This window comes from Echeneis naucrates, chromosome 20 (genome assembly GCF_900963305.1).
Source record: "Echeneis naucrates chromosome 20, fEcheNa1.1, whole genome shotgun sequence".
Lineage (NCBI taxonomy): Eukaryota > Metazoa > Chordata > Actinopteri > Carangiformes > Echeneidae > Echeneis > Echeneis naucrates.
In genome coordinates, this window is record NC_042530.1 from 17,979,859 (window position 1) to 18,117,241 (window position 137,383).

General features: G+C 40.2%; 1 protein-coding gene across 10 annotated transcripts; it reads left to right on the forward strand.

Moving 5' to 3' along the window:
- The first annotated feature begins 8,310 nt into the window (after positions 1–8,310).
- On the forward strand, positions 8,311–121,594 carry ntng1a (netrin g1a). Of its 10 annotated transcripts, none has more exons than XM_029528898.1 (9): positions 8,311–8,954; positions 15,754–16,418; positions 66,826–67,469; positions 92,855–93,027; positions 103,939–103,965; positions 107,717–107,761; positions 108,770–108,829; positions 113,063–113,197; positions 119,970–121,594. In XM_029528898.1, exons 2-9 carry the CDS (start codon positions 16,170–16,172, stop codon positions 120,215–120,217), a joined length of 1,581 nt encoding a protein of 526 aa, XP_029384758.1. In that variant the 5' UTR covers positions 8,311–8,954; positions 15,754–16,169; the 3' UTR covers positions 120,218–121,594. The 10 variants fall into 10 exon arrangements, with proteins under 10 accessions (XP_029384758.1, XP_029384759.1, XP_029384763.1 ...); XM_029528899.1 differs by having other exon boundaries at positions 108,773–108,829; XM_029528903.1 differs by lacking the exon at positions 113,063–113,197.
- Positions 121,595–137,383: the final 15,789 nt, after the last annotated feature.

Sequence of the window (137,383 nt, forward strand, 5' to 3'; positions counted from 1 at the left end):
AATGAATGGATTACAAGTGTTATCAACAATGTATAAAGCATTTTCTTACTTTCTCTGAAAGTTTTATGATGATTTCCAAATCTCTGGTTGTAACCACATCCACCAAGGTTCAGATTATAGGTGTCAACGTAAACCGTCATTGTCCTTTAGTGGAAGAGAAATATAAGGTGCACCTTCCAGTGCTCAAGAAAAACTGTGATGATTGCACACACTTCGCCACCATAGTGGCTCAATCTCTTCCTAGTTTCCTCAGGTAAAAAGGAAGTCCGGTGGGCAGAACAAAAGAAAGTGACCCAAGAATGGAAATGTCAACAGCAGCAGCAGCCACTGTTACACCCACAGTGAAACTCATGTATGCACAGCTGCACTCAGCTACTAAATGCTAAACTAATTGTGATCCATTCCTGCCTGAAATGATTTGGAGCCCATTAGAAACAAGAGCTGAAACTTAAAATGGAATTATTAGTTTTGGATCATGCTGCAATTTAACACCCAATCAATAGACAATGTGCTTAATCTAACAGATTTCAAGACTCATTATTGGAGGATGACTGAACGAGGCAGAGTAACAGCACAACCCAGGACATGGTGAACTAGAGGCTTTCTTTTTTCTTCTGTTTCAAATTTTTACAATGAAATTGACAGAATAAAATAATGTGATCAAAAATTGAAATCATCTTTCTTTTGTCTTCTGTTGAAATGTTTCCAAGTCGGTGCCTCGATGAACTATGTAAGAGACAGGGTGGCAGGTTTCAGCCACGCTGTATCCTCTAAAAGACTACAGTAGGCTGCAGTCTGCACCACTAAGGATATTCAAATTTTTAATTTTATGCATAAAATGGATATTTCTTGTTAATTTGCTTTTTGGTTTGTAAGCTTTTTGGAATTCTTCTTAGAATAGAATGAGCTTAATTCATACAGAATGTATCAGGCATGCTGCACATTGTTTTAGTTCACCGGACTACAGCCTTTTGTGTATTTCATTAGTTACCAGAGGAGGAGAAATGCTGTGTCAAGGTTTAGTTCCAACATCAGAAAACTGCATCATCTTTTCTTGCATTTTTAGCATATGTCTGTGCCAAATTGTGCTTATAATTATCTTTGTTTGCTCTGACACAGCAGCTGATGAGGAAACTGTGTCACATTCACAACACTAGCACATTTCTCTTTCCTGCATCTTTTTCATTGTTTCATCCACCTGATCCAGAATTTAGTGGGGTTCTTTTTGCCTTATTTAAGAATAACATGTACACTTGGACATACAAGCACTTGAGGGAATGCCATCTGTTTAGAACTTAGCAAACACAGTGAAGCATTTTTGATAAGTATACATTTAAAACAGAGTGCAATGAAAATGTAAACTCACCACCAGGCCCTGCCAAATTCAAGGACAAATTCAAATTCAAATCTCAAGTGGAGATTTGAATTTGTCCTTGACTGTCACCCACTCATGGATGAGAAAACAATGTCATGCTCCTCAGCTCTGCTTTCCCCACATTTTTTTTTAAAGTCTTTATTTTTCAATTTTCCCCAGAAGCATCAAGTCCAAGACAGAAACAACATACAAACCCACCCACCCACCCCAAGGCGCAGGAAGAAAAAAGATGGGGGGGGGGAATACAGTTAGGCAATCTCTTATCATGAAAAAAGAAAAGAAAAAAAGGGAGATGGGATAAATAAATCTACTGAAAGGGGATGCTTGAAAAGGGCTTCAAGTTAAAGTGAAATTCCTACGGTTTTTATCTACTCTATATCCAAGCTTTTTCAAGGGTAGCAAGGAAAGTACCTCCTTCTCCCACTGTAAAAAAGAACGTGATTTGTCTGACCTCCAGTTGAAAAGGATAAGACTACGGGCAATCAGAGATGCAAATGCGAAAGTGTTTGCTTATAATGCATTTATTTTACAGTTGAGGGGTGGTATTGTATGCCAAATAAAGCAGTGTAAAAATTTGCAAAAAATTAGGATTCACAGTCCATTCACAAATATATGACAGTGCAATAAATATCTTTTCCTCGTAAATTTTAGGGAGGGGCACATCCAAAACATGTGTCCTGTTGAAGCAGGGCTATACTTAAATCTTGGACATCCGGGGTTAGTACTTGGAAAGATTTTTGCTTGTTTTTCTCTTCCCCACATTGTGTGGCACTCGGCTTGTTTTACCAGGCTCACTTCGGTTAAACGAGCATTTTGTTTGAATTCTATCAGCAGCTTTGATGTGACACAGTGTAACTATGCTATGGAGTTATGTTATCTTTTATCATATCTCAAAAGTGAACATATGTAAAGACATTCACAGATTGTAAAATTATTGTTAATTTTTTTACATTTTAAATGCTAAATATCAGTTAACAAATAAAAACTGGATCATCTTTATTTTATTTTCGATCACTGTTGAAACCTGACTGGACTCTGGTGGCACATAATATGTAATCATGGTTACTCATCCATCCTGTATGCTAATGATGCCATGAATAAGCCAATAAGCTTCAATTCCCACAGTTGGTTACAGTAACCAATACTTCTGTCAGCATATCTTGTGTGGACAAATTAGGAACATGGTATTGACAAAAGCTAATTTGTGGACCAACCCCAAGAGACGTGGACTTCATTTCTCAGGGGTCAGGAAAGCCGGACCATTTTTCATCATTATCATTAGTTGCAGGACCTGACTCGGGCCTAGTGCTACTGCTGAAATAACCCTGTCCAACTACATGTGTCTGTGTTTTTCTCCAGTTCTGCAGTAATAAAACAGTACACTTATTTAAATGAGAAAATTTATTTATTCTAGCCTTGAGCTGCAAATCTCAGCTGAGAAACCCAGTGCCTATCACAAATGCATCCAGTAGAAAGCACTGAGGTGTGACTTCGCAGATAGACACACATTGTACAATGACAGATCTGAATGGCCACTGTTAAAGAAGTAAATCCCAAATTGCTCCAAGACCACTTAAATCTGACTGGGAAGGCCTTGATTCACAATCAGCCTGAGGCAGACGGCTTTCAGCTTGTGACCAGAGAACAAATCCACCAAACTGGCAACATCCCCCCTGCACACCACCCCTCCTTCTTTGCCTCTTCTCCACTAATCCTTTTTCAATCATGCACTTTCTGGATTATGCCTCTATGTCATTCTTCTGAGGTATTGTTTTATAACTTAATATGATATTTCAGTTTGGGCTAGCTGAGTTATGGGTTTAGGACACCGTGCAAGATTGGATAAGTAGCAGAGGTCTGCAGGGCGCAGACTGGAGCAGATGTTAGTGCCAGGCTGAAAGAAGCATGATGAAGATTTGAGACAAAGTCCAAATGGAGCAGATGCATAAAGGTGGTGAGACTGACCTGATTCAGTCCTTTTGAGGAATCACACTGCGATGTGAACCCTGTATTTCTCCTGACTCTATTAGGGTCTTTCCTTCCCAGGAAAGTAAGGGTGCTTTTTGTTGTCAGACACTTTATGAAAAAAGTAAAGATAGCAACTCTGAAGCCACCATCTTGATTCACCTTGTCCATATCATGCCAGCAAGAGATCAAAGGATCGCAAAGTCAAAGCTGCACAGAAGTAATTTCAAATAAAAAACACATTCCTTTCATATTTCTCTTTGGAGCTTTCACCTTGTCCAGAAAATGTGAACTCACATCTACAAGACAGTAGGAAAACATCTCCATGTAGAGATTTATACTTTTTCATGCAATGCAGTATTTATAGGACTTAAATATTTATTCATTTTCAATTTTAGATTCACTTTTACTTTGTATAAAAGTGTGTGATAGCTGATGAGCAGGCTTGACATTCAAAACTTATGTCTCTCTTAAAAAATATATACTTCGAAAATTGTATGCAGTCTTGTAGATTAAACTACCCACTATTTATATCAACATCTGGATATACAGTATATCACACTGTGATGGATCTTTCAGTTAAAATAATATTAAATATTTCAGACCAAGTAACCACACAGTGTCTGTATCATAGGTTAGTCCATGAATGATCAAGTAAAATCAAAAATGTATTGTCGACGAAGTATGACCAAATCTTTGAAGGGTGACAGATTTGATTCTTTTCATATTTCATATCATCATGCTGACAGCCACATGCACCATTATTGTCCTCCATCAGTAGAAATTTGAAATGCAGCAATTGTACTTGGCTATTTTTAAATTAATCTAACCTCAAATCAAGGATCTAAATCCTTCTTTCACTCTCTGTGCCTCCTCTGTACTGCTATGCTTCTCTGTTCTCTGCAAACATTACCTTTTATTTGTGTTATTATCATTTCCTGATTTGTCTTTGTTTTGTTGCATTTTCATTGTATTGTAATTTTGCATGGAAGACACACAGAACAACACAGTCACCTTTACACCTTATTTACTCTGTTTCAGCCAATCACATGACAGATGCTGAATGTAAAACTCATGCAGATCCAGGTGAAGATAAGCTAACATAACATAACATATACATTAGGCATAATGTATGCGTAGGGAGAATTGTTAGGGACTCTGTCACCTTGTGGTTTCAGAGGAACAACATACATTATTCATCAAAGTAAAAAAAAAGAAAAAGTCATCATATGTGCAAGTCACAGTCATTTGATATAGATTCTGCACTGCATACATGCTACATATAGACAACATATGACTGAATATACATCATTCACGCTCAGACAATGCTTGTAATGGAAGTAGTGGCCCTCTTATTTTCACAAACATTGTGTGATCCTTATGACTTTGAGTGCGGTGGTTGGTGTCAGACATCTATTTCTACAACTGAAAAAGTTTTCCCTCAAAATTGATCCTACAACAAAAGAATGCAGTGAACAACAGCTTTCTGCTGATGAGCAAGGCCAGAGAAGAACAGGTGGTGAAGCTGTAGTAGTAAGGGAGTGCCCATGGTGGGAACAGTTCACCATCCTTTAAAGGCTCTTGGTCACAAAGATTAAGGAATCTCAGACTGGTTTAATCAACATGACATGAGTTCACATCTGAAACCAACAGAACACCTTTGGGATTTGGTAGAACAGGAGATTGGCAGCATTAATGAGTGGATGCACGTGCAGAAATTATGCAAGGCAGAATGTACAACACAATGAAATGAGACTGTTGGACCACAAAGGGAGGATCTACCCAGTGTTCGTATGGTGTTCCCAATGAAGTACTCTCTCAGTGTACATTAGATTTTTATGCATAACCTCCCCTCCCCTCATCCTCCCTCTTGTACTTCAACTAACAAACACTCTTCTCTGGATGAAGGCAACATTAAACTCCACTGAACAGATGTAAAAATCCAATACCTCTGTGCCTGGCATCGGCAGGCAGGGATGTGCAAAAAGAGCTTGACCCATCAATTTTCTAATAACTATCCTGAGATATGACATGAAGGGAAAAAAAGAAACAAAGTAAACACACTGGAGTCGAGGTGAGACATCGGAACACGGGGCCACATGATTATTGGTTTCTCAGGAAAAGAGCCATGTATTGAACACACTGATGGATTTGAAGGCACATGGTGTTGTGCGCATGCAAGTATTTTTGTCTTTGTGTGTGTACCAAAAACATCCTCCTTTCTTTCTCCTTTGCTAAAATTCTGCTTGACACAGTCCTACCTTAATGTAGTAATATACACAAAGAATCTATTAGGGCTGTAGCAGTGTAGCATTTTTTAGGGCTTGTTTTCATTTAGAGACACACTGTGCAAGGCCTGTCTGTCTAAGCTTTTTGATTTTGGGGCCTTAGAGAAACAAAAGAGCTTGGCAGTGTGGCAATGAGCTTCAGAAATATATTGTGAGTGAACAGATTATATGGTGTCATTGTAGTGAGTGGGAATTAAATCTGGTCTTTACTAGGTTTCAACTCTGCACTCTTCTAATAGCTGCTGAGTGAATTAGAAAAAGTGTTCATGTCAAGCACATTGCCCTTGGCTTCACAAATGAGGGAAAGAGAGACAGAGAGTTATAGGCAGCTGTGTGAGGGGCCGTCTTTACAGCTGAGGTACTTCATCTCCCAACTGTGCCATTAATAATGTTAAAGATGACTAAACTGAAACATCTCATAAAACAAACTGACCATGTTACTGCGCTTTGCATCTTAGGGCTGGACAGTCCTGCTTGGAGAACTCATAGGATTCTCCTGGGTGCCTGTGAAAAAACAGTCACATAGTTCCTATTTTTATTTATATATTATACATTTACCGCCACGTCATGTTGTAGAAGATCAGCTGGACTTAGAATGATGTTTGAAATCAAAATGGACAAAACACCGTAACTATGTGTCCGTGGCAACAGTGTGTGCTGCTCACAGGCTTCACCTCAGGAATAAAGTTCAGGTGAAGTCAGCTGTCAGAGCCCCGCCGCCTCAGTGTGTCAGGGAGCGGCGGCTCTGGTCACTCTGCATTTCTCTGGCTCTTTTCAGGAGTCACCTGGAGTTCGGGTTTATCATTTCATCGCTTGCCTTTGACCTGCTATTTTATAAACGTTGTATTTGCTTCGGAGGGATATTCTCCCGGTGTCTCCGCCTGACGCTGTGCTCCGCTCCATTCCCCGGGAGCACCAAGAGATGTGCGTTTCGCGTCTACGGCGAATGTCCGTTCCTGCTCAGTGCTAAAATGTCCCGTTTCAAAGCGGATATATATGGCTCCAACATGCGACATGATTGGTAGTCGTCGACAGCATGAAGCACTGAAGACCAAGGTGAGAGGCTCAGATTGCCGTTTTCATTTGATTTGAACCATTTCCAAGTGGCTGATGGGGCGCGTAAACTTTTGAAGCTTTGTTACTCCGCGCACCGAGTCGGAGATGAAATTGTGCGTTGTGATGAGAGAAAGCATGGTGAGACCAGCCGGGACCACCTGCTGTTTCAGGTTGTCTTTGTTGCTCTCACTTGCCCTGTGAGTTCCCTACCTTATTTTCCCATGCCTGCAAATCTGCTGATCAACACGAACAATCAGCAAAAAGAAATCTGTGCAGCCCTGTGGTACAGTACAGGACGGAGCTGTCACACTGCTACACTTTTTTGAGCATTTGTTCAGTTTTGTACTCACTTGTGTACGAGATAAAAAGAGCACATGGACGCGCTCCGGGCGCACAGAGCAGGATGGTGTTCTGCTTTTTGCACATCCAGTAAGTCTGTAGAAATCAATCAGCCACGCTCTGTGCAGATAATAACACACACGGTTCCTTGTCATTTATAAATAAAAGATTCTTCTCTCGCGCTCAATTTTTCCGACATTATCCTTGCAGGATAGAAGCCTCAGAACAGGTCAGGGTGTGGGCCTCTCTGGGCCTATAGGTGCTGCACACAGGCTGCAAACATGTACACATTCAGCTGTGTAAATGCTTGACAACCTACTGTGCACATTGTGCCCCTTCACTCCCCCTCGCTGGAGGCTTTTGTGGATCATTTAAGGTGTGCGGATGTTCCTTCCAAATCGGACGAAAACACATCCGCGTCTCTGGCATTTTTCAGACGAAGAAATTAGTGAAATTGGAATATTTGAAGAACGTCTCTTTTTTATTCCGAGAAAATATGTAAATTTATAACTGCGCATCTAAAATTTTAAAATGTGTTGTTTGCTCAGTCAACTACAGGAAATTTAACGCTTAATTCCTGTGATGGAATCTCAGGTGCCCTAAGAGACACCGTCCTCCCATGATCATTTTATCTGCACAAAAATAAGATGTTGTCCGCCATCATATGCACTTTTAAAAATTATTTTGTACAACACATATTAGGTGAAGTAAGATTATGAAAACTAAACATATTTTTTCACATATGGGGGCCAGTGGAATCTGAATTGTCACAAAAAAACTAATGTTACAAATGTTTGTATATAATAGTTTAGAAAGATGAACTGTAATGATTAGACATTAATGCCATTAACCTAAGGTCTTACACTTTGGCACGCGCACAACGCAGAATACAAAACATGAATAATTCAAATGTTTATTGTTGTATGTTCAATTTATTAAATAAAATAACAACAACAACAACATAATAATAATAATAATAATAATAATAATAATAATAATAATAATAATAATAATGATAATAATAATAATAATAATAATAATAATAATATCAGACTCCTGGGAGCTCAAACACGGTTCAACTACGGGCGATTACCCTCCTCGTGAGTTTTGTCAGGATCCAAAACAGGATAGTGAGTGTGGTTGTGGTGGATGTGTGTGGACGTGGGTGGGCTGGAGTTGGAACAGGGCTAGGGGGTGGGGAGAGAAAGCATAGGTGTGCGGAGGGCGGGTTGAGTCTCATCTAATAGAGCCTTCGAGCGCTTTTTCTTTCCCGTCATCTCTGTCTAGGCGGTCGGTTGTGTGCCGAGCTGGGGAGACGGCCAGGAGAAGATGCGCTGACGCCAGCGGATATTCTCGGCGGTCGAGTCTAATTGGTGGAATTCATAAGTGACTGAGAGTAATTCAGAGCCAGGAGGAATGAGAGAAAGAAGAGTGAGGACGAGATTCGCGCCGAGTCTTTGGGAGTGAAGAAATAATAAGAGGCACGCACGCCAGCGGGTGAAAGTTTGTTGTGCAATAGTGGGGCTTTTCTTTTCTGCGGACATCACTGCGCCTCAGACTGATGCCGTGATGGAATGACACTTGGAGAGAGGATGATGGACACTTTGGCACCGGTACCCCAGCTTAAAAATCCTTCCGTTTGCAGCAGGCGAGGTGCTGACCGCGGTCTCAGGACCGTCATCAGTCATTTGCGTTGAAGGGTCAGGAATATCCCCCTGCTGATCGGTTTCTCCCCCTCTGCCGCCAAACAATAGAGAGAGATGGTGCGCTCAGCGATTCCTCAGAGACCTACGTGTGTACCCATCATATTCACGTTAAGGAGCGCGTCTTAAAGAGCTTCTATCTTCATCAGTGGTCATTCTGCTGCTCTGAACTTGTTGAACGGTGTTAAAGAGCAGAGGGACACGGAGAGCAAGGGACATTCAAGAGATGTAAGTTGGATAATTTACTTGTGAACTTTACTTTTCGTATTAAAGTAGCTGTTGGGAGTTACTTGGCTTTGGCCCGAATGCACTTATCTCGTAAAATTGTCCAGATGCAGAGTGCTCAGAGAATTGTAGGTTAACTTTTGAAAAATAAAAGTGACTTTGAAGCTTTCCAAACCTCAAAGAAGGATTTATTAAACCTTAAGAGCTGAAGAGCTTGAAACGTCCTGAACTTCATACCATTTCCTCATGTCATTTTTACAGGCGCCCCCTGGTGGAAATTGTTACCTAATCGTTGCCAATCTATCAGACATTATTCCATTTGTCGTGGCCCAACTTTACATCAGTACATGTGTTCCTCGGGGACATGGTCTCTGTACTGGTTCCCTCAACACATGCATTGGTCTCTCACTAAATCCAGACTTACAAGTCACTTACAAGTGAGTTAAATTTCATGCAGATGCGAAACAACAATGCGAGGCTGGACGTTATGTTTAGTTATGAAATCAGTTTATAGATAGATAGATTAATACATAAAAGTTTATTGTAATTCAGATATACACAACAGTGTACAAAGAATGGAAAGTTGTTGCCCAAGCTCAGGCGAGTTCAGATGAGATAGGCTTAAAATCTAAAATATCCGACAGTTTGAGTTATAATCTGCAACGACATGATTCTGTCTTGACTTCAACCTTGCCCTTTCATTAAAGATAATTTCCCTTCAGATTAGAGAGTAGAGACATCATGGATGGATGAATGAGAAGTAGATGGTTTATTCTAACCTGCAGATCAGTTACTCATTGCATTTGACTCAATGTTGCACCTCACAGTCACAATCATTCGTTATTTTAGTTCTTTTTTAACTTTGATTGAAATTGGTTTTGTTTTTTTTGTGTAAGATTTTCCTCTTCATACAATGATCTTCTGTATTAACATGACAGGTTATAACAGCCAATAAGAAGCTGTTGTATCTGTGGTTCAAGCGGCTTAAACCATATGGCTGTGCCAGCCTGTTCATAAGGTTTCAATCTTGAGAGCGCTACCTGGGTGAGCTCATTCTTTAGAGCTAAAGTGGACATTTTGAGCCCAGACATGTCACTGTGCTTGCAGAATAATGTGCTAGCAGCCTTTTAGGGAAAGTGTCTTTAATAATGCATAAGATGTTCCTGTGTCGCAAAGAGAGGCATGCTTGGTGGCGAAGGAAGACAGAAGGAGGGAAGAAGGGAGGGCGGTGTAGGCGTGATCTTGTCTCACTGTCTCATTGGAGTAGCTGAGGCCTGAGGGTGTTCAGCTCGACTTGGGGCAGCTTTGCCACAGTCACCCTGTCAGAAGTGCTGCTCTTTTATGCACAGTGTGCACGTGGCAGTGTAGGCTGCTCAGGGGAGGGAGTGGGGAGGATGGAGTCAGGAATCCTGAGCGATAGAGAATTGTGGCAGTTGCAGCTGGTGCAAGTAAAGCACCTCTGGAACAGTCAAGGACTTGCTTGTCTTAAGAGGCCTGACCTGTCTGGCTCCAGTAGACGCTGGATTTGAGAAAAGGCAGCAGACATGTCCTGTTACTTGAATTATTACCTCAGTGGGGTACAAGCAGGCTTTTTGATAACCATGACCAAACACTTCCACTGATACGTGTAAATTTTTCCTTTTTCTTCCCAGTTAATTTTTAGGTCAGAAAATAATCTCAAACATGAGAAACAAAAACCGGAAATTTAATTCTTTCAGACTTAGAAACTTTGTGGGATTTTCAACATAGACATGTGGTCATTTATGACAGGTGGAAAATACACCTCAGTGAAAGCCAAGATTAAGATAACGGAAACAGGCAAACTTTTTGTCTAAGCCTAGAGCCATACCATATCTCTGATTTCTTCTGAGTCTGCCTCCCCATTTCCAGCACAATCAGTTAACCATCTGTCAGCATTTCACCCCCTTGCTACCTGTCATCATTATTAAAAGATCATAAGGCTGCTGAAGAAGGCGGCGACATTTTAAGAGGTGGGAGCTTTAAGTGATGGGCTTACTCGGAGGCAAGCCCCAGGGATGCATTATAGGCATGCTCACTGCTCTAGGGGAACGCTGACTGTCATGTTTGCAGGACCATGCTCCACTCTCCATATGTTTATTCATGAGGACAGTCAGTGGCCCTATTGGCAGATTGTTAACAGGCAAGATTAGGGATTCTGGAAAGGCAGGCAGAGAAATCTGGTTAGTTGAGGACAGAGAGTAGGCAGGATTATTATTATTATTATTATTAGTGAAGCTGGGCCAGCTTCTGTCTTTCATCTGTTTCTGACTGTCTGCCCTCCTGTCTTTCTTCCCTTCTCTCCTCTGCCTGCTTGTTTCTCTTTTTGTAAGGCACTGGTGAGGAATATGAAACAGATGGAAGTAGGTAGAGACAGAACAGAAGCAGGGTCACAAAATTAAAGATTAAAGGTTGGAAGAGTAGTCCAGTAACCTTGTAATCATGCCACCTTTCTATGGGCATAACGCACCTTTTCGAGCTAAAATTGATTTTGCTTTTGTTTTTTTTTTCCAAATGTTTTTATTTTGTTGTATACCGAGGTAGGGAGGTGTGGGGGGTGCCCCCTTGGGTTACGACAGATGATTCCTCTGATTAAGATCAGGCATTTCTCAACAGTGTGTTTTGACTGAGAGGAGTTGGGGCCTTTTGGTAAAAGAACAACCAGGAATTCATTCAGAAGTATATGATAATGTTGGCAACACACAGCCAGTTATGGGGGGAAGTGCTGAATGTACACAAGCTTTGAAAAAAAAAAAAAATATAGAATCAATATGGTTGAAAAGTGCAATGATGGGTGTGGTTTCAGATCTAAAGAAAATATGATGGCTCTAAAGAGCAAACAGTTTATTTACAAATGTACATATAAAAATAAAGGATGATATGTAAAGGTTTTAGTGGTAAAGTATGAAAAAGAGCTGCAGGAGTAGGCATTAAGTAAAGGGTATTTTATTTAATTTTTTGAAGTGACTCCCAATTAGTAGCACAGAGCATCTCTGAGGACATACGTGGAACAACCCCCCTGTGATTAAGAGAAACACTCGGTCATGCTCCAGTGGCTCCAGTGACGGAATGAAAGTGGACACCTGGGGCTGATTCTTGGGTCCTGAGACAGCCGAGAGGTCAGGTGTAATGGGTGGTTGTTTCGGTGGGTGGGGCAACCTCTCCAGGCAAACAAACCCTCACAGGCTTTGTGAAAGATTCATGTGGTGGCAGCAATAGTGGGTTGGTTCTGTCCCTAGTTAGTTGAGGCAGGCTGCGACAGCACACCTCACAAATTGGTGCACTGTATGTGCTTTACCTGAATGATGTGAAGGTCTTTATCACTGTATTTGCCCTGAAGAGTATTTTTGAAATATATTTGTGTGTTGGTGCTTACTATATGAAGTTTCATTGTCTTATCGTCCTCATCTGCATAGCCATATTGTCTTGACAGTTTCTCTGTGCTCATCTCAGATAAGTGACTTCATGACTCATTTGCACCCCCAGTATGGTCCAGTAAGGTACTTAAAGAGGTGTTAAATGAAACCTCGTCATTGTGAGCTAAATGGAGCAGTGGCAGGTGGTAAAAGTAAAAATGTGAAAAAATTGCAATTTTCTTTTTCACAGAGATGTGAATTATTATGAATTTGTAGCTATGTAATTGGTCTTTTTCACGCCATTCACAGCAAGCAAAACAACTGGTTTGATCTTTCACATTTAGTATCTGTTTTTAATATTAAGATGTTTTACATTTGTCAGCTTGTACTTGCAAGCAATGTGAGATAAATACGTTTTTGCAATGAGGAGACACATCAGTCAGATTATACTAATTTCTAGTCACAATATCGGAAAAACAAGAAGCTTTTTTAACAAGTTTATCACAGGAATAGTTTTTTGTCCTTCATTCCTCCCTCATATCCAGCAACCTCCACTCTTACTGTAAGTGTTTAGCACTTTGTGCTCATGTATTCCTGCACATGGCAGAATTTCAGACTTCCTGAGAGCACAACTCTTCTGATGTCCTCAAACCTTGATCAATGGTTGGAAGAAGCGGCCTGCCCTAAAATAAACCTTTTTTTCTCACTTAAAATGCACATTCACACTTCTTCCATCTGCTCTCCTTTTCTCTTCTCACCTTGCCTCGCCAGGGCAACAGAGGGTTAAAAGCACGGAGTAATAAGGGGAGGGGGCCACTGTGTGCAGGATGGTGCTGTGCTAATCACACTGCTTTTGTGATCTCTAATGTTTGCTATCAAAGTTTCTCTAGCGCTTGTCTCATTAGCCATCCATCGAACCTCTCTTTATCTAGAGCAGGGGTTGGAAACCTTTCAGGATTAAAAGAACCATTTGGGCATGAGTCCCACCAAATGAAACCCACTTGAAGCCACGAAACCTATTTGACTGCTATAATGAAGATAGTTTTATTGCAGTTATGCAGTGTGTATAAGAAATGTAGTTTGTTGCATTTATGAAATAAAAGAACTAAGTTCTCTCTATCCATGGTTAGCTTACCAGGGGTCGAGAGCTCAAAACAAGGCTGTGGTGACACAAACCAGGTGGGACGTATATTTCAATCGATAAAATATAAAAAAAACATTTTATTGCAATGTTACAAAATCACCTTAATCTCCAGAATTACATTGGCAAAATAAAACTAAATATAATTAAATAAATTGAAATTAAATAGCCATTGTTTATTCACATTATTTTCTCAAAGGCCCACGGCAGTGGGATCAAAGAGCTGCATGTGTTTGCGGATGCCAGATCTAGAGGTTATATGTGATTCCGCACACACACACACACACTCACACACTCACACAGACATGCAGACATTTTCTGTTCATCTCTTTAGTTTCCTCCTTAACATGGTAATATAATGTCTCTAAATGGGAGCAGGGAACTTCATGCCAAGAGTTCTGCTGGATAATTGGCTGCTTCCTCACCTACTGACATCTCCCCCATTGACGTTCTTACATTTTACATTTCAGGTGTTTTATTTCTTTCCTACTTAACCATGTGCTCCTCCCTCCATCATCTGCCTTCCATTATTGTGTTTCTGTATTTTATTGGCACTGACTTTACCTTTTTTGGCCCTCTACAAAATTAGGCTCCCGTCACAAACATATAGTATTTGTGGCTCACAGTGTATGCCATATGATTTCAGTTTAAATGCATCTATTGATAATATTTTTCAACTTATCTATATCACATTTTTAAGCATCTGACTTTTACCAAGTTGTTGTGCGAAATCTTATCTCCACAAGTATTTAAACATATTTTCTTCTGTCATGTCTTTACCGCTTTGAATAGGCCATAGTGTGGTACAGGTAGATAATATCTGGCACAGATGCAGTTCCAAATCTATTACAACTGTTTCAAAATGTGTGAAATATACATTTTGAAGACAATAATTAAAAAAAGCACTAGTTGCAGTTTATTATTGTCACTACATGATGACATGAACCCTCTGGAAGACTTGTGTGTACAGGATTCAGTGATTATAGTGTCTGTATACTGTCTATTATTTTTCACACATTGCCTTCCTCACTCTCACAGTAACAACAGTCATCTCTTCAGTTTCTTACAGCTTTTTTTCACACCCTGGTAATGCTAATTTCTAAACATTGCAAGCATCTCTAATTGTAATGGCAATTTAGGGATAAAAAGGTAGTTGAGGTAAATATTTATAAAGCCTGATATTTAGCTGAGTGAAATCACAATACAAAAGTTTTTGTGAAAAGGAAAAGTGAGGCCACCACTCACAATGGCGGGGAGTTATAAATAGATGCTTTGTACCCTGGAAAGTAAACCACCAACAGCCATGAACAGATGTCCCACCTAAGACTACTTGGATATATTTGTTAACCTACCTCTGTTTAATCTGAAATATTAATGTGAGAGTGTAGAAGAAGTAAGATATTGGGGTTGATGAAACTGAAGCAGCTGTAATCAATACTTTTATATTAACTCTGGAGCAGATGAAAGGTGCTGCTTGTATAGATGAACCTCAACTCTACTCAGCTTCTCATCGTCTTTCAACTCATTGTTTTGCTTTGAAGGCCAAAAGCAGAGAAAATATTGAATTTCCATTCATTAGTTGACATGTTTCATATAAGCTCTATTAACTTTTATACACTGGTCTCATGTACAGCTTGGACAAAAAATCTAATAATGCAGAAACATGATTTGTAAGTGCTATTAATCTTTTATTTTCATCGCTGGACACTTTTCATTCATGACATTCAAACAAAAAGCAACAGGCTGTTATTAAGCTTGAAGGAGACATATATTAAAGACAAGCTGTTTAATTATTCCATTTTAAATGTACCCCAATGCACTGTCCAGAATGTAGCATAACGTGGTAATCTGTAGTTTCTCTCAATGCCAGAGATCAAACCACCTTGGTAACAGATGACCATGGCTGGATAAAACATTTCTTCATGGTTTTTTGATTCGGATGTTTTACTTTTTATCGTTAAAAGTGACTGTGGGAGGTTTGATGTGTGTTGGGTGAGGGGTGTAGAAGAATGTCTCACGATAGGCCTGACACTGCTGAGTGAGATGGGAGTTTGGAGTGAAAGTAGCAGGATCCAGTTTACTTTAATGGCCCCACTTCCTGATTTTTTTTTTTTTTTTCAATGGATAACACACACCAACATGCCAACTAATTTTAACACCCACCCGGGTTTCAGTTCACACATACATATTTCACCCACATCAAGGCGCCAGCTTGATGTGGGCTTGTCTATCTCCTTGAGGGAGGTATATTCACCCCCACCTTTTTCCGTTTCTCCTTTCTCTGCAGCCCCAGATCGCCAGACAGAACGAGGGCCATGACTGACAGCCAGGCGAGCTGAGGAGACCTGTCACTCATCTTTCTATCACTGTCTCAGGCGGCTATCTCTTTCTCACCTCCCCCCTCTTTCTCCACCTTCTCCTCAGCCATCCTCATCCCTCCATCATTCCTTTCCTCTTATCTTCTCAAATCATAGTTATCCACAACTCCACAAACCTTAGAGAGAAAATAGGCCAAAAAAAAAAAAAATACAAAACAGGACACTTCTGCACTGACCCTCGCTCCAGCTAGAGGTAGCCTGGCATGTCTCCTCACTCCAGCTGAGTTTATAGTAGTAAGTGGAAGCAGAAGAGGAAACGCTTATTCATACACCTTCAGAAGGAGATACAGCTCCTTGAGAAGGCGCGCTGAGCAGAGGAGCAGCCATGCGTTTTGATTTGGCATTGACGCTGCAAGCGCTGTGGACTGGTCTTTGCCAGGCGGCCATGCAGCACTACCCTGCAGCTTGGGGCCACTATGATGTCTGTAAGTCCCAGGTTTATTCAGATGAGGGCCTAACCTGGGACTACATGGCCTGCCAGCCCGAGGCAGCAGACATGACCCAGTACCTGAAGGTTACCCTGGATCCTCCCAACATCACCTGTGGAGACCCTCCAGAGACATACTGCGCCCTGGTGAGTACAAGCAAAACTTAAGAAAGCTGTGTTCTTAGTTTAAAAAAATATCAAATCATCTTTCTTATCTGCGTTGATGTATCATGTATCTGCACGGCTTCTTCTGAACCTTGAGCTGTGACAGACACTTTCAAAGCCTGTGCAACTCAGATAGGCGGCTGCAGCTGAAGTAATAAGGGTTTGTGCTCACTGACATTATGTTTTACTGGTAAAAGAGGTGTCTCTTGGTGAGCGCTGCAAATACTGTCTGATGCACCGTTGTTTTCTGCTTACTTGCAGAAAACATTTGATTTAATGTGACTTCACATATGAAAACATACATCTCTCTCCCCTCACACAAAAACAGTCACTGTGATTTCATAGAGAGACTGTGTCATACCCAACCAGCATTGAGTAAATGTGCGTCCTAAAAACTCAAACAATCACAAGATGAAATGGTGCATGGGCAAACTAAAAATATAACAGTAGGTACGAGAACATAAGTGGAGCATCACTTAGTAGTGTAAATAGATGAGGTTAACTGAATTACATCTTTCCCAATGTAGTTTTTTTTTTTTATTCCAAAATGACACAACATTGTTTAATGAAGTGTATATAAAACTTAAGTGCAAAGATTCATTTTGAATATTTTTCCCCTTTAATATATGCCTCTTCTCACTACTTTGGAGACAGTTACCTCTTGAAGGTGTTTTTAGCCTTCTAGAAATCACCTTCATTGTCTTTAACGACAGCAGTGCTTTTAATTAGTTCTCTCCTTCACCCCAGCTATCCCACTGGTTGCATACTTCTCAACAACTATCAGATGGTTTGTCCTCTCCAGATTTTTACAGTGCTATTGGACTTTTTCTCTTGCACCACCATGAAATATTTTGCTCATTCCTTTTTGTTGACAAAATTTTAATTTGGCCAAGACCTCAGTTTATGAAAATCCGATCAACCTTGGCTGTACTGTATATTCAGATAAAATCTTAACCATGATGAGCATTGTGGCAGCAAAAATTCCTGTGTTGGTATTGTCACTGGGAGTATGTTAGCACAATATCATTGGCTTTCAACTCAAAGCTGCACTGTGTCTATGTTCAGCCTCGCTGAGCTGATAACAAGTTTTCAAACAATATTGAAAGAGACTAGCAAATGAACATTCCTCATTTTCATTTTATTGTACTGTTTTGTACTGTTCACAGAGATATGGAATCTTGGTTTCTGTTTTTATGCAACTAAACCGGACAATAAACTTTGTTTATTTTATGACCTGCAAACTTGACTTTAAGGTCAATAGCTTTTTAAGACAATAAACCAATTTAAGTGACAAATTTTCATTGTAATTTAACAAACATAGACGATAACAACAAGTGTTGAATCACTGAGCAAATTTGACTTGACTGACTTGCTCCTCTGTTAAAATCCTGATCACTTCAAAGAGATATTTTTTAAAACTGGAAAGGGAATTTTATATTGAAGCAGTGCAATAAAAAAACAGTGATTGGTTGATTGATTTCCTCACTGATCCTGCTGATTCTGCAAATTAGGTGGCTAACATGAAAGTCAAAAATTCCCAGTGGAACTGAAAATAAAATGAGCAACGACGCATATTGGTTCAAGTATTTTATTAGCAATACCTTTTTTTCAGGTCTTTTTAACACTTTGAAACTCACAGCTGGTAGCCTCAGATTAACGCTAAATAATGAGCCCATTTTGGGCCCATGTTTATTACCAAGTCATCAAAGATTCTTTCAGAACAGACGCACTCTTCAACAGCTTAAGCAGTGTTTTAGATAAATAGTGAGATGTTCCAGGAAAAGTAGTAATTCTAGGAGTATAAATAGACAGTTACCATCAGAAGGAAGTCAGCTGAGAGGAGAGACAGAAGAACAGAGAGGGATTAACAAAATACAGATGAAAAAGAGTGAGTGAATGATCAAGAGAGAAGTAAGAGGGAGTGAATGTGGGGGGGGCTCAGACTCAGAGGACTCTCTGATAAACTCACTATGACTGAAGAACCAATATCTCCTGCGTGGGATGGGATGGAGGCTCCGGAATGTGAATAATTCAATGTATTTCGTAGCTAATGTGTTTTATTCATAGGAAACATTACACAGCCCTATATCTCCCAGGCAATTTCGAAAAATGCTAACTTAGATGATCTGCCAAGTCTAGTTTGAAGCCATAGTGAGTTTGGTTAGTGGGGGTTGGGGGTCATGTTCAAAATGGGGTTTGCTACCTTCTCACTATGGACAGCCCTTTGGCATCTGATTGAGACACATTTGAACCTGAAATGTGTGGCACTCTGCAGCAGTTACATTGGGCTGAATTTTGGGTCAACAGCGGTCAACTGGAGACATGCTATTGCTAGAAAGAGATTTGAAACTGGGGTTATTATTATTATTGTTATTTCCAGCCTTTAAAACTCTGTTGATCACCTATTGAATTAGTAGAAGTTTGCACCACACTGCCGCCCACATGTTTCCGGCAGTCAATGTGATGGGAGCACTTCAATTAAACAAGCAGTGGTTAGCTCCCACATAACCATTTCCTCTCTCTACTGTAGTCTACTCATCACAAATCACACAAACATCAGTGAAATATGACCCCTGCCGCTTACAATCGAGTAAAATTCTCTGCAATTGGTTTATGTTTACCCCAGGCAGTAACGTTGCTCCAAATCAACAATGGAATAATTATCATTGATATTCCAGCTACTTTGGCTGCCAGTGTGCTGCTGCAGTGCGAATAGTGTTCTGTATCATAAGTCAAATCATTGCAAATTCAGGGCAATTATCATTAGGCAGCTTTATCGGAGAATTTCATCTCTCTGGTAATTGATTTTGAACTCACAGAGACGGGGGTATTTTAAAGCCTAGTGTCTGCTTCCTGGAGTGCTGAAGGTAACAGACACCAAAGCCGAGTGAAAGCAGAGAGAGACAGAGGGAGATGCAGCAGCTTGAGGGCGTGGTGCTTATATGAGCATGGTTATCTCAGGTTGCGGCCTTCATCCCAGGGTCACAGATAACAGAGGACAGCATCACACACACACACAGATGTACATGCACACATACATATAATATTCTCCTCAGTAAAGACTTTTCATTCTGCTTCTAGCCTGGTGACCTTTTCGATAGCAATAAGCTGGCATTCACTGAACATTGCCACACAAATCTGCCATCATATGAGATTTGACTGTCCCCACCAGTCAGACTCAGACTGGCCTTTAAAAACCTGGACAGGTCACACAAACACGTAACCCACTGATGATTGAGTTTGTGCAAGGTTCAAAAGAGCAGCCTTGACTTAATGCAAAAATGACCGTGGAAGAACTTAATTTTAGTTAACAAACTTGCCCCCAGTGACTAACTGGCAGCTCTGATTATGGATTCTGAAAACCTTCAGCCTTGGAAAAACTAAAGTTTCCTTGTAGTCAATGATGATATTGACATTCGAGTGGATGATGAGTCTGTGCAAGTACTCTGCTCTGTAATAGCTTCTCACCTTAGTAGAAACAGAACAATCAGTGTTTCTTTGACTCAACTGCAGGGAAATGTGATTTGAAATGAAATAACATCTAATCAACCACTCCATTGCATTAATACAAAACATTTCATGTGCTTGTTCTTTTATCTGCATGACATTAAAGAACAAAAAATTTACTGTGTATGTATAACTCCAAAATTTATGCTCCATTAAAATTACCTTTTTTTATATATGTGTGTGTGTATGTGTGTATTTGTGCATGCGTGTGTGTGGATTTTCTTATGCATTCTTATGCAAGTGCTGAATGTCTATATTTGTGCCATCAATTTACAACCAGGAAATGCTGATGAAGGCTGAAACCTGAGCCTCGGCAGGCCGGTGCATTTCATAGCCAATCAACTCTAAATGAGGAAACGAGGAAGATTATTAAAAAGGCTGTGCAGCATGCAGCATATTCCTATTTTAGTATGTGAGGTCATTAAAGCTCTGGTATGATAAGAGGAGGATCACCAATACAATTTCAATACCTATGCTTAGCTAATGAAACAAGTAATGTGATTTACTCACTGAAGCTTTACTAAATGGACACTTGACTCTTTTCTAACCATTAGCAATGCCTGATGAGCCTGTAAAGGAAGTCTCAGTGGAGCATTAGAGATGTATTTGTTCCACTAAAGCAGCTGTGTGTATGTTTTTCTTTTTTTCTCCAAAGTTATCCCTGGGCACCATGTTCACAATTTAAATCGCTCTTTGACTTCAACTGACACATGATGATGGAGTCACAGCTCTTACTAATGCAGAAAATACCCCTGTATACCATTGGATGGAGCAGTATTCTACACAGCATGTTTGAGCTACATGGCACACAGTATGATGATGCATAGCAGGTTTTATGAATTGCTGTGTAAGTTCGTCGTTCTGCCAGTTAAATTTTTTTTATCAGTTATGTAATTAACATAACAATAAGAAGTATAAAATTCTGGTTTATTAAATAGAACGTCAAATACTAAAAAGCATAAAAATAAAAGATGCTTGTGGCTGAAAATAGGTTTCAGAACAAAAAGAGCGTATCAATTTGTGTTTTGTGGAGCTTGTAGATACAGACCAGTCAGGGGATCAATACTGACCCTTGTCCACCACCAAAAGACCCTACAATGAACATTTGAGCATCACAATTATACCACAATGCTCTGGTCAATATTAAGCAGGTAGGCATAATGTTACGGGTAGTGGAGGGGGAGATGAAGTTGCAGCTTCATGTGAAGCTCTTGCTTTTGCTCTTCAGCGGTGGTACAGTTTTGTTAGTAAAACCATAATTTTAGTACTTAGTTCTGCCATGAAACAGTTGCATTGCTAATCAGCCACATCAGAGATTCAGAGCGCACAAACACTCCTGATGATAATATGAGGCCACAGTGTGCGTTTTTTTTCCATGAGCGTTCTAATATCCAAGAACCCATTCAACAAGGGCTTCTTTAGGTGTGTTGGACAATAAATGAAAGTCAGGGTGCCATGGGCTCCGTCTAACATTGTGATATACAAATCTGACCTTTTCCTAAGCTGATCCTGATTAGAGGTTTCAGACACACAAAGCATTTTAACTCCCCTGTACCCCACCCACCCCGACTCACAGACAGCGCCTCTCAACAGGCTCCACACTGACATTTCCTTGAGAAACGAGTGCGCTGTCAGCAGCAATATGTCTCATCTCACATTGTAACACTCAGTCAATGCAGGGGTTAGAAGAGATGAGAGGGAGAGAAAAGAGATGGTGGCTTTTTCTCAGGGCTGCACTGTCATCTTTGACATTCGGTCTCATAAATTTGATTATACTGGCTTTTCTGCAACACAAAGGCGACGTTTTAGCTTTTTCTCTGTGGATTGACTTAAAAAAAGGTCTGTTTTCAGGAATGTCATAGAAATTAACCACCAATGAAAAAAAAAAACAACTAAGTCAATAGAATAGTTTGACACCTCAAGATGAAGCCAAACCAACTCAAAGGTTTATTTAAACACAGGTGTTTCACACATTTTTGAAGCATGATTCATTGTTTGACTTTATTTTTTTTGTTTTTATTATTATGTCTATTCTCTTGTTGATTAGTGATAACTATGAGCTGTTACTATTCTCAGAAATTTTCACAGCTGGTGAAAAATACATACATACATTTATGCTCAAGGGAATTTAGTTCTTTTGAATTATTTCATTTATCTGATAGACCATGCTAAACTTTTTCAGTTTACGAACAGAATGGAACAGCAGCAAGCACACTGCCAGGCATGAGAAAGGAGGGAGGAGATTTGAAGAGAAGTTCGTTGAAAGAAGTCAGCCTTCAGTATAAAATAGACTTTATGTGCCAAGATACTTATATTTGCAATATTTCTATGAAAAAGACTTCATTTCCTAATTTGCTGATATTCTAGATTAAGAGAAATTTGTCTTCAGTGGAACCTTCAGCTGGTAATGCTAAAGCTTACTATGATAGTTGCTGAAAAGTTTGTTTAGTGGTGAAATTGTGGATTTTTTTTTTATCTGAACTAATTGTCTGTGATCACTGCTGGTGACCCAGCTAAACTTCAGCAGTCTTTCAATAGTGGAACAAGGTGGCTGGTCAGATCTGTGGAAAAGCTGAACAAGACATTCTTAATGAAAACCTGGTCGAGAACTTATGACGTCAGATTGGGCCAAAGCTTCACCTTTCAACATGACAATAAATCAAAGTGCACAATCAAGAAAACACAGGTGTGAAAAGGGGAAACTATCAGGTTGAATGGAGGCCAGCCTGATAGAGCCTGAGAGGCTCTCTAGAGAAAAACAGAAAATCCCCAAGTGCAGGGGTTCACAGCTTATTTCATCATAGCTAAGTAGCTTGATGCTGTATTCCTAGCTAAAGGTGCTTAGCACTGAGTTAAATGTCAAATCAAATCAAATCCATTCTAATTTATTTATATAGCGCCAAATCATAACAAGTTACATCAGTTACACTTTACATATAGAGCAGGTCCAGACCTAATTCTTTATTGAGTTGTTAAAGAGACCCAACAGATCCCTCAGAGAAGTGAGCACTTTGCAACAATGGCAAGAAAAACTTCATTTAAGAGGTAGAAACATCCTCAACCAGTTAGGTTGAGAGAAGGGAGGGTGAGGGTGGGAGCAGAGAGAGAGAGATTGAGAGAGAGGCACACAGTGTGTCCCCTGGCAGTCTAGCCCTATAGCAGCATAATTAAAAAAAAAAAAAAAAACAATTAATGAAACCTTACATTTTTAACTATAGGCTTTATCATTCAGAACAATTTTAAGTATGATCTTGAAATCTGCAAGAGAGACTCAATGGAGACTCAAGTAACCACAAGTGAACCGACATCCAGAGAGTAAAGTGACCTACTGGGACACTAAGGAACCAGTTTGGTCATGAAGAGTTTTATGCGTTCAGAGAGGGATTTCTGAATTCTATTCCAAATTTTACTGTGAACCAATGAAGAGAAGCTAAAACAGGAGAAATGTCATCTCTTTTTCTAGTTCCTGCAGCAGCATTCTGAATCAACTGAAGACCTTCCAGAGTTTTGTTAGGACATCATGATAGTAATAAGTTACAGTAGCCTAGTCTAGCTGTAACAAATGGATGCACTAGTTTTTCTGCATCCTCTTGAGACAGGATGTTTCTGATCTTCATAATATTGCGTAGGTGAAAGAAGGCTGTCCTAGAGACTTGTTTTCCACTGTATGAGGGACAAAGGACATGTCCTGGTCAAAAATGAATCCAAGATTCCCAACAGTGGAGCTGGAGGCCAATGTGTCTGAATACTTATGTCAATGTTATATTTAAGTTTTCCCTTTTGAAATCATTTGTAAAAATCTCAAAATTGTCTTTTTATTGTGTTATTATGGGCACTGATGAGGAGAGGAATATATATATTTTTAAGCACAAGGTTTTAGCACTTTGCTTCAGACACGTGCCTCACTGTGACCACTCCCAAAAATGGGATGACAGATCCTTAACCCTATTATTCCAACAAAATGTAAGACTGTAGTCATTATTAAGATGATACAAACACAAATTCTTTTGTGAGAAAAAATAATTCAGGAATACTTTATTAAATCGCTAGCAGGAAACTGTTATAGCACAGTGCTACATTTCACATTCATAAACATAATAATTATTATAATAATAACATAATCATAATGGCCTATAACACTGTTCATCACATGATGCACTGGGCTAGAAAAAATTGTCCAGAGGATAATCGACAGACAGATACTCAGAGGGAGAAGTTTAATGTTATATGTGCTTAAACACAAGCAGTGGCCATGCTAAAAAGCCCAACATGCATTAAATAAAACATGACCATGTCCAGACTAAAAAATATCTGATTGTGCTGCAGGTCCTATAGTTATAACTTCCAGATTTTACTCACTGAAACCTGCAGTCTGTTTGCCTTTATCCCATGTTCCCCTAAACTGAACCCAGCAGCATTACAAGCTCTCATTTTGTAGTTTGATGCATTCAGCTGGTACCAGCTCTACCAGCGCCCTGAGAATAGTCTAAATATTGTCTCACACAGTCAGACTTTATCTATCTGGGCAGTGCGAAGGTCATACTTACTGCGGTCACAGGAGGATCCCATCATTTTCTCTCCCACCCATCCTGTGCCATAAACTTTGCATGAGCGTTGGGCACTGTCTGAATTTTTATCATTTTCTTATATCCTCCAGCCGGCTGTTCTTACGTGTTCTTTCGTGTTCCAACATGATAGGCTTGATAGCCTGCCCAGATTCGAGAGAAGGCTATTAAACAGGTGTTGGTTGAATAGCCCACGCTTCCTGTTCATGGTCGTGTTGTGGCTCAGTATAGACCACAGCCTTACATATTCTACTCTTTTTTTTTTTTTTGGGTCATCTTATGTACTTAGCAGCAGCCAGCCAATTCAATTAACAACTCAAAAATACAAGTGTGAGGCTGAAGTTGTTTTTTTTTTGTTTGTTTGCTGGTGATGCTCTTTCTGCTACCACCATCAGCAATAGCATTATAATTTCGAACATGACCATGCCTTTTCTCCCGTGATGTAGATGTTTCCATGGTATTATTGGGATTTTATTTGCCTATTTCTCAGTATGAGTGGAAATGATGCTAAAAAGCAAATAGGAGGATCTGTTTACTTCCTGCAAGAAAACTTTGTAAAAAGTGAAGTTAGTGAAAAGTTGGTATGCAGACAACATCTGGTGTTCTGTGATGTTTTGCTGTGTGAGTGTGTGACTTGTCTATCTGGGTTCCATCAAGGCATTCAGTATTGCTTCACCGTTTACACTGCCATAACAAGATAACAGGGGGCCTCCTTGACTCCAGCCTCCCACAGGATTTTCTGTTGACTTTTTTTTATTCTTTTTTTTTTTTTTTAAGTTTGGAGTAAAAACATTTCCTACGATGCCATGAAGTATGGGAAGTTATGCTTGGAGAAGCTGAAAAATGGAAAGCTCACTGTCTTTTTTTTATGTGTTTACATGTGAAACTATAAGACTGCAAACAAGAATATTCTCTTGGACATATGACAATGAACTCAATAGGACTTAAGTTTCATGGGAGAACAATCATTGTTTTTCACAATGATTCAGCTTTATCTTACAGATATTGAAATGATGAATTCCAAGGAAATTTGTATTGAATATAAGTCAAGAAAGGCATAATCTCTGAATATGTTAAATATATCTCACTGTTTATTAAAAGTTGCATAGAAAATCACAGGATCTGTAAATACACGAACCATGCTCTAACCTCACATTTTGGCATAGGCATTTTTCCTCTCTACAACATAGGCCATATTTTGTGAAAGGCATTTTACTTCCTTTTCTATTGCTTTTTGGGCTCTAAATCCCATGTATGACAATGGAAGCTCTTGTTACATTTCACAGTTCATCACTCATGGAAAATTATGGTCTGGGAACCCCTCCCCTCCCTTGACGATACTCCGACCACCTCTGTGCATGGAGCTTGGGGGATAGATGGAAATGAAGAAGAGGGCTGAGAAATTTGTTGACTCTTAATTGCTCTTTGAATCTTTGACCCTCTGGGGTACATATGCCAGAGTTCACTTGGTTGAACACTGATCCTTGTAATATTCCCCTCCCTCATTGGGACATGACTAAAAAATGTCAAGCACACCACTCACACACATGCACAAGACCGCACAACCCAGCATATGGTTGTATTCATGTTTAGAGGATCTCGTGATTTCATTTATTGGTGTTCGGGGGCTTTTAATGTTAATTGCAGTAAATAAGTGTGGCTGTTCTGAAAGGAGGAAAGCAATCAATCCCATCCCTCCTTTTTATTCATGGTAGGAGGTCATATGCTTCCATAACAGCAGCAGATGCTCTCCCTCCTGCACTCAGCATTTCAAAACAGAGCAGATCATTCCATCCCTTATCAGCACAAAAATGCCTATATTTGGACAGTATGCATGTGTGCATGTGCGTGTTTGGGAGATCCTTTGAGTTTCTGTTTGTGTGTATCTACATCCACACCACTGGCTTTCATGAATTTTGAAATGAAACTGAAATACATCTTGTAGTTGTTTCAGATAACCATTCACAGCTATTTTAGATGCTTTATATTCCAGTTTATGAAGAAATGCTGTGTTGAAAACGTGCACAAATAAGTTTGTTATCGACACTAGATCTCTGACCCAAACTATAGTCACATCAGTGTTATGATAGCGGTCTCAGCCGGCAGATTTTGACTCACTGTCATGGCAATGTTGACAAATTCAGATTGCAGTGTTCAGACAGACTTACATGTAGGCCACATACCTCAGCATCAGTTTTGTATGATGCATTCATGTAACCCTGAAAGGAACAGAAAAATGCAGCTGCAGCTTTTTGCTATTTGAGATGTACTTGAGACAAACCAGAAACCTTCAACTGCACACTTTGAAAAGGAAGAGTAAGAAATTTAATTTACAGGGATAGAATTTACAATTTGATTAATTAAAGATTAATTAAAAAAAGGAAACTGGCAAACAGAAACAACATAATATAGAATATAGAATAGGTTTGAAAGCCTTTTACTTGAATCCAAACACTCGTTGACTCATAACCTAAATGAATATATCAATGTCACTCAAAAAAACAAGGCAAATTAATTGAAGTGGAAGCTGCATTCACATTAGTTGGAAGATTTTCTGGCCTTTAGATCTTGTGGGCTGCTCTGTGGAGCATCGCTCTCCTCTTAGACAGCTTTTAGGCTCATTGTGTTGTCCTCCTTGTTTGAGAGAAATGTGAGGCCATCACCCTGATGGCTTCAACAAAGACTCCTGGATTACCTTGACTGACAGCTCGCAAACTCTAAGAGCTGTTGTGTCTGCCCCATGCTGAGCACAGGGCAAACTCTGAATCAATACCAATGCTATCAATGATGGAAATTGAATACTGAATCAGATCACTGAGTACCCCCTTATGAACTGCATAAGAGCATTTCCCCCTGCAGTCACCTCAGGTATTTTTTTCCCTGGCAGATATGAGAAGAGATACAGTTAAGACAGTAAGTTTGTAAGGACGTGAACTGTTCTGCAGCATCAAAAATAGAACTCTGGGAGATAGGCCACAAATGGGATTGTCCTTAAAGTACAAAGTTGGCAGTCTTTTAAAGCGATATTATACCTTCCTGTGAGCTCAGCTTGATCCTCACACTGAGAAATAATTTGACATTTGCTGCCATGTATCAGGTATAATAACTGCTCATGGATAGTGGTAACCAGGTTGGATTACAAGTTCAAACAGGGAGCAGAAATAAAAACAAGTCAAATTAAGTGACATTTCTGCTAGAAACATTGTCAAACGCATACACAAAAATTCCACACCTACCAATGCACGGAGATGAACCATTTGGGAACGTTTTAAAATTATTCCTCAGTGCACTGTCCTACACATGATGGTGATCTGCCCCACGGAAAGAACTAGAGTGGTCAGTGTGCACGATTGGAGGCCTAGAAAATGTGCTTGCTTGATTAAAGAAGGAGAATAAGCAGTGCAGCTATTTACACCTCATTCTGACATAAATCTGCAGTTATCGCACTGGCGAGACTGTCCTTTTCCCAATTTAGGACGGACCCAAGCACTTTTCCTTAATAAGCAATCCTCCTGATTAAGCAAAGGAAAGAGTTACTGTCTTTCTGTGGGAGAGAAAAGGACAAGAGATGGGAGGTGGTTAGCAGAGTGCTGTCATGGATATTGAGATGGTTAGCATTTCATTAACCCAAGTCAGGAAAGGGAGGGAAAGAGCAATTGGTATATTGGGTGAAGACTTGCATAGTCTGCAGGACTCTGGCCTGAGGGTGCTGGAATACAGACACTTGGCATTTCAACCTCTCCATCTCCTCAGCCATCCACTTAGGCATTACTGTCTGACTCAGTTCATTGCTCCACTAATTAGCAAGTTGTTTTATTTCCTGTGGCTGCCAAACTAGTTTCAGCCATTTTGTTCAGGCTTAACTGTATGGAATGTATGGGGCCTGAAATAATCTCCCACAAGGTGCCAGGCACATGTCAGCAAAGCACGATGTGACAAGGGTGCAAATGGTAATCTGTTCATTATGTTTGCAAGGACAGTGAACAATTGAAAGATGTGCCGTGCGTTGTACATCCCCTCTGTCTGCACATCAGAGGCTCTAACTGAAATGATTTAGTAAGAGGTGCTAGGCATTAACTGTTACTCTGGGACACACTTTGTTGTCACGTTGAAGGCTCTGTTTCAACCACATTCAGAATAGCTTCAGACTATTCCCCCACCATAAACACGGGGGCGATACGCAAAGCTGTATTCTCTGTGGCAGAGAGCGTTTCATTTGATATGAGTCTGCTACTCCCTCCTTGCCTGAATTCTCTTGGATCTCATCAAGAGCTTTCTTCTTCTCACATTATTAGCTGGCTTTCTGTCTTGCCATCACCCTTGTTACATTAGAGAATAATGGTGAAACACTGAGAAACAGACAATTACAGATCAGTTGTCAATTACATGAAACATTTATTTTTACATGGTTCATACATTTCTCCCTGGCTTGTCTTGTGCAGTGTGATGCTTTCATGTCTTGTCTTCATGCTCATGTGGGATTGATTAGGTGGGTTGTTGCCTGCATGTATGGCAACACTATTTTCTTTCTAGATGAAAAAAAATAAAAAAATAAAAAATGGGTCGGCAACACAAAAAAAATTTGGACAGACACAAAAACTGCATAAGCTTACAGTTTTTCTTGGCATGCTATTTCATATTTTCACACATTGTAATCCAGTTGATATGTAAGTGTGTAGTTTAGTTGTCTCGAGACTCCTGCTGCCATCAGGTTTGGTGATCCTCTGAGAAAATGACAAAGTCCTCTTAGTGAGAATTTGGGGAACGTAGTCTCTTGATAACTTGAGGACTGTTGCCTTCCATGAGAGTGAGCTGGAGCTATAGTGGATGGTGGAGTTTGAGATGATCAGTATGTTGAATGTTTTAGGCTTTTGTTCCATTCATTTTACCTTAAAACCACTGAACACCAAACACACTGGCCAAGAGAAAATATAGTCATATTTGAAGAGTAGATGCGATTTTGGACAGTGCAGATTTTCTTATGTTGATCAATGATTGGATGATTTTTGTTCTAAGTTCATAACTTCTGCCAATCAAAAAGCAGCATGGAAACAGGCAGTACCGCCTTGTCTCAGATCTGCTCCAGCCTCTTTTATCAAACACTTTGAAAATGCTCAATTTGTTTTTGGATTCAGAGAATTAGTGGATCAAGGCTATTATGGGTTATTTCTTCTTTGATTGAAGCTCAAAATTTAAAGACATATGCCACTGCATTTTATGCAGAGAGGATTAATATCACACCTTGACTGTTATTGTGGTGATGCTTTATCATGAAGCAACATAGCAGCAAAGCACAGTGAGAGACACAGTACACTGCCATAACTGCCATTTTCAGCTACAATGATCTGTCAATCATCTTCAATCATTATGTGTGAGCTACTGACCTCACTTCAACTCTCACTTTGAACCACATGTGACACTAGTGACCTCTTACATTTTGCTCTGTCACAACTGTGCAATTTGTTTTAGTCCCAGTTGACTAAAATAGGTCCTGCAAATAATCCTTATTAGTTCCTCTAATGTATTCACCACTTCTCCCCTAAATTCTATCTTTGGTGTTGACGTTGGAGCTCATTCAGCCCTGCAACCTCTTAGCTCCCTGCCTGACTGATAGTGAGACTTTGAGTAACTATCTTAATATCTTAACTTAACATATATCTTAACTAACTCTTTAAGATATACATTTACAAAGTGATTCACACACACATCCATAAGTAAACAAAGAATAAACACTGTGGAAAACAGAGCAATGTAAAAATTAAAAAACATAAAACAGGGATGGAGGTCTGTAAAAAAATCTCTAAACTGGGTATTCAGAAGCAGCTTCAAAACATCCAAAGTTTCACCAAAACTTACTGAGTGGGGCAGATAATTCCAGAGGTTTTGGGGAAAAACAGCAGAGGCATGATCATCTTTTGCTTTTATGGTGAAACAGGGAATAGACAAAAAGCTGAGATTTGAGGATCAGAGTGATCAGAGTGCGGTGGAAAGAGGATATCGGAAATCTAACTGGGGGCAAGGTCATGCTGAGGCTTCTAAAAATGAGTTGACTGTTGCATTTTAAGATTTACAGGAAGCCAGTGCAGGAATGTAAGAACAGGGCTAATTTGGGACTTAAGAACTTGATTTTGAGCAATAGTTACAGTGGATCCTTAATGGAACTTCAGAGGGTTCTTGGGGTCTCCAGCAGATAGAGAAAGTATTTATTTTCATCGTAATTCCACCCGTAATCAGGGAAACACAGTAACAGAATGTGTGAGTATTTTGATCATGGGTTTTAACACTTTAAAGCATCTTGATGCTGTGTAGAGGGACTCTCAACATGAAGAAACAAAAATGTGAATTAACTGTTCAAGCTAAATCTGGTTGCAAGTTACATCTGGTTACAATGATATTTCTTAGCTCATGAAAACCAAAATGTATAAGCTTAGTATCATGATGGCTAAGTCATGTGAAAGAAACATGATAAAATTTATTTTTACATATCAATTAAATTGATTTAAAAAATATTTTTATTAGGGTGTATGTAGAGGGATGACAGTTGATTCAGATTATTGGGTTTAAAAGGAGATGTATAATTGTGGGTCACTGGCATAACAATGATGTGAAAAAACTTGAATGCTGCTAAAGAAAGGAGGCATGTTCAGTGATAAAAGCATTGGTCCACTCTTCTCTCATGTGGATGGTAGTGGCAAGACAGTAAGAGATTGTTCAGAAGCATTAACAATTAGGAGACAAGATTAAGATAGGAAAAAGTCCCAAGCATAAATTAGCCCCTTCAAACACAAAAGGTCCATAAAAAGGACAAGGCCTCAGATTTCCTCAGATTATCATTGGTAACAATTTCCATAAATATATAAACAACAGCTCCTTCCTCTTATCCCACTTGCGTCTCTCTGCAATTACAGTGCTGCTTTTTCTTCAGGTATGTAGCATATTTCATATCCTTGAGCTATAGCTATGCCCCTGTTTCTGCTGATCTTTAATATGGACAAAACAACCTAATTTTAAACAACCCCTGTCACTTATTACATCAAAGCTGCTGGAGAAAAAACTCGCATGAAACATTTTGTTTGACAAAGAAGTCAGTGACCACACAGATTCTACAATTCAATAATCTAAATTACCACTGTAAGTCTGCATTACTGTAAAAAAACAAACAAACAACAAAAGAGCTTAACAAGGCTAAGCACTGGCGAGGCAGAAGCCTGTGACCACCGTCAACCATATGTCAGCCTACGCCTACACTTCCCAGCAGGCACCACCCTCTTGTTGCAGACCTGATGGCTGACTTCTGCCAATATTTCTCTGGCCGGAATCTTCTGCAAGGCATTCATCCAGTCTGCACAACAGTCTAACACATTTGCTTCAACAGCCAGTGACCTTTTATTTTGCTGTACACTGGTCTGCAGTACCACAAGATTCACCTGCATCTCACAAAATCTTTCTGGTCTTTTGATAATTAAAAAAAGAGCTTAAAATGTAATTACTTACATTATGTTAAACTTCATAATAAAAACTATTAAATCAGCCTATTACATGCTAATATCCCTAATGATGTGAAACTGCTGTTTGTGAACAATGCTTTAACAACCTCACAATGCCCAGCTCTTGCAGGACTTCTCTCAATTGCTTTGCTATCAATAATCTATTTTTGATTGGTTTTCAGTGAATGTGTTTGGTATATGAAGTCAACATGGAAATCCATAAGGAATAAAGAAATTCTACTACTTCCAACAAAGATAATTCAGAGGTGAAATCCAGTAAGCTTGCACAGTGAGTGGTTTACCGTGTGTTCTTATCTCTTGGCAGAGCAAAGCTGAGTTGCTCAGTGCCACATGGCAACCGGGTACACAGTGAGACACTTTCACACACACCAGCACACATAAATACACATTGGCTTTATGATCTGTTCCCCAAAAAGCACTTTGGATGGCACAAGGAGCTGCTAGTAATGAATCAGGATCTCAAGCCAGGTTTTAGCATAACCTACAGGGTAAAAAGCTGGAAATATGGTTGTTTCCTCCCTCCTTTGTCATCTATGTATGTGTGCCATTCTGCTTATTGAACTCATATATAAACTGAATTATGATGACCAAGAACATCCTTAGTTAAACTCTATGGATGACGAATAAACTAATGGCTGCTTTAAAAATTGCCGGCAAAATAACTGCACTGTATTTGCAATATTAGGCATTTGATTGAAAGAGAACAAAAAGGTTCAGGGTTCATTTCTTTTCATTTGCATGTTTACACAGGAAAGCAAATTCGTATTCATGCATGGAAGACACATGATAGGTAAAAAAAATACGCCTTCGTGTTAGGTTAACCCTTCGAAAGTTATTCTTGTGATTCTTACAGATGCATAGCTGCTGCCAAGCCTCTCTGGATGAACCATTGTTGATCAGCCTCTGTCAATTAGCCTCAGTGGGTCAGCTTTTGCCATTTCAGCTTTGCTGATCAGTAAGTGGATCGAGCTCTGTGGAACTAGCTTCTGCTGATAACCTCTGTAGAGGAGTCAACATCAGTGGATCAGCCTGACGATCAGTATGTGGGGGGGGCCTCTGTAGATAAGTGCATATCAACCTCTGTGGATCAGCCTCTTTGGATCAGTTTCTGTGGATCAGCCTGTGGACCAGCCTCTTTGGATCATTCTGTTTAACAGTCTGTGGATCACCGGGGATCAACCCCTGTGGATCAGTCCATGGATCAGAATCTGAAAATCAGCCTTTGTGGATTGACCTATAGATTAGTCTGTAGATCAGCCTTGATGGTCAAAGAACATTGTGAGACCACATTGCGGATGGCTTATCTGATGGCTTTAACTCCTTCACTTAAATGCAGCTAAATAATACTTTTAATTTAATTTAATTTCCCAATGTATCACTTCACAGTTTACTAAACGTTTTGTTAAGTGTATTTAGTGTAACTTTTAAGACCAACACTCATGTTATTATTGACTCACATTCAGTACAATCTACTTTACCAAAGCTCTTTTAAATAAGATTAATGCCATATACAGATAATTTTCTCCTCATTAGGACAAGCTGTAACATATTTAAGATAATTTGATGAATGATTATATAAATTAATTTCAGAGCAATGGACTGCCGTCTATCTTTCCATTTCTTGCTGTTTATCCACTGATCCATTAGTTGAGCAAAGGGACCCATTCATCTCCTCCTCAGCATCATTTGCTAATTTCTCCTTGGGGAACCTGAAAGAGGTCTGCGCTGAGCCTGAAGAAAACAAATATACAAAGAGACAAAACACCTTTATCTTTTTGATAACGTGTCCTGCAAAAACTTCATCTATCCATCCAGCTTCATCCGCTTATCCAAAGTTGGGTCACGGGGGTAGCAACTTCAGCAGGGAGCCCCAGGTTTTCCTTTCCCTTGCCACATCGACCTCCATTTGGAGTTGCTGATCCTCCTCCCAGCTGCAAACCTGTTCAGTGAGAGCCGAAGGTCACCGACCGATGGTGCTAACAGCACCTCATCATCCACAAAAAGCAGCGATGCAATCCTGAGCCCCCAAACCTGCAGAACATCTCCTCCTTGAGTGCACCTGGAAATCCCGTCCATGAAAATCACGAACAGGATCGGTGACATGGCGCAGCCCTGGCGGAGACCAACCCTTACTTAGAACATGTTCGACTTACTGCCAAATACCTGCACACAGCTCTCACTTTGGGTGTACAGAGATTGGATGGCCCTTAAAAGTGACCCCCTCACCCGAAACTCCTGTAGCACCCCACACAAAATATCTCAGGGGACCTGGTCATATGCCTTCTCCAGGTCCACAAAGCATATGTAGACCGAATGGGGATACTCCCTTGTTCCCTCCAGGATCTTTGCAAGGGTGAAGAGCTGGTCCATTGTTCCACGACCAGGACGGAACCTGCATTGTTCCTCTTCAATCAGATGTTTGACGATCGGCCTGATCCTCCTTTCCAGCACCTTGGAGTAAACTTTCCCAGGGAGGCTGAATAGTGTGATGCCTCTATAGTTGGCACACACCCTCTGGTCCCTTTTTTTAAAAAGTGGGACCAACACCCCGATCCCCATGCAATGTTGAAGAGGCATGTCATCCATGACAGCCCCTCAACACCCAAAGCCTTCAACATTTCAGGATGTATCTTGTCAATCCCTGGGGCTTTGTCACTGTGGAGTTGTTTGACTACCTCAGTGACTTCCCTCAGGGACAGTTCAGCCCCTCTCTTCACCTGAGTGTCCAAAACAGTTGGCCTAAGATCCGATGATATAATAGTAAAATCGATCATCGACCTTTGGCCTAGGGTGCTCTGGTACCAACTACACTTATGAGCCTCCTTAAACTCGAACATGGCGTTTGCTTTGGCCAGTCCATGACTAACACAGAAGTCCAACAACAAAACAACACTCAAATTCAGATCGGGGAGGCTGCTCCTCCCAATCACGCTTCATCATTGCCCACGTGCATTGAAGTCAACCAGTAGGACTATGGAGTCCCCTGCATTCTCTTTAACTGCTATGGCTGCTCCCTGAAGGCAATACAGTAAATATGAAATTTAAAACTGTGTACCATGAACTAGTATATACCTTTGTTGCATAATTGCTGTGGCATAGCTCTTGGTTTTGCTTTTTTTCCAGGGCAGTTATAAGTTACATAATGAATATTGAGCACAAAAACATCTACATAAAGGCTTGGTAGAAATACAATATATGTTTGAGTGACAGAAAATAAACACCCCCCGTTCCTCCCAAACCTTGTGTTTTCAAATCCCTTCTGGACACTGCTTGGCTGCCTCAAGCATCACAATTTAAATCCCACCTGATAATACCTCTTGTCACACTGACAGCTGTCATCAAGTCGGTTGTGTTCATTGTTTACTTCTCAAATTAGCAAGTGGATGTTTTCACATCGGTCTTTGTTTCCTAAAAAAAATATACCCTAAGGGAATGCAGCCAAGTTTTCTTCATGTTACTAAGAATTAACAGGGAGTTTGATTTAACATTTTCGGTTGTTTGCCGCTGCAATTATTTAAGTTTAGAATATTTCAGATTCGATTTGTCTGGTAGATACTCATGGCAGTTAATCATGTTTGCTACGTACTGTATATGTCACAAAAGCCCGCTGCCATATCTGAATTTTTCTGTTTCACTTTACACCCTATAAAGCCATCATCCTCATTCTGAAACACAATCCTCTGAAGTGTAGAGATATACATTTCAGAGTTAATGACATGCATAGTTCACATCTGAGGCCAAAAACCAGAAATATTACTTGTCAACCTACAGTGACTCTCTTTTGGAAGTGTTTGGAACGAAGTTCTAATGTCAAAGAGTTGTCACATGATCCATCCATCCATCCGTCTTCTACTACTTTTCCGTTTCCCGGGCACGGGGGATGCTGGAGCCAATTCCAGCCAACCTTCCGGGCGAGAGTGTGGTACACCCTGGGCAGGTCACCAGTCCATCACAGGGCCAACACACGGAGACAAACAGTCACTTGAACATACCTACAGACAATTTAGAGTCACCAGTTAATCTAGACATGCATGGGAAACCCATGCAGACAAGGGGAGAACATGCAAACTCAGCATAGAAAGGTGTCAAGTCAGGAACCAGGGTGACAACGCTAACCACTACACCACCGTGCTGCGTTGTCACATCAATGTCTACATATAATAGAAATACTTCAATGTATAGTTGCATTTGAATAGCAAGATAATCTTTATGTAAAATTCCACCAGCATTTTTGCAATGATTTAATCTCATAGCGGGCCATAAAGCACAGTGTAAGTGGAGCCTGTGGAGTAATCAGCTAATGCTGAAAGGCAAATTTATTGTTGTGGCACAATTCATACGCCGGGCAATTCAAAGTGCTCTACAGAAGCAAAAGGTTACATTAAAATCATAAATAGAAATAATATTTCAATGAAAAAGAAAGAAAAAATAAATTGCAATAAAATATACTATTTTACAAATTGGAATAATTAAAGTAATGAATCGCAATTGATGCAATGATTAAAAGAATTTAAGTAATATATTGAATCTAAGAAAAAGCTGCAGTGAATAATAACATTTTCAAACCTGATTTAAATGAATTAACAGTTGGTGCAGACCTCAGGTGTATATGGAGGTTGTTCCACAGGTGAGGCGTATAATAACTGAAAGCTGCTTCACTTTGTTTGGTTCTGATTCTGGGAACACACGGTAGATCCATCCCTGATAACCTGAGGGGTCTGTATACTTCATATGGAGTTAATAAGTTGAGAATATATTTTTGATCCGAGACCATTTAGTGCTTTGTAGACCAACAGTAAGATGTTTAAGTCTATCCTTTTACTCACAAGAAGCCAGTGTAGTGATCTGAGGACTGGTGTACTACTGTCTATTTTCCTGGTGTTTCTAAGGACTCCATGTCAGTGACATGGAGTTAAGTTGAGGGCTGATCCTTGACCTTTCATTTTTGGGCCTGGGAACAATCACGTCTGTCTTATCTGTATTAAGATGAAAATTCTGGCACAGCCACTCATTGATTTGATGAAACGCATACTCAGTGAAATGAAGGCACTGTAATCATGTGATGACAGAAGTATACAGTGTGTCATCTGCCTACATATGATAAGAAACATTATGGTGCGCCATAATCTGAGCTAGGGGCAACATTGAAAAGAAGTGGTCTGAGAAAGGAACCTTGCGGCACTCAACACATATTTTTTTTTTTCTTTCAGATGCATGGTCACCAACTGACACAAAGTAGTCCCTATCTTGTAAATAGGATTTGAACCAGTGTAGATCAGTGACAGTAAGTCGCACCAATGTTTCCAGTCTTTCAAGCAGTATGTAATGATCAGTCGTATCAAAGGCAGCACTAAAGTCTGATAATACCAAGACCCAAGTTTTGGAGGCATCATTATTCAGATGCACATCATTTAAAACTTTGTAATAATAGTCTCCGTGCTGTGGACAAAATCTGAAAGACTGAAATGCATTAAAAAGATTGTTCAATAATTTTGCCTAGAAAGGGCGGATTTGATTTTGGCCTGTCGTTAATTATTACTGAAGCATCCAGATTAGTCATTTTTAGGAGAGGTTTTATTTCTGCTGTTTTCAGGGCTTGGGGAAACTGACGTTTTTAAAAAAGTTTGTTGGCAGATTATCAAGGCAAGCTGTGATACAGTTTCCGTCAGAGCTTTATGATCAAGATGGTTAAAATGTGCCAGATTAACTGGAGAACAAGAAGGCAAAAGTAGAGTTAACATTTTGCTTGAGCTGGAGCTGCAAACTGTTTGTCTTAACCTTGAAATTTGTGAGAACCATGGCATTGGAACAAATACCATGGTTCTACTGAAGCACTGTAATAAGCTCAAGGTTCAGGATGGGATATTGTACAGGGGGACAATGTTGTAAAGGATGTGTATTTTGTGTCCTTTTGGCATATAGGGTTAGGGTTAGGAAAACCCAGAGGTTAAGTCCATGGTGCTAAAGAAGGCATTGTCCCTTAGGGCTGCATGGTAGTCGGCTTGGTGAGGGAGTGGGTGGGTGTCAGTGGGTTCAGTGTTTGTGCATTTAGCACAAACATTGAAAGAAGCTAAATGACTGAAACACTTACCATTTAGCACTGTTGGTAATGGACAGGGGGTATTCTCCTGTAGGACATGTGAAACGGTCTCTTGTCAGTCAGATGGATGCAGTGGATGAACTCCTTAGCTTCACCACAGTCAAGAGAGTGCTTGAATAAAATGTCATCAAACTCCCAAATGAAACACTTTTAGTTTCCTGGTCTCCACCTCACAGGAGCCCTGTTGGATGTTGAAATCCTCCAAAGCAATATAAGTGACACATCTGCAATCAAAGAGTTACACTTTAAGGTGATTGGTCTTGATGAGAGGTTGGTAACTTTCAGTGGCACCCATCGATCTCCCCACATTGGTGTGATGACACATACAACCAGGATTTGGAAGCGCAATGCTCCACATTGATTGTGTTGCGTAAACACACAGGGGCTTTGCTGGGCAGTTTACCCCACCCCAAGGGTTCGTGCTGCCGGAGCAGTGTGACAGCTCAAGGCAGTTCCACAGATCCAATTTTGTTTGAGACCTCGTCACCCCTCCATCTGGTAGTGCATGACATCACATCCAAGAAGTGTTTATAGTCATTAAGTGATCATCTGCACCCTGTAGATATGAGCTTCCAGTTGCCAACATTACTTTTCATGAGGTGCATAAAGCACTTGAGGACATTTGAAACCGGGCACTACGAGAACAGAGACAATGCATTTCACATCATGGACAGTCATTGTTAAATCATAGATACATTTTGGGTGGGTCTGTTTAACTCCACAGCCAAACAGCACAATTTCTTTCTGCTGATTGCAGCTGTCCCACAGGAGCTCCGATCTCCCTAAGCAACCCATCTGCATCCTCATTTAGGGTGCAACTCTGATTCAATCATGCCCCTCTAGTTCCCCTGATGTCAACTTTGGCTGGTTCCATTCTGGCCCACCGCTCCCTGCCTGTCTGTGGCAGTCTCTTCATGGCCAGGTGCGTAGAGAGAAACATATATTCTCCTTTCTGCAATGTGCAAGTGTACAATCGCTGGTGTCCCTACAAATCCTGCAGCCCCATTTCTGAAAAGATCCTGGTGCAAGCTGCTGTTGAGAGTGGTGAAGAGGCTGCTTTTTTGGACATCCTGACGTGCCACAATGCGGGCCAAGAGACTTAAGAGAGCCTTCATGCCATTTACATCTATGGCTGAAGTGACAGGTGGAGCAGCAGTGAATTGGCTCCAGTGTTGGCTGCACCCCTGAGAGAGATGCTGGTGACTGCGTAAGCTGTGAGGCAAGCGCTGAGTAGGTGGATGTCTGTGCCTGTGAAGGAAGAAGGGGCACTGCAGTGGCTGAAGCAGGGATAAACTGGTGAGCAATGGGTGAAAGGTGAGAGGTGAGAGCTGCGCCTGTTGCTGCACCGTAAGTCACTGTGGATGAGACTGGCGGCCTAACTGTGAGACAGGGGAAAAGTGAAGTTAAGTCAAACTGCACTGGATGTGATACCTCCATTCTCTGTGATGTGCTCATCTGGACGAAGCTGACAGCCTGTTTCTGTGGAGTTCCAATATGAAGGCGTGTCTTCAGGTCCCGGAGCAAGCTGTGAGTACATTTTTAGACCTCCACTCCTCGGCTGCCTTGAAGCTGAGCCTGTTAGCGAGAATAGGATCTGGACAATATGTAATGTACATCCCTGTGACTTCACGGCTTGGACCCTTGGCACTGCGTCCCTGTCACCTCACTGTTCTCTTCAGTAAATAAATTTCCATCAAATCAACCCATTCGTGACACGACTGTCACCCCTGAAAATTGGTGGCTCTTTGACATCAGACTGTATGACAAGTTTACACCAGACAGGTTTAACTTTGAATGTCCCAGCACTGATCTAGAGCCCTCTGTTAGCACAGGTTCACAGGACTTTTTATCACCTCACAACTGGGCAGCTATAGACTGGCCAATCTGATCAGCCAGCTCAGTAATGAGAGTACTCAATTCAACATGAGGTGCCATCTGTTGGGGCTGAAGCTCAGAACGGTGGACCTGGACTTGAGTGGAACTAAACTGAAGCATTTCCAACCCACCCACTTTAAGTGTCTGAACCCCAGCATTGAGAAACACCCTCTCCCAAACCCTGTTATAGAGTAAGTCTCCCCTAAGGGAGTTTTCCATTCACACAAATCAGTTGCTGATTTCATAGTGACAATCATAAGCAAGTGATAGGGAAAAAAGGTTTTACTCAAATACAAAATTACAAACTGCATCATATTGTGTAACTCAATTATTACATCTGACCACTTGTAATGCAAAGTGAAAAAATTAATCAACCATTAAAGAATGTCCCATATGAATGAAAATGACCAACCGGGGATGAAAGTGAACAGGATGAGCTCCCCTTGGTAATTGCCATGACGTTGACGCTTGAATAATTCGTTTCACGGCACCAATGTGACCAGTTGTGTGTTGTGCAGATACTGAAGACAGAGACGCACATTCAGCTAAACAGTTTAATTCCTCCTCCTCCTATCATAGCAGGAATGGCAATGCAAAAGGAAAAGGCATTAGAATACCCTGCAATACCCTTTATTGACATGAATGTGGAAGTCACAGTCAAAATCAATGCAAAAAGTAGACAGTAGTTTGGTAAACTCATCTGAAAACTTATTTTGGGTGTTTGTAGATGGGTACAAAGCGTGATCGACAAGGTGATTTTGATTGAATAGCAACATATTTGAAAGATTCAAATTGCCCATGAGATGCCCTTTCTTATGCATTCTTACTTCACTCATGAAGCGGAAATTTGGAGGGGCAGACTCATTAAGAACTGTTGAACTGTTATCTTGTGTCAACCAACTTTCAGTTAAAAACAATATGAAGCTACTACTTGATGATAAAATAATTACTTAAGGATGATTTGCCTGCCAAAGACCTAATATTTAAAAGAGCTAAATTAAATGTGCTAGAAAGTCGAACATCCCCATTTTTGGGAACAGCCTAGCTGACATGGAATACAGATTAAATTTGATTATTACATTTTTGTAGAGAGATGGACTGATCTCCTCCAACCCATTGAGATATGAATCAATGAAGCTTCCGACACAATGGGGCCTGTCTTTACTTGGAGAAGTCAAGCCCTACATTTGCCTTAAAACCTGGACCCAGAACACATCAATTGCAAAAACAAGTAGCTGGCTGTGTTGGGCTCTTATTAGGTGTTGTGCCTAGGATTGTGTACATTATTGCCTCTTATCAAGTCTCAGTCTGGAAGGAATATTCTTTAATGTGGATTGACTTAAAAAAAAAAAAAAATACTGAAGGAAGGAATGTAACAATGGCTTAAATTCTAACCCTAACCCTTAATAATAAAATAATAATAAGGAATAAATCAAAACATGTGCTCAATATATAGAATTGCACACCAAAGCATAATCTAAATGAAACAGGGGAGCTCGGATATGTAAATAGGATGACATGATATAACAATGATAATCAAGCAGCTGGTGATTAACTGGAGAACTTGGGCGAATCAATGGAAGATCGTTTATTGAAATACAACGGAGAGTCTGTCTGAGGAAGGAGAGCACTAAAACTAAGATTTTGGGTCAATGTTGTCTGCTAGCCATGCCTCGTAACACTCAGAACAACCTGTCGGGGAAGCAGATAAATGCCAACTTACTTTGGTTGACAACTTAACTGGCCACGCAAAGGCAGAGGATATATGTCCGACGAGAGCAGCCATGACAAGGTCCTCCGTCGTGGCCTCCCAAGCTAGACGGCTGAAGTGGCTGTCGGTCTGGCTCGTCCCTCTTCAGCGGCAATGCTATCTTTTGTGCGACTGGCTTGGTTATCCACTCAACATCCAAATTAATTTAAGTAAAAAAAAAAAAAGTTTCCACCCCCTTACGGGACTTACGGGAACAGGGCTCAGCTCAGGTGGTTGTGGTTGCCAAGGCAACTTGGGATGCCGAGCCTGGGTGCAGTGCAGCCAAACCTGTTCTGGTCGCAATTGGTCTCTACTCCGAGTCAAACTTAGCCTCCGTTGGCAAGTGGCTAAGTCCTGACTTCTGAGGATCTAACTGTGCAGGAAAAAAAAAAAAAAAAAAAAAATGTTTGTTTGTTTTTAGTTCTCCTCTCTCAAACTTTTTCCCAACTTCTGCCAATGAAAACATTTCCTATGTACTATTTATTCGGGGCCGACCCAGGCGTGGTCTGGTTGTCGGCGCAAATTTGGTCCAATCAAATTTCTTCCTCTAGCTTCACGGTTCTTGTGCACTAGTAAGGGTAATTTGGAGATAAGCAATTAATATCAATGATTATGAAACTGATTATTGATTATCTAAAATTATTTACTATGAGTAGTAAATTTCAGGGCACCACCCTGTTACCTTTGATTATTCAATGACACACATCAGCTACCAAACTACAACGGGTAAAACACATGTAATAAGAATGGGTTAGTAATATGGATAGCCTTAGCGATGGTGATAGCTATAGCGGTAACAATAACATCATATGCAGCAACACTAATAAATAGTGATAGCGATGACAATCACAATAGCACAGCCGCAATTGCACCTGTCTATCTATGGATCTTGAGGGTGTGTGTAAGCAGTAAAGATGGCCGGAGAGTCACGTGAGTGACGTCTGCAATAGCCAAGATTGCGACGGGTGACGTCGATTACGCACTCGTTGGAGCCAAGATGGCGGCTGGTCACCATGTGTGAATGTGTGTGTGAGAGGAAGAAAAGGAAGGAGAAAGACATCACGGACAACGTCACCACAGTTGATTGTTACAATATCACTACACTATATTCTACTACACAAATTCAATTAGTGATATTGCACAATCACTGATCATGTGACAGCCGACACGAGATCTGTAGCACCAATCGCTTTTGCAATTTATGGAATTTAGGGCAAAGAATCAAAATAAAGCAAACAGATAAACTGAATCCCAAATAAACAAAAGACACGGTAAAACAAAATGCAATGCATTTGTTAGCTTTTGGTAACAAAGTTGGCGTGCTGGTCTTTTCAGCAGGTGGATCAGCTGAAAAAAGAAAAAAAAAAAAAACTAACAAAAAGAAAACAGCAGTCTGCGCTCGTCCCGCGAGTTAAAGACTGTGACCCAGGATTTTGTGGTGGCAGGATCCAAGTTGCTTGTTGTTTCGGCAATCCGTTTGAGATGAAAGCTGGGACAGCTCTCAACCGCAACTGGGGCATGGGAAAAAGCAAAGATGGAGAGCCACGGAGCTTCTTTATCACCTGTGTGACGTCACCGGGGACCCCTGTTGAGGGAGCTGGCCTCCAACCAATGCCGTCCGGTTGAAACTCAGAACCACACTCTAGGGGTGGTGAGAAGTGCGAAGGGGCTGGATGGTTAGGCGGTGTAGTGAGGCTGGGCAATGAGGCAGGTCGGAGAGGAGATGTCCAGGGTGGCACAGGAACAGGTCCAGCTGTTGCAGGCATGATGCAGGGGATCTAGTCACAAGGAAACACGATGAATCATAAAGATGACAGACCGGAAATACTAGTGACTAATCACTGGGAGATTGAGAGCTGGAACGCAGTATACTGCTTGGGTGACTGGACGATTTGACGATGAGTGACTGTAGAGACCGGGCTTTTAACTGGGACTGATGATAACGGGAAGCAGGTGTGTCACCCACTCACTGGACCAGCCCCTAGAGGAGAGGAAGGCAGACATGGGGGAGGGGAAAACACTGCGAACACAGAGTCATGACACTGGACTGTGTATGAAATTTCTTTTATATTACAGACATTTATGAGTAGAATCAAAGTACATAGGTTACGGTGTTATAGCAATTTGCCATTGGTTCCAGTAATTCGCCATCAGGTAGTGCTGTGGTTGCAGGATTGGAATAGTTAATTTTCCAGTGTAAATCCTATCTCTGCCAAAATGGCTCGTAGAAAAGTGGTTTGAACGGCTATAAAGTCCTCTTCTTGCAGGAAAGCCAGTTTGGCATGTTTGCAGTCTCTTATTTGATCGGAATATCCAATTTCTTATTACATCAATCTTTGTGTCCTTGTTGGCCTGGATACATTCCAGAGAGGCAATTTACATCCATTGCCTGAAAATGTTATCAGGCCGTCCTGAGTGAAGGGTCAGAGAAGGGGTACCTCTCTCGGGGGGTTAGGCAGGTTTACGCTGATTTGTGGCATGGACTGCAATTTATTATTTGGGAAAGCAGGGTCTTTCGATGCCAGAGTCAGATAAGAGTCTGAGATGGCACTTACTGGAGATCTGGGAAATCTCTGTTGGAGGCAACAGTGTCTTTGAAATCTGACGGGTGTGGGAGATCGGAATCTCCATCCCCCCTTTCTTCGGACCTCACAACGTGCCAGACTGGAGTAGGTTCAGATCTAGGTGTGGAGGGAGTGGAGGTGGCACTGAGAGGGCGGTTGTAAGGGACAGGGAGGAATTTGGGGGAACAGGATCTCAGATAGGCGAGGGGTAAGTTTGATGCCAACAATGACAAGTCTTTTCATTTGGTCAGTAAGTCCAGCATGGAGGAGGATAGTGATGGGATACCCAGTGAAGATGATGAGCTAGATGGACAGTTGAAGATGGTAAGCTAGGTGGAGCTTTGGTAGTACGAGATGTTGAATCCTTGCAAGTCATGGCGCCTGGTGGAGAACATGAGGCATTCTCTTTTTTTATCTGCCATCCCTCATTTTCAGAGTATACAGGCTGGGGGAGAATCAACAAACATGAATCTTCATGTTTTCATGTTTGCTCCTTTTGTTTGGATTCCTCATGTCTTTGGTCCTTGGGAGTCGGAACAGTGTGACGCAGACAGAAAGATAGGTTGGCAGAAAAAAGTTTTACTCTTGACTTGTTTAGGGAAAGTCCATCTCCTGTGTCTACTTTCCCAGAAAAAGTTGAAATTTACAACAATGGCTTTCAACTGCATGCGGACATTACAACTGTTTCTGCTGTAAATACTTCCCACATCTTTAATTACAGAATCTGAGGCCCAGTCAGTAGCTTTCCTTGTAGACTTTCTGTCAGGCCTTACCCTTCTTTGTGAGTCAGTGAACTTCTCCAGGTCTTCATTTGGAGATTCACAGTCCTGCAGTAGTGGAACAAACCAGTTTTGTAACTGCACTTGATGATTTGGGATCTCTCGGCACTGGATTCTGCCTGTTAGACATCTGTTAGACGTCTCCCCATATCAGATGATTTACTCTTAGGCTTTGCCCTGAGAGCATTCCAGAGAGGACTGATACTGGAAGATTTACTACCCAGTACACAGCCCTTTTGTTTCGTGGGAGCTGTATCAGAGCTAATTAGCTATGTGTTAACATTCTCCTATCCGCTGTTTTGAGTCAGTGGCAAAGTGCTGTTATTTCCACAAAGACCATTCACCTCTGTGTTTATTTCCAAACATTGAATTTTCATCTACTTCTGTCTTTTGGAGAAGTTTGTGGTAGTCATTTGAGGAAAAGGGAGGCATCTTGCTGGCAATTAGTTTAGCTTAGCTGAGCTCCTCAATCCCAGTCACTGTAGTGCAGGTTTATGCTTGTGATAGGCCACACTCACGAAGCAAAAGAGTCCAAATAATATTGGTAGCCTTCAGACACTTTAACAAATGGACCCTTTTCACACTTCACACCGCATTCCACGAACCGGAAGTCGTCATAGTAGGGATAAACAATTTGAAATCATGACAGTCATTAATTTTTTTTTTTTATTTATTTTTTACTTGATTTGAAGATTTGCCTAAATAAAGGCTGATTTCAAATGATAAAACTTAAAACCACATGTCTGAAAATGTAAAAAAATAATGTATTGCAACTAAACTAAGATTGCTGTCTCTCTCCTTTTTTCAGCTGGGATTTAGCTGGACCAAATCCCAGCTAACTTTCCAGGCGAAGGCAGGGTACACCCTGGATAATTTACCAGTCCATCACAAGGCCACCTTTTATATTTTAGTCGACTACTTACACCATAAATGTCAGAATAAAATCATTAAGGTGTTTAAGGTGTTATCTGAAATGGATTACATTTCAGATAAATGGATTACATTTCAGATAACTAAACTATGGCTTACACTAAAAGGCATTTTCACCAAAGGACAAAAAATAAAAATAAATGAGAATTGCCTGTCAAAATTATCAATCCCTAAGAGTTTTCTTATTGGGGTATACAGGTGGTGCAAGTAAAGACTAAATTAACGTACAATATGTCCAGGCATCTGCTGATGGTACAGTGTATCAGCTGAAGCATCGCTTTCTGTATCTGTATCTCCTTTTGTGTCAGTTTTTAAATTCCTATATGCGTTGGTGTTCACATTTTAATTTTTCTCAAAAAAATAGGCTTTACATGTTATTTTAGCCTTAGTTTCTGATCTGCTATCCTGGTTCAAATATGCATATCACAGGTAAAACAGCATGTATGTCCTGCACAGTACGCTAACTCATCAACAGTTATGGTATAATAAGGCTTTATGCTTTCATTATAACACTCATTCTGTCACAATATAGTTATCGTGCTTGAGGTTAGTTCACCTTTGCATTGATGTTCATATGTCACATACAAAGTATATTTTTACAAAGTTCCAACTTACTTAACTTGAACCGAAGATGGACTATACACTGTCTTACACAGTATCCTTCATTCCCCCTAAATGAAAACACAGTTACATGGAGACTTTAATGTCTTTTTTTTTTTAAGACCCAGTCAATGGTCAACGAACATCTCAAAGATTCCCATATCATGTGAAGTCAAGAAGGATATGAGAAAAATTCCACCTGGTACAACAGCTAATACCCTGGCTCTTTCAACAAAAACGTTACCTGTGATAGATATGTACTGACACTGTCTTAGAGAAGGGCAGAAAAAATCAGCAATTGTTCAGCTTCATCCTTGATTATGGTTTTCTTCTTTTTCGGACAGTGTTTAATTATCAGAGATAATTGTGAATAAATGAAATATCAACCTTGGATACATGAAAATGTCCTATTAAAAACTATTCAGGCTCAAAATTGGGTTGTTTACACTCCTGTCACAACTCTTACCAAGACTCGTTACAAGTTAAATTGCCACTTAGACTTTCATATGTTAAATTTTGACACAACACCACAGCTAGTTTTCAGGGGTTAACTGATATTTAGGAGAGTTCAGGTGTTGGTGTCATATTCCCATTAAGAAGTTAAAAGTGGAGTGAGGTTTGGCAAGGCTGTTCTGTCTCACTACCTACATACTCTCTCCAAGGGTTTCAGTTTGAAACTGCAGGCAGATGCACTCAGTGCAGGATTCATGAAATGAGACTGCTTCACTGCATGTGTCAGTGCAAGCAGATTCATGTATGCAGTCATAAATCTGTGGATTAAACTAACGTTACAACCCAAAATTTTTTGGGATTTGTCAATGTTCTATTTTTCATATTCTGTTGAGTGAGAGAGTATCGTAGCGAAAAAAAAAAAAAAAAAACAACCTAAAAAGTATGTAACAAAAAAAATCTTACCTAGGCTAGTGGAGGAGTTTAAATGTACTAAGGTTAGGACAGAGCTCCTGTTATCTGGGAGTAAAGATGTGGTAGTTAGTAAAGTGGTTCCAAACCCAACCAAGGGGAGAAAATGGAATCCAAGAATGGGAGTAATGGGGTAATGTACAGATTGGGATTGGGGCTTGGCCCAGGCAAACCGGTGTGGAGTAGAGCAGGTCCTAAAGAAAAGAGGAAGCTATTTGTAGAGCAGGTTCGTAGACAGGAGGAAATATTAAGGAGTGCGAGGGCAGTGGTTCAGGCTAAACAGGGACAGTGGTTGAACTGGGAAGGTGTAGAGAAGAAAACGCTTAGTTGGAAAGAGCTGTGGAGTATGGAGGAAAGTAGGATTAGATTTTTGATAGGGGCAACATGTGATGTACTGCCAACTCCCCAGAACCTAAAACTCTGGGTAAATGGAGACCCACTATGCTTGTTGTGTTCAGGCATTGAAGACATGTGGAGGCAGGCAAATTCAGGAAAGTCTAAGGCAAAGAGAGTTGCAATTCAGTTTGTTCAAGAAGGAGGGAAAGTTAATAAGATAACAAGGAGGCAAGGCAGCTTAGAGCATGCAGGTGACTGGGAGATGCAGGTAGATTTAGGAGGAAAGCTTGTTGTTCCCCAGGAAATAGCCTGTACAAAGCTAAGGCCTGATATAAGTTTGTGGTCTAGGAGTAGAAAGAGAGTATATTTCATAGAGCTGACTGTGCCTTGGGAGGATTCAGTTGAAGAAGCATATGAAAGGAAAAAGCTCAGGTATGCAGATCTAGGTAAGGATGCTGAGCAGCGAGGATGGAAGGTTAGGATTTGTCCAGTGGAAGTAGGATGCAGAGGGTTTGTAGCAAGATCTGCTGTTGCTTTGTTGAGGGAGTTAGGAGGAAGCGGCCAGAGTGAGAGGAAAATAGTAGCTGGGGGCCCAGCAGGGGGAGCTCTTAAGATAGACAGACTCTAGGGAGAAGCAGAGGAAGAAATCCAGGAAGGGGAAGTGAATTTAAGTGGAGGGTGTGCCCTGTTTGAGCCTCTTTGACACCATGCGGTTAGTCCAGGTGAGTTGGCCTGTGTTGGTTTGATTTTGGTTGATTATAGGACTGTTCAGGTGAGTTTTTTTGCTGAATTTGCTAGTAAAGCTTGTCCTCCACCTCCTGCACCATCTACACTTTCATATCCCCTACCCGAACCAGGGTCTGTATCCCCACCCTGCTTTCACTGGTGCAGTTGGTGAGAGGTCAGAATAGTTGACAGTGATGCTGTTTGAGATAGTTGTCTTTGTGTGAGGAGCGGTGATGGCTGGCATTAGGGGGTGACTCTGGGATGCCAGTGATCACTGTCTACCCTCCTGGAGGTGTTAAGGGACTAACTAGACAAAATACTGGTGAAAGGAGGTTCCCACCTGATGACCCCAAAGACATGATAGCTATCACTGCTCACTAGCCTAGTTAGATATTATCTTTTGAGCACATAGGGCAGGGCCAAAGTTTGTTGTTAGGGAGTTAATCACTGAGTCTGGTCCATTTATTGTTGCACAAGTTTTTGTGTTTACTCTAAACTATTAATTACCTGAAATGTATGAGATCTTAATCTGCAATCCAGATTGAAAACTATTTGGATACCCAAGCATTATTATGCATTTGATTGTCCCGTCATGATTAGGGATAGTCGATAAACACTTTTATTCCCCTGGAAAGGCATTTTCACCCGTTTTTAGAATCCGACTGCCAACACTTTTTCTCATTCAACAATAAAAACATTTCATTTACTTACATTGATGTCTGCTGATGTGCAGGGCAGTTAAACTCTTGCAAACAAAACAAGAAGCAGGAAGTAGTTTTTTTGCACAGGGAATTTTGAAGACGAAATAGGAAAAGGTACAAATAACTAATAAAAAAAAACGTTCTTTATTTTTTTTTCTTTTTTCCTTTTTTTTTGTCTGATCTATGTTTGAGTGTTGGCAAATACAACTCATACAGTTGTGTTCAAGTAGCACTTCCCTCACAGAGTATCTATGGCTTTCTGCACTTTCTGGTCATTTCCATACTGTCTTAAGCATTTTATTTAATCCATCCGGGCCACTAGATAAGTCAGGTTGGATGCTACTGTTAGCATAGGTTTAATGTTACTAATATTTTAACCCAGGAAATCGGCAATGACAAACTCTCTGCACAGCCTCTCAGACCCCACATAAATACTCCCAAAACCCTACCCAGGTGCACTGCCAAATGGGTGGCGGTGGAAGCAGGGCGTCACCTCACTGTGGGGTAAGGAGCCAGAGCTGGTGTCAGAGGAAACGAGTCCAACCCCCACCAGTTGGATCTGTTGGGGGTTGGACTCATTTCCTCTCCAGAGTTGCCGAAGATGTAAGGTGCCAGGCAGGTGTGGGGATACTCACAAGCCCCCAGACATTGGACTGAAGAAGGAGGCCTTCTGGGGTATGTTATCACAGGGGACTCCAGAGGCAGTTGCAGGGTACTGGTGGGCCCAAAGGGCTGCGGCCTCGGCGGTCAGGGAAACAAAGAGCAGCGGGTGTGGGAAGAAACACTTCCACCACCCCTCTGGGGCAGAGACAGCGCTGGAGGATGAAGGGGGTTCATCGGCAATTTCCTGAGGGAAGTCACTGAGGTAGTAAAACAACTCCACAGTGGCAAAGCCCCAGGGATTGATGAGATCCATTCTGAAATGTTGAAGGCTCTGGGTGTTGAGGGGCTGTCATGGATGGCACACCTCTTCAACCTTGTGTGGGGGTCTGGGGCCGTTCCGAAGGAGTGGCAGAGTAGCGTGGTGGTCCCACTTAAAAAAAAAAAAAAAAGGGACTAGAGGGTGTGTGCCAACACACTACTTACCCTACCTGGGACCTGGAGAAGGCATATGAACAGGTCCCAAATGAATTTTTGTGGGGGGTTGCTGCGGGAGTATGGGGTGAGGGGGTCACTTTTAAGGGCCATCCACTCTCTATACGCCCAAAGCTAGAACGGTGTGCAGGTATTTGGCAGTAAGTCAAACTTGTTTCAAGTGAGGTTTGGCCTCTGCCAGGGCTGCGGCATGTCACCAATCCTGTTCATGGTTTTCATGGACAGGATTTCTAGGTGCAGTCGAGGAGGAGAGCGGTTCCAGGTCAGGGGACTCAGGATCGCTGCTTTTTGCAGACAATATGGTGCTCTTGGAGCCATCAGTCTGTGACCTTTATCTCTCACTGGACAGTTTCAGAGCAATGGTTCTCAGCAGGAAACTGATGGACTGTCCACTCTGGCTTGAAAATCCCAAGCCAGAGTGGACATTTGCCCCAAGTGAAGGAGTTCAAGTACCTTGGAGTCATGAAAACTGGATCATGACCGAAAGAATGAATGAATGAGGTGACAGAAATGGGCTGCCTCAGAAGGGTGGCTGGCTTCTCCCTAGAGATAGGGTGAGGAGCTCGGTCATCCAAGAGGAGCTCAGAGTAGAGCGGCTGCTCCTTTGCATTGAGAGGAGATGGTTGAGGTGGTTTGGGCATCTCGATGCCTGCTGGGGCCTCCCTTAGGGGGTGTTCCAGGCACGTCCAGCTGGAGCGGAGCAGACTGAGGACCAGGTGGAAAGATTATATCTCCTCTCTGGCCTGGGAACGCCTCAGAATCCCTCACTCAGAGCTGGTCGATGTGGCCAGGGAAGGGAAAGTCTGGGGCTCCTTGCTGAAGTAGCTACCCCCGCGACCTGACCTCAGATAAGAGGATGAAGATGGATGGATGGGTTGATAATGCCACATAGATTAGATCTGTGAGTCGGGCTGAATTACAGCCAGCCTTCAGTCGAATCAGAAGAAAGGTGAAAGCTTGACATTCCTTGGTTTATGCATTAACTTAATTTTTTCCACCAAATTTTCAGTGACACCTTGTTTACACCGCTATGAAATGCATTTTTGAGAGAGATAGTGGTATTTGATCTCTGTTACACCATAAAAAGCTGCTCTTTGCTTTGCACTGCTCACATTATTTGCTATGTTTATAAATGGTGTTTGTATTTTCCTAAGACATACAGTCTCTGTTTAACCAAATAGTCTGCTGTTTTAGTCTTCCATTGATCATTTGAACCATAAATTTTTCCTTTCAGCCCCTAGTGCTTGCCTTTCCTCTCCCTATTTCCTGCAACTGCTTCTCCATCAGTATGTTTCCCCTTGCCAGAATCAAAACTAGGCCAGCTGAACAGAGTAGGCACAGAGCAGTTTGCCGGCATAGTTGAAATGAAAGATAAAGGCTGAAGTCAAACAGGCAGTGGTGAGGCAGAGCATCAACACCACTTCCCCTAGCTGCATCTAAGACTTGTCGAGGCGTTCACTTTCTGCTATGTTTAGCGTGGTGACAAAGCATTTGTAATTCCTCCACCCATGGCTTCCACAACTCTGTCACGTCAAATGAAATCAACTTTTTGGATAGGAGAAGTAAATGGGGAGCTGGAAGAGGTGTAGGAGACAGCAAGACACACAGAAATGAAGGAGAGCATGTTTTCTGCTTGGCAAGTACTGTAGGAGTTTGAGACATTATTGAACCTGGAGAATACAGGTGCTGTAGCCCCGTTTAGTAGTAGTAATGTTCGTGTTGTTAATCACAGGCAATAACTGTCCGGTCATTGCTACCGGGTGGTGATACAGAATAGTTGATCAGGTAATGAATGGGGAAGATAAATAGAAATAGCAACCTAAGTGGAGAAAAAAACTGGAAAAAGAAAAACCTGGGCCTGAAGCTGGCCAGCATCCTAATGGGAAGAAGTTGAAAATAATGAAAAAGACCAGATATCTCAAGTCTGGAGCACCAAAAAATGTAAAAAAAAAAAAAAAAAAGGACAAAACAGAACACAGAACAAATTTCTACAAGTCACTTGTCCACAAAAGAGGGTAGAGGTAATCGATTAAATCTCACGTGCATATTACAATTTATAAATGCTGCACTTTTTTAATCAAGTATATCAAAATGAATTATGCGTGTCTGCATGGAATTTAAATAAATAAGAGGAGAAAAGTACCCTGAGAGATAGTTTGACATTTATAAAACCACTGACAACTTTTTCTAATCACGTCCACCAAAACAGTGGAGAAGTTAAAATATTTTACGAACCAAACCTTCTTTGGAATTTGACATGGATTTTAAGGTGTGATTGCGCAAAACTGGTTTTCATTCCACATATATCTGAACAATCCAGTGAAGAATCCAAATCGGACATGTGAACATGCATTTATACTGTCCTCTTTCATTTCACAAAAACCTTCTACCAATAGGGGAAGGTATATGCATGGGGTAATGCTTCATATTGTGTCTCAGATCATAATAAACCCTGTCTATTGTGTATGGTTTAAAAGCTGAGTGGTGATGATGACAGGACATTCTCAGGCAGCTCATTTGGAAATGTCCTTAATATTTCTGTTAATTTTAGTCATCTGAGCTTTGAAAAGACATTTTTCAAACTGTTTCCCCAAAGTCATTGTGCAACATAAAAATTTATTTCATCAAAGCACTTTTGCTCTAGTGTCTATCAGGACAGTAGATCAAAATTGAAATCTACCTAACAGCTCTAACTGCTTGTCTTCCAGTTTATATTCAGAGCACCATCTCATTAGTAGGGAAGTTGTTTTCTTGAAGAACTGTGGATGAAAAAGCTTGTCAAAAGTCTAAATGATAAAGTGTATAAGTAGAATTTTACTAAAACAAAAAATTTCAATTTTGCCTTTCTGGTTTTTCACTTTCATTTTTTTTTTCCACAGAATTCATAATTAACAACCTAAACGATTTCCACTGCTTTCACTCCACACATTCATGTGTCACACCCATAGACTGATGAAACAGCCATCAATATAGATGAAGCTATAAGTGAACATTGCAGGGAGTACAATGGTAGTTAAAAACATTGAAAATTGTAATCTCTGCATACATCTTCTAAATTATTATACATTAAATACATCATATATAAACACCTTTTGCTTCCAAATGCAGGAGACCTTCCTGAGTGAACCGTCTTTTAAATAGGATATGTGTGACTATTGGCATCATGTGAAACCTTACTTTACATTACTGTGCTTTTAAATTATATTGTCTTCTGGACGTAATAAAAACGTTGCAGTCCTTTCTCAAGACCATTCTGATATTCTGTTATTTTAGTGATTTTAAGCCCATTATTTTAAATCTGTTGACGACTTAATGAGCACAGCTGTGGGTGCTGAGATCGCAGGGTCATCCACTGCAGCCAATGCTGCCTTAAAATAGGTTGCAGCCTAAAACTGGTCAGTTTCTAGTGTTTGGTGCCAGAAAAGTACACAACAAATTTTGTCAGATGCACACACATATACACATATGTGTTCTCATTCATTTGAATTTCTTGGTTTAATTAATCACTAACGCAGTGCTTAATTCATCCAGTTTCTGTAGAGTGGAGTTGATTATTGGAATATTCCCCTCTAGTCCTGTTAGAGTTTTTTGATTTCCTTTTTTCCGATCTACCATTCAGCCCTTCACCTCCCTCTCATCATTTATAACAGTGGTTCATCAAGAGCACAAAGACAATCAGCTGGCAGAGCACTCTTGACTCCGTTCTGAGGGTTATGATTATCATGGCAGCAGCTGCTTGAAGTTATTGTTGTGGAATCAAGTGGATCCACTCATGTTTCTTTGATGCTGACTGCTGACAGCTAAAATCAATTCCGATTTTTTTTTTCTTTTTTTAATTTAATGGACCAATACCTATTTTACACTGACACATAGCCCTAACCCACATTAGTAGAGGAGTGTGACATGTTTCAGAGAATCAGTGTGTATCAAGTATATCCTCTTGCATTGCTACTGATGGTACTTAGGAGTTCTATTTATTCAGTTTCATTGATGCATGATGGCAGAGATTCCAGTGTTTGATATGTTATTAATAGAGGTGTAACAATTCCAAATGTTGCTACTCAGTTAATTGTCTCAGAAATAATTGCAATTAACAAAATAATTGTCTCTTTTCCAATTTTTTAAATATTTTTTTTCATTATCCAAGTCCAATAGTCATCACTATTTGTAAAACTATGTCAAAATAGTCATCACTGCTTTTTGACTTGTATTTTTTTCCCAACTGTACCTCCCTTTCCATTTTAGTTTATATGAACGTGTATACAGACAAGTGCCAGCAACTGACATTTTAAATCATAATAATAATAATACAAATATATAGTCCTCTGAAAAAAAAACAAGCGTGGGGTGGTGGGAAATTAAAAATAGGGGTTACTTGTCTGGCAGATTTTGGTTCAGACACACGAGCATGTTCAGTTTCTCTGGCTTGAGGCTGGACCTAACTGTGCTGAACGACTCCACTATACCCAGCTGGTGGGAGGGGCCATCCACTGATGCAGGGGCACTGATCGATTTAATTGTGGAAACTGTGTGGGATGGTGATTTTTGAGATGCTGTCTCAAATTGGTTGTGCCGCAACCGTTTTCTTAGGGTTAGGCAAATCACCTCTTCCAGATTTGTGGGCTCTCCCCTCTGATTTAGCTTGAAACCAAAATAATCCCAAAACGGATAAGTTGTACTACTTTTAGAAATTTTGCGTCAAAATGGTGCTACAGCTGAAAGCAGGATGACAATTTAGTCCCTCCCCAAATGACTGATCGTCCAATCATAATTTAGCTGAAACCAATTGGGCTTCTCCAACATCCCTACATTATGACAGAACCAGCGGGACAGTGTCAAGTGACACTTTTTCTTTCTTATTTTGTTACCAATACTAAACAAAAACTCCAGTCAAAAGCAAACGTGTACCAGCTTGATGTTATGGGCATTTCTCAAGATTGCCTCTCATGAAACTACCCAATTCTCTCCAAGCATTGTTAACCTTAGAAAGCCAATTTGACTTTGCAACTGTAAATCAATGCACATGAGGCATCCTACAGGATGCATACAGACACTGAGAATTAGTTTGATGGATGCAAACGGATTATCTCATGAAAATAAACCCCAAGACCTCCAAAAATTGTTTAAATTTGCGGTTGAACAAAGAAACTGCGATTGCATCAAAAATCACAGATGGTCAATTATGAAATAATAATGAAATAATTGTAAGTTAGTTATTAATGGGGTTTTTGATGGCTCCCTTTGTATTTGTGACTACTCACAAACCCATTCTATACTTTCAAGCTGAAGAAAAAATTTTTCATATCAAACTGATGCTGCTCACGTAGAAACATTTTGATGCCGTGACTGCGAGGAGACTTCCCATGGTTCCACTAGTTATGGCTTGCTAGTACCAGTAATTAGGCTCTTTTTTTTAAGAGGAGTCAGCTCTGGGCCAGGTTTAGCAGTTTAATTTCTGTTTTTGTAAATTTTCTAAACTGTCAAGGATCATAGCAAAAGTGCCAAGTCAAATCCTGTGTGTGCCTCTGTGTGTGTTTGTCCTTATTTATATTCAGTCTTCAGTGTGACTTGCCTTTAAGATGTATTTGTACGTGTGTTTGTGTGCGCGTATGCCCACTTTGTCTGTCAGTATGTTTGAGTGTTGGGATTCTGTGAGCTTGGTGAGAGAAAAAGGCCTGTGTTCTTTTTCCCAGGAGTCATCTGCCAATCATTTCTCAGATTCAGTGGTTAAAAAAAAAAATGTTGGGGAGGGAAAGAGACAGAGAAAGAAGAATAAAGGGAAAACAAAAAAGAAGAGAGTCTCCCTGTAGAATGGCTAAATAGACCTTCAGGCCTTGAGCTGAATCCCAACTATGCTCTGCACAGTTAAATATCCACAGTGGGAAGGCAGTGCTTTACAACACTATTGATTTTAATCATCTCTTAAAAGCCAGAATTAAAAAATAAATAAATAAAAGACAACCCCCAAAAAGACTGCAGTGAGAAAAGTAGAAATCTTTGGTATCCGGAATATGACAACTGGTGGGATTTTTTTTTTTTTTACACATCTCCAGCCCCCTTGCTCCCCCACCTCATCCTGTAGACCCCTTTAACATAACAACAGGTGCTTCTGTGACCAACTCACAGAAGCACTCATTAACAGAAATTAATCCTCCTGTGGAGCTACTAATAAGGGATGAAACTTATGACAGAAGATTGATTGAAAGGGCCTCAATCAAAGTGAAATGTGATGGCACTCAAATGCTTTCAGGACAAGGATCATGAAATAGACACTACGCTGATCTGCTTACTCCTGCAGCAGACCACGAAAAGTGATTTCTCCTGATAGGGTTCAAAAGCAACAAGTCTGTTTCCCAACACTTCCAATTTGAATTTAAACACTGATATCTTTCTAAAAGCCCATGCCTCTCTGGGCTAGAGCGGGGCAACATATTTTTTAAATAAACATTCAAAGGGCCTGAATTTTTCTTCTAGTCACCTTGTGTCCTGCAGTTTTTGTTTGCCAATTTCATTTTACCAATGCATGAACATGCGTAACGGGGCCTATCCGGAGAAGTCTACAGCATTGTTAGTCCTCCCAAGGGAGGCTCTGTGACATTGCCAACATGTTTAGGAGGTGTACCGTTTGTCATGTCCACCATCTGAGTTTAATTATTCATCTTATTTCCTTTTTTAATTTGGTGATTATAATTCATCCTTGAGGCCACATGTCAGCACAAAAATTAATGCAAATGGCAGTGCTACCACCAAAGTGCCAGACAAATATAAAATATACATAAATATACAAAAATATAAAAAGGAATAAAATACTGACTCCTCAAACAGGCAGCTGTAGCTCGCGAGGAAGTATATCATAGCAAAGCACAAAAATTTATCTGTGAGTAAATGGCTGAATGTGACTTGAAAAGCTCTACTTAAGTACAATCAATTTACTATTTTACTTAAAGTGATAAAAGTGTGTAACTGCACTTTGTTTATGGCCTGTTTCATTAAGTCTATTATATCCTTTGTATAACTAAATCAAAAATGAATGCAGTCATATATATTCAATACAATTCTGTTTTAATTATCGTGCATTTTAGTGATAAGTGTCATGATAGTTTACATCAATCCAAGACATTTTCAAAACAACACATATCTTCAAATCTGTGATTTCCTGTGTTAGCCTGCATTAGTTTTAGCCAGTATTGAATAAACTAGCTGCTGACAGTGTAAACTGTGCATATTCATAACATTATAGTATTTGATACACAAGTCTCCCTTTACTGGCTGAGTTTCGTCCTTGATATCTACAGCCTAAACAAAAACAGGACTCTGTAAAAGTTAAGGTATAATAAGTCAAATGCTTTGCCTTCCCATTTTAACAATAAAACAATATAACAATTTTGCTTTCTTTGTCACTCAGATTTTTTTTTGTTTCAGTTTTTCCCAATTGGCAGCAGGACAGCAAATGATCTTCCACTGATTTGTTGTTGTAGGAGGCTGAGGTTTGTTTCCATGGGGAAGAAGCTGGGACAGCTCCCTGCATTGGGCTGAGACTCTTGGTCAAGGTGACACTGATTCATGTCTCTCTAGGGGTCTTCGAAATAGGATATTTAGTGCTATTATACCATTAAAGAAACCGGTGGATGGAGAGATGGTGCCAAGGAAAAGATGGGGCAGGAGCAGGAAAGAGTGTGTGATGTGGCCTGCGATTCAACTCTTGAGGGAGTGCTTGGCTGAGATAAGGAGTTATCATGACTGCAGGCTATTCTTGGTTTCAAATCTCAATGTATAGAAATGGCAAAGTTTTCCTGTAATCTGACAGGACAGTTTGATGGAGAGATGCAGCATTGTACCAGTCAGCAGATCGATTATACCCTGGTGTATTGGCTCACTGTAGAAATGACATCTTAATAAAATATAGATGACAGCGCTACATGCAACCATTGCAGAAAACTTTTTTTATTTGAAAGAACAAAATATATGAAAACCTGGAAGATGATCAGCTAAGTTTTTAATGTATGAGTCACAGTCACTGTCAGGTTCAAATGTCTGTGACCAGTTCAACACTGCAATCAACCAACAAGGACGTCTTTGTTTAAGTTACTCATAAATTAATCATATTCAATGGATTTCAATAATGGATGAGGATAATTATTTTTCCCTTCTATTTTAATAAATGTATTTCTTTTTTCATAGCTGACATTGGGCGAGCGTAGGGTACAACCAGGACAGGCCACCAGTCCAGTCCAGGCCATCCAGTCCTTGTTTTTCTTACTTAAGTTTACAAATAATTGTCCTATTGAATCAGATTATACCTTTCATCACTTTATTCACACAAGAGCTGTTAAATGAAATAATTATTTAAATTTGACACTGTGCTTTGTAAATAAAGTTTCTAACCCTTACCTGTACATGGGCAGCACAGTAGAATAGTGGTTAGTGCAGTTGCCTCATAGCAAGAAGTTTGTTAGTTTGACTCCCAGGCTTGGGCCTTTCTATTTGGAATTTGCATGCTCTCCCTGAGCTTGCATGTGTTTCCTCCAACAGTCCAAAGACACACATTAGAGATGTGTGAGTAGTCATTCATGTCTGTCTGTGTTTATGTGTTTGACCTGTGATGGACTGATGTACTGTCCAGGGTGTACCATGCCCTCGTCCAGTCCAGAACTGTATGAAGTTAATAGGCCCACTCACATAAATATACTTATTCCCCTAAGAAAGGAGATTTTGTCCTGCCCCTTGACCATATCACAGAAACACCAACTCATGCTTGCACTGTCACGTAAAAGATAATGGATTATAAAAATGTTTTTACACCTTCTGAACGAGCAGAGGCTGCAAGGTGGAGGCCTTCCCCGCGATTTGTATTTAGAGCTCATTAATCTTCTAAATTGTCACCACTAAATACAGTGAATGCAACATGAGAACATTTACACATCGTCTTATCTCATAACCTCTCTTCAGTCGACTGGACAGGCCGCACTGTGGTGCTTAAGGTCCTTGAACAGTGCAGCTAACTGCTTCAAATCACTGTTGGATTTCCCCCTCTAGTGCTACAAAACAGCATATTTCAAGTGTGAGTCCAAGCTCCACTTACAGCTGATGAGGCTGGTGGAACACCAACACTTTTTGTCAAATAATGTGTTTGAGTATGTATAGTGACACATTTTTAGTGCTGCTAGTCTAAGCCACAGTTTAGCACTGCTAGTTCCCCATCATTTCCTTTCATATGTTAAGGTAAGCTAAGGTAAGCTAAAATAAGATACGCAACAGTTTCAGCTATTAATTGTAGCTTTTACTGTGCAGATGTAAAAGCAGAATCCCAATTTCCTCTCTGTTCTGAAGTCTAATAATTTGTCTACTAAGTAGGCTGAACTGGAGGTAACTAGGAACATTTTGTTTTGTCAGAATGTCTATGAAAATATATTCTTAACTATGCCTGAATCTAGACACTATTGGCAAGAGAACCTGGGGTGTGTGTGATTATGGGGCTGTGTTACTTTGTTGACCATGGTTCTGGGCAGTCGACCTCTAACTGACCCTAAGCCATTGAAAATGTGATTGTAATCCTTATGAGGATTTGGCTTGGGTGTCTATTACCACTGTAACCTGTCTCACTGGCATCCAATATTCATCCCACGTCCAGGTTAAGCCCCTCTCTCCGTCTGTTGCACTCATCGCTGTGGGAGAGAGGGTGATCCAGTGAAGGTGTTGGCACAACTGAAGCAAGTAAGATCGAGAGAGCGGTTTTGAAATTGAGAGAGAACTGCTTCAATCAAGCTGCTGGGTCAGGGTGAAGAAATCTATCGTGGAACGCAAGGTCTCATTAATGCAGCAGGGATAACTTGAACCCCCACCTCCACCTTTCACACACACACACACACACACACACACTTTCCTGAATAAAGGTGAAAACAAGGAAGAGCAATGATTAGATGTGAGAAAAGAGATTATGCTTTTCCATAGAGAAGCTGGGGGACATTCTGCACTGTCTATACATTGAAATTTAGAGACTACGTAACAAAGTTTTTCTCTAAAAAAATTTAAACCAGAAATAATTATTTCCACCATTTTACTTGAAGGATTCATGATAGCATATTCCAGTTTTAGAATGGCTGGATTTATTTAGTATTACATTAACCCAACACCGGTTTAAAAATTTATGATGGTAATCGTATGATGTAAGATAACATAGGATAGTGAAGTACTTCATTCATCCCCAAACGGGAATTTTAACTGTCCAGCAGCTCTTCAAAACATAAAATCAATAAGCACACTTAGAGTAGCACATAGGTATTAAAATACCCTAGAAATACAATAAATACAATACTTGCAGTTGGTTAAGAATTAAAATCCATGTCAAATTTAAAATTAAAATTGAACACTTTACCATTTAGCTCTGTTGTGGTAGTTAGGATGTGTGTAATGTCTGTGGAGCTGAATTCAGGAGGATTTGAAAAGTCTAATGGTGGTGTGGTGACAAAGGATTTCCTGAATCACTCTGTTCTACAGCACAGTGAGAAGAGCCGACCACTGTGGCTGCTCCTCTGTTTATCCAGGAGGCTGTACAGGGGGTGTCTGTCATTGTCCATTATTGCTTTCAGCTTTTGAACTGTGAACCTTTCCAACCCAGACAGGACTCTTAGTGAGTCCTGCCCAGCACTAAGCCTGTTTTTTTAACCAGTTTACTCAGTCTCTTGGTGTTTTTGTCTGAGAGACTGCCTCCGTAGCATATAGCTGCAAAAAACTGTGCTGGACACCACTGAGTGATAAAACATGGTCAGGAATTTGTGTTGTACTGAAAGTCCACAGTGCAAAGCGTGAACAGGAAAGGTGCTAAAACAGTCCCTTGTGGAGCTCCCATGCTGCTACTGACCATCCCATCAGCCACAGTTCTGAAGCCTGACATACTGAGGCCACTCTGTCAGGTAGTCTGTGATCCATGAAGTCAGAAAGCGATGTACACCCATCCCCTCAAACGTGTCTTACAGAATGAGGGGCTGGATTGTATTAAAAGCACTTGAAAAACCACAAAAGAGAATTGTCGCATGACATTTTGGCTCCTCCAGATAGGCGTAGACCCGATGCAGCATGTCATCCACTCATATGCGCTCCTGATAAGCAAACAGGAGTGGGTCCATCTGTGACTTTTGACCTTAGAAAATGGAGGACCAGCCACTCCGGAGTCTTCATAATGTGAGAAATCAAGGCCACTGGTCTGTCGTCCTTTAATTCAGCTGGTCACCCCACTTTGGGCACTTGTTCAAGACAAAAGGTCTTCCACTGTACTGGGACCTTGTCTGTTTAAAGACTCTCATTAACCATCCACTGGAGCTTTCAGGAGCTTTGGACACACTCCATCTGGGCCTGCTGCTTTCCTGGCAAGAATTTATTTCAAATAACTTTATTGTAAAATGCCCACAGTTTTTATTGGTTGTTATTAACATCCTGCTGGATGTTTGTTTATTTTGTTTTTTTGTTTTTCTTTTTGCATGGTACATGGTTATTGCCAATCCAGATATAACTTAAGTAAACTATCTGAGTACTGTATGCAAGTCTTTATTTGTCTGATTTGAGTTAATATGCGATGAAAACAAATATATGGTTTTTACATGCAATAGCAATGAGATAACTAAAACTTGGTATTGAAACAGCTATTATTTGCACTTTGAAAGTGAAACTTTTTGTGGGTAAGAAATGAGGAGCAGGGAGAGAAAGAAGAGGGAAAGGAAGCAAGAAGAATAAATGAAGGGCAGACTCAGTTCTATCTGGGTTACAAGACCAAAACATCTGTCACACAAACAGATTGGTGTGATTGGTGAGAGCACATCTACCTCAATGGCTTGTTGGCAGTTGGTAAATTTATATTCCCTCAAATTCCATTCTCAATCAGTGGCTACGACCTGGCTACGCCAAGGCTGTCAGCCACCACAGTCATACCTTTTTTAACATTAGACAGGCTTAATATATCAGTAACTCACCTGCACGGCACTTATCTTCTATATTTAAAGTAAAACCACATTTATTTTTCACTGACACCAATTGTGACCTCTATATCTGCGTTACAGTATAGGCTGTGGGTTGAAACACTCTGTTTAAGTGAAAGTGCCTTAATGAGAAAGCACATGTAACCAGCATGGTGAGTTTGCCAGCAATGTTCAGCCACATACACATACCCATCATAAAAATGTGAGCGCTTTCACAAAGTAGGAATTATTTCTCAGTGGAGAAATTCTGATACTGCTGTACTTTCATGGATGACATTATCAGGTACAGCAGAGGAGGATCATTTTGATTGATTATTGCTCCACAACTATCTCATTTCATCTCACTACTCACCAGAAAAAACATTTCTTATGTTATGCTCACTTATACAATGTGTCTTAATTGGCTAAGAACAAAACTTTTTATAATGATTAATTATAAATCATCAGTTTTTTGTAATTGTGTTGCGCGAGCTCATTGGGTCTTCAGTTGTGCTCAGTTCCTTTGGGTCACACTTATTATTTATTTTTTTAACTTCTTCATTTAGTAACACTGCTCTGGCTTGACCTAAATCTTTTGCACCATTTAATTTGTTCTATTATCACTTGATCCATGCAGGGCTAATAGATATCTTCTCCCTCGTGTCTAAATTTGACTTGTGGTTTTTATCATCCGTTTAGTTGAAAAGGTCTTTCCAAAAACATGTGTCCAATTCCCCACAAATCATTACTAGGCAATGTTCTCGCCTTGCTCCCTGTGGGCTCGATCGTACTGTCAGGAGGAGGAGGCGCTCCTCCAGGAGGACCTTTCAACTGCTACAAGCTCCAATTTATCAAGACAAGATAATCTACTACTTGATTATGTGGGATATGTCAAACTGTCCGTGTGTATCTGTGCATAAATGGTGGTGAGGAAACAGGGACAGGCATGGGTTTCTGGTGTAAGACAATCTAAAGAATTGGTTACAACAAACAAACAAACAAACAAACAAAAAAAAACAGTAAGTAAGGGGAAGAAACTGCTTCATTCACTAATAAGGTTGGTGATTTTTTTTCCCTTCCTCCAAGGTAAGGTGACAGTGAAAGTGACTGTTGGAGGGCCCCATCAATATCCTGTCTGGACTGTTGGCTTCCCTTGGCACTGGACAGTGGTGACTGAGAGGAGACAAAGTAGTAAGGCAGTGGAAAATTCAGTGTAGTATCTCATGGTGGGAGGTTAGGTGTACCATTGACTACGGCATCTGGTGCACCCTGTATTCACAGACAGATGTATAATAACTCATGTGTGACAGTTATGCCTGCTTAGGGGGTGTTGACAGTCTTTCAAAAACACACTTGTCAAGCATGAGAGGTGACATTGTTACTGTGGCTTTAACGTGTTTTCATCGAGAAACCTAAAACTTGGATTTAGTGACAGGAGAGGGAAGTAGGGGAAACAGGCGTAGATGTGTTTCTTGCCTCATTGATTATTATAAATATTGTATTTACTATGTCATATTATCTAAACTGCAGCAGCAAAACCAATATTCCTGCCATTAAAATTTAGCATTGTAACTGTGCCCTAATATTAGTCAACTGCAATGTTTCCAACTTTGCCTTGAGAGTTAGGCTTTTATTCAGACAGAACACCTGGTCAGTGGCTAGATCTTATATGAAGCCAGCTGGGGGCTTAGTACTACAGCTTTTGTTTACTAAGTAACCCCGGAACTGCGGGAAAGCAGTGGACTGTCTCCAGTTCATTCACCTCTATTACAACAGATAATTACTGTCATAACATTTATCATTATCATTAATGGAGGCAGAGGAATAACTGAACCGTGGGTTTATGGAGAGCATCTCTTAGTCATGCCTGAATCTGCCAAAGTCACTGTAAGAGAGTTAATAAAGAGGTGGAGATACTTCTGCTCACAACAGCTTGTGGTAAACATATACAAAGATATACATATCTGTCACTCAACGAGGCAATACTTTAAGCAATAATTTACACCACACTGTGGTGTACACTTATATCACTAATAAGGGGCTTTGTTCATTCTAATGACCCCTTTATGTGATAAAATAAGCACATAACCCAGACTGCAGTGAACTATTGCTTTGATAAAATGGTTAGGAAGTATGGCAAACAAGTTGAAGTGATAGTAACACATTATTAATATCTTTTAGTAAATACAAAAATGTAGGCCCTCCTAGGTGCCTGCACATAGTTCATGATGGTTGCTATGCAACAGATACACTAGCTACCCCTCAATTTTACTTCATCATTTCATTTCAACGTGGGAATCTGTGAAGACTGAGAAAGGTTGGACTTCTGTGGTCTGTCGAGGAACTTCAGGTTTTAGCTCTTCAGCAGGGCTTAATTTTTCCCCCTCAAAGGATGCAGCTTGATTTTTTACCCACTGAAACACTAAGCACTACGATGGACTGGCAACCCATCCAGGGTGTACCCCGCCCTCGCCCAAGGTGAGCTGGGATTGGCTCCAGCACCCCCCGTGACCTGAAAAACAGATAAGCAGTAGAAGATGAATGAATGAACATTAGGCCGCTTTTAATTTGAGATAGTAAAATCAAATCAAATCAAATCAGATTTATTTGTATAGCGCCAAATCATAACAAAGTTACATCAAGGCACTTTACATATAGAGCAGGTCTAGACCAAACTCTTTATAAATTTATTTAAAGAGACCCAACAGATCCCCTGATGAGCACTTGGTGACAGTGGCAAGGAAAAACTTCCTAGTAGGAAGCAATAATGCAGTGACTTTAACATGACAGATTGCAATTAATCAATTCTGACCATTTTCACATATCACACTGAGTTGAGTTAAATAGTCCCTGGTTGAGATAAAACTGCTATGGGACAGAGGTTGTGCTAAGTTAAACAAAACAAGAACGATGTTCTGTTGTTCTGTTGCATTCTCTGAGAGAAATAAGTTAATTATATTTTTAAATTTAAATAAAGTATAAATTAAAGCTCAGTCTTTGTCTTTAAAGAGTTTGCTAAAGTTGTCAAACAATAGATTTGAACTTTCCTAAAGTAAAATCAGAGCGCATGGCCGTGTGAAGTGCTGTAACCCCGAGTTTGTTTTTTTTTTTTTATTTATTTTGGAGATACATTTATGCCACCATCAATCCCACCATTGAATCGCTGAGATTGATACAGACTGCTCCAATATCTCAGTTATTTGTTTCATCTTATCTTCATCTTATCTTATGAAGGAACTCCATAATCAGTTATTACTGTAGCACACATACCTAAACACAAACTGCCATAATCCTCACACATCCCTGTAATCAGACAAATATATAGCCCTATTGATCCCTGTAGCCACCCTGCTGAAAATCTGCTGCTGGAGCACTTTGTCCAGTTGTCCAGCAATCCCCTGAACACACAGTTCCCTAATCTTTCATGTTTGTCACCTAATGAAAAAATGCTTCTCTTTGAAGATCAGTACTTGCCTGTGAGCATGGGGAAGAGAAAAGAGATAAAATGCTGAGCATACGGCCTCATGACGCTGAGCTTTCTGTGTTAACTGAGTGGTGCTGGCAAGGACTGATTGGTTGGCACAAGTTAAATAACAGCACCCACCATGGCAATATTACAACAGTATAAAAGGTGTTAATCCCATTGTGATGATAAATGGTACGCATTGGAGACAGCCATTACAGATAACAAAGTCTTCAGAGACTGGAGTGGATAGGTCATGCTAAATTGGCACCAATGGAGATGCCTTCAATCCACCCTAAACACACCAACTTAATCCGATTATTAGCATTGTGATGCAGTGAAATAGAGTAAGTGCTTGTGTGTTTAGTATTTATGTGTCCCAGCATATGTGTGTTTGTCCGTGAATTTCACAAATCATCAGGAAGCAGTTCTAAGTACCTTTGGTGTTGTTCCCAGTATTGATAAACCATTGCGACAAATTTTACTAACTGGCTACAGGAAAAAAATAACACAGCAGCAACAAAGGAGGATAATGAATTTGACAAATTAAATTCAGCTGCACTGTCCAATGTTTCTATAATGGGGAAATTGTTTTAGACATTACTGCAGATAGAATCTACACGACCAAAAAAACTTTATATTCCTTTGTGAGGAAATTAACTGTCAAAATGTCAATTAAGGCATTATTGTATCCATCTTTGATTCTCACTCTTTAAAAATTAAGTAGCACATTGAAACAATCTGTCTTCATAAATGGATGAATATACATGCAAGCACCCTGAGGTTGTTTTTCCTCCAAACAAAGTTTAATGGCTCACAGATTCTAAAATCACTTTAGTGATATGCAGAAAATGATATTGCACAATGGTTGCATTGACTTCTCTTGATAATCTATCTACTTGATTCTATCCACCTATCGACTTGATTTTATCGCATTGCTCACCATGACTAATATCTCTTACCTATTGTTTTCTTCCCTTTCTGGTTTCTTTCTTTGCTCTCTCCCTCTCAATTGTAGGAGAACCCTTACATGTGTAATAATGAATGTGATGCCAGCACTGAGGAGCTTGCCCATCCTCCAGAGCTAATGTTTGATATTGAGGGCCGTAATCCCACGACCTTCTGGCAGTCCACATCCTGGAAGAAATACCCAAAGGCCCTGCTGGTCAACATCACCCTGTCTTGGAACAAGACCATTGAGCTGACTGATGACATTGTGCTCACCTTTGAGTCAGGCCGGCCTGAGCAAATGGTCCTGGAAAAGTCTCTTGATTATGGGCGAACCTGGCAGCCCTACCAGTTCTATGCCACTGACTGCCTGGATGCTTTCACCATGGAGCCCAAGACAGTGCAGGACCTCACTCAGCATACCCTGCTGGACATCATCTGCACTGAGGACTACTCACGAGGTTATGTGTGGAAGTACGACAAAACTGTACGTTTTGAAATAAAGGACCGCTTTGCACTGTTTGCTGGGCCCCGGCTCCACAACATGGCTTCACTTTATGGCCAACTGGACACCACCAAGAATCTGAGGGACTTCTTTACCATCACAGACCTGAGAATCCGTCTGCTCCGGCCTGCCACAGGAGCTACCACGGTGGATGAAAACAACTTGTCTAGATACTTCTATGCCATTTCTGACATCAAAGTGCAGGGAAGGTAAGACCCTGAATTCATCTGTAAACGTGTCATGTGGTGGACTCAAGGCTGGATTACCTGCTTGGCGAAACAGCCTGATGGCCCCAGATATCCATTTTATGAATGGCAATTGGCTTTGATCATTTGATTAATGGATAATTTTTAAGGGAATTTGCACCAGTCAATATATGTGCGGTCATTAGTGGCCATACAAGAGATTGTTGGCCCTTTGGATGCCTAACAGGTTAATCCAGCCTTTAGTGACTCCATCTCTGTAGGATTTTGGATTCTAAAGGATTTATAATGTAATGATGATTCTGTGGGCCGACACCTCACTTCCTGTTATCGTACTGCAGTGAGAATGCAGCTAGCCGCTAGTGAAGAAAAATGTATTTACAGTTACCATTCATTCCAATTAGACAGCGGATCCATAATGATGTGCAGAGTTCACCACTTGTCAGCATGTCTTAATTAACCAAACTCCTTCCTGCTTGCAAAAGCACTATACTTCGGATGCCACATACTCTCAGCTGTTTATTAGCCTGTGAAAGATATTAGCCATAGATTTTGAGCCATCAGGTCACTGTACGTTGTAATTAGCATTTGATGCTGAGTTTATACGGGGTCATATAACATGAAAACAAGACACCATTATACTGACAAAGGCTTCCCCCTCTTCTTAGCGCTACTACAAGAGTCACTGGGGCATTCACTTAAGTGGATCTGTTTTACACTGTGTGGTTTTTCAATTTAACAGTGTGAATGTGATTGTAAGGGGTGAAGGAATGAGGATTTAATTACTCTTGTTTTGCTTTTCACACATGAGAAGATAGCAGTAAAGAAATGCAGAGTGGCAGAATGTCACAACAGTTCGAAGATATGGGTAGAAGTGTTGAAGTCTGGTTGTCTTGCTGCAACTCACAGATAGAGTTGAAGAGATGACTACAAATAGAAACATCACTCGTGTGCTGCTCAATCACAGTAAACATCTGTAACTCTGACCGTACAGCTGTGGAAAAAAGATCATCTCTTTTTCATCTGAATAAATGGTGTTAGATTCAGGAAGTTGTGAAAAAGAAAACCTTTGTTGGCCAACAGACCATGCTGTAAAAGCATGTTTGCTGCTATGCCATTAATTACGAGAATATTGTCAACTTTTAATCAAGCTCTAATTTGTTGATTTCTTTAAAATGCTATTGAAAGTATAGTCACTCTCCTCATGCCTGGAATACAGTCAAAATTAGCAGGTACCCTTGAGCACAAGAGGCTAACATAATAAATGCCTCCCTCAGAAATTGAATTTTTGACTTTTCTCATGATTGAGAAGGTCATTCAGCAAAAATAACTGGAGGGAATTTACTAACACAAAAGAGTTGGACGGGACATTCATTCAACACTCGCTGAAATTAAGGGGGCTGTCATAAGCGCCGATTATTTATTCTATCTGACTAATCATGATGAAACTCCTACATCCCTGTGGGGCTCTAGATTTGAGCAATGGCTGTGCGCCACCATGGTCATGGTTGCTTTTCAGCCTGCTGCTTTTGGAGTGACGCTTGCCTGAGAAATGTTGCCCCACTGTTTACCAAAGGTAGCACACAGTTCAGCCATAATGAGATACACTCTACACAGAGAGGCTTCACTTTCCTTTTTCTCATCCCATGGCGAATCATTGCTCAGCCCTTTTCTCCATGCGTCGTACACTAGGCATAAGCTCCTTAACCCCCAGAATATAGATCTATGAGACTTAGCGGGAGTGATTTTGCAGTGGCGGTGAGGTTGAATCAGGCATATTTCAGTGTGCTGGACTAGGCCTGGATCGGGGTGAGAGGGGTTGAGGAGGGAACTACAGAAGGAGAGCTTGCAGATTTTGTGCCCTTTCCACAACAGTGGAAACCAAGAAAGGAACCTAAGCGCTTCAAAAAAGTAGGTCAACATAAAAAAATAGAGAGGGAGGTGGGGGAGAGGAGAGCCACAACTTTGTTAAGGTAGTTGTCTTTGCATCTTTTACATATAGGTAAAGTTCTTAAGGGGAAGCCAGAAGTGTCATGCATGGCCATTCAATTGTGGTTGATTACAAGGAGGTACTGGGCCAAAGGCACTTGGGGGGAGAAATCAATGCAAACAATTTCAAATCGATCTAAGCATGGAGCAAAGAGATGGATATGAACAATGCATTCTGTCAAATGTATTTGACACCTTCACTGTCCACTGTATCAGCAGCTAAATGGGTGAGTGGGATAGAAAGCGTGGAGAGTTGGAGGGATTTTGAAATTATCAGCCATATGACTTTGCCATAAATGCGCCACCCCCCCTTCAACTCCTTTCCTGCCTGTGATCAATGCAGTGTAATTAAAGCTGGGGAAGGTTCAGACTGCTTTAAAATCTCTCGAAAGTTCCAGCCCCTGCTCACTGTTTTGCTCTACATTTCTTGAGTCACCCTGGAATCCTGTTGACTGTTTTTGCCTTCTTTGGCCATTCTTTTGCTGGCCAAAGTTTTAAACAACCTCCTCCTCATCTGGCAGCAGGTGTTTATATTTCCTAACCTGTTTCCCAGTGTCAGTTCAATAATGACAATATAGTCTCTTTATTGTGAGCAAAATTTTTATCCAGTTTCCACGCTGTTTGAGTACAGCAGACAGAAAATATTTGTTTTGACTAATTTACACTTGTAGCAGTGGGAATTCTGATTCAATTTTGAAGACATAAATGTGCTGCAGGATATTTTTAGGGTCAGCACCAACATTGAGGGTTCACAGTCACTTTGACTGGAGGACAGACAGTTTATTAAATGCCCCAACCTTTTTCAGGTCTAGAGTTCCCTTAGCTTCGTTGAAAAAAAGTCCAGTTCAGTGACTGTGAATCCTCCCTCATCATGGCCCTCATACACTCAGGATATGGCTCTGCATGATTTTAAAGGTCCCACCCCATTCCACTTTATGCTTGAGTTCAAGTATAACTTCATCTGCTCAAAAGTCAAAAAGTGTGTATAAAAGTGTGTAACAAAGTTGTGAGTTCAGGAGTGTCATCTCAAGAGGAGAATGCATTCTGTCAAAACAGTCCAATGATGGATTTCTTTCTTCCTGAAACCGTCTCAAAGCTTTTTAAAGATGTGAATTCAAAATTGTTGTCAAGGCAGTTAGTATCAATTTTAATAGCCATGTGTCACCAACTTTTAAAATCAGAAATTAGAATATGATAATCCACTGAATCATGCTGCAAAATTTGTGAGAAAACTGAGCCTCTCTTTTTGGTTAGAAATGATTTATTGATGACAAATCAAGACAGGATCAGTTCCAAGTTTGCTGATGTATTAATCAGCATGCATTGTACACTGCTCCAAATGTGATAACAGCAAGTGGCAAGTCACCATTAGTTTGCCTAAAGTTTGTAATTTGGCTGTCACCATCTTTTTCCTTTTTTTTTTTTTTTTTTTTAATCATGAACCACTAGAAATTAAATGTTGAGGGAGATAGCAGAGCTAAAGAGGAGTGAAGGCTGGATGTAATCTGCTCTCTACTTTATCCTGAATTTCCGGCAGTTTCAGGCTGTAAATCACATGGTATCCATCCCCTAATGGGTAACCATATCATAAAATATGGTATATTTTCCTCTAAATGGGACCCAACATTTGAAAAATTTTAACCATTCAAGACTGAAACTAAAGACCAAATGCTCACTCACTGGAGAAACTGGAAGTACTGAGGTAAAACATTTAATTGAGAAATGCGGCCATTTTCCCATGCACTTCAATACAATCTGACCTCCTTTTAGCCCCTGACAGCCATGAGGCAAAATGCGAGTTCTAAAAGTAAACGAGTCTCAATGTGTGACGTGAGTTGCATTGTGGATAATGACTTCACTGGGTAAGACCATGTGTGGAATAAGAAACACAGTCACTCAGGTTTTGTAAAGCTATATATATGCAGTGCAGACAAAACGAAGTGTTCGAGAAGAATTTAACTGTTTTCAATTGAAATGTTCGCAGTATTTAAGCACTGTCTGAATTGAGATCAACATCAAATATGGTGTAAGGGACCAAGCAGGAAAGTAAGATGAACACAGATTTCCTTTTCCAAAAAAAGGGGATTTATTTACACAAAAAGGGCAGAACAAAAGTGTTCGACAAAATATACAAGTTTGGGCCTACCTACCAAACCTTAACTTAGGAAATATACAGTAACGTGAGTTAACTGAACAAACTGACAAACTGCCCAACTAAAAGACAAAGCAGATGAAATTGGCCACTTCCTCCATTTAATGGTTGTTAAACTCCATCCATACGGATTGTATTTCTATATATATTTAATATTTATTTATTCGGTTTATTGGTTAAGCTAGTTTTTTACGGTAAAAGCTTGCATTTTTACAATGATCTGCCCACCACAATATATCATGTTACACATGGGGATGAATAAGCAACATCAAGTCACTGCTTGCACAATTTTTTCCAAATCAAATCCAGGCTAAAGCAAATCAGTAATATACAAAAGTGTGGTTAAAAAAAAAAAAAAACCCAAACACTAATCTCAGACAGACAAAATATAGCATCATGGGTTTTGCTGGCGCATTGTTATTGCTTAGGAGTTCAGTACACGCGTATCTGGATACAGCTGTTTCAACTACAGATGAACAATTTGCTGAGTGATGGCTTTATCAGTTCTCCCCCAAGGGAGAGACAAAAAGGAGTCAGTCTGCTTTTTTTTCCATCCCCGTCTCACCCCACAGTGCTTCGTTTGCTCATACACCTGTCTGTGGTCGACACATAATCTATGCCACAATAAGCATATCTTTACCTTCCACTGTACTCTGCACTTTAGCCTTTCTTTGTATAAGCAGTCTGCATCAGTCCATGTAGAAGAATCCCGTGTTTTTAAGGCAGGCCACGTGACTGCTGGTTGATCAACATCCAAGTGTCATGCTTAATTGCTGTAATAAAATTACTCCCATCCTTTTGTTTATTTAGCCAAAAATTAGAGGTCTTTCTACTCAATGAAGCTGTAAGTTAAAGTGTCTAATCATTTACTGTTGATGGAATGACATAAGGAGGTCAAGGGGTGACTCATTAGAGAAGAAGCATAGGAAGTAGTGATGGCCAGACAAAGACCCGAGGTTTAAAGTAATGTAATCATAGACTAATTTAGTTTACATCCAAATTCATCATTCTGTCATTATGCTGTACAAACTGTTAATCAATTGTAGGAGAAAATGCTGTTAAAAAGCACTTTGGATGTTTAATGTATATCATTTAAAAGTATGAACACAACAGAGAAATCGCCCCTGCAACTACAATATCAAAGTGATGTTTTTGGGATTATTTGACATGAGGTTGTGTGAAGTACTTCTCTATAGTCTCTTTTGTGTAAATCCTAGAGCAGATTTTGATAAAAAATAAAAATCCACAAGGAAAACATAATGTCCATTTCAGAGAGCGCTGTACTTTGAATATATTTATTGGCTTTAGGTGGTGTCAAACAGCCCTTTCCTTTGGAACCACAGTTACATTGTTAACTACTGAAGTAACTACTACACAGCGTATTAATCTGCAGATCATCTGTCAGAGACAGACATAGCTAAGAATAAGTAAGGATAATTTTGATATAAGTTGGCTTTAATTATTATTGCAACAAATCAATACCCCAGTTGATATCAGCATTTTCATTTCAGCATTTCTTTAAGTGGCTAGTCTGTTGATTTAAAATATTTTATCTCAGGGTTCCCAATCTGGAAGTATTTCATTTCAGGTATATAAATTACAGTTTAGTGTTACAGAAAGTGTGGCAGAATTTATTTTTTAGCTAAACAAAGAGTTGTTGGTCTGAGCTAACATTTGAGACATTGCCTTTCTACTTCTGATCAGTTATGAGTGGTTACTTATCTCAGTATGACTGACTATCAGCAGATTTGCGTACTTGTATCCATGTTACTAGTTACTGACAGAGTTGTCTGTCTATTCCCTTTGTCTTCTTCTTCATCCTTCCACCACCCATATCACCTGTTGCCCAGCTAAGTCCAAGCCATTGCTCCATCTCTGTCTTTGACCCACCTTTCTGGTTTGGTCTCTAGGTGATACCCTCTCATCTTGAGTCTTCCAGGATGAGGAGCTCAAAAGAAATCTTTTTCAGTTGGAGCAAACGTTTTTTGCTTAACCTATGTATGATGCAGGGTATCAGCTCCTTTGCAACTTTACATAAGCTTGGACAACAGCATCTCAAAGAGAAGTAGGACTAAGTGGCAAACTGAAAAAAAAAAAAAAAAATACCTACATGAAACAGATCTTTATATGATATATTAGTACCAGTTTAAAAGCCACCGTGTTGTCTCCATCTAGCTCCCACTTTGATTTCTCACTTTAGAAAACAAAAGAAAACAAGAACTGGAATGTTTAATTACGTTGTCAGTGGTTTCTTGGATTGTAGTGGGTGTGTTTCTGTGTGAGGCAGTATTAATATAGAAACTGACCCCTTCATTCCAATTAATTGGATATTCCCACCAGCATATATCTAACCAAGCAAAGCACATGTGAACCGTGAAGGTAAAAAAAGAAAAGAGAGAGGCAAGGTTGATATTTGAAAACAAGCTGGCTATAGCACAGTAAATTATGCCACATTTAGAGGCAGCAGCTGCCTGTGCAGAGTCATCAGTGTATGGTTTCTGGGAACCTAACCCATCATCTGCGTCCTTTATAGAACTAGACTAAAATAGTGCATGTTCCAAGATGGAGGGACAAAGATATTCTGTGTGATTATGTTTTTCCTGTCAATCAAACTTTGGTTCAGATGTTTAATTAGTTAAAATTAAGAAGAGTGGCCACATTGGAAGTCATGGTAGTGCCATGACTCTGTGGGAGAAATAGCGCAACAACAACTAGGTTTATTGCCATGAAATTTGGTAGACATTCACAATACCCATAATCCCACAGTATTCTTATTTATCATCAGCAGCTGCCTATACATCAGGTTAGTTTGTGACAAAATATCAGCTAATTTGATAGCTACTGCAGCTGTAAAGATTTTAGAACTGGTGTAATGTGTTCTGATCTCTTTGCTCTGGTTAAAACTCTTGCAGCAGCATTCTGGATGAGCTGCAGCTGTTTAATGCTCCTATTGTGGATTCCAGTCAGAAGACCAATTTAGTAATTAATTCTACTGGAGATCAACGCATGGATGATCTTCTGGTCTTTCAGGGTGACAGAACTTTTAATTCTGCAGATTTTTGACTTGGTAAAAAGCTGTCTTGGTGACAGCACTGATGTGGCGGTTGAAAGTAAGATCTGAGTCAATTAACACACCAAGATTAAGAACTCGGTCTGTGGTTTTGAGAGACTGAGGCTCAAGATTTTTGCTAATGCTGACCCTCTTCTCTTTGTTGCCAAACTGAATAATCAAATTTTTATCCTCATTTAATTGAAGAAAATTTTAGCTCAACCAGTTGTTTATTAGCTCCAGACAGTGACACAGTGGCTCTAGTGGGCTGCAGTCGTTTCATCTGCATAACTGTGATAAATTATATTAAAGTTCTGTAACATTTGACCCAGACAGAGCATATACTGATTGAAAAGAAGGGGTCCAAGAACTGCACTTGGGGGATTCCACAATTCATAGCCACTGGTTCAAGATCTGAACCAATTAAGGACCACTCCATGAAGTCCAACGTAATTTTCCAACTTGTGCTTTGTTTGTATGTGTGGAAGGAATGTTTAGTTAAATTGCTTTGATTTTTTTCACAAAAAAAAGTTTTGTACTTATCTATTTTAGAGTTAGTAAGTTTATCAACCATAGCAAATGGAGTGTGAGAACTGTTGACGTTCTTCTTTATCATAGCAGGTAAACTGAGATTTCTGGCCTTGCAAAGCTCTGTTATAGTTACACATGCTCTGTTTACAGGTCTTAGTGAATTTGAAGTTTAGTTTTCCTCCACCTCTGCTCAGCTTTAATGCATTCTCCTTTCAGTTTTGTTACTAGGGATGAGCTCACTATCCGTACCGTGGACATAAACCGGAAATGGGTGTGGTTTATACAAAAGTTGTATTTTCAGAAGTTGCTATATTTATTGTAAGCCTCAATATGTTTTTATTTACAGCTTAAGTTGTGTTAGGCTGCTTACAGCTCTCTCTGTCACACAAGCACTGCTTCTGCTATGAATCAAGTTTTTATCCCATAACCCCATAAAGTGGGGCAGAAATTATGTAGTAGTGTGGATGTAGTCTGACTTATGCAAGAATTGGATTTTATTGCTATTAGGTTAAATGATGATCTCACCGGGGGACTCGATCAGGTAGTTATAAAGTTCGATGTATATCACCTCCGATCATCCAGTGGGATCATTTCTCCATGAAAATGAAGGCAAACAGAAGGGGCAATGAGAAAGGCCCACATATGAGTTTTTAACTGTACCGTTTTTTCTCAGGTACAACTAGCATGTTAAAATAATCATCTGACATGGTGAAATCATGTTTTAAGCTACAACACTAGATGGTGTTTTTTAAATTGTGCCGCCGATTGTTTTCCCCTCCGGTGGGCGTGGCTTTAAGAAAATGACACGTTGCACTCTGTCTCTATGACAGGACGCACTGAGGAGGATTTCCTTCAGTCCGAGCAATAGAAATTGCTATATCCATACATCAACCCTATTTGTTACCATAGTGGTGTGTCTCCATTCACTCTACTTCACTCTGCATATAGTACGCAAATTTGCTTTTGGGCCATAGTCTACTGAAGTTGAAATTACTGATTACTTAATTAATAGGAGAGCGCTCCGCCTATCGTTAAAAAAATTCTCATTCTATGGTTATTCACTTTAGCCTACCGGGTCATTGAAGACCCGTAGTGTATGAATTCGTTCCAACGGAAAGGAAAAATTTAACATCCATCCCATAGCTACATAGCTAACATTAGCTTACGTACTAATAGCCACCAATAGTACCAATCGTGCCAATAGTCAGATAGCTCTCCTCACCATTAATAACAGTATGGTCATGTTACTGCTGTAACCACATGAATAACGAACAAAAAACCTGAAGACCCATAATGTGTCGTGAACAAATCTCTACACTGAGTCTGCTGTTACCTCCGCAGACATTCATTCATTCATCTTTAACTGCTTAATCGTTTCCAGGTTGCGGGAGGTGCTGGAGCCAATCCTAGCTCACATTGGTCAGATCAACAGTCTCTTGCAACACTAACATGCAGAGACAGACAGAGAACAACCACTCACAGTCTCACTTACACTTATGGGCAAGCATAGTAGATGGCACTGTTCCCCCACAATAAAAAGGTTCCCAGGCCTGGGGCCTTTCCATGTGGAGTTTTTATAATCTCCCTGTGCTTGCAGGGGCTTCTTCCAGGTGCTCTGGTTTACTCCCACTGTCCAAAGATAAACTTTTTTGACTCAAATTGGTCATTTAAATAGATCAGACAGAGAGATTCAACATTTGTGCAGTTGAAACTTTGAACCCTCTCAGTTTAATAAATGTGGCAAACATACACTCCTGTAAGCTTAGTACAACTGTGCATCTTGCTCAAAGGCTAAACAGAGGCTAATTTGCTTGCTGGATAATTAGCCATAAAACAACTAAGTTAACAAGCTGGGTTCAAAGTGCTCAGATGGTTATCAGCTAATTAACAAAGAGTTAATAAGTTAACAACAGAGTCAAACTGTATGTCTTTGTAATGCAACATCATATTAGATGACTCAAATGAGTTGACAGCAATGGGACAGCTACTCATGATGTGGCAAATTGTTTTTGTTTTTTTTTTAAGGATCTGAAGATGGGAATCTCAGCTAACCCAAGGCCAATAACACAGTCGCATATTTATCTCACAAGAAAACTACATCGTCATCCAGACAATTCGGCCCCAGTACAGTGAGGATGGAGAAGGGAAAAAAAGAAAAATATATTCACACACTTTAAAGAAATTAAATGTTCTTTATGAAGTTAATTCATTCATTGATTCATTCATCTTCTACTATTTATCCGTTTTTGTGTCGCGATAAGATGCTGGAGCCAATCCCCAGCTCACATGAGGCGAGGATGGGGCACACCCTGGACAGGTCGCCAAAGTTGACTTGCATTAGAATACACTTAAAATCACAACATATAATCAAAGCTGTTTCACCAAATGAATTTCCCTGTTTAAACAGTTTACAAAAAAAATTGCAGTTATTTAAACCATCACATTTTGAGGAAAGATTTTACAAATGGTGGTTGTAATGTGTGAGGAAATTTAATTTTTTTACTCTGTTTGGCATTTTAGTGGGCAAACTGTTCATTTACCAATGTTTTTATGGCCGGCCTTAGTTAAAATATTTGAAATCTTAATGTTTTTTTATTTGGATGCAGTTTTTTTTCCATTTGTCCATTTGTGTGCACAGTGTGACTCTTTCCAAATTATGTGAACTAATGTTTAGAAGAATAGATTGAACATTGCAGCATTAATGTTAATCATATCAAACTGCCTGTAAAACAAGAACGGAAAAGCAAGTGGTCAAAAATTCCACTTGGCACCTTTTTATGTGGTACTGCCAAACACTATAACAAAAGTGTCACAGTCCGCTCCTGGTTTCCCCTCCTATCACCAAGCTCTACCTGCCTGCTTACTTCTCTGCAAGATCATCAGATTCACCTGTTTCTCCCAGCTAAGCACTCAGCCTTGCAGCATGCAAAGCTTTCCAGCCTTTTTCCCCAGACCGATCCCCCAGCTTAGACTCTGCCTGTCTTGGACTTGTTCTCCTCGTCTCTGGTAACCTGACTAGCCTTCTGTCTTTGGCATTTGCAACTGCCGGCTCCCAAGTGTGCCTGCTGTCTGCCTGGAATCCCTCCCCAGAGAGTCCTGTTATGTTCAGAATTTGGACTGTGCTCACTGATCAGGCATCCTGATTAATGTTTGTCTGGACTCTTGAACATTTTAGTAAAGTTCTGAACTATTCCGGTCTCAACCTGTGCTGTGCTTGTGTCCGATCTCATACCCATTACAAAAAGATGTATAATTCATATAATAGTTGAGATGTCTCCCGAGTGATAACAAATTCTGGGAATAGTGTCATTGGCACAAAACATCAGTGGTAAGAGGAAATCAACTCAGTCAAAACTTGTACAAAAAAAATCAAGAGATAAGTTGCCATGTCACTGAAACTGAACTCACAGAAAGTGTACAAGGCAATCTCTTTCTGTTTATCACAGACCAGAGGAATCATCAGAGTCTGGCGATATGAGGCGCAAAGCTACAAGTGACATGAAGATTTTATCACCAGAGCGGAGGGCAGGAGGCGTCAACAAATCCATTTCATGTTCTCAGGGATGAAGCCTCATTCATTTTACACTTGAGAAACCAAAGCTTGCGCTTACTAACTGTCAACATCACTTGTTTATCTATTAGGTGCTGCATTGCTGAATAATGCAGATCTTATATTTTGAGCATTGATCTAACTCTCAATCGTTTTGCCATTATTAGCAGGCAGCACAGACAATAAATTGGATTTATGTCTTGTGCTGGAAGAGTGTACTAGTTATATGCCCTGCATCACCAGGCAAGTCATGCTTCATCAGTATATATTATGGGATGTAGTGGCACCATATGCAGTATTTCCTAAGCTAGGAAATGTGTATCTGTAATAGTTAATGTGTGTGTATGTGTGTGTAGCGAGTTCATCACCATATATTGGCAGGAAGCATCTATGGTTCCCCTCATGGTCCAGATATTAATACCACCAGACAAGCTGAATGATTAGTTTCTAACTGCATCAAAATTACAGAAATCTCACTGTCGCCAATGAGTCCTTTCTCCATCTGATTTCCTAGTAAGGGTGTTCATCTCCATGTTTGGATGGCTACTTTTCTCCATTGTGAACAAAAGGGGGTTGAGGGCACAGAATCTGGACATATCATAGGCATTTTCTCTTCCTCGCAGAGCGCATTCAACATTCATGCAGTGACCCATTTCATTAATGGAGAGGCCTTTTTCCAACATTTCTTCTCCCCCATTTTCTTTGGCTGCAGCCACCCACATAATGGGCTCTGCTGTCAGGGATTCATGACTAATCCCCTCACTGACCTCTCCTTCACTCGCAGCCCCCACCACCTCACTGAGGATTTTGTAACTAATATAGGGCGGGAGAGATGTTGACAATACTTGAATAGTAAATAGCATCTGGAAGAATCCAACACTCTTATCTGAGAGAGTGTTTATTAATTTATTATTATTATTATTAGGGTTAGGGTTAGGGTTAACCCGAACCATTTCAACCCTAACCCTAACCCTAACATCTCTTCCATTACATTAAAATCACTGAATCATTTCTGCCTACTTGCTCTCTGTCTGTATTGGGGAAGTTTACCTTATGATCCACACACCAGCCATGTCAATTTACAAAACCAAACAGAAAGCTCACTTTATGAATTTGAACCAAGTGTTTTAATTTTCTGACTCCAATCAAACCTGATCATTTCATGGTATATCTGCCTTAAACCCAATCATTCCAAAAACTAATAATATAATTTTACTTACTCCAAGTTACAAGTACACAAGAGGACATACTATATATTTTGTGTTTTTCAAATTCTTATTTTGTGGCTTCCTATTTTTATTCCAATGGATTAAAACAGTGTGAAGGCCAATGGCAGTTGACAGGCTTCTTATTCACATTGTTGTTACAGCAATTAATTCTGTCAAAATGAATATGATCATGATTTGTTAATGCATGGTGCCTCATGACTACTCACGTGGTAATTCAAAATTGAAAGCTCGACTTGACTTAAATGAAAGAAAGTGATGTCAACTTTAAATAAGAACTTTCAAAAAAAAATAATAAATTTTTTCATCAGTTAGACGTCCTGCTGTGCTGGTCATGTCAGCATGGGTGACACAAGAAGAGAGCTTCATCAGTGCAGAAAACACCATATGGCAGTGTTTCCCTTTCACAAGCTGAAGCAGATTCAGCATTTCTAACTGAGAGAAAAGTGTTGACAGTGTCATAATACTGTTTCTGTTTGTCAACATCACCACAAACACAAATACACAGTGACTGCGCTAACATGGTAGGATCATAAGCCTCCCTAGTAAGACATTTGATTCTGATCTAAAGATGACAAGGAGTGACTGCTTGGTAATGGGATCATTGAATCATGAAAATCAATTCTGAGTGAGTTTTCTTTTGCAGAGGCCAATAAATGCAGGGGCTCATTATGCATGGCCATTGGACATTGCTGTTGCCTTCAAGCAGAACAAGAGCGCACAATAGAGCTGCATCTGACAAAAGAGAAGATGACTAACAATCACACCAACAGAAAGAGCTGTATTGAATTTTCCAGACCTTGGCTTCTTTAGCAGAGGTAATGTAACTTACTGGAGCATGGTGACTCATAGTGATGTGGGGTGATGGCTGAGATGATGGTGATTATGTTAGGTGATGGTCATTAATGGGACTTGGCAGAGTTCAATAGATTTGACTTTCTGACCAGACCACACATCACCACTGTGGCTGCAGTTTTTTTATATCAGGTAGTCACTAATACCAGGGTTCATCTGAGTGAACTGACAATATTTAAGACTCAAGATCAAAGTTAAAATCTTCAGGATATGGTTGATTCACCCCATGACACCAGCAGTTACTATTATAAACTTTGTGTGTGTCTTTAGTTCAAAAGACAAATGTTTATCAAAGTTTCCTCTTCAGAATGACGAGGACTGATGGTGTTGAATTTGTTCCCCCCAACAATATCTAGAAAATTGGGACATTGTGCCTCTCATCTGACCTTTGTCCTGTACATGCACATTTTATCTCAGCATGCATACTTGATAATCTTTGCATGTAAATCAGTTTGCAAATACAAAAACTTATTTAGATTGTTTTTATCCTTCATTTTCTAAGCATGTGAGTGTAGTAAATCTCTCTCTGTCTTCCTGATTATTTGAAGAACTAAATGCTCTAAATTTTACAACCTGCTTTTCCCAGATGCTTAATAGACTACATTTCCCAGCAGCCTGCAAATACATATATATGAGTTTCTGTGAGTATTTGTACATACTGAGAGATAGATAGATAGGAGATAGAAGATGGAGGTGACAAAACAGCACAAACTACAAACACGCGCACACACTATAAGCAATTCTTTACATGTCAGACCATTCTCATTGGTCACTGGGAGGCCATTCAGCTCCTCATTTCAGTCAGTTGAAACAATCACTCCTTTGGTCTGTCTGTTTTCAACACAACAGTGAATACCTTAAGCACGCTAATGACCAGGGAGAAGAGATCACTAAGAGTTAACTCCTCTTCTCACCGGGAAGCTGCTGACATGTTCTGTAATCAGACCTGCTCTTTGGGTCCTACCCTGGTTTCAGGTTATTGCTCCTGGTGGTTGTAGCCATGGGACATGTCTGCTTCAGACATCAGGATAAAGTAGTAAGGGACAGTGTTGCCAAAGTTTAAGACTGTTGACATTTACATGAGGCTATAACAGAACAGACAACAATTAAGAAATAAGAATGCTTTCATTATTTTCCTTAGTTCATGATTGAAGTATTTTCTTTTTATCTTTATTTTTCTTTCTGTATGAATTTGAAACATGACCCACACTATTTTTGACATGACCCGCATTGTTAATGATTTGGTAAGGCAGAGTAAAACCGATTCTATTTGCATAAAAATTCAAGGTTACAAAGGAATGCTGTTGAATAGGCAGAGGATTATCATCCTTTTCTGTTTAACATGCACACAGTGGTTAAATAAAGTTTTATATCCAAACAAGCTTCCAACCCAAATTGATTAATGGCTCCAATCAGTCATGTTGCTTATGGAATAACAAGGTGAGTTAAAATCGCTTCTCCACATGGCCTTTCCTTGAATCTGCATCACAGTATCTCATCCTCCCATGGTGGATCATTGTCACTCCACTGCAGTGTATTTTCTGTCACAAGTAGTCTTTAGCTGAGAGCAGTATCACAGAGGCTCTGCATGTCGATTTTATTGAACTGGCTTGGCATGTCAGAGGCAGTAAAGACCTCTTGATTGACTTCTGCTTGGATAGCATGTCCAACTCCATACATTAGTAATGCTGAGGACTCAATAGATGGATGTCCTAGATGGATTGATGCAGCCAGGCGCATTTGCCTCAATGCAAGAAGCTGTAGATTAACTGAGCTTGCATGGTCATGACAAAATATACAATAATGTTATCTTGGCAGTGTGTTGAAAATAAAAATTAAGTGCAAGATTTGTAAAGGGTTATAATGACTTATTTTGGGCAGCGCAGCGATATAGTGGTTAGCACTGTTGCTCACAACAAGAAGGCTGTGGATTTGGCTCCTAGCCTGGAGCCTTTCTGTGCAGAGTTTGCATGTACCCCCTGTGTCTGCATGGGTTTCCTCCAGGTACTCTGGTTGCCTCCCACCATCCAAAGACATGTATGTTTAGGTTAACTGGCGACTGGACTGGCGACCTGTCCAGGGTGTACCCCGCCCTCACCTAATGTGAGCTGGGATTGGCTCCAGCACCCCCCATGACCTGGAAATGGGGAAGGGGTGAAATGAATGAACAACTTATTTTGAAAGGAACAAAGTGCTCAAGAACTTTGCATCAATAAACCAAAACAATCATTAAAATTATTTGGAGTGCTGTAGTTTTTAAGCAAATTCCCATACTGTAGTTCACCAGGTAAGCATTTAAGCATTAAGCATTTATTACTGCAGCTTTAAGAGAACTAAAATCTGCTGCATTAGGTAATTTGTTCATGCTTTATCTTTACAAAACTGATGAAATATGGTATGCCAGTTCCAATCAATCACAGAGTACACCTGCTAGAAAATAAAACATGCACACACAGCATATGCACAGTGTGGCTGTACTGTGTTCAGGTTCACAGGTAACCTTAAGCATTGATGGGTTCTCATGTCAATACAAGGGTCCACTTGGTGTAAAACATTTGTACAGTGTTTGTACAGAGTACAGTAAATTAAACTGTGTGTTGAAAATTTTTCATATTTCCTATATAATGTTTGTATATATTGTATATATATATATACATAGTCTATCTAGGTAGATAGACTACTGTACAGTCTATTTTCCTACTATTTTCTCAGACCAACTACGGTAACTGAGCCCATTTAAGAAGAGTACAGAGAATCTGCCTGCACTTTTCCCTCACTGCCCAGTGTGAGGGAAAGGAGGGATGGGGAAGTAGGATATAATTAGGGGGGAAGTTGAGGGAGGGTAGTGAGGTCCATCCCATGAGAGCTAGTTTTGAGATCTCTTTCACTTTCACTTCCCACAATGCACTGCAGGCTGGCAGTAAAGAGGTGGACGAGGCAATTAGTGGGGAGGATGTTAGCAGGAAGGATGATTTGTTTTAAAACTAACACAGCAGCTGCAAGCAAGTCAATAGGGAGGAGCCCTGTTGTCATATCGCGTATGTGTGTGTCTGTGTATATATATATATACACAGACACACACACGCAAATATTTGTATTTGTGTGTGTTAGTGTGATTGTGTAAGCACAAATCACCTGGCTACACATGCACAACACACACCAAAGCCTTTCTATTTCATTTTCATTACACATAATTAATCTAGTGTTGTCTGAACCGCTCCCCTACCCACCTCTCATAACCCCTGGAGTGTTTTTCTTCATTTACAGCAGACACTGAATGTAGACAGGGGCTCAAAAAAAAGAAAGAAAGAAAAAAAATATTTATTAACCAAATGGTTGACCCAGTTAGCTTGTGTATGAACACACCTGGGCGTTAGATTGAAATTTAATTGCTGCTTCACGTGGTTAACCCACTTAAAGACCATGTTGAGTTTAGTCTGCTCAATTTGTTGGGATCAGCAGCTTTGTGCATCAGGGATGCTGTAGGCTTGTATAGCGGGTAATTACTATTAATTAGTGGCTGCTACATTTTGATATTGAAGCCACAATGAGTAAAATGGAGCAATGCCAGTGAAAGAACTTGGCTGAGTAAAAAATAGTTGTTATGGCTGGAGTAATATTCAATAAACAGGCATTTTCATGAAAGCCAATGCTTCATTTGGCCTGTTGTTGTCAGGTGTCATCAGTGGAATGGCGTATGTATCCTCAGTGTCAGTCAGAATCCCATTACGGCAGAGGTCATCGCTTACCTGGAGCACTGTGTCGCAACAGGCTGCTCTGTTTGCATTTCCACCAGGATGAAGAAAAATAATACATTTGCACTGAGCAGTATTATCTGCCTCCCATATTTCAAGGAGCAAAACCTTAAACCTTTGTCAGATATAAAAACATGTTTGCTCCCCTTTCTCCGACAAAATAGAATCAAAACTTCAGTCAAGGTTTTTTTTTTTCATGCAATTTAAACTCGTAGCCTCATGGGTAATTCTGAATACATATCAGGACCTTTTGCTCACAGGCACACTCAATCATACCTTGAGCAATATCACTCAGAGAGCTCCCCACAAAAACAAAGATACCATAGCCCCATGAATATTTATGGTTAGAAGATACTGGAGCAGAGTTAAAAGACTAATAGCTGGACAGAGACGAGCGATGAAAAGAATGATACAAAGGCTGATGGAGAAGAAGGAGGAGTCCATCTTGCTGAGCAAGCCCAAGAAGCAATGAAGATAGAGTAACACAGACTTACAATTTTCCATTGAAATGCCTTTAAATATAAATATATTTGGCCCATCCTGTGAAACATTTTTTGCTTTCGCAACAGTGAAGGAGTCACTGCTCACTGGCAGGACAACAGCGCTGGTGGACATGAGCCTCTTCAGGACCCTCATCTCCATCATTATGCCAACAGCACTATCATTTCTGGACACTGATTAAAATGTTTTCAACGTTAAAAGAAGCTGAAGGTTAAACCACTAAGGGCTTGTGTGAAATCATTTCACGCCACATCCCCCAACCCACTTCTCACTCACACACATACACACACAAACAATAACAAGCTAGATAGCAAGCTCATAGACTGATAATTATAATCTCATCTTGATTTCAGCTCATCCTCATGATGACTCATCTGGAACCAATTTTTCCTCAATATATATATATAGTAGTATAGCAATAGTTGCTGCTGAAGATTTAATCCAGTGTTTCTAAAGATTATAACACTCTAACATGAACTGCACTGGTTGAGAGCTCTAAAGGTGTGTTTGAGACTTTCTGCTTTTATGGGTCAAAATATAGAATTTGGCTGGACCACATCCAATCTAAATGTTAACTTGAAGCCGTGGTGGAACCTGTCCTGACATCATCACAGCCTGTTCTCTTCTCTTTGTATATTAATATAGTTGATTCTTCTCATTTATGTGTTTTTCTCTTTCAGTCCAACTCTAACCTGGGAAGAGTTTTATCTCAAAAAGCAAGTGTGGTCCTTATTTACCTCAATTTTGAAACATAACAGAAGTTTAAATACAATCTCAACACTTCCTGCAATCAATTCAAAGTAAAAATCCTATTTTAATGGATATAAATTCTTAGAGCCTTTTAATGTTGTGCTGCAGGATGATTATTGTGCCACTGTTTAGAAGTTTATTTCCTTCCCTCTTTTCTCATGTGCAATTATTCCTCTGTATTCCAAACCAATAATCAAAGCAGTTTCAAAGTTTATTTGACTTAAGAGCAGTGAGGCTCAGTGTATAGGAAGTTCTCTTTTGGGAAAGTAAGTAAGTAAGAAAGTAGAGCAGTTTGGTAGACTGATAATATATGTCATTTTGAACTTATGAATATAGCACTTACACGATGTGATATGTTTAACTTGAATTTTGCATGGCTGTTTTTAAAAAATGCACAAAGACACAAGCAACCACCACAACTTGTTCACCCCACAACTGCACACAGTACTCAACAAGTCCTGTTATACAATCTCCAGCTGTAAACATGAGGTGAGTCCTGAATACAGCAGCCAGTTAATGTTGGTGATGTGCAACAGAAGCAAGCTTGAGAGGGCAAGATGGCTTGTCTGGTTAAGCTCCAGTGGGATCTATTGAATCATCCATCTGAAATGCATGTTCACCTGGTGAAACGTGCGTACATGTAGCTCTATAATGAGCCTGGATTACTATTTTTTGAAAATGTCTCACTCCAAGCCTAGTTTAAAGAAAAACCCTGAAGTCGGGGAAACCGGGAGCAACATTAACCCGAGTATTCTCTTGGCTTTGAGCAAGATAACTGACAATATAACAAAGTCATTCGATGCTAAAGTTGACACTGTGTTTGCTGCCATGCGTGAGCAAACGTTTAGGATGCAGGAATTGGAAACGCGGGTTGGGGATGCCAAGACATGGATCTCAGGCGTGGAGGACACGACAGACACACTGCAAGCTAAGGTGGCAAAACTTACAGATATGGCAGATCATATTGATGATTTGGAGAACCACAGTCGCAGGTGTAACCTTCGTCTGGTCGGGCTGCCTAAGGGCACGGAGAAATCCAGTCATTTTCATGGAGACGTGGCTTCCCTCCTATCTCAACCTCACAACCAAAACCGGGTCAAGTTGGACTGCGCACACTAAGACTCCCTAGCAACTAGGCCAGGCACTACCCAACGCGCCAGGCCCAACATCATGAAACTCCACAATTTTGCTGATAAACAACGAGTGATGGCAGCGGCCCGGCACCTTGCTAAACCAGGCAGCGGACCAGATCAGGGTCTCCTTCTTCAATGATTACTCAGCGGTGGTAGCCAAGAAATGTAAGGCCTTTGACGAGGTGAAAAGTTATCTAAAGAGGAAAAATGCACAATATGCCCTTCTATATCCCGCTTCGCTGAGGCTGACTGTCAATGGCATGGAGAAGAGATTTAATATACCATGGGCAGCTGGAACCTTCATGGACTCGTTGCCCTGAATATGTGGACTACCCACCACCGGATTATCCTTTTTCTAATACTGTGCCTGGACCGCACTTCATAGAATAGAATCCTTTATTGTCACTGTTCACATTGTCACCAACATTAACTGTGAAAATATGCTTAGCAGCTCCACATGGCAGCGAGAAAGAAAAACAAGAAAAACACAAAAGCGCGATAAAAACACAAAAGCGCGATAAAAAAAAACACAAAAGCGCGATAAAAAACACAAAAGCGCGATAAAAAACACAAAAGCGCGATAAAAACACAAAAGCGCGATAAAAACACAAAAGCGCGATAAAAACACAAAAGCGCGATAAAAAACACAAAAGCGCGATAAAAACACAAAAGCGCGATAAAAACACAAAAGCGCGATAATGAAAATCATGATCATGAAACAGTGTGAGTATTTTCCAGGTTCAGGCATATGTGCCAATGTCTATGAGTAGGCACGGGTTTAGCGCTTGTTGCACCTGTTGGCTCCCACTGGCAGGAGAAGGACGGTTTATCCCTACATGTTCAGTAAGGTTGTTGCCCAGTCGTTAGTTCTATATGTTATGTTATGTTACATTATACACAGCTTTGTTTGCCTGTTATTATGTGTCGTGGATGTATTGGCTCAATATGCTCTGCATGATACATGAATAATGCTATTAATGAATAGGCTGCGAGTATGCACCTGGAATGTACGGGGTTTCCACAACCCTATTAAGCAGAGAAAAATTATTATATGTCTAAAGAAGGATGATGTAGATGTTGCTATGTTACAAGAGACACATCTCAATGACGCAGAGCATTTAAAGTTACAACATGGGCAATTTGGAGTATTTTTCTCGTCCTTCACTACAAGAAATAGGGGTGTGGCAGAATTGAAAAAAATTACCTTTCATAGTATCTGATTGTGTTAATATGAAAGGTCGCTATGTGATAGTCAAGGGTACTTTGCAAGGTCAAACTGTTGTAATGATGAGTGTGTACTTTCCACCTGCCCACCCAATCACCTTCCTCACCAAAATGTTTCTGGACTTAGCTCCATTCCTCTCAAATTCCACTGTCATTGTTAGCGGTGATTTTAATTTAATATTAAACCCTCTTATTGACAAATTTCCACATAGTACCTTCCCCTCCTCTCCTCAGGCCAACACACTTTTACCCACCCCTCTGATAAACAATATACATTTTTCTCTGCCCCATAAGTGCCAAACCAGAATTTATATATTTTTTTCTGCCTAGAACTGACTTATTTTCAGTTTTATCATGCAATATAACCAGTACAATAATTTCTGAGCATGCTAAAGTAATTATGGACTTAAATCTCAAGACTGCATTACACCAGTTTTGTCACTGGAGACTTGATCCTGTTATTCTTCAGGATGAGAAATTTACTTAACACTTTTCTACCGAACCTAAAGCATTTCTGGAAATCAACACCTCTTCGGCTGGTAATGCCTCCATCTTGTGGGAAACATGCAAAGCTTACGCAAAAGGATTGATCATTTTGTATTCAGCAACAAAGAAGAGCCAAAGACAGGAGAAACAAAAATCTTTAGAGGGCGAATTGACGGACAAAGAAAAGGCTTGTCTCCTCTTCACCACCATTGTGGCAAGAAATCACGGCACTCAGATCAGCTCTAAATTGCCTCCTTATCCATATCAGGCTAGTGAGGAAGTCACCAGGACCTGATGGCTTCTGTTGTGAAGTTTATGAGAAGGTCCAAAATATTCTCATAGAACCTCTTCTTAATATGTTCAACCATTCCTTCACTGTGGGGGAATTCCCACAGACACTGAAGGAGGCCAATATATCCTTAATTTTAAAGAAAGGGAAATGTCCTGACTCATGCGGATCCTATAGACCTTCTGAATGTGGATAGAAAGCTACTTTCTGAGATCCTAGCCTCCCGTCTAGAAAATCTTTTGCCAACATTGGTGAAGGAAGGTGAAGGATTTATTAAGGATCGGAATTCAGCTACCAATGTTAGATGCTTGCTGAACGCTATCTAAGCTTATAAACAAAAATCTATTAACAGTCTGGTTCTTTCTCTAGATGCAGAGAAAGCATTCGACCTAATTGAATGGTCTTTCTTACTGTATACAATGGGGAAATTTGGCCTGGGGGGAACTTTATAAAATGGGTTAAAATTATATATACAATACCGCAGACAGCAGTTTTGACTAACAGACTCCATTCTGAATACTTTAGTACTCACAGAGGGGTAATACAAGGATGCCCTTTATCACCCCTCCTATTCGCGCTAGCCATAGAGCCACTTGCTGAGGCTATACTGGTGACATCTACAATACGCAGCTTAGAGATTGGACATCTGTGTCACAAAATAACCTTATACGCGGATGATATTTCGATCCTTTTGACCGACCCTGAAACATCTGTTCCAGGTCTTATTCATGTGATTGGCAGATTTAGTTGTTTCTCTGGCTATAATCTCAAAGTGGTCAAAGCTATTGGATCATTACAAAATGGGAAGTCACCAGGACCTTCAGGACGGCTTCTGTTGTGAAGAAGTTCCAAAATATTCTCATAGAACCTCTTCTTAATATGGTCAATCATTCCTTCACTGCGGGGGAATTCCCACAGACACTGAAGGAGACCAATAGCCTGATCGATCACCTCCCATACTGTGTCATATGTTGACTTGTCATTTGAAAGCTGTTTTGTATGTTTTGTTGTATGTCGAGTTTTGTAGACAATGTGTTGTGTGAAAAACAAAAACTGCAATAAAAATAATGTGGGGGAAAAAAAAAAAACAAGCAAGTCAGGTAACAAGATGCAATAGGTAGCCTAAGTACAGCAACAGTGGATTCATGAGTGGAATCATTCTTATTTGCTGGACTCATTTCACTTCCTGTGCTAACAGCTAACTGCACAAAGTTTGCCCTTGTTCCCCATAGAAAAAAAGACTGAAAATTGTCATAATTTCTTCAGGTTGTTAACATCTAAATCTACCTTAAAATTAATATGTAGACTATTGAGCTGAACTATCAGCAGTCACTGGAATAAAAGAGTCTTGTTCAATAAATAATACAAAAAAATTCAAATTCCTCTGAATGTCAAGGTCGGTAGGGGTGAGGACTCAGACAAGTTTCGGTGAAAAATTTACTTTTAATTTGCAAACAGAAAACGACAAGAACGAGACAGAACAAGACTTAAATACACAGTGACTAGACAAGACAGAAGTGAACCACGTTAGGGCAGGGAAGGCAATCAACATGGGGGAAACAGAACAAGAACAAGACTTTCAAAATAAAACACAAACACAAACACAAACTGAAAACTCAATCCCTGACACTGAACAAAAGCAACATTGATTTAAAAAAGAATGTAGGTCTACAAAGTGAAGCCAGTGGTGTAGTTTTAAATCTGCACTTCTTTCTAATGGCCATTGGGGAGACACAAGTTAGACTATACTGAATTGTAATGGAAAATGAACTATTTCTCACTTGATTTATTAAGTCATTAAATGTTTTTCTGGTGTATTTATGTCTTTGGTCTGTGTTTTGAAGTCTTTTTTAATACAACATGATGTTTTGGTTTTTTTTGTTTTGTTTTTTTAAATGCAGCCCTCATGTAGAGGAAAGCCAGTCTAAAGCAGAGTGTGCATTAGGACATTTACCCATGTGCTTTACAGACTGTGCTGCTGCTTTTCACTATGACATATCCGTTCAGACATCCACAGCTACATGACTGCACAATTGTTGAAAAAATAAAGTCTCAAAACAGAGCCTAGGCAATGCTCTATGTAATTTGTCACTCTTTAAAAGTTGTGTCAGCATAAAAATGATTGTTGGCCACAGTGTCTCTTCACACTACAATCCCTTGCACCAAGCAAAAATATTCCACTCTCAGCAAACTGATAGCATTCATCCATCCATCCATCCATCCATCAGTACAACACAACTATTAACATGTTTAAGTAATCAGGTGTTACCTTTTGTAGCTCTTTTTACCAAAACACGCCACCATTTGACTAAAAAGTATTAATGATTAAGATCGATGATCAGGGCTTATTACAAATAAGAAGCCTTGAGATAAAGATGACAGACTTCTGTCTTCAGTCTTCTGTCAGACTGAAACCAGGTATTCATCCATCTGGATCTGAAATAGAAGTAGTCATCAGACTTTAACCACGCCAGTATTACATTACATTTGGAGCAGACAGACAGCTGATAGTTTGAGAATTAAGGTCAAGAAGCAGGGAGTGGTTACAGATTGTGCTTTTACTTTATAATTATATTAGCTTGAAGGATCAAGCTAAAGTGTAGAGAAACAGAATGGACAGAGTAACACAGACCAGCTGTCACCAGACTTTCTCAATGAGATTTCAGCATACACAGCTGTGGGGCTATCTGTGGCACCTCCATCTCCCACTTTCATTCTATTAAGCTCTCTCGGCAAGAAGAACCCACGCAGAGCTGAATTTCATGTGGCTCCTTGTTTCATAACTAAAAAACAGCTGAATGAAAGGGTGTACTCAGACAGTCTGCCTCTCTGACTTTATCTTGAAATAAACAAACAGCCACAGCTCCATCTGTAATGATTCATGCGTTTATGCCTTTTTTAAAGTTACAGATAGTGCTTGTGTTGGTGCTGCATCATGACTCATTGTTTACTTTGGAAATGGTATGGTTATAATTGGGACTCAGCTGTCCCATTGTTCTTGGAATACGTTGGATCACCTTTCAAGGTTGGTTACTGTTGTAGTGCCCCAGTGCAGCAGGGAGTGGGCAGGGGAGCATTCTCCTAACAGCCTTTCTCCTGCACTCAGTTATATTGTTGCATAGTACTCCAAAAACAGCTTTAGTAATTCAAAGTTCTCTGTATTCTTCAGAGTACATTATGCTACATGAGGGTCATAAATTAATTTAACGGATAGATATCCCCTCAATAGTCATCAAGCCGTGGAAGAAAATGAACTTTCTGAGTTCATTGTTAAATGAAAGTTCTGGTGAGGAGGATGTGAATGAGGATTTAGTGCACCTTTAGGGAATCCCTTCTTCCAGACTGAAAATACGTTTCTGCGTTTTCATCTCATATTAATTTGTCTTTGAGAACGTAGCCATGCTGTTGCTCTTTAACACCCTCTGGCTAACTCTGAGCTATTCTCTGAGAATGAAACCTCGATGCCTTCACTCTCCCACTGTTCTTCAATTTCGCTTGTTAATTTTGGATTTTTTCATCAGCCTCCCCCTGCATGTCTTTGCCTTGCTTTCTTCTCTCATTTATCAGCTGTGGCCTGACTACAATTACGCATCCTCCAGTGGGACAATTACAACAGAGCTACAGTCCTGAGTGATGAGGGCAGAAATAAAAGCGAGAAAATAACTATTTCAAATTTGTTCTGGCAGTGCTTCCCTCCTTTTGAACTAGCTCCTCTTGTGAACCTGGCATATGAAAAAGCAATGATCTGACTGTGTCCCAGTGCTGCCACTAGTCAAGGACGTGCTGCCCTTCAGCCACATTTGCCACTACAAAATAAAAGCTGTGTTGGAAAATTCACTCATGTTGCTATAGTCATCCTCCCTCCCCTCCCCCTCCTAAATTCCCTCTTCCTTTTTGACAGGTGCAAGTGCAACCTTCATGCCAACAGCTGTGTGTATGACAAAGAGAAGTTGAGCTGTGAGTGTGAACATAACACCACTGGGCCCGACTGTGGCCGATGTAAGAGAAACTACCAGGGGCGAGCATGGAGTGCTGGCTCCTACCTGCCCATTCCTAAGGGAACAGCTAATATCTGTGAGTATAAATGTGCATACACACACAGACACACAAAGACTAAATTGATGGGTCATGGCTTACACACAACATTACAATGCCTTGGCACAATAAAGATCTCCCCTGAAACAACTGATAAAATTTAAATCCCAATAAGCAGTGTCCGGTGTGTCATGTCTGAAGGTTGTGGTGGCAGTCACTACATTAATCACTAGATGGAGAGTTTTGAGGTTTTAGAGCAACATGAAGAAATTAATAATGTTATGATTTGAAAGGCAGAGAAGCAAAGAGTAAGCTTTTGTGTGGTTGATATGTAATATCATTTTAAAAAGAATGTGACAGAATCTAAGACCAGAGCATCATTCAACTAAAACGCTAAATATAACTATAACTAACTAAACAAAAACTAAAAAAAAAAAAAGAAAGTTATTTTAACATGAAAATGTTAATCATGTCAATTTATGCTAAATATGGGGAAACGGATGCCCATTGCTCAATCAATCAAAACTGTGCACACCATACTTTAGAAGTGCAGAGTACAAGTATTGAAAGAGGATTTCCATCACATTTTTGCTCATCTTGATATATGCAGAAAGACATAATGTACAAAATTACTATTTTAAAATATGATATCACAGTTACTCATCTTTCAATCTATAACACTCTTGTTTATTTGATTCTTGAAGAGAAACAGCAAGAGCTGTCAGACACAGTGTCACACAGTGCTCTCTGTTTGTATGGTAGATCAGAGGCACTGAAGCAACAAGCTAAGATAAGATATGCCTTTATTCGTCCCACAGTGGGGAAATTTACAATATTACAGCAACAAAAAAGGGCATTGGTGAAAAAGAAATAGAATTACACAACAAATACAATGTATAGTATAGAATATAAACAAGTAATATAAAAAATATGTACATTAGTACTATAGAAAAAATATTTGTGATCCAGTCAGTTCAAAAAGTTTTGAAGTCTGACAGTTGCAGGAAGGAAGGACCTGCGATATCATTCCTTCACACACTTTGGGTGAAGCAGTCTGTTGCTGAAGGAGCTCCCAAGTGTTGTTAAGAAGTCCTGCAGAGAGTGGGAGTCGTTCTCCAGCATGGATGACAGCTTAGCCATCATCCTCCTCTCTCCTACCGTCAAAAGATTCATGTAAAGTGGCGAATGGTGAGACGGGGCGTATAAGCCATGTGAATGAAAGAATGAATGGATGAGACCACGTGAACCCAGCATCTACAGCCCTCAGGGACCCTTCCATCCACTAAAACATCAGATTGATGAGGGGTGGAGGCTGTAAGTTTAAGTTTGCAGGCATTAATTTAAAAGCCCCAGTTTTATCTTGCCCCGTCTCCTTATTACTCCACTGTGATTTCTGAATTTCTCAACAGTGCTCGAGGACTCTCAGCCATCGGCTGATGACTTATTCTCCATCCCAGAGGATCAGCATTATGAGAGTTATGAGAGTTTGGGGGGAGCGGGGGGGGGGGGGGTTAGCGAAATTGCCATCCCCAGAGCCCAGATTGACAGTACATTATTAAAAAAAGTGACACACACACCCTGTACACACACTCCTCAAAGCATTCACACACACATTTATAATGACACAAGGACACATATGCACACACACAGTGCCTTTAGGTGTTGAAAAACAGTCTGGGTATAAAGTGCATTATTATACTTTGTCTTGGAGGGAAAAAATCCATAATGTAATAACGCTGTAAAAAAAATCTATAGGAATTCAAGGCAATCCCCCCTGAATAAAAGAGAATGCACAAGGCTAACAGAAAACTGCATCTTTGTGTTTTGTAATTTTCAAGCTCATTCAATACCAATTCCAAAAGTCTCCTTCACTCTTTGTGTTTCCCCCCGAACCCACTGAACATATGGCAGCGCTGCGGTGACAAATTTGTCAATGATGAAAATTTAATTAAGACTTAATTTCTTTTTACAATGCTCATCAAGTCATCTGATGCGATAAGGAAATCGATATATCATCATTTGGAGGAAGTGTAAAGTTAGGTTAAGTTATGGTATTTTACAAGGAACTATGTCGAGAGACATAACAACGGAATTCAAAAAGTGACAAAGAAAGAGAAAGATGGCAAAGATAGAAGGAGGGGAAGTGGGCATTTCTCTCTGCCACAGCTAACTCAGCTCCAGCCTTCTGCAGTTGCTCTGTCGCTCTCATTTTCCCTCTCTAATCCCCACCACCACCTTGACCCCAACTCTCCTCAGCCTCACTCATTCTAGCTTCCTCCCTGTGTGGAGACAGAAGGAGAGGGATCAGTTTGAGAATTAACCATGGCAGCTCATTTCATTGTTGGGCTGAAGGAAACTGAAGGAGATACAGGCAGATAGGGGAATGGGGGGAATAGGGGAACTTTTGAGAGGCCAGGCAGCTCTGCGCCTGGCCTCTCAAAAGTTCATTTCAAACAATGAAAATCTATCCTGAATGTTACATTAAAGGAAAAATCCTAAAATACACTTTACATGGAGTATTTAACCTTTCCAGTGATGTATGTGTCTGCTGGAGTCACTGCAGGAAATATAGTCACGATGAAGGATTTTTGAAGAACATTTTGTCACAATGAAGTCGACCTCAGATATTTTGGATGTAACACACCATCACTTCATTGCTTTTTCCTTTTAGTCATTTGTATTGAGTTGTTTCATAATTATGGGATGAATTTGTGAATAAAAAATGTGCATAATTATTTTTGCTATCCTACGTGAGGCTACGGTGACCTTAATCTTTGAGAACCTCGAGCAGAACCAGGCTCAGGGGGGGCGGCCATCTGCCTCAACCGGTTGGGTTGAGAGTGGGAGAGAGAGCGAGAGAGAGAGAGAGAGAGAGAGAGAGAGAGAGAGAGAGAGAGAGAGAGAGAGAGAGAGAGAGAGAGAGAGAGAGGGTGAGAGAGGCATTGGGGGGGTGTAGGCAGGAACATGTTGCTGCATGAAGTTCATAGAGATGAGCTGTAGTACAGAATTCATGAAGATATGGGAGCAGCAGGTGTTGCAGGAACATGGGATGGTGATGAGTCACCACCTGCAGGATGAGGACAGGGAGAGAGAGGAGAGGACCTGGGAGAGACAGAGACTTTGGCAGAACATGGTTAGTAATTACAGTATAAATGCGTAGAACTGGGAGAAACAGGGATTTTTAAGAAGCCTGGTTCTTATCAGCGTATGCAGAGGGGAGGGAGGGGGAGAGAGGGAGAGATGCTCAGTCCTTCCCCCAGCAGCCTAGGCCTATAGCAGCATAGCTAAAGAGTAGAGGACTTTGACTTTTTAACTATCAGCTCTGTCATACAGGAAAGTTTTAAGCCTGGTCTTGAAAATTATTAAAGAGTCCGCCCCCCGGACCGATAATGGAAGTTGGTTCCATAGAAGAGGAGCCTGATAACTGAAAGATCTGCCTCCAGATTTACTCTTGGAGACTCTAGGAACCACAAATAAACCTCCATCTAGAGAGCGGAGTGGCCTGCTAGGACAGTAAGGAACTATGAGCTCTCTGAGATATGATGGAGCTTGGCCATTAAGAGCTTTATACGTTAAAAGAAGGATTTTGAATTCTACTCTATATTTCACTGGCAGCCAATGAAGAGCAGCTAACACAGGAGAGATATGATCTCTTTTCCTAGTTCCTGTTAATATTCATGCAGCAGCATTCTGAATCAACTGAAGGCCTGTTAAAGATTTGTTTGGACATCCAGATAGTAATGAGTTACAGTAGTCCAGCCTAGAAGTTACAAATGCATGGACTAGTTTTTCTGCATCATCCTGAGAAAGGATGTTTCTGATTTTCCTAATGTTTCTCAGGTGGAAGAAAGCTGCCCGACTAACTTGTTTTATGTGAGGGACAAAGGACATGTCCTGGTCAAAAATTACTCCAAGGTTTCTTACAGTTCTTTCATCCGTTTTAAACTTTAACACACCTTCAAAATTTTTGCTAATCCTAACCCTAGCAGAGCACCTATGTTGATATTTCAACCAAAATGATTTTGTGATGTGCTTTCAACTACTTTAAATAATATGTCTTGTTTTTTCATCACAATTATGACTCTGCTATATTTGAGCCAGATCTCATGCACTGTTCTGCTGCCATAAATACTCTCAGATGAACTAAATGCATGCCTAAATTTAGCACTGTCTGACTCAAACAGCTGATCTATGGAATAAGGCAGGGCATGGCAGATGAGTTAGTGTGTAGGAATACAATCGATCAGCAGTTCTGAAGGAGATGGCTGTTTGACAGCAAGATGAGAGATGAACATTGTCAAAATAAACCACACACAGTGATATTAACCCTTTATAAGCAGGGAACACAGCAGCAACACATGTGAACCAATATCAGACAAATATTCATAAGCTTGTGAGCCTTTTGGAAGCCTTGACCATTCTTCTCATAGAGCTCAGAAACATCATTTGTTCTTATTTTTCTTTGCTCTATTTAAAGTATTTTTCTTTGTATTGTCTTTGGTTCTATGTTACACCATAGAGGACAAAAGAACAAACGTAATTTTGATTCCTCTGTGTATCTTCTACATACATAAGAACAATAAAGTTGGCTTTGACTTGACATTGTGAGATAGTGAAAGCTTTTTTTGTGGAAGGATATTTTGACTTCACTTTGACTTGACTGCCTTTGGTATGAGAATTTAAAGAGAAATCATTTCATCGAAATATGTCTGTTTAAAAAAAAAATCGCATAGCTGTGAAATTCCCTTCACATAACAGAAAAAAGTCCCAGTTTTCTCTGTTTGTATCACAATGAGAAGAATAGATTTCCTTGTCAGGGCAGGATTAGGAAACACTTGTTCAGATTTAGCTGGAGCCAGCCTCAGAGTTTATGGATCTCTTTGATCAAACCAATAGAGGCATGGACATGCAGCAGATTTTACTGTAATGATTTATCCTGTGTCTGCAAAAAGATCCACATCAGCCCTCCTTCATCCCACTGAAAAATCCTGTATCTCCTGCATCTCAGATGAAAAAAGGCTTTGTCATACATCCCCAATGACAACAAATATAATTTTATATGACACACAAATTGCTTTTTTCAGCTGTTGTCCTCCAATTAGTGTACATTAATGCAGAACCTGCAAATGCTTCATCCTGATTATTATTCCTCCAGTCCAACTGTGAGGTGCAGATCATGGATGAGATCAAACACACAAACCCACACACACTCATTTGCACAGATGCACAATTTTTTCAGATTAATTTAAAATTCTCCTGATTGATCTTCCATCTTGCAGAGGAAGAATATGCATATTTCAATGGTAAAACCAAATTCCAAAGGAACTGATAATACTGCTGAGTCGTTTTCCCTGAGTCAACAATGAATACAATCAATTTACATATATGTATGTGTGTGTCTAGTGTGAGTTTATGTTGCTTGTATCACATCTGTGCAATTTGAATGGTTTGCACAAATATAAAGCATACTGTGTACATTTTAAATAGTTAAATAAGCCCTATGTGGCACATTACTAATTAATGCTTCAGTGTAATCTCATTACTCTCCACAATGTTTTACTAATTAAGCACTAATGCACCACTAATATAATCACATTACTCCTAATAAATTTGCAAAAATATCAGTTCTACAGTATTTTCTAGTGATGCCCAATATGAAAAATTTCAACAGATACCGATAACTGATAATTTCCTGCTTCTCATGGCCGATACTGATAACCGATAAATTCATATTTTTACATTTAATATCATCTTCATATAATCTGAAGTTTGTGCAGGATGCAGTGATGAAAAACTGATATTTTAGTATCTCTGGCCTATCTACAACAGCAACCAAAGGTTTTGGCTCTTTAAATGTTTATTTTTTTCCATGTCATCACTACCTCTTGAAAAGTTTTTACACTTTTCAAACACCTGCTGAATGGGGACATTGACACTCCATGTTGTTGTTGTTCTAGCCTTAGCATTGCTAGCTGCTGCCGCCTTTCGTGTTCTTTTAATACCACTTGGCATACTTCACTTAGAACCATTCATTTCTGCTTTTATTCCTTTCCCCACAGCTCTTTGAATTTAAATTTTATTCTTATTCTTTTAAAATTCATCATCCGTTGTTTTGCCTCCTCTCTTTCTGTTGCTCCTTCTGTAATTCACCACACCACCTAATTTTTCTCAGTTTCTTCTTTGCCTCCACCTGATTTGATCCATCTCTTGATTTGTTTCGTGCTCATGTTCTCTCTCTCTCGCTCTCCCCCACAGCACCCCTAACCACCCCAGAGACCAAGCTTGTTTACTCTCCTTTTCCACATCTCGCCTCTTTGCAGCTGTGACAGTGATCTTTCTTTCAAATATTTGTTTCTTCCATCTCCGAATTTCATTCCCCCACTCCTCCCATTGCCACCACCATAGATGTACACCTCATTCCATCCCTGAAACCTTAAACTGTGCTCCTTCCAACTTGCCCCTGGGCACTTTAAGACTTGTCACCTTCAATTCAGATCAACTCATTAAAAAGCAAGCGATTGAGCAAGCTAGCCATTCTGGGAAAGCAAGCTGTTATTTTACTCCTGAGGAATTCAATCAAGTTAAATGTCATGTGCTTGGTTTTGGCAGCCTCTCTGTTGCTAACCAGTTAGCAATGCCTGCCACCATTACTGGAGTCTACATTGTGGAAGAGCTCCAGATGATGATGGATTGCTATAAAATGATGGCAGCCAGGGAAAGTAATTACAAACTATGATTGCTGTGGAAATTCAGCAGATAAGAACCTTTCCAAAGGAGTCCAGGTTCTGCCAAGGCAAGCAGGTGAGACGCATCCAGGGTCAAAGCAGGATGGATACTGACAGATACAATGTAATGATGCCCACAAACACTTGCGCACACACTGGATATATGCCAAACAGAAGATTTCATCATGGCTATTAAACTATGTACAGTGATGTCCTGGATAGTGGACAGTCTAACGAAGAGAACCAGTGAACTATGAACATAGCTGTGGGATTGTCACCACACAACTCGGTGAAGTGACTTGCATTGTAAGTCCGTTGATGCAACATTAGTCAGGCTGCCAACTGTATTTTAATGACCATGTCAGTGTGTTTGTGTGTATGTCTGTCACATGTACTATCCCCACATGAATGCAGATCATGTTCAGTTGATCACACACCCCTTTAGAGATCATTTTCACTACACAGTGGTTTGCAACCATAATCCCTGCACAACTCATAAAAATCAATGGAGTGTACCATCAACACAAAGCTCTTCCTGTGCGGTAGGACAAAATTAGATTGCAACTGTGCCTTGTAATGGGAGGTCCAGGCAGGTGAAGGGGATGGAAAATGACGGTGATTGAAAATTAATCGAATGACCCAACATGAGATCCTGGACATCTGCTCAAACCCCACAGGTTGTTAATAAAGCGACAAATAATTACCCTGACAGGCCATTGGTGTTCCAGCTTGTGATCTGGAAGATAAGGTTATTTGGCCCAAAACTCAAAAGAGACAAAATGTCACTTTAGCAGAACTTGTTTGCATGGGGCATAATTTATATTTTGTTTGAGTACATTAAATTTATATCAGTAAAGGTAGAGATAGCATTCTGAAAAGCATGATGAATATAAGTGCAGCTAGCATTTTACAATGTAAAATTAAGAAGAGTGCTTTTCCCATGAGTTGTGACATGTCCAGCACACCCTCCAGTACACTGCTTAGGCCAATGTGTTATAAAGTTAAGTCAGACCATCACTCTGTGAACATGATGTTTTGATGAACATTTTCTCTGCCTTTACTATGAACTTCACGGAGGGGAGTGAATTTAATTGCTAATCTTCCAAACTAGATGTAAATTTTGCCTGTGTACTATTGCTCTTGCAGGTCCCTAACTGGGCTCTTTTTTAGTCATGCTTTGCTTTTTTTTTTTCTTTCTTTCTTTCTTCAGTTACACAGTCAAAACTATTTCATTCTCTTTGTGAATAAGTGGATCCCCCCTTTTAAATTTATTTTTGGTTCAGCACTTGTGCACATCAATAGTGTTTGTAATGCACGGTTAAGTAGAAAATAATGATGTCCATATTTGTCCTAAAAGTATGATTTAGTTTATGACAAAAACTGTAACAAGGGCAAACATGGTCAGTTCTAGTCTAAGAGATATGATGAGGAAAAATGTGTTTTAAACTCGTGTGTTTTCCCTTATCCTTAACACTGGATATCACTCTAGTTGTGACGTTTCTGGACTTCAACTTGTGGTTTCATAAATTCCTATTGTTATGTTAATTCATTAAGCAGTTAGTTAATTTGCATTATAAAAGTAGTTATAAAAGGGGGCACAAATAATTAAACAGGTGGGAATCATCGACCAATCATTGGTTGATAGGTGTTATATAATATTAAGTGTAGTCTACAATTATCACCTCAAAACCTTTTCACAGCCCTCTAACACTCCTCGACTGACAAGTAGCTGACAGGAAAATAGACAGCTAATGGTTATTTAATGCTTGACAGTTTATAGCAAACATACTCTGCTACATGTCATTGAAAAAGACAATGGCCTCAACACCTTTTTACTTTATTTAAAGTTTTCGCCACATATTCCTATTGTGAATTGTGTGTAGCTTGAAGCTCATCACCTAAATTAACTGCATATCTAATCAATTGCGCATTGATAATGACATTAGTGAATTCATTTTCAGATACACCATGTTCAACTAAATGTCCATCCATCCATCTTTTACCGCTTTCTCAGTTTCCAGGTTGTAGGGCTGCTGGAGCCAATACCAGCTCATATTCAGTGAAGGGGGGTACAACCCAGACAGATTGCCAGTCCATCACAGGGCCAACACATAAATACAAACAGAGACAAACAACCACTCACGCTTGCATTCACACCTACGGTCAATTTAGAGACAACCTCACCTAGACATGCATGTCTTTGCATAGTGGGAGGAAACCGGAGTACCCGGAGGAAACCCACACAGACCCAGGGAGAACTCATCTAAAAGTGTTAATTAAAAATAATATTTATAAATTGACATTTGGAGGGCAGCATGGTGGCATAGAAGAAGGTTGTGGGTTCGGTTTCTGGGCCCAGGTCCTTTCTGTGTGGAGTTTGCATGTTCTCCCTGTGTCTGCATGGGTTTCCTCCCGTTGTCCAAAGACATTGTCTCTAAATTGTCCGTAGGTCTGAGTGTGAGTGGTTGTTTGTCTCTGTTTGTCTCTGTTGGCCCTGTGATGGACTGGAAACTTGTCCAGGGTGTACCCTGCTTTCAACCAGTGTGAGCTGGGATTGGCTCCACCAACCCCCGCAACCAGGAAATGCATAAGCAGTTGCAGATGAATGAATGAAAATTGACATTTGGCCAAATAAATAATATTAGCTGGATGTAGCTGCATCCCAAGAAACAAAGACTAATGTTTGGGTTCCCACAATGTGCTGGTCACTGTGCTTTTGTAACAGCATTGTAACACCAACACTGCCAAATCAAAATGTACTTGTTGAGTAAGGTGATTGTGATTTAGATTGTCCTTGTCCTTGTCCTTCCGGTCTCCTGCTTAGCATCTGCTCACCCCCTTGAGGTTTGACATCCATTATGCTCTGCCTCTGTGTGCCAGTACAGCCTCCTGTACTTCACAGCTTTCACACAGGTCACAGATTTAGCTCCACGGCTGGCAGGCAGAGATCAGAGGCATAGTGATTGAATGACAAGAGCACATACACAACGGATACACATGCATGTGTGCATACACATAAACACTCAGGAAATCCTCATTTCCCTGGACTACTTGGAGGTGTTTCACAATGACTCCATTGAAAGGATGAAAGGGCCCCCCCAAAAACTTTGTACAGATGCCTGCTTGCCTCCTGCACAGCCAGCACCTGGCAAGTGGATGAAGAGAGTTATTAGCCAGAGAGGAAGAGATAGCTCCTTTCATATAATATATTCTCCACATTATTCGGGTGTTCCCAAACATGGTTCTCCTCCTCCTGTGTGCTGTGTGTTTTTGTAGGCAGACTGCTACATATATTGAGGACAGAAGGTGGAGTGAATGGATGGAAAGGTCTCCTTTCACCAGGATAATGTAAAAGTGGACCTTGCAACAATTTCCTGGAAGCAAATTCCTCTGAGAATAAATGCTGACCATAAATATGCTGTTTAACCTTCACATACCTTTGAAGAAAATTGGCCTTTTATATTTCTAAAATGAATTCTACAAACCAAGATGTTGTTGGTGAGTTCAGAAGCTGGAGTGACTGGTGTAAGTGAATGCCTGAGTCTTCTCAAACAGCCAGTGTCCTGGTGTGGGAGAGATGTGGTCACCATGGGGATGAGACAGACTGCATTATCTTTTCAAAGGCTGTCTGGCACAAGGGATTGCTTGATGGAGGGACAGGCAGGCAAACTGCAGGATAAAACATGTCCTCCTTTGGCGTCAGAGGCAGAGTTTGCCATCTATGATGGCATTTAATATGTGTGTGTGTGTGTCTGTAAGTGTGAGTGTCCTAGGATTCTGCCTTGTGTATCTTTGGTAACACATTTGAAAGGGCGATGATGTAGTGACAACCATCTTAAGGTAGTGTGCAACTTTGTGATTTTGAAATAAGGAAAATATCAATGTTTAAACCTGCTGGGAGGCTTGGACATGATCTACCCTTTGCTGTGGAAGAGGGCAGCAGTGACCTTTTCGTTCTCCACGAATGGCAGAGACATAAAAGCAGAAAATTTGGAGGAATCCAGAAGAAGCCAAACAAGTGTGATGTCAAACATGCAAAGGACAGCAGTTTAGAATCATGGTGAATGAAGACTCAGACTAAATATTGCTCCAATGGTTAACAGCTCTTTTTGATGAATGTGAGCTGACAGGGTACTTGTAGTCTGGAGGTGAAATGCTGTAGTTGTTGTTTTTAACTCCATCATGTGCCTTCTATTAAGATGTTATTTCTCTTCTTCTCTTACAGGTGTACCTAATAACATTGGTCCAGTTAGTAAGTAAACTGTTACAAAAAAACAACCAAAAAAACAACAACAACAACATAAATGCTTGATACTTTGCTTTGCTTTGCCTATTGTACAACTGTTCTCCATACATCCCTTCAACCCCTGTGCCAACTGTTCATTTCTGATCTCCATCTTCTTACGAGGGATCAACAATGGTTGAGAACGTTTCCGGTGTTGAAGAGGGAGATGAGTGTCTCTATGCAGTAGCTGGGGGTTATATTGTCATGATGTGGGCATATTAATTTGTTTTATCCAGATTCAACCCCAAGAGATAACATTTGCCTGGCTCTGCATACTGAATGTCATTTGTTTTGTTTTTTTCTTTCTCCTATGCATTATAAATAAATGGCGTCTAGATTTTTATTAAACTGCCAAGACCTCTCTGCCAGTATAATGTCACAGGAGGTCATTTTAATATAAGCCACAAGCGCCTCAGTGGTATTATCTTCGTCAACCAGTAGCCCCTCAGGAGGAGGAGGAAGAGAAGTGCCTTGACTCAAGTTACTACTGCCTGTAAGGCTGTGTGGTGCAGGAACCATGGGGCTGTATTGAACAAGTCAAAGTGCATTGCCTGGCTCAATTCTCCTTAATCATTGCCCTGTTCTCACTGAGTCTCCTCTGATCCCCAGCACCACATTGATTAGTAAAGTGCCTCCTCTCAAACCAATCATGGACCCACATAGAGCAGCTGATTAAGGTGATATGCATGTTTACAGGTGTTACTGCCATTATTGGTTTTGGTGCTTCACGCTAACACCAGTCAACGTTTAGAGAGGTTAAGTAAAGAGAGGTTTATGAACCTCTCAGGTCAGCCAACACATTTAAAGAAAAGTATGGCACAAAGTGGTACAGATTTTATAATGTGTTGGATTTTTTTCAAACATTTTCAAATCTAGAGAGTTTAAAGTTATTCTCCAGTTAGTTTAAATATGTAAGTATGGTATTTTGAGAAATACACGTGCTGAGAGTTACATTTGATGACTCTCACATCTGTTTAAGATAAGCTGATATCAGGAGACTGTTAGCTTAGTTTTGCTTAGCTGCCAGCCTTGCTCTCTTCAGGCAACTGAACAATATAAATTCCTGTCATTTGGTTGAAAGGTCACTTTTTGATACAGTCTCATTTATTCAATCTCAACAAGAACCAAATGTGTAAAGACAGAAACTATGTGTTTTTCATTTACTCTGATAAAAAAAAGAAAAGACAATAAGAATATTTCCCAAAATATCAAACTTGTTAACTTGTAACGTGCAGATTTTGAGATTTTCCTAATAATGCCAGTTGCCGAATTTCACCAAGCATCCAGCTCAGGAGCTCTACCAATGGGCATGTGTTTTCATCATTTTAACACTAAGACGATGGCTGGGCAAGTTTCCCACAATGCGCAGTGAGACACAGAGTGGGAACAGATTGTTCCCAGGTGGTTTTTAATCAGGCTTTAGTGGTGAGTGGCTTATGCAGGAAGCGAATGCTGGTTGTAAAGTCTAATGCTATGTCATGAATCAGAAATGGACATGTGGTCAAGAAGACAAAACCTGCAACCTCCTCCCCCTACTAATCTCCGTCCACTTGCCGCATCAACCACCTCTTCACACCACAGAAATTATATTTCTGCCCCATGCATGGCCTGCCCAAAGCTCAGAGTGTGTGCATGCTCTTCATACCTGCTGTATATACATGCATACATATTCAGCCGCCTTTGTCCCATCCAAATGTCATGCCAGAGTATATGCCCAATGGCTGTCCTCCAAACCTTTGCAGGGAGAGTGTGCATGCTGATAAGTGTGTAGTTATTTGTGTAAATGTGTGTGTGAATTGGGGGTTGGGTGGTGTAGAAAGTACACTCTCACAAACCAAAGTCTTCACTTCTCATCCAGATTGGCCCACAGGGATTTTGAGTTCACACAAGTGGCTTTCTTGTTACAGCAGCTGCTCACTAAAATCTAAACACTGACTGTTTTAAGACTCCTCAATGGAGGCTGAAGCTGTTTGCAGTGCAAACACAAACCGCGTCTACATTCAGTAAGAATAAAACTGACAAAAAGCAGCTAAGATGACCTTGATGTTGTGAGATGAATGCAAAGCTATTCTAAGCAATAAAGAAAACGCTGCACTTTTCTTGGTGTTTGAAGGTAATTGAATTTTTTATTGACTTTTCTCAATTCAATTTCAAGTTTATTAAGCCAAGCAGAATTGCCTAATATACCATTATAGTGAAATTAATACAAAAAACAAGCAAACAAACAAACAAACAAAAAAATTCTCTGTCCCAGATTTCATTTCACTGTGTGTATGGCATTGATTGAAATTTATCATCACTAATTTAGTTTACTTTACCTGAATATTCCCTGTAACAAAATAATTAATATAACCCAGAAGTGTATCACATCCAATCAATCTCCAACACAGGGTAATTGAATAATGTATTTACTTTACAAATTAAACTTTATAGATTCAGACAGTGTGTTTTGTCACATGAGATAACATATATGTTACTTCGGTTACACAGATTGTTGATGTCCTCGCAAGTCAGTTTTTTTAAGCAAATTTAATGCAAAAAAAAAAACAAACAAATCCACACATATAAGGAAGGAAGGAATATAAGGAAGACAGGACACCCCATCCTGAGTATGAGTGGTGATTGGCTTCTTCATTTTTCAATTTGTCATTTTCAAGGAGCTACTCATTGAGTGACCTCGGCGATTTTAACCCACTGCAGTTGTCACAGAAACCAGAATCCCCAAGCAGGATAAAGTATGGCACATTTTTAGGGGTGATAAAAAAAAAATTTAAGAAAAGAAGACATTGCATGATATTCTCCTGTTATAGCGAACTCCAAATAAATGACTTGTAATGTTAGGTGGGTTTAACATTGATTGTTACAGTGTATAGACATTCTAAGATAAAAATCCATACATTACACAATCATATTTGCGTGTATAGAAGGCAGCCATTGCAAACAGCAATCATATTCACAGTAATGAGATTCAGGCCACGACGCCACTGGATGTTAATTACCCCAGACTGCATGGAGTCAGCAAAAGGACAGATAGATCAAGTGAAGAGATTAAGGGGCACAATTAGGAAACTTATCCGTATTCCTCCCTTTGCTTGAGTCCTCTCCACTTCCAACCACAAAGTATTTCCCTGATGCGGAAATACCGACTTGTATGTAATTATGAGGTTATGCTACCCCCAGAGGTCCATCATTCCAAGTCCCAACACCTGTCATTATTTATTCATTGTTATTCCTTCACCTGAAATACATTGTAATTAGATATTGATTACATAATCAATGGGATGAATTAAACAAAATGCCCTCTAACGTCTTAATTTGCTATACATAGTGTAGATGCTCTTGCACAAGTCATGGCTTAAATGCTAAGTTCAAGATGGTTTTATCTTTTTTCTTCAGTTTTTCACTCATTATTCTCATTGTCATAAACACGTATGCAGCTAGAGCAACTCAGACAAATTACATACAAATGACATACAGCATCACGCCAATGTCCTTTTAATGAGTCTGTTGATGTATTCTCTTTGCTCGTCCATGTCAGCCCTGCCCCGTTGTATTTGCTGTTTCCTGATTTACTGATTTGAGTCATGCTGGACTTGTTCATGTTTCCAGTCCTGTGTCCACTACCTTCGCCTAGCTCCCCCCACCCTTTTAAAATATTTGTAAAGGGCTTTAAACAAGTGCACGTGAATAACACCTGGTTTCTCTCAATTGCACGCAGTTCGGCCGAATGTGTCATCCCTAGGTGTCGCTAACCGAAAAGAAGGTAGGCATCTAAGATTATAGAACAACTGTTTTTTTACAAATGGAAGACTATTTGTGCGTAGCAACTTCCCCCTTGGTTATATTCCTGAACAACCTGCTTGTCTTACTCATGATAAAGGGCTCTGGCTCCTCCAGCAGGGCCTTGTGTATTCATATGGCATGTACATTGCCACATGTTGCAGTGCTGCACAGTTATCTTCTCAAACATTCAATGTCACTGTACATTTATGCATACACACTGGATTTTAATGAAGTGCACATACTCTCAGACCAATGTATGCGCATTAAGAAGAAAAGTAGGTAGTTTCATGGAGGTTTTAACCACACTGATATTAGGTTAGCTTAATCTATCACAAAGATCTGGTATGCAGCCAACTCACAAACAACTAGCTCACAACCAATCAGCTCTGTGTTTCCATGACTGCAGCCAAGCACACACAGTGTATATGTCAGAGGCTTATGTCACCCAGTGCAATGGCTGAGGCTGAGCCTATTATTTATTTTTTTCCAATGTTTGTTTTATGACCGGAAAGGAATTGAGGGATTGATGTGTTCATTGTGAGCCAGTTCCCTGACCCACGTGCCTGTGCACAAATTTATAGGGTGAATATACTTCTTACTTGCCTCCAATGCAGTAGTTTTTTAGGGGACGGTTTCTGTCTGAAGAAACACGCAGAGGCTTTTGAAGTATATAAAGCACTCATTAATGTAATGAAGCATAATGGAGGAACCATAATATTTGAATTGTTCAGAATCTAAGGCATTTGCAACAGATGTTGCTTCAAGCAGCCAACTTCATTTGGCAAAGACACTCCTTAGTTCCCACTGCCATCATTCATCATTGTTGCACATGTTTCTTTCCTCTTTTTCTTTTACAGTTTCATTTATTATTAAACATGTTACACATCATAGTTAATTCTATAACATTACATGTTTTGTGTTTAATTGCTATATCATGTTTTGTTTTTTTTGTTGTTGTTGTTGTCATTTCTTCTTTTAATTTGTCTAGTAGCTCCTCAAGTTGCATTATCAACTGCCCCTTCTGTCTACATTGCAAACAGCAAGCGAGGTAGGAGCTCTGGAATTAATTCAATATACCGTTCCTCAGATGAACCATCCCAAACACTGCATCTCACTGCATTCTGGACTGATGAGTACCAACATAAATGTTCTTTGGAATCACATTTTTTTCAGTGCAAATAAAGTGGGTGTTTGAGACACAATTATTTTGGGTTTCCAAGACTCAAGATATTTTATTCCCTGTGCGTACATGATTTATGGCCTTAGCCTATTTCTGGATAGAAGCGATTATTTGTCTTGTGAGAGTATATATGTGGCAGTGAGGTGTCTAATGTGGATAGCGCACACTGCTTAATAGGGTGAGAGGAAGAGTGGACTTGTCTGGCCGTCCTTCATTTGTTGGGCTGTTAGTGGCTGGACAGAGGGATCTGGCCTTAATACAAATCTTTAATAACCACAATCCCCTGGACAAAAGCCCCATCCACCAACCCTACTTTTCTGCTTCCCTGAGTGGTCTTTCTGTCCAAGTGGCTGCCAGTGAGGCTTACGGGTCACATCTGTCTGTACTGTGGCACATCATGTCAGTGGTCACTCAGCATGGCAGACTGATCCTCACTAAGAGAGAGCTGCACTGGGGCTGCATACTCAATCCTGCCCCATTCAGTGTAGGGTTGCCTTTGACTATCACTGATTGCGGCACAAGATTTGCGACTCAACAAAACAGCCATAGTTCCAATTTAACATGACATAACACTACATAACAGGCGATGACGCACTCCCCCAACTGCAGATTATTGTGTGCTTATTTGCCTTACAAAATGCTGTCCAAAGAAGTTAGATGCCAACAAGCCTTTAAAAAACACCTTCAGAGCTGCTTTAACATATTAAATTAAAGGTATGGGCATTGAATTTTTCAGGCATTTCATTACATACTACTCTCCCCAACTTTGATACCCCCCACCACTGTCTCTCTCTCTCCCACTCTCAACCCAACCGGTCAAGGCAGCTGGCCGCCCCCCCGAGCCTGGTTCTGCCTCTTAAAGGAAGTTTTTCCTTGCCACTTTCGCCAAGTGCTTGCTCATCGGGGGATCTGTTCGGTCTCTTTAAATAATTTTATAAAGAGTGTCGTCTAAACCTCCTCTATATGTAAAGTGCTTTGACGTAACTTTGTTATGATGTGGTTCTATATAAATAAATCTAATTTGATTTGATTTGATTTGATTTGACGTGGCTTTGTGACATGAAGCAGCATTACAGGTTTCATCTTAATCCCAGTAATCATTTCAAACCAGATAAACCCTTCATGAGAGTTCTTCCACAAAATTTCCTGTATCGAAAGATCCATTTCATTCATGGGTTAACCTGTCTTCTCCTGCACAGTGTTCACAATGTGACCATGTGCCATCATTTCAGCGCCTTCTTCACCTTGTGTTGTGGTGTGTTTGAAGTGATGTAACCTCTTCGAATCCTACTAATGCTGTGCTTTCATATGTGATGTCTTTCTCTAACTCTGGCTTTGCCCATGCCAGACTGATCATTAACTTCCCCTCCTAGTCATCCTCCCCCAGCATCTCCCTCTCCTCCCTCACATTGCAGTCTTTAAACTTGCTTAACTTTGCATGCCATGGTACCTTCCTTGAGTTCTTGCTAACCCTACCGCCGTAGCACTCGCAGCAACAGTAACATTTTCTGCACTCCTACCGCGTCTACTCTATTTTTTTTCTCTCTCTTTCTCTTTCTGTTCTTTTCTCTTTAAATTTTTTCTCTCTTTGCAAGACTGTGAATGTTTTGGCCACTCCAACCGATGCAGCTACCTCGAGGTGCTAAACACAGTCATTTGTGTGAGCTGTAAGCACAACACTAGGGGCCAGCACTGCCATCTATGCAAGCTGGGGTACTACCGCAATGCCTCGGCAGAACTGGATGATGAAAATGTGTGCATAGGTTAGTCCCCCACCTGGCCCGCTTTCACTGCCATACTGGTTTCACACAAACACTTTCCCAACCTCACCTCCTGTCTTTCATTGCCCACCAGAAAAAAAAATGTCACATTTCACTGCCCACATCTTCATCATTTTTGCATCCTCCATGCAAGATCCATGTCTTTTACTGTTGTTCATACCTTCCTCTTTTGCATCTTCTACTTTTGCACAATGGTGTCACTCATTTATCTCTTTTTAAGATTGACATAGTTTTTATGGAGGACACTGAAACACAGCATCGTGAAACCAAAGGGATTTGCAGTTTTTCCATGTGTGGTGTTAACATCTGCAGACAGATTTGCGGGTGATGCTAAATATTACAGTAGGCTTGTTTCTATTAATGTAGGGCATCTTAGTTTCTAGCTGCTAGTTTGTGTTTAAGGAACAAGAAGTATACAAAGTATAGAATTAAAGCTTGAATTATGCCATATGCAGATTGAAATAGAAATATATAGCATGTGCACAACCTAGTGGGGATGCCCAAAATGTCTTTTCCCATTAATGTACAAAATTAACTGCTAATGCAGATAATTTTGAAATGTGCCTTTGATATTCAGGTAAATTGCCATGGGTTAGACAGGAAGATTGATTGCTCTTCAATGTCTGTCCACTAAACAGGACACTGCAGCTAGAGGCCGCAAGCTTACCTCTGCATAAATTTGGAATGAGGGGGGAAAAAGCTAGCCCAGTTCTGTCCAAATTAAACTAAATAAGCTACCCAGTGCCAACTCTTATCTTGCTTGATGCTTGGACAGACAGACAATCTGAGTGCTACTGATCCTCATGATCATTCTAAAATTGTTTCCTATTGTTTCCTAACTAAGTGTAATTTTCCTCTTTAAGTTGTGGCCTTGTACTTCTCATAAAAGACTCATAAAATTACACACTATGATTTATTATTCAGTCCAACTAATTCAATTCAATTAAATAATTTTTGTGAAATCAGAAGTTAAAACCCATTTTCATCTGGTGGTTTTGTCACTTTGTCCATGCAGTTATACCCTGCATCATCTGTTTTTCTTATGTGTAAAAAATGCAGGAAAATTGCATTTCATATAGTTTCTAAGGCAATAGTTTGGTTCTCGTTTGGATGATTTAGCCGGCATGTGGCGTGTGAGATCACAGCGCTCAGTGCCAGGTGCAATTGTGGGGCCTGAGGGGGTCGAGAGGGTCTGACAGGAAACAAGAGTTCTGAGAGAAATGTCACAGGGAAGTCACACCGCCAGTCAAAGGTGGCACAGAGTGCATATGTCATATACATGAAATGGCCTCAGGAGTAGCAGCTGAAGCCCGTCACAAAGCGTTGAAAGCCACCGAGGCGTTACTTTGTGCCAAAATTGCTATCATCTTCCCTCTCTCTCACTGACCCTCCCCCCTATCGTTTGTCACTTGCCGTCTCCTCTGTCCTCTTGCCTGACCCCTGGATGTCACTCGGGTGCAACCACGTGAAGCCAACACCGCCACAGAAGGTGCAATGTGATGGTCAGGGACTGTCAAAATAGGTGTCATTTTGACTGCAGTGCTCCAGTCGCTGTGGAGAGCTAGAAGGTTGGTTGAGTGTAGGACAGTGGAAACTTGACAGGTTGTTTTCTATCTTTTTTGGAGTAGGTTTTTTTGAAAGGATTTTTTCAACCAATCACTGATGAGCTGAAAGCCATCCTCTTATTTTGATCGTAAAGAGGCATATTAACATTAAATCAAATGCCACTAAGAGGGACAACATACCAAAATTGGAGCATTAAAGAATATATTACAACAATGCCCATTTCAATGTCCTGCACTCAATTTCTCTAAAACCTTTGCATAAACACTTTGTATTTGTTTCATTGACACCTTTCTGTCCAATACTTGTTCATCACATTTTCTGCCTTTTTCTCTCTTTCTAAACATATGAATCAGGTCTTTGAAAAGCATATGCAGCTCATTATGTCATTGTAAAACAAAGCTAATGATAATGCTCCTCATATTTTCTCATTGCGCATTGTATAGCAATGTAACAGTGAAATACATTTTATAATTATTATAAATATGCTCTAATAATTACATTGTGTTCATGCATCTAGAAGAAATGTCATTCTTTTCTCATTCTGTCACCATTACAGTTGAAATGGTCGCATTTTTTTTTTGTATGAGTCTTTAAATCTATTGATATATTTAGCCAGTTAAAAATAATAAAGCACCTCAATGAGCTTCTAATTGAGCTTGAGGACTGTGGTTCACACTGTGAAAATATGTGGCGGAAAGTCAAAGCACCCTGTTTCCAGACTGTGTGTGTGTATGTGTGTGTCTTGTTTTTCCAGAGTGTAATTGTAATCCCTTTGGCTCAGTCAGTGATCGCTGTAATGGCACAGGATTTTGTATATGTAAGGAGGGCACTACAGGGCCCAAGTGTCAGGAGTGTCTACCCGGATATTTGTGGGAAGATGGCTGCAAATGTAAGTAGAACTATGACCCTCCCTATGCAGCTCCTTACTATCCTCCCCCTCAGTTCTGTCTGTCCCTGTCCTTTCTCTTTTCTTTTCTCTTTTTGTCATTACTGATATTTGGCTGGAAGCTCAGGAAACTCAGAAAACTCAGTTATCCAGCCATGTCGCACATCAACAACACAACAGCTGAGTCAATATTGACTGGTGGACAGGCTGCCTGTGATCTATTTGAGTAGCCCTCACCCCCTTGCTAGTCCACAACAGGACAATGTCATCCAACAACAACATGTTTAAAGGGGAATACAAGTCATTTTGAGTTCCAGCTCATTTATTAGTGTCTACTCTTTACATTCCCCCTGGTCATTTTGCAATGGATGCCTGGTGAAGTCTTTTTTTTTTTTTTCTTTCCTCTTTCAAATGTCACCAATTTTTCATACTTTCTTGAAAGTCAGACGTCAAGTGACAAACCTACTGAAGGTACACAAAACAAATTGCATATCATGATGAGGTGTTTACTTCTCTTTGACGTTAAAGAAAAAAACACAATAATATCAATAGTTTTTATTGTAAATTTTCTGACTAATGTAGACCAACTACTTTGGCACTTTAAGGGCTGGTTTTATTTTCAAAGGCTCTAGATTCTTGTCAGTCCAGCTGATAATTGGGGCTAATTGAAATTTGAACAACCATGACACCTTTGCATCACTGCTAGTTTTTGTGATTGGGATACTTCAGATTTGTGACTTTTTACACAAGGTAGTGGCATGTATTCGCCTGCCTGTATCTCCACATTAATATTTGTCTGGATAAATATACATGTTCCACAGCACCTTTACAATTTAAATTATCATGTTGGGAGATTCATGGATGTGTGGATGTGTGATTATTACCAGCCTAAGCAGAGTTTAATATTAACCTACCATTTAGTCAGTAACATATTATTGAACATAAGTCAGAACATGAGATCAGTTATGTGAAAATAGTCAGCTCAGATACAGTAAAACTGTACAATATAACCTCAAGAAAAGATAAATGATGGCTTAATTTTTAAAAAATGTATCATTTTGAAAGAGAGAAAATACGGCATACTGCTCGGCATAGCATATCAATCTCTCAAAATCTTCAGCAGATATGGTTAAACTAACTTCTGATGACGTTCAAGAAAGACCAGAACATCGTGGTGACAGATAAATTCACTTGCAGAGCAAGAGCAGGATTTTCTCTATTTGATTTTTTTTTTTTTTTTCAAAAACAAATGCAACAGCAACCTTTGGAGGGGTTGTTTTTAACGAAGAAAAAATTTGCTTATTATTTCTAGGATAGGTAAAAAATTGTTGGTGTTGCCTCCATTAATCAGACCTGCAGCAGTTTATATTCTATGATTACAGGAAAGGGGGAGGGCTACTAACCAATGGACCAAACTAGAACTAAATTTAAATAGAGTGGGCCCTTTGTGAAAGTGGTACATGCACAACACATCATACAACATTATATATTAAATGCAAGATGGTTGTGAATCTAGGTTGGAGAATCCAAATCCACCACTTAAAAGAGACCAGGATAAATTGCAGCCAAACAGTTTCCTGTGTTTGGTATATAATTCTTGATCAGAAAGTGAAGTGTAATTAGAATCATTAGTGTGACCATCTGGAGGAAATATAATATCATCAACCACCAAGATCCACTTTTACTCTCGACACATAAAAGGTATATTATGTGTTTCTCTGTTTCTCAGATGCATGATACTTAAGGATTTAAAACAGTGATTATGTAAGTGGTTTGCCTTTGTTAATGTATAGATAAAAAGTGTTATCGTATTAGGGGCATTATTCTTTAAATCCAGTGTGAGAGTAATAATCTGTTTATTTTCATTATTCCTGATACAGATGGATGATCATTAAAATGTGCTGTTTTTGACAAATATATCCAGTATGTGCACTGTTAGTACATACTGTCACAATGTGCATCTGTTTCTACACAAAAGGTCTATCTGAACTCACAGTTTGGCACAGCTCACACCACATCTCTCCTCATCATGTGAGTGTGGATTCACCACATGAAATACTGGAATGTTGACATATCAAAGTATTAAATATAAACACGTAACAAGCAAGTGAGAAAGAAGAAAAGTGATGAGATGGGAACATAATGGATCAGTTGTTCTGATTTTTCCAAATTAGTCAGTGGATTTGGTGACAAACAATGTTCAATCTGTAGTGCTACTTATCCTTAGAGTGTACATCTGTCCTGCTCTCATACCACTCTTTCCCATTATTGGCATATAGAGATGTTTCACACGCTCACATTCACACTTTAAGGACATTTAATCTCAATTTTACCCTGTAAACCTGTTTGTCATTAGACTGTGGGGGAAAACCCACATATGCACAACGAGGCCTTTCTCCACTCTGCATAGTTGCGTCTACATATTTTTTATTTATTTTTTTATTTTTTTTGTAAAATAAGAAATCCAGCATCTCACAATATTATAAGACTTGATGTTATTCATCAAAAAATACAGATTAACAAAGAAAATGTTCAAGTTCAGGAAAGACTGATCATTTATAACTCAATACGCTGTTGAGACTCCTTATTACTCCTCAAAGTAATAACTACATCAGTGCATTGTGACAACGAAGAGATCAGTCTGTGGCTCATTTGAGACCTTATGGAAGCCCAGGTTGCTCTTATAGCAGCTTCAGCTTGTCTGGGTCTTTTGGTCTATTTCTCATCTTTCTCTGACAATACCCTAAAGACTACCAGTGGGGCTCAGGTCAGACCAGCAGCTTAATCCAGACCAGTAACAGCATGGTTAAACCAACTGGTAGTTGTTGTGGCACAGAACATAGGTGCTAAGTCGTACTGGAAGAATGAAGGGATGACTGAGCCACACAGCCATCCAAGACTTCCTCGTAGATGTCACATTGACTATGGATTTGATTAAAGCCTTTTCCTTTTGCATCTTTTCCTGCTATACTTTTCTATTCCAGTCTACTTTTGTAGTTATGCTAAGATACAGCCCTCGATCAACAGCAAGATGGCTTACTTTCCTTGTGTCACTGTTTGTCTTCTGAACTATTGCCAAGTCAGGAATCTCGCCATGGTTGTGGTTGTGTATACAAGGCTATATTGAGAGATATTCATATTATATGAAAGGTAATTTAACCAAACTCCAAATTAAATGTTCTAATATTTAGAGGTACAGAATTTTTGATTTGCAAAATTTTCAAAATTAAAAAAAGGAAAAGTTTTGAAAAATTATTATAATCTTTGTGTAATAAATCTAAAATATATGAAAGTTTAATTCTTTAAATTAAATTGCAGAAATAACAAACTGCGCAAAATGTTGTCCATATAAGTTTCAGAAAGAGTGAATTACTGAATTACTCCACCTCTCAAATTGTTTGAAAACTTTGTGGCACTGACCTTCCCTTGCTTTCCCACCACTGCAGTATTTATGTGGGTGGACAGGATTGTATCAGCATGCAGACTGAAGAATGCAATTAAAACTCAGATCTCTCATCAAACACATCACAGACCCAGACAGGCACACATAGTTCATCACTCGCCTTTCTAAATATTATCACTCATATCAAAAGCAAACGCAACAAATCTTGTCATTTCCTGCCTGCAGTGGCTCTGTTTGCATGTGAAGAAATGGTTAATGTGAAAGACTGAATAGAGATGAAGGCGCAGAACTCCAGAATATTCTTCTTCTGACTAAACCAGATTTTCTATACATTAGTGCTAAAAATACAGTAGCAATTTTACAGTCATTTTCAGTCCAAATTCCTCCCTAACCAAGGACTAAATACAGAATACCCAGGATGGCCTTACATGCCCACAGGATTTGCTCATGCGTTCAATGTGCCACAGTATATTTAATCTCACTGACCCAAAGCCTTTGATGCAACTTATTATTGATGTCTTAAGAAGATGTTTTGAGAAATCAGTATGTCTTTATGATGACAAGGCGGTCCACATTGAGGGCCTCCAACATTATCTCAACCCTCCTTTGAATTCAACTTAACATATGCAGAATTCAGTTTTTCAACATGAAAAGTCACACTCAGTATTTAAGTGTAAACATAATACACATAAAGCAACAATGATCCCCCTTATTGGAAACTTAGAAGAGTCAGAAGAGGGCTTAGTATGCTTTTTGGTTTTTGAAGGACAGAGGTATATGCAACCTCAAAAAATCCATTCAGCATTGTCCTCGAAGTGAAATGTGACCATGGTGGAAATCAGATGCAGTGAAAGTCAAATGATTGTTTTGATGAGGAGCAGTAGGAGGCAGCACAGTTGAGGCTGCCATCTTTCTCAAATGGTCACAGCTTGAGCTGATCCTTCACGTGCGTCATGTTTTAGCCTGTTGCAATTGGTTAATCATTTTATCGGAAATCTTAAGCACAGGAAATACAAGCCATTTTGATTATGTTTAGATGTTAATATGTGACTTTAAAGGACGGTTAAGAAGGGCACGATAAAATGTACGTCTAATAATGTGTAATTAAGAGTCTAAGATTGCATCAAGGCTTCTTGGGAAAAACATGTTTGTTTGTTTTTTTTTTTCATTTATTGCACTTGATGGTTCTTGTGGAGACATTTCTATTACCTTTCTTGTCGCATCATCAGGTTTTCCAAAGAAAGAGGCTGATGTTTACTGAGTTATTGCAATGGGTTAGTCATGGTCATCAAATCAATATATCAGCTGGATAGAAAAAACAAAGATTGAGTTCAGACATCTTATTTGGATCAAGTAGTACATGATAATTGGTGAGTGGTAGCCAGAAGCAAAACTCACAAAGTCTAACTGCATCTCTCCTATCTGCAACAAAAGTGTGGAAGCAAAAATAGGACTGTTTTTTAACAAGCCTCCTATCAGATCCTTATTTGGCAATTCCTGTGAGACAGCATGCATCCTATTCTGAGTATTAGGAGAGAGGACTGATATTTGTTACTGTGATATTTATGTTCCATAGAGTTCATAGATTGCTCACCACATTGTTTTCCACTCCCATAAAGGACTGGAATGGGCAGAAGTGGCCCCTGCGTTTATCACTGTTTATTTGTCTCTGTTGGTTTATTAGTTTGTGTGCACTGATTTGTTTGCCTCCAGCTTGCTTGGCAGCTTGCCTCTACTGGGAATATAGTGGCCTTGGTGTCCCAGCTCTAAATATACACTGATTTTCACCTGACGTTCAGTCTGTCTAGAGTCAGTGTTGTTTGGGGGAGAGCCACTCAGACTCAAACTAGATTTCTATTAAGTAAATAACTAGTGATTGCTCTTTATAAAAGAAATTTAAATTGATGAGTTTGCTCACACAACAGACATAATGGTTACTGTAAATTTACACTTGTCTATCAAGGGGTTTATGTCCTTTATTTCCAAATGCAAACAAAATGTTAAACTTGGGTATGACAAATGACAAATGGGTATTTGTCATTTGTCAAGCTTCACTGGTGCTATAATGTTTAACTATATGTCGTATTATTAGAAGAGTACAAGGGCCTTACAATAGGAGAAAGGAAAAATCAGCACTCCATGAAAATATGAAAAGATGGTGTAAAATTCTTATGGGATGTTTAAAATATAGAGGACTTGCCACCATCTTAAGCTAGAATATGAGGTGTGACAGGAGAGCCCTTTGAAGCCCCTGAAATTTGTGTGTGTGTGAAATTTTTGTCATTTTTATTCTGATTCCCTTATAAAAAAAAATAGACTCTGGCTGGGAAAACGACATGCTTTAGGTACAAACAAACACAAATTATTCACCAATAACCTAATTTCTTCAAATTTGACCAATTGTAGTTATGATACTTGCATTGTATTCTTGGTCTTAAAGGTCACATGCATGTTTCTAGCCCTAGGCAGCTGCTAGAACCAGCCTTAGAAGAAAGATTAGACAAAATCTAATCTGATGTTGTCCAATAACAAACAAATAGTCTGGCTCGGTATAATGGCAAAGCACCTCTGACAAATGGAGCATTACTTTGAGAAGCTGGTGAATTATGTGTCTATTGGACAGTGACACTATCTGTCGCCCATTCCTAGTCATTATCCTAGACTGACAAGTTGCTGGATCCAGCTTCATACTGGCTGTACAGGTGCGCAACAGCAATTTGAACATCCAACTGTTAGTAATAAGGTCCAGTTTTCCAAGATGGTGAATGATTACTTTAAGATAGAATGAAGGCAGTGACAAGCAGCACAGTGGCATAGTGCTTAGCACTGTTGCCCCACAAAAAGAAGGGTGCTGGGGCCTTTCTGTTCAGAGTTTGGAAGTCCTCCCTGTGCTTGTGTGGGTTTCCTCCAGGTACTCCAGTTTCCTCCCACCGTCCAAAGACAAGCATGTTTGGGTTAATTGGTGAAAACAAATTGTCTGTAGGTCTGAATCTGAGTGTGAGTGGTTGTTTGTCTCTGTCTGTTTCTGTGTTTTGGCCCTGCAATGGCCTGGCGACCCGTCCAGGGCGTACCCAACCCTCATCCAGAGTGAGCTGGGATTGGCTCCAGTACCATACATGACCTGGAAACGGATAAGCAGTAGAAGATGAATTAATGAATGAATGTGGTGACACTTTGTTTGAAGAAAACTCTCTTAACTAAAAGTTCATCCAACCCTGTTGGGCAACAGTGATGATACTTCATTATATTTTGATATTTAAGTATTTAATATGCTTTTGATACACAATGCACTCAAAGAAAGTGTCACCCAAACTTATCCAGCATGTTTGTTGCTCACTCCTCTCTCTTGTCTCTACATTGCTCTCACCACAGCCCGGGTCTGTGACAATGAACTCCTACGCTGCCAAAATGGCGGAGTGTGTATCAACAACGTCCGCTGCAACTGTCCCTCAGCCTACATGGGCCTGCTGTGTGAGAAGCCTCGTTGTGAGCTTGGAGGTTGTGGGCTCCCAGATTCTGGCCAACCAACCCTGATGCCTCTGTCCTTCCTCAGGCTACTGCTGTTGCTGCTAGGATCAGTAATGCTGAGAGAAGCTTCCTGTGGGCCTGCTGTGCTTTAAAGAGACTCGTGACCTCGTGGGGGTAGTATACCCCCCAATCTCTCCACCTTAACCCCCCCCACTCCCCTCAAATAATCAACAACCATGAGCTTTCTGGATTGTATTGTACTGAGCTTCTCCACCACCAGACTCAATGGATATTCGTGCTGACAAAAAGGCAGCGTGCCAGAAAAATTAGTGCAAAAACTTTTCTTTTAATTTCAAATAATATATAGAAATGAACAAACATATACTTAAAAATGCCAATTATTATTAAGACTAAAGAGAAACTGAGAGTTGGTCGATTGACAGTAACAGTAAGGGTCCCTCTCCCCTCTAAGCCATACCAGGTACATGAGCTCCTTCCAGTATAGGGAGGGATACCACAGAAATACAGACTCATTCACTTCCTCTCTTATTGCCAAGGCAACAACAGCTGCAACCAATCAGCTTTCGCACATGCCAGCAGTGACTACCTATCCCCTGGGATGGGTCTGCGAGTTAATGTTGGCTGGACTGACGCTGAAGAAATCTCAAAGAAACTGTCTTTGCTGAATGGCAAAGACTGGCCTCTGAAACATGACATTGTACTTCCAAACAACAACAAAGAGGATAGAGGACATGACACATTCTTTGCTGTCAGCGCATTGTGGATGGAAGGAAATTTGTCCGGACTGCCACTTTGCGACACACAAACCTTGCCCACGTCAATCCCTCTATAGCTTTCTGTCTCTCCTTCGAGCTCTATCTCATCATCCCTCCTGTTCATCCTGCCTCAACTCCCTCTGAGCCCCCCCTCACCCCTACCTCGGCATACTGTCACTGACCTGTGCTTTTGTGAGCGTTACTCTGTAAACCCTTGTAGGTTGAAAGATTCTTTTGTCCGGTGTTAGTGATGCACATGTGTACAAAACCTTCTTCCCTCCCTCCCTCACCTCCAGAAAGGTATTTCAAAAAAGCTGTCCAATTCTTTTCTTAAAGCCACCACGCTCTTTTCACCTGAGCTGACAAGACATTCATAGAAAACCATTAGTGTATTTGCAAGTTCTTTTCTCAACAGAGAAAACAAAAAATTAGTCATGGAGTCTTTTTATATCTATGCCGAACTGTGATTGAAAAAGGCAACCTTTACTGTATCTGATGAAGACATCCAAATCCAGAAGCAATTGTTTCTGATTTTGTTTTCTCTTACTCTCCGTTTCTCTCATTCATGTATTTCATTAGTCATCATTGCTTTTAGTTGTGCAGTTGATTTCCCTTTGTATTGGCAACGTGCTGGCATCAAAGAATATCAGTTTACATATACAATATTAATAAAGTGTAATAAAATCCCACCAAAGGACATATAAATGTTTTGTTCTTGCTTTAACACTTGAGAATTTAAGTGAATAAAAGTTTAAAAACTAAATCATGCAGATTGTTTGTTTGTCACTGGTTGGTACATGGTAAATAATTATTACACAGTCACCTTGGCTTCCAATGTGTATTTCAATTTACAATGTATTTATGTGTATTTCAATTTACAATAACATAATAATGATAAAGGTGAAATCCATTTAATTGCAATTGCTTTAACTGATTCTTCAAATTGTGGAGTTCATAAAATAAAGATATCAACAGGACTACAAATTAATTCAAACCAAATAATCACTGGATTCAAATCCCATTTTTAATGTCATTCTTTGGATCAAATATGTGTTTCTATAATGGAAAGGTAGCATGACTATTTGTTGCATTTGTTTCTAAATGATGACACTTGTAAATGTTGGATAAACAAACACATGACCCCAACAAGACCACACTGACAAAACGATAGCATAAAAATCAGTACATCAGAGCTGGTCACATTTCCGTGCTGTTTATCTTTTATTCAATCTGGTGAAGATTTATTTCAGTGGCATGCATTGTCAGGCACACTGAATTAAATATTTACAACTATCGATGTCTCCCAGAGAGACTGTGTTCAAAATTTATATAGAGGGTCCTGCCCAGCACACAACAGTTCATCTATAACTTGAAATATTCGAGCTGCACTGTACCTTCTGTTGTTTAAATGTTTGAATCAGACACAGGAATAGAACATTTAGGTCAGTGTTTCATTCTTCTCCTCTAGGTCAATGTAGGTAACTAGGAATGGCAAACAGATATTTAGATCTTTTTTTCCACATTTCTGTTTATATGGTAGAACGTTAAATCAAATATTCATTGTCTTTGTGTCTGATTCCAAGCCACCAGATCGCCTCCAAATCCCAAGAACAACTTTAATTCTGAGCTTCTTCTTCTGAACACTTCAGCAACTTTACTGAAAACAAAATAAAAGCCTCTCCTTATTGTACTGGCTTTTTATTTTTTATATTTTCTTTAATATTTCTTTAATATTTCACAGAATTTTTACGTACAGTTAATTTTGAATTTGCTCATTTGTGATATTTCTGTTTCTGTAAATCGGTCAAATACAGGAAATATTATACAGAAAACAAAGAAAATACTAAAATCATTTTTCCATTGCCCGATATATTGTTTGTCATAGAGCATAGAGGTATTTTTTAAAGCTTCAAACATTTTTCAGAGACAATATCTGATGCACAAATACCATAGGCTAAATTTTATATAGTGATAAAATATAACCAGAAGACCAACTTATCCTTAAAATATGCAGGTATAACTATGAATGTGACATGTGACAACGTGTTCAGTTGAAAATGGAACTGGCATTCACTAAAGCAAAACACATCTGCTGTGTGTGTTAGAAGTGTCTGTCTCTGGGGGATGCCCTGATAAATTCAGTCAAAGTCACTCATTTGTCAAGGTCCCCTACAGTGGCCCTTATTTTAACCATGTGTTCAGCCTAGGTGTCAATGAACCATGCTGCGTAGAGAGTTAAAATAGAGTTGACATCATTTGGGGAGACAATTCATCCTAGATATCTCACCTCCAGCAGCTGTTGGCTGACCCAACCACGAAGCATTTCCAAAATACCACTGGGCAAAACATCCACTGTCACTGGATTATCTCCTTACTGGAAGGTATTTTGCAAGAATGACTGCTGAAAAGTGTTCAAAGGGACACCTTGTATGCATTTTGTAGTTCTCCCCGGGAGTAAAATAGTATGGAAACTATTTCTTGTGCTACAATTACTCATCAAAGACATTTCAGCAATAATTGCAATGAATGTGTCTTGGTGGATCTTTGCTATAACCAGCAAGAATTCTCCCACCACATGTCACGCACAGGCCACTTTAGCTAGAGGGGACACAAGTCTTTGTCCGACTTGTACAGATAAAAAGGTGAGTGTCAAATCCAACATCAAGTCAGAGCCCCTCTCCCGCTTTACACAATGAGGCAGATCATGTGTTTGCTGTTGTCAGTTACAGTACTATGCTGCTGATTCTGTTATGTACAGTAAATCCAGTGCAGAACTCCTGCAGTGACTAGAGGGGGTTTTCCTATTTTCTGCAAAGCAAAAATGCCATCTCATAAAATTTCTCTCATACTGGCTTTTTTTCCCCTTATTCCTGGATCCATAAAGATAAAATATATATATATTAACTGAAGACATCAGAAAAGGCAAATTTGAAGGTTTTCTTCATGAAAGATTTGGACAGCTCTGCCTATAATAGCAATGTGTATTTTGAATAAAGTCATATCTGTATTAATTAATTATTAACAAAAAATTCATAATGCCATTTACTTTTGAAATGTCAAAAGTTAAAACTGAAATATCAAAGAGCTCATGCTCTTTTAAAACGAATTATTATTGTTTGCTTAAACTAATTCGTTCTGCATTTTTTTTTTTTTTTTACATTTTAATAACATGATATGCCATTATCAGAATTGTAATTTTTAAAACCAAAAGTGTAAATGCTACATGATAGAGATTAATTTAAATTGTAAATTCATCCCCACTGCAGATGCTGGTTCATTGATCATGTGTTACAGGAAAAGTGAAAACATGCCTAAACTCACTTACATTTTGTTGGGTTTAGAGGTATTGATTTTAACCCAGCACTCTTATTCGCACTGTGGTTGTGATGTGTTTGTTTGTGTGATGTGATGATCGATGCAATTATTGAACCACACACAGCACTTATTGATCAGCATTTGTTTTTCCTGTAGTGGGTACTGAGTGGTCTGGGGTTTTTCTGTTGTCCACTTCTCTCAGCTCTGAAACCAGACATAGATCCTCAAAATGCCGATTATAAGGAACACTGGAACTACTATTCACATAGAAAGCTTTACAGAGCTTTACTGAAACTTTCCTTTAAGAATGTTTATTTTAGTCATGTAAAGAAACAGGCTTTTTCCCCAGCTCACATCTTTCAGTCAAAAAGGCTAACTAGTGAATCATTTGAAGGCTCAATTTCTAAAAGTGCAGATTGTTTTGGAAATATTAATATCTGGACCTGAATGAGCAACAACACTCACCACTCAATCAACACTGTCTGTGATCCCAAAATGTTGGTAAAGTGTGTGTACTCAGTACTTGGCTTCATCATATCAGTGGATAGATGCTAACCTTTCCCCAGTGCTTAAACTCTCCAAATGAAATCAAATCAGATTTATTTGTATAGCACCAAATCATAACAAAGTTACATCAAGGCACTTTACATATAGAGCAGGTCTAGACCAAACTCTTTAAAAATAAAAAAATAATATGACATGACTCATGATGAGGTTCCAGCTGTGAGAGAAATCCCACAGTGGCTCCACAGGGTTAAAGGATGTTAAATATCTCGAAGAATGGGACCCATGGCCACATGTAGCTGGCTGTTAGTTAATCAAATAACAAGACTGAAAAAACAATCACATTAATAGAAGCAAAAAATGCCACTATACTAATGTTTGCACTGCACATATGAAGTGGAGAGGACCACTAACCAGAACTGGCTTCAATTAAATAAATATTAATGAAGACTGGGGAATATGATATGGTAAATAACTACAGTGCCTTCTCTGGAGATATGGTAAATACATATGATATGATATATATGAGCCTTTTAAATGGGTCAATCGAGGTTCTCTGTAGACTTTGCTATCATCACAGATCCATTATTTCTGTCATAGGATCATGAGATTGGATATGCCTTTACTTTCTTATTTACCGTTTCCACTCATTTCAATTGTTACTTTATAATTCAATTAATCTGAAAACGGTAGACAAACTCCACAAATGTGCCATAATGCTAGATAAAGAGATAAATAATAAATAGATGGCTAGACAGAGACCACAGAAAAGCAATCTGACATACTGACAGCCTCAAAAAACACATGGACAGATATAAAGTCACTAAGCTCATAATGCATGGAAAAAGTCTTCAAATGCTCTATGTTGCACCACTGAGACTACAGACATTAGTCTCATTAGAAGAAGAACTGAATCAGTGCCAACGGCAAAACACCTGATGTGCAGAAACAGTCTCAGACATGTGAGACCATTTTTTTTTCATTTCTATTTTTTTTAACCTTAAGTGGTGAGGCCAAAAGGAAACAAGGAATGGACCAGCATACATCCCAGGCTGGGAATGAATTTCAGAGGCTTTGACAACGTGTCATGCATGCCAATCACTCAACCACCTGCACCGCCCACTCTTTAGCTTTTGCGAACATCAACAGCAAAGAAAACAGTGTGCTCTTGAAAGAGCTCAATTTTCAGTCCATCATAGAAATTTTCAAATAATTCCTAATTTTTATATTATAATTTTGTATTAAATAAAGTAAAATGAGATCACATTTGGCAGATCCTGACCTTTCTATGTCAAATCAAAGGAAATCAAATCAGATTTATTTGTATAGCACCAAATCAGAACAATCAATCAATAACACAAATACATGAACATCAAGGCACTTTACATATAGAGCAGATCTACACCAAACTCTTTATAAAACTATTTAAAGAGACCAAACAGATCCCCCAAGTGGCAAGGAAAATCTTCTTTTAACAGGCAGAAACCTCGGGCAGAACCGGGAGAGGGGGGGAGAGAGAGAGAGGGGGATATTCAAAACAGGTGTAGGCAGGAACATGTTGCTGCATGGAGTTCATGGAGATGATGCTGTGGTATGGAATTCATGGGGATAAGGGAGCAGCAGGCATTGCAAGAACATGGGATGGCACTGAATCACCACCTGCAGGATGAGGACAGGGAGAGAGAGGAGAGGAGCTGGGAGAGACAGACGTTGAGAAAACATGGTTAGTAAATGCAGTACACATGCTTAGAGAGAGAGAAGCTCAGTCCTTCCCCCAGCAGCCTAGGCCTACAGCAGCACAGCTAAAGAGTAGAGGACTTTAACTTTTTAACTATAAGCTCTGTCATACAGGAAAGTTTTAAGCCTTAAGCCACTCCCCTGGACCGATACTGGAAGTTGGTTCCACAGATAACTGAACGATCTGCCTCCAGATTTACTCTTGGAGACCCAAGGAACCACAAGTAAACCTCCATCTAGAGAGCGGAGTGGCCTGCTAGGACAGTAAGGAACTATGAGCTCTGAGATACGATGGAGCTTGGCCATTAAGAGCTTTATATGTTAAAAGAAGGATTTTGAATTCTACTCTATATTTTACTGGCAGCAAATGAAGAGCAGCTAACACGGGAGAGATGTGATCTCTTTTCCTAATTCCTGTTAATATTTGTGTAGCATTCTGAATTCTGAAGGCCCTTCAGAGATTTTTTTGGAAATCCAGATAATAATGAGTTACAGTAGTCCAGCCTAGAAGTTACAAATGCATGGACTAGTTTTTCTGCATCAGCCTGAGAAAGGATGTTTCTGATTTTCCTAATGTTTCTCAGGTGGAAGAAAGCTGCCCTACTGACTGTAATATTTGAGGGACAAAGGACATGTCCTGGTCAAAAATTATTTCAAGGTCTCTTACAGTGGAGCTGGAAGCCAAAATAATGCCGTCCAGACTGATTAGATTATTAGATAGCATTTCTCTGAGGCGCTTAGGGCTGAGTACAATAACAATCAATCAATAACATCAGTTTTGTCAGAGCTAAGGAGTTAAAACTTTTGGGTCATCCAGACTTTTATGTGTTCAAGACATGCCTGCAGTTTCACTGACTGACTGACCTCATTTGGCTTCATTAATTAATACAGCTGAGTATCGTCTGCATAACAGTGAAAGTTGATGCTGTGTTTCCTCATAATGTTGCCTAGAGGAAGCAGATAAAGCGTAAAGAGGATTGATCCAAGTACCGAACCCTGTGGGACTCCATAACTGACTACACTGCATGAGGAGAAGCTGTTGTTAGCATGAACAAACTGATGTCTATCTGATAAATAGGATTTGAACCACTTTAGTGCAGTTCCTTTAATTCCAATTTCATGTTCCAGTCTCTGTAGTAAAATATTATGATCTATGGTGTCGAATGCAGCACTAAGATCTAGAAGGAGAAGTATGGAGGGTGATCCATTGTCTGAGGCCATTAGAATGTCATTGGAGACTTTAACCAGCGCTGTTTCTGTGCTATGATGGGCTCTAAATCCTGACTGAAACTCTTCAAACAAACTGTTCCCATCCAGATGCTCGTGTAGTTGTTTTGCTACAGCTTTCTCAATGATTTTAGAAATAAATGGAAGGTTCGATATGGGTCTATAGTTTGCCAAAACATCTGGATCAAGATTAGGCTTTTTAAGCTGGGGTTTGATGACCGCAGTCTTAAGTGCCTGAGGTACGTAACCCAGAAATAAAGTCAGATTAACCAAATCTAGAATGAACGGCTCAATTACATAAAAGATCTCTTTAAAGAGGCTAGTTGGTACTGGGTCTAATAGACAGGTTGACGGTCTGGATGATGAAACTATAGAAGCTAGCTCTGAGAGATTTAGAGGTGAGAATGATTCCAGATGTAAAAGAGGCGCCGCAGCTGATTCAGCAGTTGCCGTCTTCAGAAGGGGATTTTTATCTAACGTAGGCAAGAGCTGATAAATTCTTTCTCTGATCGTGAGAATTTTGTCTGAAAAAAAACTAATAAAATCATTACTGCTTAGAGCTAAGGGGATCACTGGTTCAACTGAGCTATGGCTCTCTGTCAGCCTGGCTACAGTGCTGAAGAGAAACCTGGGGTTGTTCTTGTTTTCTTCTATGAGTGCTGAGTAATATGAACTTCTAGCACTGCGGAGAGCTTTTTTATACATTTTTAGGCTGTCTTTCCAGGCTCTGTGAGACTCTTCTGACTTACTGGAACGCCAGTTTCTTTCTAATTTCCTTGATGTCTGCTTCAAGGTACGGATTTGGTAACTATACCAGGGAGCCATCCTCCTCAGATTGAATACTTTCTTTTTGAGAGGGGCAGCATTATCAAGATTCGAACGCAGTGTGGCCATAGTGCTAGTCACAAGGTCATCAACCTGCGTATGGGAGAAATCCTCATTTAAATTTAGATTTAGATATGGCATTGTTGGGAATGATGACCAAATGTTCTCTTTAAATTTAGCCACAGCAGCTTCAGATAAACATCTTCTATAGCTGAATTTATTCCTCAATGCTGTGGAGCCCATTAAAGTAAACTCAAATGTAATAAGGTAATGGTCAGACAGGAGAGAATTTTGGGGAAGAATTGTTAGCTTGTCAATTTCAATGCCATATGTTAGAACAAGATCAAGGATATGATTGTAGTCTGAGGCACATAACCCAAAGATAAGGTCTAGAGGTCAGGTCTAGAAATAATGGCTCAATTAAGTAAAACATCTCTTTAAAGAGGCTAGTTGGTACTGGGTCTAATAGACAGGTTGATGATTTGGATGATGAGACTATAGAAGCTAGCTCTGAGATATTCAGAGGTGAGAATCATTCCAGATGTACAATCGGCGTTGATTCAGTTGATTCAGTTGATTCAGTTTATTGAGTAAAAGATTACTGTCTAATGTAGGTAAGCGCTGATGAATTCTTTCTCTGATTGTTATAATTTTATCTGTAAAAGTCCATAAAATCATCACTGCTGAGAGCTAAGGGGATCACTGGTTCAATTGCACTATGAGTCTCTTTCAGCCTGGCTACAGTGCTGAAGAGAAACCCAGGGTTGTACTTGTCACAGTTCTGCTCTGCACCTCTCCTGCTCTGCTGCTCAGCCAGACCCCTCATCAGCTAACTACTTCCACCTACTGCTGTCACCTACTCACCATCTCCAATCAAGTTAGTATCCATGCAGCTTCACTCTACTCACTCCTTGCCAGAGTGTTCTCCTTCTCATGCCTGACTCTCCAGCATTTATTCCCGGACTCCTTACCTGGTATCGACCCAACCTGCCTCCGAGCTTTGCTCCACAGTAAATCCTACAGTACAGTAAATTTACAGTAAATCAGTAAATTCAAGCCTGCCCTGTGGTCATACGCTAACCTGCTTACCTGGCACCTGGGAGACCTGAGTTTGACTCCTGCCATCCTCACCTACTCTGCTCTGCTTCTTCTGGTTGTTGTGTTCCAGCTAAACCTATTGAATAAAGACTGTGAATTCCAGACACCTGGTTTATTTGTGCTGCAATTGGGTCCACCCTACATCTATGACAGTTCTTGTTTATTTCTATTAGTGCTGATGTAACATAGTTAAATGGGTTGGGGTTAAATCCTGCTACATGGGACAATCAAGTGTCCTGCAGTTAAACTGTGCATGCATTATGTAGTGTAGCAGTAGCAAAGGATTATGGATAATCTTCAAAGCAGCAGAGGATTTTCCGTGAGGTAACGTGTCTGTGAATGTCAGTGGACAAAACTATTATTAACTTATTGACTAGTGTCACACCGTGGTGAGGTTGTCTTGTCTGGGCTTACTGTGTCTCGTCATTTCCTGTTTTATTTTGAAATGCCCAACTCTCCTCTCGTTTCAGAACACTTGCCCTTCCTCATGTCTCCGGTGTGTCCTCCTGATTACCATTGTTTCCACCTGTTCCCCATTTTCCCCCACAGTTCAAATAGTCTGTCTTCCCCTTGTCTTGTGCCAGTGTGTCGTCATTTCATGTCTCACACCAGCGCTACGTCCATGCCACAGTCCTCGTTTCTTTGTGTAAGCTTTTGGTCCTCGACTGAGTGAATTTTTGTTTGTAATTTCTATACCAGAGTTATCCCTTTTTCCCCATAGCCTTTTATTATTTCCTCTGCATGAGTGACTTTTTGTTTGTAAATTCTTTGGATAGATTAATGTTCATAGCTTTTGTGTTTTCCTCGTTAAGAGTGATTTTGAGTTTTAATAACGTTTTCATAGAATTACCTTGATCCTCCGCTTAGTAGCGTGAGTGAGTTTCTCTTATTTTATTAGTCAGGTTTTTCCACCCTACGGAGTGTTTTTTGTTTTCCCCCTTTTTCCTTGTGACATCCCTTTAAGTTAAGCCTGTTAGCCCTGTTTCCTTTTTTCACTTGGGTCTGAGATCATTGCTGCCAAGAATAAAGTCTGTGTCTTACAAAGCCTCTGCATCTGAGTCCTATCTGAGTCCTGGCCTGACAAATAGTGCATAAAAGCTGGCTTTCTTTTGATTGTATATTATTTACAGGTTTTAAGTATGCCGGCATGGTGCCAGATCTCTGGTGAGTGTTGTTGAATTGCAATTAAAAAAACAAACCTCTTGGTGCGGGATATTGGCGGGTTTCAGTAGTCAATTGAATTCGCCTCAGTAGATAGCTTTCCCTCTCAACCAGTCTAACATCACTAGCCAATCAGAAGTAGTGTGGGGGTGGTAGAACTTGGTTGAGATCCAGCACCATTCTGAACAACTTGAGGAAAAAAATGAGCTCTAAGTTGTCAAGCTCGGAATTACTGCTTCCAAAATAAACATAAATGGCTGCTGCACATACTGTATTTTAGCGTACAGAAAAAGGTGGCAATATGCCAAACTTATTTCTTTCTCCTTCGAGTTAACCTGTTGCGTGATATCAGATGATATATCGGAAGTGCGTGAGAGCTGGAGAGAGAGCTTGGTGGACAGTCATGTGCAGTTACTTGGCCCTGCTTTTTTTTTTTGTTGTTGTTGTTTAGCGTGGTTACGGCCGACAGTAACCATTAATGTTACCGGGGAAGAAACTTCAAGTCAAGTGTGTGACTGTTTGGGCATTGAAATGACTCAGACTACTCCTTAACATCCTCAGAGTGATGGACTAGTCGAATGGTCCAACAGAGCCCTGGCAAAACAACTCGGCATCCTAACTGTGGAACATCAGCGTGTTTGGGACATGCACCTCCCTCATGTCTTACTGGCTTACAGGTCGGCTCTCCAGTATTCCCCCTCATGCACACCTGCCCTATTCATGTTGGGGCGAGAACTGTGGATGCCAGCAGAAATGGCTTTTGGGAGACTCCGGACACACCGGTGGTTCCACCAGGACCAGAATACGCCAGCAACCAGCTACAGAAAGCAGGCATGAAACAGAAAAGGAACTATGATATGAGGGCCAGAGGGAGGGACTTCAAGGCCAGGGACCTGGTGTGGGTGCATATCCCAATAAGGAAAAAGTGCTGGTCTGGGTGACAGTCAGAGTGAAGAGTTGTACAGTCTGATGGCCACAGGCAGGAATAACTTTCTGTGACCCTTCGTAGTGCATTTTGGTGTAATCAGCCTTGTACTGAATGTACTCCTGTAAGTGGCCAGCATGTCGTGGAGTGGGTGGCATACAGCATACAGGATAGCACTGGCTACCACAGACTCGTAGAACTTCCTGACCATAGTCCTGCAGATGTTGAAGGACCTCAGCCACCTCAGAAAATAGAGGTGACTCTGGCCCTTCCTGTAAAGGGCGTCAGTGTTCTTAGCCCAGTTTATTGTTAATGTGTATAATATTTGTACTCAACGAATGTCTACACTGACCCCCTGGATGGAAACAGGGGTCACCGACACTTTTGTTCTTCTCAGGTCCACAAGCAGTTCCTTAGTCTTTGTCACACTGAGCTGCAGGTGATTTCCCATGTCACAAAGTTGTCTACAGCAGCCCTGTACTAAGCCTCATCATCCCCGCAGATACATCCAACCACCATGGAGTAATCCGAGAACTTCTGGAGATGACAGGTCTCAGTGCAGTAGCTGAAGTCCGTGGTGTAGAGGGTGAAGAGGAAGGGAGCGAGGACAGTCCCCTGTGGAGTCCCGGTGTTGCTGACCACTCTGTCTGACACACAGTGTTGCAGGCACACAAACTGTGGTCTGCCCGTCAGATAGTCCACAATCCAGGACACGAGGGGGGAATATACCTGCATAGCATCAATGACTACAGGCCTGCATTTACGCCTGTGGTCATGAAGTGCTTTGAAAAATTGGTGTCTCAACACATCAGAGCGTGCCTGCCTCCCACTCTGGACCCCCACCAGTTTGCCTACAGGGCAAACCGTTCCACGGAAGATGCTATAACCAATGCGCTCCACACTGCACTAAGCCAACTGGAGGATGCTCTTCTTAGACTTAGCTCAGCCTTCAACCACATCATCCCGGAGATCCTGGTCCAGAAACTGTCCCACCTGGGCATCTCCACCTCCATCTGCCAGTGGATCATGGACTTCCTCACAGGCCACCCACAGTCCGTTAAACTTGGCCACCACCTCTCCTCCACCATGACACTCAGCACCAGTTCACCCCAAGGATGTGTACTGAGCCCTCTCCTGTTCAGCCTCAACACACATGACTGCTCCCCGATCCATCATCATCAAGTTTGCAGATGACACCACCGTGGTTGGGCTCATCTCAAGGGGGGATGAGTCTGCCCTTTTGCTGAACAAAAACAAAAGAAATTATCCTGGATTTCAGGAAGGGCAGGGCAAGAAGTGCTCTCTCTGTGTCATTCCGTATGCTCCTACCAAAATAACCTTGATGTCCACGGCAATGATCCAGTTCACTCTTGGACCAATGACTCTGGTCCACCCGGTCTATGTGTCTCCTATAGAATCCATTCCCTTCTTAATCGGCAAAGATTTCCTTGACCGATTTTAGCCGCTTATCGACTTCAAGCTTATGAAGATCTACGCGTTGACCCTTGCCTATCTCCACTCCTCAAACTAGGAAGGCCCAATGCTGCGTCCTCAAAAAAGGTGCATGGGGTGAGGACAGCGAGTCCAACTGCCTACCACCAGGGACAGCCAAAACAGTGGCTCTGGCTCAAAGAAACATGTTCACTCCGTGGGGGCGAAATGCAAGTACAGACATTCGAACTTAGGAGGTTGATCAACAAGCAACAGCAGGAACTATAAACCATTGGACAATCACTAAAAGAAGCAATCTTAAAAGTTAATACCCATAGTGAAGCTCTAAATCAGTCCATGTATACTGTAAGCACTGCTGTCAGTTGTTGCTGTAGAGTATGCCAATACTCAGCCTGTCTGCTGATGGCCGATATGCTTCGCGACATCACTCCATCGTAGATAGCCTGGCTATGGGTCAAATTTCCCAAATACTATCTTAGTACCTTGGCTTGTTGTGTGGCTTAGGAGTAATTAGACCCTGAAAAGAAGTTGGACAAGAGTAATAATGGTTAAAGCAATATTGTCAGGGGAAGAGTCCCTGACCGACACCAAGCTCAGAGAACTTAACCCTCGTGCGGTCTTAACATTCTGTATACTCCCCTTATCCTATGGGTCAAAAATGACCTGCCTTCATCAAAGCCCTAAAATAAAGCAGCTTGATTGAATTTTAAATCCAATATCTATTTATAATGAAATAATCAACAAAATTTTATTCAATTTTAACCTTTTTATGTGAAGTGAAAAAAGACGTTCACCAGTGAATATGTTTTTTTTTCTTTCTTTTTTTAATTTTGCCACAATCCAACTGCCATTATAGTTTTTATTTTTATATAGTAAAGGTTTATTATTACTATCATATCAATGTGAAGAAATTACTGTTGAATTAATTTTATTGAAAGGAAAAATAACAGTCAACAGTAAGGCACTTTTCCAACAGTTTATTCTTTGTTAATATTCTTTAGGAAGTGAATTATCAAATACATCTGTTCTCTTGTCTAATAACAAAACAGCAAAAGGTTGCTTAATGTTGAACATTAGCACATGTGGGACAGTATGTGCAAACGTGAGCATGGGCTTTGCAGACGTATTTCTCACACATGCAGCACACAACTTTTGTCTTGCAGTCCTGTGGCAGAAATTGCATCTATTTCTCTTGCCTGACCCAGCTGCAGCCTCAGGTGGCTCAGGACAAGATTCAGCTCCCTGAGCAGCTCTCACAATTGCTGCATAGGCTTCTGTGCGGGGGAGGCACTCCCTTCTTCTAATGCATGGGGTGACAAGAGCCTTTCCCAACTGCTCCAGGAAGATCCTCCTCCTGCTCTTCCTCTCAGCCATGCAAGTTGGGTAGATCGTCTGCCATATCAACAAGGTAATGTATGATGAGACATCAAAGTTGTTGTGGAAGGGGCCAGCATGCAGTCATCCTTCTGCAGTTGTACAGTAACCTTGTCAAGGTTATCCACACCCTCTTTAGTGCAGTTGTAGTCCAGGATGATGGCTGGCTTCCTGTCTTCACGATCAGTGATTTCAGCTGCCTTTTGCAGTGTACTCAGCAGGATCCTGTTCTTGTTCTTTTTTGGGAGGTAAGAAAAAAGAGTGGTGGTGGGGGTGAAGGCAAACTTTGTCGAGAAGACTGCTCTCCCTCTTGTTGCGAGGAGTGCAGGGGGAGTTCAGGCTTGTTTTTCCAAAAAGTGCCAAACATGGTCATTTTCCTTTTCAGAAGCTGCTGGCCGAGTTCATAGGAAGTGAAAAAGTTGTCACATGTGACGTTGTGCCCCCTCAGTCCATACGTCAAATCAAGTACAAAACGCATCTCCTGGTTCTTCTCTGGTGCTTCACTGGGCAGCTTCCAGGTGTATATTCCATTCATAGCTGGATTTTGCATCATAGACCACCCATATTTTGATGCCATATTTTTCTGGCTTGCTTGGCATATACTGCCAGAAAGGACAGTGACCTGATTAAAAAAAAAAGACAAAGATTACAATCAGTAGCATTACAAAAATAAAAATTTACCTTTGAATGGAACCAACTGCTCATCTACTGTGACTTCAGGTCCAGGGTTGTAAAGCTATGGCAGATGCTCAACCCACTTGTTCCAGACGCCTCTGATGGCTGCCAGTTTTTCCGTCACATGCCTTACTGGTCTGGACCCACAGTTGTCAAATCTTAGCATTCTTGAAAAAGTGTGGAAGACTTTCGGCAGCATTGTGGTACGAAAAATTGCCCTTCCACTCTCTGCATCCCAGAGACTAGATGTAGCCTCACTACGAGACCTATAAACACCTGCTAAGATCAAAAGCCCTAAGTAGCCACACAGGTCAGTCTGAGGCATATTTTTCCAGTTGTCTCCATATTTACGGGAACCCTGGAAACTCGTCATTTCCAGTATGATCTTTTCAATGGCTGGTGTGATGAATAGGAGCGAAGTGGAGGAGATGTCCTTGGCATGGGCAGCTGAATAGCTTGTTGGCCCTGGGGTCATCCTAATGATGTTTTGTGCTGCAGCTCTTCTGTTTGATAGGGAACATGTTATTTTACTGTTCTTGGATAAAAATGTCTCTTTTCTTCTTCAGATGAAGAAGGCCTCGTGGTCTGTGTTGTATTTCTCCTCATCTTCTTCTTCAGATACCTCTTCTTCCACATCATAGTGTTCTTGCTCATCCTGAACCTCTGAAAAAATCTGGTCCATGACCTGCTGGACAGTGAAATGTCTACTCATGGCTTCAGCAAGGAACCAATTGGGGGTTCTTTGGTCAGGGGTATCTTTCTATCCTCTCCACTGAATAAGTTCACAGTTCACATATAACATATAACAGTTAGACAAACAGTCTTTGGATGGGGACACTTTAGGTCTGTGGCTACTTTCCCTCAAAGAGGGCACCCTGCCAACATTTCTCCACAGGAAATTGCCTCGGAGACAGGAGGGATAAAGGTGAAGATGTCCAGACAGAAAGCAATAAGATGGAGGAGACTCTGGGCACAAAGACAGAAAGACCAAGACAGGGAGACCAAAACCATGAGACAGGGCAGGACCTGATATTGGTTGCTGCTATAATTTTAGTTCAGTCCATCATCACATTTGTTAGATGTTGCTTGAATAAACAGTTTTGGGCAGCGAACTGATTGGAAGGGATATCTAATTTCTACACGTTTAACTGTAAAACTTACAGCATTGCTGCTAGTAACTAACCCTAACCCTTAGCAGAATTATAAAAGCACAATTTTGCTTTGGTGATTTGGGGCTAAATATAATGTCAGCACAGTTATTCAATAACGTGTACTTAAAAACACTTATTCCCTATATCTTTTATGCATCTTGGTTGTGTAGTCAGTGGTTACTTTGCATTGTATGTGTAAGCTTCACAATGAATTTTGAATGGTATAAAAAAAAAAGCCCACACATTATTGCTAATCAGCACCAATCTTTCCAATTGATGATAGGAATGTAGGAAAAGTTTTGTAGTCATAAACTGACATATTCAAAATAATCTAATGTTGATTATTGTTATGACCCCGACCTATGGAAAGGAGGACGCAACACAAAAAGCCAGATGTATTTTGGCAAACTAAGGTTTTATTGCCTTAGATAATAAACAAATAGAGAAACATAGCTCAGTGAGTCCTCTTTATGTTTTATTCCTTTTTTGATTTGACCAGCATCCATCGGCCCTCTTCCTCAGTTTGTTCTTGTGGTTACATTATCCATTTCCTCTTTTTTTCTGACACCAAAAGAAAGGAACACAAAAGCTACTTGCTTAACTAAAAACCCGAATTACAATGGACCAGCATCCCTGCACCTAGGATGTCCACACACCACCAAATATGTAACAAAATTATATCAGTTGTCAGTTCTGTTATATAAAAATTTAAACCTGGCCATACTTCTTTAGAGAAGAGGTATACCTGGCCATACCTCTTCTTCAGAGAAGAGGTATGGCCAGGAAAATAATACAAAGTTGAAAACTAACAAACAAAACTCTGTTATAGGGAAGCACAGCAGGGTCGAACCGTCCTTTCAGACAGCCACCCGGACTGACTGACGAGTTGCTTGGCAATTGACAGGAGGCATGGCCGGTCGGTCAGGTGCAACACCAATCCAAACAGATGAGAGGGTCCAGGTGAAACGGAGGAAATGTGCCCTTCCAATCGGAGGGAAGGAGGCGTGGCCAGGTGCGCGGGAGGGAGAGAGAGAGAGATACACACATACACAGCGCTGACAGCTATACATATACCCTACAACTGTAACACTCCCTTCC

Bases quoted from the DNA above. Each gene is read 5' to 3' on its own strand.
- ntng1a (XM_029528897.1), top strand. From the start codon at position 16,170: ATGCGTTTTGATTTGGCATTGACGCTGCAAGCGCTGTGGACTGGTCTT. The intron at 16,419-66,825 runs GTGAGTACAAGC...TCTCAATTGTAG, and splicing joins CAGAGACATACTGCGCCCTG to GAGAACCCTTACATGTGTAA. The intron at 103,966-110,556 runs GTAAGTAAACTG...TCTCTTTGCAAG, and splicing joins TAATAACATTGGTCCAGTTA to ACTGTGAATGTTTTGGCCAC.